The sequence below is a fragment of the Monodelphis domestica genome, chromosome 2, assembly GCF_027887165.1.
Source record: "Monodelphis domestica isolate mMonDom1 chromosome 2, mMonDom1.pri, whole genome shotgun sequence".
In the NCBI taxonomy this organism is placed as follows: domain Eukaryota; kingdom Metazoa; phylum Chordata; class Mammalia; order Didelphimorphia; family Didelphidae; genus Monodelphis; species Monodelphis domestica.
Window position 1 is genome coordinate 399,271,335 of NC_077228.1, and position 144,179 is coordinate 399,415,513.

At 36.1% G+C, this 144,179-nt stretch overlaps 1 protein-coding gene across 6 annotated transcripts; it reads right to left on the bottom strand.

Moving 5' to 3' along the window:
- Window positions 1–716: 716 nt before the first annotated feature.
- Window positions 717–81,850, bottom strand: ECHDC1 (ethylmalonyl-CoA decarboxylase 1). Of its 6 annotated transcripts, none has more exons than XM_056818740.1 (7): window positions 81,752–81,828; window positions 73,787–73,865; window positions 57,247–57,468; window positions 55,187–55,329; window positions 46,856–46,908; window positions 44,997–45,077; window positions 717–1,653 (listed from the first exon to the last, which is right to left on the bottom strand). In XM_056818740.1, exons 3-7 carry the CDS (start codon window positions 57,464–57,466, stop codon window positions 1,245–1,247), a joined length of 906 nt encoding a protein of 301 aa, XP_056674718.1. In that variant the 5' UTR covers window positions 57,467–57,468; window positions 73,787–73,865; window positions 81,752–81,828; the 3' UTR covers window positions 717–1,244. The 6 variants fall into 6 exon arrangements, with proteins under 6 accessions (XP_056674718.1, XP_056674719.1, XP_056674715.1 ...); XM_056818741.1 differs by lacking the exon at window positions 81,752–81,828 and adding an exon at window positions 81,492–81,702; XM_056818737.1 differs by lacking the exon at window positions 81,752–81,828 and adding an exon at window positions 81,351–81,702.
- Window positions 81,851–144,179: the final 62,329 nt, after the last annotated feature.

Below are 144,179 nucleotides of genomic sequence, written 5' to 3' on the forward strand. Positions count from 1 at the left end.
AGTCTTTAATTTCTACTCTTATAAAATCAGACTGGATTAGCTGACCTTCATTCACAGGAACTGCCCAGATAGGACAGGATGGTTTCTGGTTTCTCATGGATTTGGGGAAATCTACCTTGGAGTAGGTAAAAAAGAATAAGAATGGTAATATCACTTAAGTTTCTGACAGGCAGCTATATGTGGAGGTGGAATTAGTCTTAATTGATTTGACTAGAAAATATAACGAGGAACTGGGTGTAAATTGCAGACAAGATAGGTTTACAACTCAATTTAGTGAACTCTAGAAATAAAATGGACTACCAGAGTCCATTCTCCATTTTTGAATGGATGAAAAGTTGTTGGGTATATTGTAGTTAGATACTATTCATTAATGGTTTGGGCTAAGTGATCATGAGTTTCCTTGCAACACAACTTCTGTTAAGATTATTCCTTCATTCTCTACATAAAGTTAAAAATTTTAACCTGAATGTAGTGTGGTATAGTGTTAACAGATATTAATATATCAGCTAGCAAAATTGTGCTATCAATGTGAAACTAGTATTTTATTTTTTAGAAAGATGGAGAGAGATCAATATACTTTAAAAAAAATTATTTTTGGCAAAATCATCAGATTATAGATTTAGAGCTAGAAAGAACCTGACCAGTATAGCCCCAGTTTTTACAGACTGAAACAGACATAAAATAGTTAAGAGAATTACAGTTACACAAGTTACAGGTTGTTTCTAATGTGAGATTTTAATTCTAACTATAAATCCAGTTTTTTATATGCTACACCATGCTGCTGCTTTTTCTGCACAGATTTTTAAAAACCTTTATCAATGCCCCTTGTTTCTTTTTATACCAGTCATTTCCCAATTTTCCCTCTCTCATTTAATTATATCCTTTGTAACAAAAAGCAAAATGTAACAATCTCATTTCCCAGCCTATATAGATATATTATTTGGCACCTATAGGCACCCTGCCTTTCTTCTAAAAAGAAAGAAGTGTGTTACACTGAGGGGGTCTATGACATTGATAGATGTCTTCTGATCTTAGTTATTATTAAATGAAAAAACAATTTGATAAAAAATCAGAGAACAATCTAATTCCTGATTTAAAATATACTTTTAATCATAGATTTAGTGTAATATGTGTATTTTTTGCCCTGTATAGAAAAGTTACTAAAAGGCTTATATATTTAATGATTTTTGACATTTAAACATTTTTCAATGGGAAGAATTTGCAATTATCATGTTCTTTACAAACTACTTGTAAAATTTTTTCCTTTTGGCAATAGCCTCTAAATTAGCAGGTCCACCCCAAAGAGTGCTTAAAACATCTCTTTCAGTCTCTAATGCCTCTTCTAAAGCAAGTTCTTTTCCTGATGAAACCACAGTCTTCAAAGCTCTAATTACTTCTGATGGACCACTGATAAATTGTTGAAGCCATTTTCGGGCCTCTTCTAGAGATTGACCTTCATCAGAAGACTGTAATATCTCATCAGCTATTCCTATTTCTAGGGCTATTGTAGGATCCAGTTTGAGAGCTCCACTTAGCACTTTGAGGGCTTGTCTACTGCCAATGATTTCAGTCAGTCGGGCAGCCCCACCCCAACTTGGTGTTATGCCCATTTCTTTATGGACAAATCTGATCTCACTTGATGGAGTCATGAGCCTACAAAAGGAAGAAAAAAAATGACAAATTAAAATGTGTAACCGAAATGTGTTACCTTAATTAAATGCTACATTTGACTCAAACCAAGGTGTGAAAATCAGATTCTTTTTGCCTTATAAACAAGAAAAGAATCCAAGATTATGAAATTTGTCTCTATTAGATATGGATTCAGCATATATACAGTATTTTATTCTAATAACAGTCCTTTTGAAAATAGTGGCAAATTTTGAAGACCAGCCTAACATTTTTTAAGATAAAACTTTTATGAATACTGTATTTTCATTTAGCTTTAAAAATATAATGGAGAGAAGCAGAATAATAAATGTTTTAGAAGGTGGAAGGAATGCTAAGTATGTGATATATAAGAAGAGAAAAATGGCAGCACTACTAGTCAAGATACAAAAAACTTAAAACCTTACTTCTCATCCATCTCTTCATTCACATTGATAGAATAACATGAATCTAGAAAGGGTAAATCACCTTGTGACAAGGAGCCATTTAAAATTCTCTGATATATGAATTACTGAGGAAGAGGGAAAGAAAGGGCACGACAACAATTGCCTGAAGAAGGTAGCAGAAAGAAAACACTGACTCTGAGCCCATTATGTCCTCTTCCATAAACAATTTTTAAGTATTGCTGACCTATCTTTGTTGGTAACAGCTGATTCCCACCAAGAACCTCAGACCAATCTGAGGAAGACAGAACTAATTTACTCAACCATATGTATTTAATAATGGGGTAAAATATACACTCTATCCCCTTGGGATTCTGTGAATCACTACACTGATCTTTAGTAATTATGAATCTCAAAACTATAGTGTCTTGGTACTTGTTGCAATAAGCAGTGCCATTTGCAAACAGGAACAATTGAGGATTCTCATCATCCTTTAGGAGGTCTGTTTCTAATTTTTATACTGCATACAGCATACCCTCTATTTCAAGGGCTTTATCTCACTTGATTGTACCACATTGTAAAGAAACACCTTGCCAGAGGAAAGCCATTAAAATGAACAATGACATAGTAAAACAATGCAATTTTAAAACCAAGTCAATAGGCATTTATTGTTATATTGCTGTGCTAAGTGTTGTGGATACAAAGAAAGGGAAAAATCTCCCTATTTTCAAGGGCCTTGAAAATCTAATGAAGGAGGCAATATGCAAATAACTGTGCTAACAAACTGCACAGGACAAGTTGGAGGTAATTTGGAGGGAAGTCTTACAGAAGGTAGGGGATTTTAGCTTGGTCCTGAAGCCAGCATAATCAGGATTCTATATTCACTACACCACTCTATATCATGATTAAGAAAGGGTTTTCCATAGAAAGTTGTCTGCAAAGGTCTGACTTCCTTTTTCATTTTCAAAGAAACCTTTGAGACATGCATTGACTAATATAAAAGTTTTTGCCAAAATGGGAAAGGAAGGTACATAGGTCAGTTGCTAGTTGCATATCTTTGGTTGTACATTTTTGGGTAATAAGATAGAATCGCTTTTAAAAAATTCTTTGTTAGTAATTCTCCATTTAAAAATACTTTAAAATTCAATCCTTATATGCCATTGAAACTGTATGAATTGATTTCTTTGATGTATACTTTTGTAAGGTGTGTAGTTTTAATTTTATCATCTTATAATTTTCCATTTACTGAGGTGGCTAAGTTCAAATATGGTGGTTCTGCTGTCAACAATAAGAATATATTACTCAGTGTTGGAAAATATCCTATTTTTTTGGTTGTTATTCTCCTAGTTCAGTAAGTTATTAAACATTTATCAAACATCTAACATATCAAACATATATTAGGCAGCTGGGTTAGGTGCCAGCAATTCAAATGCAGTAAGAGTTCCTGTCATCAGAAAGCTCATATTTTATTGCAGTTGTGGGTGTAGGGTTAGGGGAGGAAGGAGAACAAGATTTTAACGAATAAGTAAGTAAAGTATATATACAAATTAAGTTGCAAGAATTTGGGGAGAAAGATGCCTAAGAAGTAGGGGTATTAAGGAAAAGCCTTTTGTAGGAGGTGGCAGTTGAGTTAAGCCTTAAAGGGAGCAAGGCTTCAAAAAGCAAGGTGATCAGGAAAAGGCTTATAAGCATGAGAGGTGCTTGTGCAAAAGCACAAAGATGAGGAAATAAAGTCTTATTAAGGAAAGAGCAAGGAGGTCAATGTGGCTAAACTGAAGTATGAGGGGGGAAGTAGGGTATAAACATCCTGGAAAGACAGAATGCAGGAGTATTGTGAAGGGCTTTAAATGCTAAACAGAATTTTACATTTTGAGAGCCACTGAAACTACTTGAATGGGGGAGTGAGTGATGATGAAACATCTATTTGGAAGCAAATTTTGGAATCAACTGGGAGAAGGGGGAGAGATTTAAAGTAGGAAGACTAGACCAGTCAGGCAGCCATTGCAGTAGTCCAGGTGAGAAGTGATGAGAGGAGCTAGGGTGATGATAGTATGAGATATGGAGACCAAGCTAGGTAAGAGAGGGAGATGGGGATCCTTAGCTGCTTCTCACCCTTAGAGTTGTAACCTATACCATTCTGGTTAACTGGTAAAGTGAAATGAGAAAACAAAGGATGCTGGCCTTTATGAGATCCCAAAGACCAAACTCACTAAATTGGGAATCACTAAAAAGAGCCAGTAATAACGCTAAACCTAAGGATCTCCTGCTCTAAATACTAAAAATTGTCCACAAATAAATACCTTTAAAATATATTGTAGAAAGATGCAAGGAAATCAAATTGAGAATCTTTTAAGGAAAGTATTACTTTTCTTGAAATCAAATCGAGTTAGTTTTCCTAACTTCTAATAAATTGGTGCTTTAGACCCATCACCATCAAAAACAAACAACCCTTTCTTCCTTAGTTCTCTATTTAATCAAACAAAATCTTCCAAAAGAGAACTTACAATAGCGTATTCAGTTACCCAGAGGAAATAGGAACTTTGTCTTAACAGCTGTGAATGTCCAAAAGGGGGATGTTGATCCACTATTTACAGAGAAAAACCAGCTATTAAAACATGAGCAAAAATTTAATTTTCCCCAAAAAAGTCACCTAAAACTTAATATTTCCAGAATGTCATCATACTTCTTTTTGAAAAATATGAGGGAAGGAAACTTTATGTAAAATCATGAGTTATGTAAACTACATTAATAGTTGGTAAAAATTGATTTAAGCAATAATGGAAATTAGAAAGATCTGAAAAACATCCTTTTTTTTCCCCAGGATTCATAATGATAGCATTTTAGGAGTGAGGGGGGTAGGGAGTTTACTGCTTTCAGTCATTTAAGTAAAAGATTATATAATATGGCATTTTAACAAATGTATATCTAGGCACAATAGTCTTAGACATGATATCAAATATATTAAATCTATCCCTTCCTACAATTGTAGTTTGGTCTGCAACATGACTTTGGACAGATATAACAGTGATAGGTCAATCAATTAAGGAAAAGCTAAATTTGATTATAATTAGTACCTGGTGAAAGTTACACATTTTAGATTGTAGTGCTATAATAAGTCATGACCATATATTTCAAAGCACTCACAGAGAGGTGATATTCATTGTTTTAACTATTTGCTAATGGTTAAAATGAACTTCTTTGCACTCTATAATGATCTGAATATTTTCCATTTTTGCAACTGAACTGAATCTTCAGTACAGAAAGAGATAAAATAACATAAAAGAAAATAAAATTCTTGGCTAGACAACTTGAATAGTTGTCATCTAGAAATACTCGGCTTAAACATGGCATTGGATAATCTTCTATGCCTATGCCACTACATCTGGGTAGGTAGAACCACCAAGAATTGCTGTAATAAAAATCTCACATAATAACATAGGAGCAGGATGGGGAAACCTAAGCATTTATATAGTTGAGATCCTCTGAGGAGAGGGAGGGGAAAATCATAGGGATAGGAGACTTGGAAAAATTGAAGATTGGGGGGAAGGAGAGTTCAATAGCATACTGTATACATAGCCCTCTGTTAGATGCTGGGGGAGATAAAAGCTAAGATGATTAAGTGATTCTTTTTATAGGTTAATTACAGGAGAACATTTCAACCACCTCTGAAGTAGGTAGTTTATTGGTGATTTACTAATTGACAGAAATTTAACTAATGCTATGATGTTTCTACTTTAGGTGTAAAGTTATGTTGTTTTTAGGCTTGAATTAAAGCCACTCAAAATCCAAATGGTGTGAAGTGATGCAACTACATAGGCCTAAGGCTATACAGCCCAGCAAATAGTATTTTTATACAATAACTATGCTACTCCCTGTCAAGATATTTATAAATTTACACAATATATACCTGCTCTTAAAATATATTTCTATTGGTATCTTATATTTTCACACTATCTACATGTACCTCTGTATTCACACCACTCTCCTGGAGAGCTATTTTTTAAATTTTTAACCATCTCACTGTTCCTCAAACTTTAAAATGGGGATAATAGCAACTAGATAATATTTGTAAAGTGCTAAATTAATGCTAGTTATTATTAAAAACATTTAGAAAGAGGAATGAGAAAAAATTCACCAAAATATGTCAAAATAAAATATATGTAGCTTTTACTGGATTCCTAACTTAATTTTAATGACATCTATTTTCAAGGGAATTATACAATGTGAAAATTCTAAAATTCTAAAACTGAAAATTTTAATCTATTAAGATAAAAATATATACATAAGAATAGCCTCTTTGACTAAGATAATCTTCTGCCTTAAACCTTGATAGCTAACCACACAACCACATAATATTAGAAGTAATTCTAGTAGACATTAATTATACCACATTCTATGTTTAAGATAACACTGCTTAGTGCCAGGGATTCAAATAAATACAGAGTCCTGCCCTTAAGGTGTTTCTTAAAGTATGAGGAAACTGAAACCCAGAGAAGTTAAGTAATTTGTCTATGGTCATATAGTCTTGTATCCAAAGTGGTAGGTACAAAATACTTCTTCCAAAGAAGTCTCTTTAAGTCCCATTTTTTCCTTCTACAATAGTAGACACATAATTTCATGCAACAGTGTTTGGTGGTTTAGGTGAGGATTTAGGGAGGTTTGGGGTGGGTGGGGGAAGGGCTGAAGTGGAGAGAGGAAGCAATAAGTGAAAGTTTAATTATATTGATTTAATAAGCATTTCATATTGCATGCTACTGTATATTGGTTTTCTTGATTTCTACCCAGTCTTCTTGAGGTGAAAAGTTATATTTGCCAAATGACATGGGAATAGCTGAATCAGAGATGAAGACAAAGGCAAGACAAAGTATCTGTTGCTTCCCAAATGGGTGTCATCTTTTGGATTTAACGAAGTATCTAATTGCCATGAATATTCCAAATATAAATGGAATGAAGGCCCAGTCTAGCTGTATGTACCATCACCAACATCATTACTGGTTTTCCTAATATAAGGAAAATCTATGAAAGAACCCTATCAGTAGAATCATACCTGACCTCAAAGGTGACCATTAGAGAAACTGGGAATGTTCTACCTGGTAAAGCAAAAATTCAGGGTAGGAATTTTAAGTCTTCAAGTATTTAAAAGGCTGTTACATGGAAGAAGGTTTGAGATTTATTGGCTCTGGAAGGTAAAATAGGAGAAATAGGTGGAAGTTTCATGAAGAATTCAACTAAAGAAAAAGAAAATTTTCCTGGCAATTCGAGCTATTCAGAAGTAGAATGAGCTGTGTTGGAAGGTAGTAAAAAGAACAAGTGTTTAATAAGTACCTACAATGTGCCAAGCACTTAACCAATATCTCATTTGGATGTCCCAACAACAACCTTGTGAAATAGATGCTATTATTCCCACTTTACAACTGAGGAAACTGGGGCAGACAGAAGTTAATCTATTAAATGTCTAAGACTCCCAGCCAAGGGCTCTCATTGCACCATGCAGCTGAATTCTCATTTAGTGAAGGATGTAACAAGAAACTGTTTGATTACTATGCTGTGAAGTAGATTTATGCTTTAGCTGTGGCTTAGACTAAAAGACCACCAAAGTGTAGACTACACTTTCTGCAGAAAAGATTATCAAAGTACCAAAAGGTCTAATGCATCTCCCCCAAATATCTTTTCTATAATTCCCTACTCACAAATACCTTCTAAATAATAATAATAATAGCTTCTAAAACTATTTGGTAAAATAAGCAAAGAAGGAATTCTACTAAATTCTTTTTATGACACAAATATGGTGCTGATACCCAAGCTAGGAAGACAAAAAATAAAGAAAATTATAGACCAATTTCTTGAATAAACATAGATGTAAAAATCTTAAATAAAAATACTAACAAAGTGACTCCAGTAATCTGTCATGAGGATTATTCACCATGACCAGGGATTTAGACCAGGAAAATGCAAAGCTGGTTTAATATTAGGAAAACTATCAGTATAACTGGCCATATCAATAACCAAACTAACAAATCACATGATTATCTCAATAGATGCAGAAAAAGCCTTTGACAAAATATAACACCCATTCCTATTAAAAACACTAGAAAGCATAGGAATAAAAGGGCCTTTCCTTTAATAAGTAGTATTTATGGGGGCAGCTGGGTAGCTCAGTGGATTGAGAGCCAGGCCTAGAGACGGGAGGTCCTAGGTTCAAATGTGACCTTAGACACTTCCTAGCTGTGTGACCCTGGGCAAGTCACTTGACCCCCATTGCCTATCCCTTACCACTGTTCTGCCTTGGAGCCAATACACAGATAGAAGGTGAGGGTTTAAAAAAAAAGTAGTATTTATTTAAAGCTATGGGCAAGTATCATCTGCAATGAGTGTAAATTAGAAGACTTCCCAATAAAATCAGGAGTATTTCATTTCATACTAGAAAGGCTGGCTTTAGCAATTAGAGAAGAAAAAGAAATTGAAGGAATTAAAGTAGGCAATAAGAAAACTAAACTATCACTCTTTGCAGATTGTATGATGGTATACATAGCGAATCCTAGAGAATCAACTAAAAAACTAGTGAAAATAATAACTTTAAGCAAAATTGCAGGATACAAAAAACAAATCCAACAAATCATCTGCATTTCTATATACCAATTAAGTTCAGCAGCAAGAGTTAGAAATAGAAACTATTTAAAATCACTCTAGACAATATAAAATACTTGGGAATGAACACAGTTACAAAACACTTTTCACACAAATTAAGTTAGATCTAAACAATTGAAAAAAACATTAAGTGCTCATGAGTAGGCTGAGGTAATATAATAAAAATGACAATCCTACACAATTTAATTTTTTTGCTTATTCAGTGCCATACCAAACTACTAAACAACTATTTTATAGAACTAGAAAAAATAACAACAAAAGAATGAAAGATCAAGAATATCAAGGGAGCTAATGAAAAAAAAAATGTGAAGGATGGTGGCCTAAGCAGTACCAGGTCTTAAACTCTACTATAAAACAGTAATCATCAAAGCAATCTTGTACTGGCTATGAAATAGAAGGGCTGATCAATAAAATAAAGTAGGGGTAAATGACTTCAGCAATCTAATGTTTGATAAACCCAAAGATCTCAGCTTTTGGGATAAGAATTCATTATTTGACAAAAATTGCTGGGAAAATTGGAAAACAGTATGACAAAAATTAGGTTTATATCAATATTTCACATGCTACACTAAGATAAAGTCAAAATGATGTGTTATTAGAATGTTACCCTAATAAAAACTATGATTTCCAGCACCCCATTTTCTTCCTGTCATTATGTGCTAACATAGACAGGATATAAATTCTGTAGAGTTCTGTTTCTCACTCTTTTCTCTTCCTGTGGTGGCAGCTGTGGACATGGGGTTTTTGAGCAGATAGAAAAACTTAGTCACATGGTTCTATTTTGTTAGATAATAAACTTTATAAAATATAATACTTGAAGTATTAGGCATTTATTTAAATCCTACATTTATGGCAACCACAGAAGTGGGATTTAGAACCCTTAATTCTCTCTAAGTAGATTAGTTTGAAAAGGAACTGTGTATCTCCTGCTGTGGCCTCTCTTCGAGTTTTCCCTGCTGCTGCTGCCTGCCTCCCTTCCTAACTGCCTGGGTGGTCCCAGCCAAGTTACTGCTGCCATCTGTTGCTGCTGATTGCCACATCTTTTAAAATACACAAACTGGCAGTCCTGGGAGCCACACTCCAGAGGCTGGGAAAGTATAAGCCCCTTTTTCCCTTATACTGCCAACACCTGAGTGCTTGCTAGCTGCTTGCCTTAGAAGCCTTGGTGTATTTCTCATAGGCAATAATTAGCCTCCTAAAGGGCTTTTACCTGAGGACATGCTTCTACCCTCTTAATTCCCTGTCCAGGTGGCAGGGGAAGCAAGCAGCTCCCTGGTGTTTTTACTCCTGGTGGAAGGGGAAGGAAGGTTAGACAGGAAGTAGAATTGCAAGCTTGGCCCACTCTATGAAAGAGCAGGACATTACCTATCTCAAATTGCTCCCAGTTTTAGAATGTCTTTTCTTCCTACTGTTCCTGGGTGCACTGGTCCTTGTGATTAGCTTGAATAATCCTGAGATTCAGGAGAAAAATTCATCTCGCTATAGCCCCTTGCCATTCTGGCTGTTTTCTTAGTGAAAATTAATGTATCCTGAGTTGATCCATGTGTTTGTCAACACCCTCTCGGGGGGGACTGTATAATTCTCAAAAAATCCTAGTTATATAAAAGTTTTTTCTTATCTGCGTGTACTTTTAGGATAAGAAACTTACTACCTCCCAGAATCCAGGAAGTGAACTGCTTGGAGAAGGTGCCATGGAGATACCTGCAGAAACCTCACACTCCACCAAAAGATCCAGAATGAACTTTGGGATGTAGTGAAATTGAACTGTGCGGGGTTGAATGGACTTGTTTTGAATGTACACTTTTATGCCAAAGGGGACTGCCCCCTAATTGGCTTTTTTGTCAATGTGCCTAGCAATCACTGTTCTCTTTCCCTTTTGTCCCAAAATTATTGCAATAATATGTTTACATGATCCATTGTGGAGGCTAATCTCCCAAAGGATCCCAGGGGAAATTATGTAATTAGAATCTGTTACCCTAAAAAAACCCTATGATTTCCCAGCACCCCACTCTCTTTCTGATGTTATGTGCTGACGTAGACAGGATATAAATTCTGTGGAGTTCCGTCTCTCGCTCTTTTCCCTTCCTGTGGTGGCAGCTATAGATGTGAGGTTTTTGAGCAGGTAGAAAAACTTAGTCACATAGTTCTATTTTGTTAGATAATAAACTTTATAAAATATAATACTTGAAGTATTGGACATTAATTTAAATTCTACAATGGGTATATGAGTTAAACAAAGAGTTAGATAAGTAAATTAGAGCAATGTAGAATAGTTTACCTGTCAGATCTATGGAGAAGGTAAGAATTAATTGCTAAACAAATGATAAAGAACTTTATAAGATATAAATGAATAATTTTGATTATATTAAACTATAAAGGGTTTATACAAACAAAACCAAAGAAACCAAGATTAAAAGGGAAACAACAAACTGGGAAGAAAATTTATGATGATTTTCTCTGATAACGGTTTCACTTCTTAAATATATAAAGAATTAAGTCAAATTTATAAAAATCCAAGTCATTCCTCAATTGAAAAATGGTCAAAAGATAGGAATAGTCAATTTTCCAGTGAAGAAATCAAAGTTATCAATAATCATATACCAATGTTCTGAATCTCTCTTGATTAAAGAAATGCAACTCTTGGGTACCAACTCAGACCTATCAGAATGTTCAATATGACAGTAAAGGAAAATGATAAATGTTGGAGGGGATGTAGCAAAATTAGGATATTAATGCATTTCTGGTAGAGTTGTGTACTAATTCATTCTGGAGGGCAATCTGGAATTATGCCCAAAAGTCTATAAAAGGATGCATACCCTTTGATCCAGTAATGCCACTACTAGGTCTGTATCCTAAAAAGATTAAAAAAATGGGAAAGGACCTGTTTGTACAAAAATATTTATAGCTGCTCTTTTTGTGGTAGCAAAGAATTAGAAATTAAAGAGATGTCCACGAACTGGGGAATGGCTGAACAAATTATGGTATATAATGGTGCAGAATACTATTGTGCTGTAATGGAATGATGAACAGGATCATTTCAGAAAGAACTTTAAAGACCTTCATAAACTTATGCAGAGTGAAATAAGCAGAACCAGGAAAACATTGGACACAGTAATAGCAATATGGTGGAACAATCAAATATCATAGACTTTGCTACTAATAGCAATACAATGATCCAGGACAATTCTGAGAGATTTATGAAAAAGAATGCTATCTACCTCCAGAAGAAGAATTGTTGAAATAGAAATGCAGAAGAAAACTTACAATTTATCACTTGATTATTTGGGTAATACATTTTGGTGTTTTGGTTTTATAAAATTATTCACTTACATAGCTGCGCTCTTTGTGGTGGCCAAAAATTGGAAAATGAGGGGATGCCCTTCAATTGGAGAATGGCTGAACAAATTGTGGTATATGTTGGTGATGGAATACTATTGTGCTAAAAGGAATAATAAAGTGGAGGAATTCCACGGAGACTGGAACAACCTCCAGGAAGTGATGCAGAGCAAAAGGAGCAGAACTAGGAAAACATTGTACACAGAGACTGATACACTGTGGTACAATCGAAGGTAATGGACTCCTCCACTAGGGACAATGCAATGTCTCTGAACAATCTACAGGGATCTAAAAAACACTATCTACAAGCAGAGGATAAACTGTGGGAGTAAAAACACCGATGAAAAGCAACTGCTTGACTACAGGAGCTGCGAGGAAATGACTGAGGAGAGACTCTAAATGAACACTCTAATGCAAATACCAACAACATGGAAATGGGTTCGAACCAAGAACACATGTGAAACCCAGTGGAATTGTGTGCCAGCTATGGGAGAAGTGGTGGGAGGGGGGTGGGGGGAGGAAAAGATAATGATCATTGTTTCCAATGAATAATGTTTGTAAATAACCAAATAAAGTAATGTTTAAAAAGTAAAAAAAAAAAGATTATTCACTTATAAAACTGAATAATATAGAAATATGTTTTGAGTGATAATACATGTATAATCCAGATAGAATTGCTTGCCAGTTCCAGGAGGGGGGAGGGAAGAAAGGAAGGAGACAATCTATCATAAAACTTTGGGAAACTTATGTGAAAATTTGTTATTAAAATAAAAAATAAAATAAAAAATTTAAAAAGCTTCCATATCTTCCACAAAGTTCTATCTCATTCTTAAAGCAGAGTTATGATTAATTATTAGAGCCATAGTAGGTGAAGTTTTATAAGACATTTTTAGTACTGTTTGGATGGTTGGGATGTTGAAAGTTTGCTTACTTTCCAAGCTTAATTTAATAGTCTGCAACCATGGCATGACCTCACTATTTTACACCAAGTCCTCAAGGTGAGATTTGCCAAATAGCTGGGAAGTAACTGAAGCATAAACAAAGCAGCACCTTCTGCTTCCTGTTTAAATACCCTGAACTCCCAATTCAACCTTCTCAGCCACACAAAGGGATGGTTATAGGGCCTTTGAAATTTCTCTAACCAAATGTTCCTACCCCTCCAACTCTTCCTTATTATCTTGATGCTGTCTGTAGTTAACCAGTTTATATATTCTCCTCTATTCAGAAATTACATCCCTGTCTTTAGCACTGCTCATGCCTGGCTAAATCCTGCCCTAGGCTCTTCCCATCATCTGACTTCTATGTGCTGAATATCATTGTCTAAAAATGTACGTTATCTAATTTTGGTTGGATCCCCAAATGCTGCAGAGAAATCCTTCTATTTTCTTAATTATTACATTCCCCTACTGTGGTTGCTACAAACCTTTTTTCAAGTTTCCCCTCTCCTTTGTGCTCCATTTTTCCTGAGAAAAATGTACACCTTCTATTTACAGAGAAAAGATACTATCCATTGGGCAATTCATCCTCTCTTCACTCTTTATCACAAACTCCAATATTTCTCTTCCTGTTTTGTTTTCTCCTCTTTTCTTCTATACTCTAACAAAAAGGTTATTCATCTTTCCAAAACCAACTCTTCTACTTGTGTCTTTGTGACTTTCTTCTCAAAGAGCTTGCTCCCAGGTTTATTACCTAATTTTCAATCTTTCTACTGGCTTCTTTCTTGCTTATGAATATGTCCATGTGTATTCCATCTTTAAAAAAAAAAAACACTTTACTCTATTGTCCCTTCAAACTACTTATCATCCTGTGACCCTCATCCTTTTTAAAACCAAACTCACAGAAAAAGTAATCTCTTTTCGATACCCCTCACTTCCTTTTTATTCCACAATCAATTTTTCAATTCCATGCAGTCTGGCTTCTGACCTCACCCCACAATTGAAACCAGTACTCAGATTACTATCAATCTCTTAATTGCCAAATCCAACGGCCTTTTCCCATTCATTATTCTCAACCTCTTTATAATGTTTGACACTTTAGATATCCTGTCTTCCAGGATACTTTTCCCTTATTTCCCCCTTTTTTTTCTGATCATTCTTATTCTCCTTTTCTGTATCATCATCCCTGTTCTGCCTCCCTAAACATGTATTTCCCCCAACACACTATCCTGGGCTTTCCCTTTCTCTTTTCCCACATTAAATTCTCTCTCTACAGATGGATCCCAAATCTATATATACCTAGTCCCAATCTTTTTTGAACTCCAGTCTGTCCCCATATCACCAAATGCCTTTTGAAAACCTTCAGCTAGCTGTCCATTAGGCATCTCTAACTCAAAATGTCCAGAACAGGACTTGGTATCTTTCACTCCACCCACCTTTCCTCCAACCATCCCTCTTTCCATAAAAGGAAGTACCTAGTCTCTGTCTGTTACCTTGGGTATGCAAATTCAACATCACCCTTAAATTTTACCTCTTCTTCACCCTCCCATATCCAACCATTTGATTTATCTTGTTAGTTTTCAGTCCCAACATGTTCCTTATCTATTCTATTCTCTATACCTAAATGACCACCATACAAGTTCAGGTCTTCATTACTGCTCATCAGAACTAATGCTATAACCTCTCAATTTGAATCCTGGATTCTAGCTTTTATTATTTCTAAATCTATTCTCTACCCAAGGTTGCCCATGTCATTCCTCTTCTCAAAAAATTCAATGACTCCCTATTCCCTTTAGGATAAAATATAAATTACTTGGTTTGTAATGTAAAGCCTTTCACAATCTGATTATAACCTCATTTCACATTAAATTTTTTATAGACTATTTTCAATCAAATTGGTTTACCAAAAATCCTAGGATAAAATATTTACAGTTGAAGGAGAAGTCGGGCTAACCCCCACATTTTATAGATAGTCCAGCACCCATATTTTCCAGATGATGAAACTAAGGCCCATAAGAGTTACCTTATCCAAGGTCATTTGACCTTGATAGACATTTCCTCTAAAATTTGGCCATTAAATTTTCTATGTTTGTTTAAAATGTAAATGGAACAAATTTAACTAATTTTAAAAATTATTATGGTTAAATGGAATAAACACTATCATCACCATCACCTTCTTCAGGTTGTATGCAAGTAAGAGAGAATGAAGGTGGTAGAATATCTTCTAAATGAAAACTGATCATTTAAGTTAAAGAACCAGATATTTGTAGATTAGCTCTAGCTTAGAAAACTAAATTTGTCCAAAAGTCTTAAATATGTTTCTGAGGTTAGAAAACCATGGTTCTAAAACCTCCTCCTATAAAAGAAGGGCCAGTGCCACACCTGCCTAATTTTAATATTTATTAAAAGTATATTCATTGCCTCTTGAAAAATCTCTGAAATGTCAATTCTTATTTATTAGCAACTCCTAAAATGTTAACTATAATATTACTTCATTTTTGAGTTGCATTTGCTTTTTAGGTTCCACTAAAACTAATTTTTTGAGTCACAAAATTATGTTTTATTCAGCAAAACTAGACAGACTTAGAAGGCTTCATCATGGTCAAAAAAGAGCTAAAGACTCAAAGAAGAGTCATAATTTTATTAAAATTCAGACACATATCAAGACAATAAGCTCTGATTTTTGTTTCCTTTACCTAATTTATTATTTTTATTCCTGAAATTTCTGGCATTTTATTTTGTACCTGAAATTTAAGACAATAAACTTAAAGACTGTATCAAATTTGTTTTACAATGATTTAGAATTTTCTCCAAAGAACAAAATCATGCATAAAAATTCAAGTAACAGAAAGACTGAGAAGGCTGTTTGTCACTTGTTTCCAGGCACTTGTTATGTTACACAGTTGTTGCCACTGCTGTTTTCCAAATGTCTGATTGTGCTATGATTGACAACTACTTTTTTCTGTGTTTGGTCAATTTTGTAGTAGACCAATTGTGAACACTAAATAGTCTAAGTAATTTATAAAGCTCGTGAATGGGATACCAGCCTCAGAAATCAGATTTTAATGAAAGCTTAAAATGTCTACAATAGGTGAGCCTTTGCCTTTTACCAGTAACTTGGTATTTGTAGAAACTGGCTAATATTTGAAAAATGTATCTCATTGAAAGTTTAAAAAATGAAGATACTTATTTCAAAACTACAAACTTATTTCAAAACTACAAACTTAGAATATGCAATTTATAAACTATATTTCTAACACAAAGACTTTGTCATCAATAACATGTTATTTTGAATGTGCTAAAGTAGGTATAATTGAAAAAATGGGAAACAAATTACTGCCAATTAGTCCCAGTTTTCTGTTGCTTGTGATGGACAGGGAGTCTGAGCAGCTAAGGGATGCTAATTTTCTATTTGTATTAATACTTGAGTTTTCAAAAAGTATTTACACCAACTTCTCTTCCTAAAAACTATTTTTTCTCAAGGAATTTAAAACTATGACTCAGCATAACCCAATTTAATAAAGATACTGACGTGCCAGATCTGATCTAGATGAATCTGATAAAGCTATCCAATAGGTTATCATCAACTGGTGTTGATGTGTATCTGGGAAAATATAAATTGTCATAAGTCCCTGTTCTTTTTGGCTTAGAACATTAGTTATATTTCACATAAAATGAATTTATCTCTCAACTCTTTCACTAATGGAACAGGATGGTAGTGAATAGATGAATGTGCCAATCAAGTAAGTGCTTTTCAGCATTAATTCAAGGCTATATTCCAAGGAAGACATGTTCTACTCTAAAAAAGGGGCCAGCACATATGCCTGAAAACAATGCCAAACTGCCTCAGATGAAAACCTTTCTGGTGTTCTTTTGCAGCAGATTATCTCTTTATATAGACAAGTATAGTATATAGATATATACATAAATATATGAATAAGTTAAGGATTTTTGAATGCTTTATTATATATGTAACAGGCACTATGCTAAGCACTGGAAATACAACATAAGTAAGACAACCCCTGCCCTCAAGAAGCTGAAACTCTAATGGGGGAAGACTAAACACATAAAAGGTGCTTAAGGGGTACAAATGTGCCAGCATGGTTTGGAAATGGCCAGAAAGTAATGTGGAGGCCTGATTTCATTAAAGATAAACCTAAAATCTCACCTCTCAGAACCCATGGAATCCAAGGGAGAGTCCAGATCCATGTGACAGAGGAATGCGAAAGATGGCCAGAGTATACAGACAGTATAATTTGGAAATGGCCAGTAAGTTTGTATATATAAAACATACATACAAACATGTATATTTGAGAGCCAGCCTTAGAAATTAATCCAATATATCAGAGTTAGAGGACTAAGTGGAAGTTCAACTCTAATTTATTTATAATATCCACAAAAAATAAAAATAATCGCTGTTGTTGGGGATAAAAGCAGAGGAAATCTTCAGAGAAATCAGTAAGGCCTTATGAATTATTAAATCACCACAAACCTTAATAGGTTTATTCAGTTTAATATCTTTAATGAGAGAAACATTGGTATAGTAGATAGAGGGAAAACCTTGGGGACAAGAAGACCTAAATTCATGCCCTTCCTCTGACATCAACTGGCCATGTTAGCCTGGATAAGGTATTTTGTCACTTTATCACATATAGTCCTCAGGAAACTCTCTGTGAGTATAAATTACAGAACAGTTTCCTTTTGGGGGAGTTCCCTAAACTAGATTTTTTTAAAAATCTATCATCTATCTCACATTTTGGTGTGTATAAATGTCATACTTCACATTAACCATACCTACAACATATACTTGTAAAACACAATTATTCACTCTGGTATAGAACCTAATTGATAAGGTATTTTAAAGAGAAAAAAAATAGAGCAAAATTACTAAGTATTTCAATGGTCATTTTGTTGATTTTTGCACTTATAGTTTGTAGTCTTCTGGATTGTAACTACTATAACATAATCAAAGGCATAACTAATGGAGGGAGATAATCATAAAAATGTACAGCAGTTCGATATAGGTACAATGTCCTCTCCAAACAGGAGTATTTAAAGAACATGCTACTAATGGGGAATCTATTTTTGAATTTTATACAAGACAACATCCATGACAATGGTAAACACATCTCTCTATTTCAAACCTCAATGATATCAATACAAAATTGGGCTTGTACTTTAGGACATTTTTACAAATAATTTGGATGACTCTGTTGAAGACATGCTGCCACACCATAATCATATCAATAGATGGCACAAAACTTGGCAGAAAAAAAGAATATGATAAATGACAAAATCATGTTCCCAGAATACTTTTTAATAGGTTGGAATACTAGGTAAAAATCAAGATGATGAAATTGCATAGGTATTCATTCAATAAACATACATTAAGCAGCAGGTGTTTTAATATTCAATGCACTATTCCAGGAATGGGAAGTAAAAATATAATACCACTGTATACATTTTATAATGTTTTATAATTTTAGAAATCACATACATTGCTTCATAAGACCAAAATCACTTAAAGATATGTAGGGCATAGTATTATCATCTTCATTTACAGAGAAAGAAATTGAAGTCTAACAAGGTTAATGACATTCTAGGATTGAACCTAAGCTAGGTCTTCTAACATCTAATTTAACCAGCTTCCATTTTCTTTTTATACCATGCTATCTTTCAGATTAATATAAAGTACTACAGTTAGGAGGAAAAACAAGAGACCATAGAACTCTGTTGGCAAACCTGAGGCATGTGTGCCAGAGGGGGCTGCTCCTCTCCTCTCCATGTACATCTGAGGACATTTCTTACATGACCCACCCCTCTGCCCAGCAGCCCAATGGGAGTACTTCCTCCCTCCTATCTGGGGTAAGGGGGCAGCTTACATGTTGCATAAGGGTGCAGTTTGGACACTCGGTTTCTAAAAGGTTCATCATCACTGCTATAGAACACCTGTTATAGAACTGAAAATTAAAATTAAAAATTATTTAACTAATATAATTCTAGACTCTGTTAAAAGATACACTCTTTCAGGAAATCTTTGTCATTAAATGTAGTTCTTTCCAATTTCATTAAATTAGTCTTCCTTCTAAGGAGCTCTGCTTTAAGCTACCTGCCTCTTACTTCTTCACTTCAGAGCCTTCCCAGGGAGATCTATGTCTTCCCTGAACACAGGTCACTTGGGTACTTGCCTCAGTACACACTTTAGGTACTTTCCCATTGTTCTAGAAGCCCTACCCTGGGCCAGACCCACCTCAAACTACCAGCTCCTGATTCTTGTCTAGAATTCTGTAAAAATGGAGATTTGAACCCCGGACTTCAATTCTCAGAAGTCCTTGGCCACTTCCCAGAATGCTCACCTGAATTCCCAGCTGGGCAGAGAACAGAAATTGTATTTAAGCTGACTCTCTGCCTACTTCGGATCTCTATTCCTACTTCCGCTTCTTAGCACATGTGGCTCTCTATCTAGCAGGCAAGATGTGAGTGGTTGTGAATGGGCTCTCTGGGCCTAGACATGTGCTCTCTATATTTGTATTTTCTTTATTTCTTAATCTTTAATAAACCTCTAAAAATATAATACTTTTATTACTTGAAACTAAAATTTAATCATAACAATTCCACAGGTCATACTTTCTCCTGCCTTTACTTACTGTGAATTGTCCCTCCTTGTCATTTTCAAAGAACACAAGATCATCACCAGCTACAAGATTGGGCCTACCAGGAAGGGACTAATCACCCTAATTCTCTCAACAGACTTCCCTCCAGCCACCAATCCTCTGCTTCAACTTACTGTGTAATAGCACATATGCCAGAGGCCATCATACCCCAACCGGTTGATAAGGTCACGCTCCAAGGAAGGAAGGTCAGCAAAGTAGACCCCAAAATGAGGTCCCCCTGATGATCCCCCCCATGACTTCTTTCCCCAAATTTTCCCCACTAATTAACTTGTTATGATTATTATTCTCTCCCCAATACAGGAGAAATAATATGAGAGCAAATACTTATAGGATCAATAAAAAAATAATGTACCCTACTTTAAGCCCCCTAGGTTATTACCCCCCAAAAGATTACAATTATAGAATTAAAACCCAAAGATTACTGCCCATGACTCCTCTTTTCTCAAGCACAAGACATGCTCCAAGGCCCTATAATAAACACTGGCCAAAAGCTTGAGTATTATAATGAATCTTTTCCTACAGTTACCACACTCCAATGAATTTGCTGAAACAGAAGCCAAGCAGCATTACTAGGCACTTCAAAGTAACACAAGAAAAACAGAACTTATAAATTGAGGAAAACCCCAAAACTTATCTGCTTTAAGTCCTCACATCTAGATATAAAGATATTTTGTTGTTCATCTCCCAAGCAATTATGACTGATAGTGAAAGCTGACCAAAAGCACAATGATCCTCTCAGCAGGTCAAGGGTACTAACCTACAAATGGCTTTTATGTTGTAGAAATCTAGTAAATGATCACAGAATTCTTTGTTGTGGTAACATCACAAGAGTGTTGTTTAGATGATTTAATAATATCCAATCAAATTGTAGAATGTAGAAGTAGTATGTAGAAGATTGTATTGTAGAAGATTGATTGACTGCATAACAGTCATCATCCATAGCTAGGCTCTACTCTACATCAAGCCCAACATGAAATGAAGTCACTCCAATTAAAAAACAAAAAAAAGGGGAGATGTCAGGAGCCATCAAAGACCATGTTTGACATGATCCACATGGAAACCAAGGACTGCAAAGCAGCCTCCAGGAAGGATGGAAACACCCACTGAAACCCCCCTAAGAGACTTTCATTATTAACATTCCATTATTATAGGAATTGCCATGATTATTATTCTTACATAGCCCCAGGAAAAATAGATGAGAGCAACATGTTTGCAGGGTTAATACAGATGTCCCACTCTGTCCTCCTAGGATATTACCAGGAGAGTCCACTTACAAAATTAAACCTAAGGATTCTTATATACCCACTTAGATAGGACCCCCTTTTCTAGGCATAAAAACTTCTGGCAAATCTGTGCTCTGAGTTCCCTAACCTATATCCGGGTCATGTTGATTCTACCCATTGATCCTTCCCTTACCAACAGTGTTTTGTTGACTATCTCCCTAGGCTTCCTGTCTGTTGTTAGGTTCCATGGAAACATGTATGTTGAGAATAAAACTGTGCCAAGTAGATGTGTGATCATGAGGGTATAAAATAAAGCCAGGCCTCAGCCAAGGCAGAGCAGTTTATCCTGTGAAACCTCTGCTGTGGGTTGAATGTGGAAAACTGTGTCCCATTCATAATTTCGCTGACACCATCCCACCTCCAAGACCCTGTGGGAGGCTGGCCCACCCCACACATACATCCTCCTCCATTCTCCCCAACCTAGTGATTCTGAACCCCTGGATGTCATACACAATCTATCTACCAGTGCGAATTCCCTTACTCTCATTCTCCAAATGTCCCACTCCAAATCTGTGTAACCTTTTCACTATACTCGCTGGAACAACTGCTCCATAATGAACAAACTTGCGTTCATATTAAACCTTTTATTTCCTGTTTATACTGCATCTTTAGCCACCCTTTCTGTACCAGTTGCACTTGTGCTCATAACTCCTAACTACCTCATTGTGGAGAGGGAGTTGGATTACTCCTTACTCCCCATAGATACTTCTAGACTTTCTACTATCAGTCAGTAGCCTTTCCTCCTTTGAGATGCTTTCAATTCAAACTTAACACCCACTCAAGATTCTGGAGGCTGTTATCCAGCAACCCCATCAAGATATTCTCCTTCCTTCTTTAATGAGGTAAGTACCTGGCTTTTAGTATCTCTCCACCCCAACTCCCGCCCTCAGACTAAGGAACCTGAACATATATACCAATGCTCTGTCAATCTAATTTCTCAATTCCTCCAACTACCCAATTCCAATGACCTACACATTCATTCCACCTCAGCTATACAAAGAAATGCTCATACCCTTAAAGCTACCAGCATTCACAAGTGGTCTTCCTCCATGTTCATGAACTCTGAAATTTCTTTATCTGATCTTTTATCATTCTATCTTTTCCTCTGTCTTGCAACCCCTAACTTTGTTCTTTGCCCTTACCATTACTTCCAATTCCTTGCCGCCTCAGTTCTGAGTTTTTTCCTCAGCTTACCCCTGCCCTACCTATACTCTCCTTACTTCCCTATATCAACTCTTTAAGGGTTCAGCTACATACTACTCTATACACTTAAGTCCCTTAACCCCCTGAGAAATAGAGAGAGGAGGAAGAGAGGGAAGGAGATAGGGGGTAGGTGAGAAGGGAATCATAGTGGGGTCAATCTGATGGAAAAGGCAAAAGAGGATGGCATCAAGGGTACAGATTGAGGAGCTGACCTTGATGAGAAGACTACCTCTTCATCAGAGCCAAAAGAAAAGGAGGAAATGATGAGGGGATAAAGTTAAGGAGCTCTGGGATGAGGAAGAGATGTCAGATGAGGAAGAAGGGGGGGGGCAATCAACAGACTTGATTTTTTTAGTATTGTGGAGAAGAGAGAAATTATAAGAAAATGCATGCAAAGGACAGAAGCAGGAGATGGGTCAGCTGTCAATCAAAGTAAAATTCCATTTGGAATGTTACCAGGAAAAGCAGTTTGGAGCCAACAGTGACTGTTTTTCTGGACTTGGGCTGATGGGGGTGACCCTGAAGGAAGAAGTTAGGTTTATCTCTTGGACTTGGGATAATCAAGTTAGAGGTGGCCTGGCTGATTTGAAGGAAGAAGAAGAAGAAGGACAATAGTCCATATATCTCTCTCTGACTTGCTCTGTTTCATGCTAGTGACTGAATTGCCATTTCTCTCAATATCCTCCAACCTAACACTCATTGTAGATAATAGGGCAATCCCACCCCTCTTACCTTATCCTCCATCTTCCCTGTTTTCCCCAATAAACCTTGAGGTAAAGAAGAGAAAAGAGTATTTCCTCTGAAACATCATAACTCACCCTGAGTGACTTAGAAGGAGGCTGAAGAAGAAGGGGGAAGGGGAAACTGAAGGGAAGAAGAAGGGAGAAAGGGAGATTGGAAGCGGGAGAAAGGGAAGTATAAAAGAGAGGAGGGTAGGCAAAGGAAGATAACTACCTGATCCATCAGTTATCAGTATACATGAAATATACTCTCCAATATCATCTATTACAGTATGAGGTGAAGAACTCAGCTGAGAATAAAGCAATAGATTAGTGTTGGAGAATCTGAGAACAGGTTTGGACAGACTGTAGGAAATGGGAAAATTAATTAATAATAAGTGAAAGACTTGCTTTGCTGCAGTAAGAACCCAGTTGAGATCAGGTAACAAGTATGTAGTGGAACAGCACAATTGTGAGCATCCTTCTAATTCTATTCAATAACATTCAAGTAGAAGAGAAGGAGGTGTATGGAAGAAGGCAATCAAAAATTAGAATTTGGCAAGGTGTGAATGAGAGATAGGAAGAAGAAAAGAGGAGATCAAGTTGAAACCCTTTGCTAAGGATTAATTTAAGGAAGGCAAGAAAATGTAGTCAGATGAAGGTCTGGCAAAATAGTGGGGACAGGAGGTAATATGTGGAGAGATTGTATCTACATCATGAAGATGAATGAGTTTCCACTGGTGAATTAACACACTCCTTAGGTAGTTTTTTGACCAGTTAAAATTTTACTTTACTATGCTATCATCTAGCTCAAATCTTCATAAGTGGTCCATAAAAATACTAATATGATTTTTGTCAAATGTTTTCATGAAATTCTTATTTACTATATCTTTAGCATTATCCTGAATTATCACTGTAGTATTCATGACAAGGACATGAGGTTAGTATTTTTCTTACAGAATAAGCTTGTAATAAGTCTTTGCTTTCCTTCCAAATGCTCCCAAACCATCTGTTATTCATGATACTACTTGAAATATTTCTAGAACTCAATATTAAGCTATTCTGGCTCTGACTTTCCAGAATCCATCTCATTTCCCTCCTTGAAATGCCAAACCCTGACCCATAAGGTGCACTTTTCCTCATACTATTTCTAAAATGGTAGCAGATAAAAGTTTCTATTTTCATTCTACTAGCTAATCTTTTAACATCAAAATCAATTGTTATATTCCATTTGTGGGAACTTGGCAAAATTCAACAGGTCTTTTTTACTGAAAGACCCTCATCACCTTTCTGCCTTTATTAATCTTCAGCTTAACTCTTCTACCTTATCATGAATACCCAGAACAGCAACTTTAATTAGGTAACAACATTCATACAATAAAGTTACTAAAAAGGTTTCATATTTAAAGTATGAAGATGATATAAACTTCAAACACAAACAAAATTATATTAAGTACTTTATGTACTGAAACATTTGTCTTGAATTAATTTACCTAAAAATTTAATGGTGGAACTACCATTGTAATTTTGACTATTTTAAAAAGAAATATTGTAAAGCATATCTTAGATTATTAAAGTATATGAAGGGTCATAAAACACTGCTACCCATGTATCAGTCTACATGTTTAAATTCTTTACAAAACTGTTAATGTACCCTCAAAAACTGAGAGTCCATTACAAATTGGTGACTACACTCAAGCATTAGTTTTAGAAATTAACTCATTATTTAAGACTCCATACTACAACCTGACTATAGTAAAGATATGCCCTACAAGTTTAGTACAAAGACTATTTTTATCTGTTCCGTTTTCTATGTTTTCCACACCTCAGTTCAATCCCTCATCAACAGGAAGGTTTGCTAGAAGTGGGTCTCTTATTTAACCTTACATGCTAGTCCAGTTATCTTTGAAAAGGATGATATAGGCAAGTGTGATGACTCCCAGAGAAGTATAATCCCCAACCCTTTTTCAGAGATGGAAAGAAGGGGTCTTTTTTCTTATCTTTTTGGCCAAGGAAAATGGCTTGTCTTGACTATTATGAATTGAGCTTGAAGACACAGTCTTTGCAGATGCACAAGTCTGAGCAGCCTCTTTCTTAGTTGGGCCAAGGAGAAGAGAAGGGGAGGTCCACAGGTAACCAGAAATTAGAAGAGAAACTTGGGGGGTGGAGGAAAAGCAGAAGAACTACCCTGTCATATTTATCCACTCAGGAGCAATGTTTTGAAGCCTCAAGTGGGAGCCAACTAGAACAATTAAAGCTCTGAAAGATGGGCATCAGGGAAGTGTATCCTGGTAAGTAAACATTAATGCACTGAGAATATAAAAACATTATCTTTTGAAGAGTTCAGCTGCTAGAATTTATATAGCACTTTAGGGTTTGCAAAGTGTTTTACATATAGTTTGATCCTCATAATAACCCTGAGAGGTGAATGCTATTATGATACTAATTTTACTGCTGAGAAAGTGTAAAATGGAGATTTGAACCCTAGGCTTCAATCCCCAGGCTTCAATCCCCAGAAGTCCTTGGTATTTCCCAAAATTCCCTATAATCTCACCTGAGTCTCCACCTGGGCGAGATCACAATGAGTATTTAAACTGGCTGTAACACCGACCTCGGCTCTCTTCCATTTTGCAAGGATGTAGTAAATAAGATAAACGCAGGGGTTCTGAATTGGCTAATCAGCCATGGGCACGTGAGTTATTACTTTGTATTTTCTTTATTCCTTGATTTCAAATAATCCTTAATAAGCCTCACAAAATACAATAGTTTTTATTACTAAAGACTAATCTAACTGTTACAAAAGGAGGTATAGAGATTAAGTGATTTGCACAGTCACATACCAGTAAGTGTCTGAGGTAGGATTTGAACTGAGGTTTTCCTGACTCCAAGTCCAGTGCTCTATGCATTGAACTACCTAGCCACATCCAGTTCACTACCCAGTCCGTGCCACACATGGTATTTCTTTCAGTTCTCCCATTTCTTCTATGCAACTCGTACGTTAGGGACCACCTTATCTCAGGCTGGACCTAGGGAAACCTCTGGAAGAGACAGAACCAGATGATATTTGCACAGCAGTTTGGGTAGGCATGTATTAAAATTTCAGCAAGCAGGTGACTGAGATGCTATGGAAAGTAAAAAAACAAACAAACAAACAAACAAAAACTACCATTCATCATGCAGGAAATCCTCTCCATAACACTCACTGCTAGGGAAGAAGCTGAGGGGTTGGCCAGAGAAGGGTATGAGTGGCTCCAGATATGAAGTGCTGAGAAATAGAGAGATTGCTGATGTGTGGCATAGTGAGATGGACAAAGCAGTCTGGTCTTGGTGTGGGGAGAGCAGAATGCTGACAAAGAGCGAGTGGGATGATATAGTGCAAGGCACGGGGCATTACTAGTCATGAAAAGATCCAGTGAGTGCATTTAAGGAGAGGCTGGGAGGGACAGCAGTACTAATGTGAGATGGAGTATGTGCTATGGATCTCCTTTCTGTTTCAACATCTTATCATTAGGGATGGTGCCTAAGATATATTTGTTTCTGTTTTTTGTTTTGTTTTTGCATTAATTGAGATTTATAATTTTGGTTGTTCTCAAAGTATATTCTGGTGCAAAAGCAAGTAATGACAGTTATAAGAGCAGTGTAATAGATAATATTGAGGGGGTATATTTGATGTGTAAGTGATAACTAATGGATCAGGTAGTTATCTTCTTTTGCCTACCCTCCTCCCATTCCTCCCTCTTTTTTAGCCTCCTTCTAAGTCACTCAGGGTGAGCTATGATGTTTCAAATGGCATGGTCTTTATCTTCTTTTATCTCAAGTAAGGGATCTATTTGGGGAAGATAGGAAAGGGCAGAGAATGGAGGTAAGAGGGTTGGAGGTTTCCCTATTATCTACAGTGAGCCCTAGGTTGGAGGATATTGAGAGAAATGGCAATTCAGTCACTACCATGAAACAGAGCAAGTCAGAGAGAGAGATATATGGACTATTGTCCTTCTTCTTCTGCCTTCAAATCAGCCAGGCCACCTCCAACTTGATTATCCCAAATCTCAGAGATAAATCCAGCTTCTTCCTTCAAAGTCACCACCATCAGCCAATAAACCCAGACATCAGTCAGCAGTTGGCTCTTGTCTTCAACTGTTTCCCAGTAACATTCCAAATGGAATCTTCCTTTGATTGGCAGCTGATCAACCTCCAGCCACTGCTTCTTGTCTTGCTGCATGCCTTATAATTTCTCTCTTTTCCACAGCAGTCCAATCTAATATTACTTATATCCAGGGAATTTGCTTCTGATTCCTTTCTATAAACACAGGTGAGGTCTGGTAGAAGAGGACATGCCAGTCATTCTCACAGAGGCAAGCTGTCTGTATAATTTTAGCAGGTGAATGATGCTACCCTGATAATGTAAAAGGGTCATATAAGTATACAGAGATAGTGAATATACTTGGAAGAGAGTTAGGAATTAATCTGTTTTCACAAGTATTGGCCAGACTGGTCACAATGACATCCATCTGGTACTATGTGAAGGGCTATGATAAGTGCCAGCAAACTGCAGCCCCAGGGAAAGCCTCACAACTGATTGTAAATAGGAGTAGATTTAATGACAGATTTACCATCTTCTTTTGGTTATACAGCAAAACTAGTATAACTTTTTATTCAAGGGTATTTTTTAAGACTGGGCTTAATAGGCTACATTATGTTTCACATGACAGAAGAATTAAGACTCATGTTATTGACTACCTGGCCAGATACAACAAAGTTCAGAATAAAAAGTTTCTGTGTATATTAGAGAGGCTGAATGAAACTAAAGTCTTCAAGAGTGAAGCACAATTAAAATAGTGTGTAGAAATGTTTCCACATAGCCTAGTGGTAAAGTATGAAAAGACCTTTAACTTGTAGAGGGGTGTCCCTACACCTCCCAAAGGCACATTCAAACACTGCCATGGCCTAACATTGGAATCTGTTAGAAAATTTGGGAGATACTGGTAAAGTCACACTTACTTGCTGGACTTTTCCATCATACTCTGGTATCTGTAAACTAGAGTCACTTTATGTATCAAATCTTGTGGCAGTCTGGCTGATTCTTCTTTTTTCTCTTCTTTCCATTGTCTAGTCGCCCCTTAAGCTCTGGGGCTTTCTGAGTGTCAACTATAGTCATTTGTTCCTAAAATTCCAGATAGATCCTTTGGAGTTGTTTGGTTTGCTTGTTTTCTTTTCTGGAGGAACAAAAGGCTCCAGATGCATGGCAGCATTTGGATGAGCTTAGAAGCAATCTGTTTCAGCTAGGCTTTAGATTGCTGCATCCAGCTGACCTGTGATTTTTTACCTTCATTTATGGCAAGCTGATATTGTCAAGGTGAGTCAGGGAATGTACCTTGATCTTTGGCAATTCTTCAGTAACTTTTGTTTTTTTTTTCTGTAATTTCTACTCTTTGTCCCAGAAATCAAAAGGCTCATTTCCATGATTCATTTTTGGAATCTGGGGTTTAAAAGGCACACCATAGTGTGGTATGGAGCAAGTTCTGATTTTTGCTGGTTCTTTTTCATTTTCTCCAGTGAATGCTTTGACTTTGTTCTTCAAATCAGGAATTTTTTTAATGGAAGTAAAAAGCTTCTTCTCTAGAATACTTGCAGAATCTTCTAAGATCCTAGTAGGACAAGGTCTAGAATAAAACTCAAAATGATGTGTTTTTAAAAAATTTCAGTTACATGTAAAAACAATTTTTTCAATTATTTTCTCACATTTTAGAAATCAGATTTTTCAAATGAAGGGTGACCATAGATTGGAGAATGGCTCAATAAACTGTGGTATATGTTGGTGATAGAATATTATTGTGCTAAAAGGAATAATGAACTAGAGGAATTCCATGTGAACTGGAAAGACCTCCAGGAATTGTTGCAGAGCGAAAGGAGCAGAACCAGGAGAACATTATACACAGAGACTGATACACTATGGCACAATAGAATGTAATAGACTTTTCTACTGGCAGCAATGCAATAATCCAAGACAATTCTGAGGGACTTATGAGAGAAAGAACTGTGGGAACAGAAACACAGAAGAAAAACATATGATTGACCAATATGGATATGATTAGTGTTTTTATGTTAAAAGATCACTCTATTCCAAATATAAATAACATAGAAATAAGTTTTGAACAATGACACATTTATAATCCGGTAGAATTGCTTGTCAGCTCCACAAGGGGAGAAGAAAGAGGAGAGGATGGGGACCATCAATCATATAACCATGGAAAATATTCTAAAGAAAAAAAAATAAATCAAATTTTTCTCCCTCTCCCTCCAAGGCAGTGAATAGTCTGTAGTTTCTTTAACACATGTTTTCATATTGCTCATGTAGTGACAGAAGATATGTATAACTCATGAAAAAGAAATCTCATGAAGGAAATATAGTGGAAGATGGTATGCTTTGATCTGCACTGACTTCAGCAATTCCTTTTTTGAATGTGGATACATGAGTTCCCAAAGTGATGTTCTGATGACCATTTTACCTCATGCTCCTATATTCTTTTCTTTGGTCTCTAAGTCAGAGCTAATTGCTCAGATAGGTGGATTTACAGGAGAAAGTTTCTTGAACAAGATTGATATACCCTTAAAGATTCTACAATCAAGTTCTGATACTTTGAATTTGTATTGCATTTTCTTGAACTTCTCTGCTTGAAATATAGTTATGCTCTTGCATATTACAGTCTGGAGTATAGTTCGATTTTAAACATAGGTGTCTGTGGGTTTGTTAACATAGGCATCAAAGGTTTGAAGTTTAACAAACTTTTGTAATCCTTCTTGCTCATCAAGTGATATCTATTTAGGATTCATTTATGGAAAGCTTCTATTTGCCATACAAGAAGGATAAAAGTAGTGAAGTAGAAGTGTTTCTTCAAAAGACCTTTACTATCATGGAACAAACTGAAAGGCTTGGCAGTGGTATAACCCATGCCCATGTAGGCTGGAAATGGAAGGTATTTCAAAAGTTTACTTCTTTGTATTTTTCCTGGCTCTTTGGGTGCTGGTTGATCCTAACATCTGTGCAGAAGTGAAATTCACTAACTGTTTTTTTCCCAGAGATTGTCATTGTCTGACTAGAGTAATTTTCTGGGGCTCTTCTCAGTATTTTTAGAACCTTCCCCCTTGCAGATGTTGTAGAAGATTCAACAGATCTGTTTGTGGAATTTTCCAGAGAAGGTTCAATCTTCTGAGTAATTGGAACTTATTGGTCCAAGGCGGAAGAGTGGTAAGGGCTAGGCAATGGGGGTCAAGTGACTTGCCCAGGGTCATACAGATAGGAAGTGTCTGAGGTCAGATTTGAACCCAGGACTTCCCGTCTCTAGGCCTGGTTCTCAATCTACTGGGCTACCCAGCTGCCCCGGCTTTCATTTTCTTAAAGGAAGACATTTCATTATGGCCACTCAGGCAGCATGACTTTCTGCTTTCATTTTGGCCTGCTGTTTATATTGCTGTTCTGATTTCTTTAGAACAGATGGCTTCAGTGTCATCCTTTGAAGACTAGGAGGGGAGAGGGAATCCAGAAAGGGGCATTTTTTTTTTTGGACAGTTTTCTGAGAGCCTGGTGACTCATAAACAGTTGATGGAGTTAGTACCTGATAGATGCTCTCTTTCTTCTGTTTCAACACAAATGTTCCTAACTAATCTCAGAAACAAAAGTTCTTAGGGAATACAAGCCCTTCTCAGGTATCTTCCTATAGGAAGATACCTGGTGCTTCATCATCTTCAGAAGGCTTATTCTCCAAATTAGCCTCATCCCACCAGAAATTCACATACAGATATCTTCATTATTCCAAAAATGTGAAATTGCTGAAGGCAGTTGGGAGCATTGAAGGATAAGAGGCCCTGCTTGGTGATACTGTCACTGCCACTTCTTTACTCAAGAGCAAATCACGCTAACCAGTACAATCACTGGCTATCACCATGTTTATTTTCCCATGGGCTGTGGCTGAAAGTCTAATATAACTGAATCTGAAAGACTGGCATGTGCTTTTTGCCAACAATCATCCTAGAAGAAGCAAGGAGTGTTTGGTATGGGTAAAAATTATTATTCTTCTAGTTTGGCAATGAGGAGGTACATACCAATGAGAATGAATCAGAAGCCGACAGTAAGTGAATAGGGGGCAAAAATCTCCATTCTGTTCAGCCAATGTTAAGATTCAGTTGTAGCCAATATAGTAATTTTTCTTTTATAAATGTACTACCTGACAATGTGTATGAAGTTACCTGTGTCTACTCCAACTATCCAGCCTAAGCCTAAAACTGGACCAGCCTAAAGGTTAAAAATAAACCCTTACAATGAAACACTCAAGAAACAAAGACTATAATTAAAATCCACTTTACTAAATTGCAAATTAAAAATTAATTTAGAAGGATACAAAGTTCAAATGAAATACTACTCAGTTTTCCTTCCAGAATTAGCACAACAGACAATCAATTAGAGCAGGGAGGCAGGAAGAGTACAAGTGAAAATGACACTAAGAGTCCTCAAACTGGGCCTTTTATACTTCAGATAACATGAGATCAAAATGGGCTCCTAGCCCCAGTCCATTAAAAGAGGTGTTACTGTTACCAAATTTCTTAATCCAGTTTGGCATTTTCAGAAATAGTTAAATAAATGGACTTTTACCACAGAAAGTGTTGGAAATGGAAACTAATAAATTCAACTATATCCAGAGAAGATAGATCAGGATATTAAGGGGACTTCAAGCATAGAGTGGTGGAAAAAAGTCTGAGAGTTGGAATTATTAAGACCTGGGTTTGAATCTTAGTTAATCAGTATTAGCTAAATGACTATGAATAAGTTACTTAACTTTTTTGAGCCTGTAACATAATGAAACCTATGGAAGCTCAGGAATTGCTGAAATATGAAATATGTAAAAATCATTTTGCAATGATTTATGTGCTACAAATCTATTTGGGGGGAAGGGAGTACATTTTACATTAAAATCCTTCAGTGGCCTCTAGAATAAAACAGGAATTCAGTTATCCATTATAACATCATATTACCCAGTGAGTTAATCACAACAACACAGAAAAGGTTGACCAAGAAATAAAGAGTTCCTGTGCTGAAATATCATAAATCAGTAGCATCAGGCACAGTAGTTTTTCATGGCAATATCTATACACAACAATATGAAATACTCAAATGATCTTTGTTCCAGGTCACATGAGAATTAGAACCCAAGTTTCTGCTTTGTACATATCGTACATCAAAAATCTTGGTTCAATCAGGTAAACCCAATAACAGAGTGAATGATTCCCATGTTGGAACTAAGAAACCAGGTCTGCCTACCACAAATGTACCAATAGGCACAAAAGACTTAAAGTCTCTTATTAAGGGTTGCTTGAAATTCTATATTAGCAATCAGTATTTTAATTCTGAAATGTATGAAATTTCTAAGGCTTAAAAATTTTATTAAATATTCCACATTTTTCCTTAAACTTGCAAATCTTTCAGAATTCCTTCACCAATGTCAGTAAAAAATATCTTATTCATATCAGGTCATAGGGAGAATATAAAAAGGAGAGATTCTAGACTTTAAACCACTACTAAGATATTAGTATTACCAAATAGCATGACCTATAAGTGGAAGATATATTTATCCCTGAACTATTAAGCAACAACTGAATAATTACTATTAAAGTGTTTTCATCAAAAACACATGAAAAATTCCAATAGATTAGTTGCCAAAGAATATAAGTAGGCAGTTTTCAAAGGAATAAATCCAAGGTATCAATAATCACTAGGAATAAGAAAAATGCAAATCAGAACAACTCTAATGTCCCATGCCACATCCAACCGATTGGCAAACATGGCAAAAAAAGGAAAATGACAATTGTTGCAAACTAAGTTAGTCAATGGAGCTCATACAACAAATGGTACAAATATTCCATAAAATAAATTAATGAATTAATACAAATATTCTATAAAATAACTTAGAAATATACATCCACTAAAGTGAGCAGATTCTCTGGCCCAGTGGTACCACTACTAGATCTAGAAGGGAAAAGATCCACATATTTAATACTTTTAGCACACTCTGTTGTAGCAAAGAACTAGAGACTAAAAAATGTGCCCATCTATACAGGAAATGCTGAACAAATTACCATGTGCAAATGTACTGGCAGCTAGGTAGTATAGAGGAAAGACCCTTAGACCTGGAATCAGAAAGACTTAAAATTCAAAATCTGCCTTTAGGCCCTTACTTAGTTTGTAACTGAGCAAATCACTTAACATCTCACCTCTCTGGTTTCCTCATCTTAAAATAGCTAGAATAAAATAGTAATAGCACTTCTCTCACAGTGTTGTTGTGAGGATCAAATGAATTAACATATGTAAAGTATTGTGTAAACCTTAAAGCAATACCAACTATTATTATTACCATATAATATTATTACACATATGGAAAAATAAGGGAGAATTCAGAGAAACTTGGGAAGAATTTTATAAACTGTCACAAGGTGAAGTAGGACAATTATGTATACAAAGACCACAATATTATAATGGAAATCAACTCTGAAAGACTATTGCATCAATCCAAAGACCAGTCAAGACTTTAAGAAGCTAATAATGAAAACTGCCTCCCGTTTGATGGAAAGGTGATGCACAGAATGAGATGTATGTTTTTATTACAAAACAAATTAATTTTGCTTCACCACTTTTTTTTACAAGTCAATGCTATTATTATTTGTTGTTTTGTTATTATTTGTGAGATGATAATGTGAAGAAAAGAAAAGTGTCAATGACACATTTAAAAAACACATGGAAGAGAATATTACAAAGTTGAAAAGGGGACAAAGACAAAGTAGGGTAATTATGGCATTATCATGTTAAATTTAATAGGAATGGGGATGGGACCTATGATTTTATTGGCATAAAGTACTCACAGGTACCAACTTACTCCAAATCTAAGGTAGGTCAGCCCCTTCTCCATGACTTAGCCTTAAAGAGGTTTCTAGGGCACTAAGATGTTAAGGAATTTGTCTAGGATCAGACAGGCAGTATGGTATCAGAGGCTAAAATTAAATTTAGGTCTTCCTGTTTCTGAGGCAGTTTTTATCCACCATGTCACACTATCACCCTTCTATGTAGTCTAGGGTTTATATATGGAAAGTTTATGTTTGTTAATGATTTTCCAATTCATAATGATTTTTTAAAAGGCATAGAAAGGTTATGGATTCCTTTCCTATTTGAAAAGACAGGAAAGGGTACTAAAGTGGTAAGGGTATTAACTATAGGTACAAACAAATAATACAGACACTATACACAAAAGATAGGCTTTGGAGATACTTCCCATACCTAAAGTATGGGGAAGAGAAGGTATTTAAACTAGATTCATGCTACATTTAATATTGGTATACAACTGTCAAACCTGTGGGGTTTGCCTCAGTGTGTGGGCGAGGAGGCATTACTAGCTAGCTAGATAAGGCTTTGAAATGCTTGCTACATCTCAGTGATGGTAGTATAGGATTCTCCCCCACCCCAATTTTCCTCCAGTTTTGTCTCGGTTGACCCTGGTTGCTGAACCTCTAGAGCAGGGTCCCCAAACTACGGCCTGCAAGCCACATGCAGCCCCCTGAAGCCATTTATCCAGCCCCCATCGCACTTCCAGAAGGGGCACCTCTTTCATTGGTGGTCAATGAGAGGAGCACTGTATGTGGTGGCACTGCAAAGCACAGAGTCGCTCACGTACAGTACTACTTCCGGTGACCTAATCTTTTGTGTGGCACCTAGTTCTGAGAGTAACTGAATGAGAACATGGAGCGGAGCAAAGGATTATGTGACTGCTGCCCAGTATAGTGGTGGTGGTGATGGGACTGTGCAAAGTGTGACAGGCCCATCACAGCCAGCACTGCAGCCTCCACCATCACAGACAGCAGTATACAGATTTGTTCATAGTTTGTTTTTTTAATAATCTGGTCCTCCAACAGTCTGAGGGACAGTGAACTGGCCCCCTGTGTAAAAAGTTTGGGGACCCCTGCTCTAGAGAATGGAGTAAGGAGCTCTTGTGGCACATCAATATTCTACTGAGTATGGGCATGTGGCCCACAGTCAATTACTGTACTGCTCTTGTCAGTATAGAGAATACATGAGATTTATAAACAGTGATGACATGTCCTGCAGATTTGGTCTATTAGGCATCTGATAGTTTGCAACTAAGCTCTTTCCTCCACCCTGGGCAAGACTGCCAAGCAGTGAGTACGTACTTAATGCAATAAGCAGCACTGAATTCCATATACTCACTTCTGATTAAAAGGGAGGACTTAGATCCTTATATAAAGTAAGTGCATCTAAAAAAGGAATTGCTATATTTTTTTTAAAAATGTATAATATACTCTTTTGCAATGGGCATGTGATTTACATTCAGAATAATATATGTATATATCTGTAATGATTTTGTGAATGTTTGAATATGCATAAAGCTAACATACTAAAAACCACTGTTAAAATGAAGGTTTTAGGCTAGAAGATAGGCCTTTGGCTAAAATAATATAACATTTTGAAAATGTATAATACTTTCCTGTCCCCACCCCTTCCCAGATTTTATACTATTTTAATTGCCACTCTAGGAGATAATAGAGCACTTGAAGTTTACAAAGTATCTTCTCATAAGAATTCTGTGCACTAGCTAATGTAAGTATTATTATCCCAATTTTATAGATAAAGAAACTGAAATGCAATGACTTGGCCACAGTTACAATTAAAAATATTGGTGTTGGAAAACTGAAGTACAACAAGGTTACATAATTGGGAAAGGTTCTTGCCTCAATAGTTGAAAGTTCTTTTCTCTTGATCTGAACTACTATTATGTTTACCTCTCTATAATTTTTACAAATTGGTTCTGCTTTCCAAAAATCTTTGGGTCCATAATAGCATTGGTGTAAAGTATGACTTCAGTGTGACTCTAGCACAGAGTCAGAATTTGATGGTTTTCAATGCTAAGGATGAGATTATGAGTAGGTAGAACCAGAAGGGAGAATAACCATTACATAGATGGTACTGTCACCATGGAGACAGTAATTCCTCCTTTTAGGCCCAAATGAATTTTACTGGGTAGTCACTGGTTTGGGGGCTGACTAGAAAATAATATGATCAAAGGCAGTTTGCCATTCATTGAGTTTTCTTAGGCAACATGAGCCTAAATTAAGATTCCTCCAACAGAATAAGTTCTGGACCCTTCCCAGGAATAAGCAGGGACACAGCTGGTATTTGGGACCAATGATATAAGGCCCAGTGGCTGACACTCACCCCCCACCCCCCAACCCCAAGCTAGGATTGGATACTGGCTAATTTCCAAACTAGTTGCTTATGAATTATGTTAGGCAAGGTCATGACTACTTCTAATACTAGCAAAGATTATTTAGGCCTATCTAGGACTGGGTGTACAGTATGTCTTTATTTCCAAACCATGCCCTAAACCAAAAGATAGAACAAGTTATGATAGTCCCAAGATGCCACTAAAACCTCCTGAATCTTTGATCCGCCCATTTAAAAGTCTCAGTTCTGGATGATACTAGCCACAGACACAGAGAAGCTTAAAAAGGTGTGGGGATGGACTGTTCTTGTACAATGGTGTTACCTATCTGGGAAGAAAATTGATGAGGAGTCCCTCAGTTTAAGGCAGTTAGCCCTGTGGGACAGTTGCCAGGCTGAAGTACCAGAAATAGTCACCACTGTGACCTAGGCAGAGCCTTCTAGAGCCCCTGAACTCTAAGAAGCTAAAGAGGCACACAAGCCAGAGTGGGATGACCAGGTGAGACACAAAGCTGTTGGTTCTTCTCTGCCTTTATGGCTGTTTATGGTATCTTGGCAAGAATAGTGGGTTTGAGTAATTGGTTTTGACACTAGCTCTGTGACAGTGAGCAAGTCAAGTAACTTCTCAATCGTCCATATCTGTAAAACTGGGATACAAATACTATCTATCTTATGGGGTTATTTTAAGGGAAATGTTTTTGTAAATTACAAAGTATCATCTATATATGTTAGCTAACACTATCATTCTTCTTCGACATTGTGCCTATGTCTATAAAATTGTGTTTTCTTCTAGGAAACAGGAAACTCATCAATTGCTCAAAGTAATGTGGATAGGCAGTTGAAACAAGATCTTAGTTTCAAGAAACTATTTATTTCCAGAATACCAAGAGTCAACCTGTGGTATAGGAGGAAAAGTACTACAAGCTGCCACTGGAGGGCAATTGATAGAAAGGGACAGGAGCAACACAGGGACTTCAAGGACAAGGATTGACTGTCAAGAAGGTGATACCTGCAAAAGCTCTAAGAAATTCAGGTCAAGACCCGTTTTTCAATAAGAAGGAAACATTTTGAAAGAGAAATTAATGAAGTACAAGATCAGAGACAGAAGTAGACACATAAGATAATTTTAAAATCAAAGGTAGGGGGAATAAGAGCTTGAGTTAGTGTCTATTATCAAGATCCAAATAGTTGGTATACCAGAGTCTAAGCACAGGGGAATAAAAAGCAAAAAGTTATATGGAAAACTGTTGTCAAGGACTAAACTCACTCCACTGGAAGACTATTGGTTATGCAGAGTTGTGATTTAAAAGGTCCTTCATTAGTGCAGCAGCATGGGTTTCAAAGGAATTTAGGCATGTATCTCTTGGATTCCATACAAATGTTACATAGAGGCTCCAAGAAATGGATTTAAACAGCTGTAACTAAGACATTAAGGCATCTGAGTACAGAACATCATACCTAGCATTAAGGCATCTGGTCTTGTGTATGTTCTGGGGAGAATATATTCAGAATCATGTAAAATACAGCATTATCAAATGTCAGTTTCAAAAAATTTTTAGGGACTTCCGGTCAAGATGGCGGCTTAGAGAAAGCTAAAGTTCAGATCTCCGGAAAACCCTTCCCGACCAATCTCAAACTATAAGCTCCTAAGGCACCGAAATTCAAGATGATCAACAGCACAGACCCTGGGAACCCTCTTCCTGGACCTGGACCCGAATCAAAAGGTACGGCCCCCCTCAAAAGCCAGAACCTGAGATCACTCGGACCTCAGGGGTAGGAGCGCAGAGTCCAAGGCTCCGGGAAGCCGCAGCCCCGCCCCGCTCAGAGAGCAGGGTCTTCTGAACAACAACCCTCAGGGCCTTCTATCCGAGTCCCAGTGAAAGTCACTGCCCTCGGAGCTCCTCCGGCAGAGAACAGGGTCGAAACAACAGCAACCCTCAGGGCGGGCAAGACAGCCTCACAGGCTGGATCCTGCTATCCAAGTCTCAGTGAAAGTCCCTGCCCTCGGAGCTCCAGGAAGCCGCAGCCCATCCCCCTGCAGGCCGACGAAACAGCCTCACGGCCAGCTATTCTGAAGGCAACTTCCGGAAAGCAACCGGACCCAGAGAGCCTGGGGAGAGTGTGGCCTCGTGGTCCGACCCTTCCATTCCAGTTCCAGTGAGGCATATTCAGTTTAACCCAGGGAAAGCTCATAGAACCGACAATCTGCCCAGGACTAAAGCCTCTGAACACCAGACAGAGATAAGAAAAGCTAATCCTCCCCATTCAGAGATGGCAAACTCCAAAGAAGCACAGAAGCCCCAAAATACCAAGAAAAATAAGAAGAAAGGGGTGACTTTGGACACATTCTATGGAGCCAAAATACAAAATACAGAGCAGATAGAAGATGATATACAAGAAAATACTCCAAAACCTTCCAAAGGAAATGGAAACTCTCCACAAACCTATGAAGAATTTGAATCAGAAATGACCAAAAAGATGGAAGCCTTCTGGGAGGAAAAGTTGGAAATAATGCAAAAGAAATTCACGCATCTACAAAACCGGTATGATGAAACTGAAAAGGAAAACCAGGCTTTAAAGGCCAGAATCAGGCAGCTGGAAGAAACGATCGTGTAAAAGAGCAAGAATTAATAAAGCAAAGCCAAAATACCAAGAAATTAGAAGAGAACATAAAATATCTCACCGACAAGATGACAGATCTGGAAAATAGAGGGAGAAGAGATAATTTAAGAATAATTGGACTCCCAGAAAAGCCAGAAATAAACACCAAACTGGACATGGTGATACAAGATATAATCAAAGAAAATTGCCCAGAGATTCTAGAACAAGGGGGCAATACAGCCACTGACAGAGCTCACAGAACACCTTCTACACTAAACCCCCAAAAGACAACTCCCAGGAATGTAATTGCCAAATTCCAAAGCTATCAAACAAAAGAAAAAATCCTACAGGAAGCCAGAAAAAGACAATTTAGATATAAAGGAATGCCAATCAGGGTCACACAAGACCTTGCAAGTTCTACTCTGAATGATCATAAGGCATGGAACATGATCTTCAGAAAGGCAAGAGAGCTGGGTCTCCAACCAAGAATCAGCTACCCAGCAAAACTGACTATATACTTCCAAGGGAAAGTATGGGCATTCAACAAAATAGAAGACTTCCAACTTTTTGCAAAGAAAAGACCAAAGCTCTGTGGAAAGTTTGATACCGAAAATCAAAGAGCAAGGAATACCTGAAAAGGTAAATATTAAGGAAAGGGGAAAAATGTTATCTTCTTCTTTTACTCAAACTCTCTTCTATAAGGACTACATTTATATCAATCTATGTATACTAATATGTGGGGAAAATGTAATGTATAAATAGGAGGTAAAGAAAGACCAAATAGAATAATCTTTCTCACACAAAGATTCACATGGGAAGGGGAGGGGAAGAAAACTCCTATAAGAAGGAGAGGAAGAGAGGGGATTTTGTTTTTTTTTTTTAACTTAAACCTCAATCTCAGGGAAATCAACTCTGAGAGGGATCCATTGTGATCCATTGGGATCTTAAATTCTATCTTACCCAACAAGGGTAGGGAGAAGGGAAAACCAAGGGGGGGAGGGGGAGAGGGAGAACAAAAAGAGAGGGAAAGAGAGGGGGGAGGGGGAGGGAACAAAAAGGGAGGGACTAAAAAGGGAAACATCAAGGGAGGGGACAAGGGGGACTGATTCAAAGTAAATCACTGGACTAAAAGGTAGAGCCGAAGAAGAAAAGGTTAGAATTAGGGAAGGCTATCAAAATGCCAGGGAGTCCACAAATGACAATCATAACTTTGAATGTGAATGGGATGAACTCACCCATAAAACGTAGATGAATAGCAGAATGGATTAGAATCCAAAACCCTACCATATATTGTCTTCAAGAAACACACATGAGGCGGGTTGACACCCACAAGGTCAGAATTAAAGGATGGAGTAAGACTTTCTGGGCCTCAACTGATAGAAAGAAGGCAGTAGTGGTAATCATGATATCTGATAAAGCCAATTCAAAAACAGACCTGATCAAAAGGGATAGGGAAGGTATATAATTACAAAATATAATTTTTGTTAAAAGGGACTCTAGACAATGAGGAAATATCATTAATCAACATGTATGCACCAAATAATATAGCACCCAAATTTCTAATGGAGAAACTAGGAGAATTGAAGGAAGAAATAGACAATAAAACCATACTAGTGGGAGACTTAAACCAACCATTATCAAATTTAGATAAATCAAATCAAAAAATAAATAAGAAAGAGATAAAAGAAGTGAATGAAATCTTAGAAAAATTAGAATTAATAGACATATGGAGAAAAATAAATAGGGATAAAAAGGAATACACCTTCTTCTCAGCACCACATGGCACATTCACAAAAATTGACCATACATTAGGTCACAGAAACATAGCACACAAATGCAGAAAAGCAGAAATAATGAATGCAGCCTTCTCAGATCACAAGGCAATAAAAATAATGATTAGTAATGGTACATGGAAAACCAAATCTAAAACCAATTGGAAATTAAACAATATGATACTCCAAAACCGTTTAGTTAAAGAAGAAATCATAGAAACAATTAATAATTTCATCAAGGAAAATGACAATGGCGAAACATCCTTTCAAACCTTTTGGGATGCAGCCAAAGCAGTAATCAGAGGTAAATTCATATCCCTGAATGCTTATATTAACAAACAAGGGAGAGCAGAGATCAATCAATTGGAAATGCAAATGAAAAAACTCGAAAGTGATCAAATTAAAACCCCCCAGCAGAAAACCAAACTAGAAATCCTAAAAATTAAGGGAGAAATTAATAAAATCAAAAGTGATAGAACTATTGATTTAATAAATAAGACAAGAAGCTGGTACTTTGAAAAAACAAACAAAATAGACAAAGTACTGGTCAATCTAATTAAAAAAAGGAAGGAAGAAAAGCAAATTCACAGCATTAAAGATGAAAAGGGGGACAGCACCTCCGATGAAGATGAAATTAAGGCAATCATTAGAAATTACTTTGCCCAATTATATGGCAATAAATACACCAATTTAGGAGAAATGGATGAATATATACAAAAATACAAACTGCCTAGACTAACAGAAGAGGAAATAGAATTCTTAAATAATCCCATATCAGAAATTGAAATCCAACAAGCCATCAAAGAACTTCCTAAGAAAAAATCCCCAGGGCCTGATGGATTCACCTGTGAATTCTATCAAACATTCAGAGAACAGTTAATCCCAATACTATACAAACTATTTGACATAATAAGCAAAGAGGGAGTTCTACCAAACTCCTTTTACGACACAAACATGGTACTGATTCCAAAACCAGGCAGGTCAAAAACAGAGAAAGAAAACTATAGGCCAATCTCCCTAATGAATATAGATGCAAAAATCTTAAATAGGATACTAGCAAAAAGACTCCAGCAAGTGATCAGAAGGATCATTCACCATGATCAAGTAGGATTCATACCAGGGATGCAGGGCTGGTTCAACATTAGGAAAACCATCCACATAATTGACCACATCAACAAGCAAACTAGCAAGAACCACATGATTATCTCAATAGATGCAGAAAAAGCCTTTGATAAAATACAACACCCATTCCTATTGAAAACACTAGAAAGCATAGGAATAGAAGGGTCATTCCTAAAAATAATAAACAGTATATATCTAAAACCATCAGCTAATAGCATCTGCAATGGGGATAAACTAAATCCATTCCCATTAAGATCAGGAGTGAAACAAGGATGCCCATTATCACCTCTATTATTTGACATTGTATTAGAAACACTAGCAGTAGCAATTAGAGAAGATAAAGGAATTGAAGGCATCAAAATAGGCAAGGAGGAGACCAAGTTATCACTCTTTGCGGATGACATGATGGTCTACTTAAAGAATCCTAGAGATTCAACCAAAAAGCTAATTGAAATAATCAACAACTTTAGCAAAGTTGCAGGATACAAAATAAACCCACATAAATCATCAGCTTTTCTATATATCTCCAACACAGCTCAGCAGCAAGAACTAGAAAGAGAAATCCCATTCAAAATCACCTTAGACAAAATAAAATACCTAGGAATCTACCTCCCAAGACAAACACAGGAACTATATGAACACAACTACAAAACACTCGCCACCCAACTAAAACTAGACTTGAGCAAATGGAAAAACATTAACTGCTCACGGATAGGACGAGCCAATATAATAAAAATGACCATCCTACCCAAACTTATTTATCTATTTAGTGCCATACCCATTGAACTACCAAAATACTTCTTCACTGATTTAGAAAAAACCATAACAAAGTTCATTTGGAAGAACAAAAGATCAAGGATATCCAGGGAAATAATGAAAAAAAAACACATATGATGGGGGCCTTGCAGTCCCTGACCTAAAACTATATTACAAAGCAGCAGTCATCAAAACAATTTGGTACTGGCTAAGAAACAGAAAGGAAGATCAGTGGAATAGACTGGGGGAAAGCAACCTCAGCAAGACAGTATACGATAAACCCAAAGATCCCAGCTTTTGGGACAAAAATCCACTATTCGATAAAAACTGTTGGGAAAATTGGAAGACAGTGTGGGAGAGACTAGGAATAGATCAACACCTCACACCCTACACCAAGATAAATTCAAAATGGGTGAGTGACTTAAACATAAAGAAGGAAACCATAAGTAAATTGGGTAAACCCAGAATAGTATACATGTCAGACCTTTGGGAGGGGAAAGGCTTTAAAACCAAGCAAGATATAGAAAGAATCACAAAATGTAAAATAAATAATTTTGACTACATCAAACTAAAAAGCTTTTGTACAAACAAAACCAATGTAACTAAAATCAGAAGGGAAACAACAAATTGGGAAAAAATCTTCATAGAAACCTCTGACAAAGGTTTAATTACTCATATTTATAATGAGCTAAATCAATTGTACAAAAAATCAAGCCATTCTCCAATTGAAAAATGGGCAAGGGAAATGGATAGGCAGTTCTCAGATAAAGAAATCAAAACTATTAACAAGCACATGAAGAAGTGTTCTAAATCTCTTATAATCAGAGAGATGCAAATAAAAACAACTCTGAGGTATCACCTCACACCTAGCAGATTGGCTAACATAACAGCAAAGGAAAGTAATGAATGCTGGAGGGGATGTGGCAAAGTGGGGACATTAATTCATTACTGGTGGAGTTGTGAACTGATCCAACCATTCTGGAGGGCAATTTGGAACTATGCCCAAAGGGCGACAAAAGAATATCTACCCTTTGACCCAGCCATAGCACTGCTGGGTCTGTACCCCAAAGAGATAATGGACAAAAAGACTTGTACAAAAATATTCATAGCTGCGCTCTTTGTGGTGGCCCAAAACTGGAAAACGAGGGGATGCCCATCAATTGGGGAATGGCTGAGCAAATTGTGGTATATGTTGGTGATGGAATACTATTGTGCTAAAAGGAATAATAAAGTGGAGGAGTTCCATGGAAACTGGAACAACCTCCAGGAAGTGATGCAGAGCGAGAGGAGCAGAACCAGGAGAACATTGTACACAGAGACTAATACACTGTGGTATAATCGAACGTAATGGACTTCTCCATAAATGGTGGTGTAATGTCCCTGAACAATTTGCAGGGATCCAGGAGGAAAAAAACACTATTCATAAGCAAAGGATAAACTATGGGAGTGGAAACACCGAGGAAAAGCAACTGCCTGAATACAGCGGTTGAGGGGACATGACAGAGGAGAGACTCTAAATGAACACTCTAATGCAAATACTATCAACAAAGCAATGGGTTCAAATCAAGAAAACATCTAATGCCCAGTGGACTTACGCGTCGGCTATGGGGGGTGGGGGGGAGGAAAAGAAAATGATCTATGTCTTTAACGAATAATGCTTGGAAATGATCAAATAAAATATATTTTAAAAAATTTTTTAAACATGAAATAAAACTTTGTAATTTAATGTCTCTTAAATATAATACCACATGTCTTAAAAACAATTTTATTGATATCTTTTTATATTCCATCCCTTATCATAAAGAATAAAAAAAATGGAAAAGAGAAAAAAGTTCTGCAAAACTAACAGATACATCTGTGAAGTCTGATGATAAATAATGACACCAGAGATGGCAAGTAGTTACTACTGAACCAGATTGAAATGTAATTGTGAAATATTTAATGGCACATATAAAAATGCAATAACATACAGATAATGTTAATATGTGGCTTTCTAAATCATTATGTGGCCTATGGGGACATCGGAGTACAGTTTAGTGGCCTTGTTTTCATTTGAGTTTGATACCACTGTTCAATATCTATAGTCTCCCCTCTCTGAAAAGGGTACATTCTTACCCAACTTCTCTGTTCTCCAAAAAAGATCCTTAAAGTTCTTTACCATGAGTAACCAACAGCACTGCAAAAATCTAGGAATCACAGAACATGTCACTCTTGCTAGTGAGAAGGCTGTTTCTGCCCATTTTAATCTTATTTTACTTTTTCTTAAGTAACTGGTGTATATCTTATTTGTGAAATATACTAACCTGGAGTTGAATTTTCACATCTTTATTTGTCACCCTTTCCCAAGGGCTACTTGAATTTTTGCCAAGATGGATATGAATTTACTCAAATAATAATTTTCCAAAGGCATTTAAATAATAAAAATAACTAATTAAAGAATAAGATTAATAAAATACATAAATATATTCTTCAAATGATTTCTGACAAAATAAAATTGTTTAATGATACATAACTCTGCTTACATAACAAAGTAACATAACATAATATAACATAAAAGACACTGCCAGTCATCTCAAATAATGCGTGTATATCTGTGTAAGAAATAACACAATTTTTATGGTACCTGAAATCACATGCTGTGGTAAATTCTGCTCCTCCACCCATTGCTCTTCCTTGAACCAAAGCAACACTTATTAAAGGCAGCCTACATATTAAAGAAAAACAACAGAGTATTATTAAGTGTTTTATACTTCTAAATATCAATTTGCAAGTCCTACATCAATCTATGAAAAGATTCAGTGGATGAGCTAAATTATTACAATGTGTTATAATCAGAAACGAGCTCCAAAAAAGCCAATGAAACCTTGGGCTTTCATTCTGAATGGCAGCAGCATGGAAAGGGGGGGGGGGGGGGAATGGAAGAAAATACAACTTTTAATTCATACTAAAATTACTATAATCACTGTCCCTAAATGCCTCTGTGATTGAGCATATGGATCAACTTTCAAGCTTACTTCCAAAGACATTTAAGTTCTGAAATAGCAAACTGGAAGAAGGCACACAAGGAACTGTGAAAGAAAAATTCATTGTATAAATAGACAATAATTCTTTTACAAAATGTTCATCTTTTATCAAGTACCACTGCCGTACACTAATCATTCAACTCAAAACTGAAGTGAATAGAACTTTCTATACATGGGATTTAAAATCTGCCTCAAATGTCCAAGGCACTAGCTGTGAACAAAAATTAGGACTTAGTTTTCAGCTGTCCCTGAGACTTCAGTCACCCAGGAAAAAAATTCCATATGGCTATGAAGGAGTCCCATTATTCCTGTCCACATTCTATAATATTAAAGAGAGCCCCCCCTCCCAATCAATCAGTATTCAAGAACCTGAATAGGACTGTGTAAGTGTGAGCTCCATATCTGTTTTGTTATGAAAGCCCTTATCAAATATGTTACTGCTACTCATGACAGTAGCTCATGGGCTAATAAGTGACAGCTATGGTCCTGAAGTAAAACAAGGCATTTAATTATCTACCAAAAAAAGTATAAGTTGTTTAAAATATAATAGAAAAATATTTTGAAAATAGTTTATCATATATAATATTCAAAACCTGTCAAAATTTATAGAAAAATCCTCCAAATAATGGACTAGTAGGGGAAAGGGTTAAGAGAAAATGGTTCTCAACTGCAAAGAAAAAAAATAACAAAAAGAAGTCTTTTACATATTTTTCTCAGGAAATGTCCAAAAGTGGGAGCTGGAGGTGACAGCCCTGAGGAAAAAGCAAAATATTAAAATAAGACTATTCTATATAGAGATTTAGGTACCAAAGCTACCAAGCGTATATCTAGCAAATTAGATAGGTTTGATAAATACAGATAATGAGCATGATGAATTTCCATAATCTTGTTTCATCACACTCAGGAGAAAGAAAAGACTAATCACCTCAGGCAGAGTTTGTACCTCAAAATGTATAGTGCCAGGCTACTTGCCTCTTCACTGATGCAAGTCCTACCCAGGGCTGTGCTCAATCATGTGTTTTCTCTTTGCAAAGCATTCTTCACACTACCATATCTCTCCTTCTTCCTCATAGCCATTCACTTATACAACTAAAGATCCAGTTCTGGAATGGCCTTATGGCATCTCCTGTATAAATATTTCCTTATCTTTACTTAGCTTAATCCCCCTAGTATCTTTACTCTTTAAAGTGTTTGAGGTTCAAAGTAAATATGCCTTATACAACATTCTTCAAATCTTAGCAAAGTCCCAGCACACAACTGGTGCTCAAACATTTGCTGACTATTTGCTTGCACATTACCCATATCAATGACAGTCAAGTCCACCAAAGGAGTAGAGTTCATTGCTAGCATTATTATTTTCAATGACGAATTTATTTTTAATCTTAAGGCTAGCAGAGGAGTTTCAGAGAGTTATTTCTAGTAGCCTGGGGCAAACTCAGAACAAAAGAAAAGATATTACCTCATAAATCTTGTTAAGGTGTTTTGCATAAACATGCACAATTCCACTCCATCCTACAAATGAAAAAAAAAATAGAGATCATATACAACTGTTGTGATTACAGTACAGAGGAAAAATTGCTTTTCTGAATTTAATAATGACCAAGTTGCAGAGCTTAAAAGTGAACCTGCCTTTCCTCCATTTTGCAAACTTTGTGAAGTTCACATAAGAAATTGCATTCCCCAAATAATTGCTTTGATATTTTCTGAAGCAGAATTTCAACTGGAAACTAAAAATCAATATATATATATGTATATATATATATATTATATATATATAAAACTTTGATTTACATATATAATATGTAGGTAAGGATGGTAGAAGCCAGGAAAATATTAGTGTTGATAGTTAAGCACTTTAATAATAAAATCAATTATTCTGATTTATATAAAAAAAAGCTTTTTCTTAATCATCCAATCAACAATCTTTCCTCAAGTATTTATTATATACAAAAAACTGTAAAAAGAAGTAGAGATACAAAGACAAAAGCAAAACATTCCCTGACCTAAGGACTTTAGATTTTAAGAGGGGAGACAACAAAGGAAAGAAAAAGCCTATCAAGTGCCAAACACCATGCCAAGCATATTATTAACATCTCATTTAATCTTCACAACAAGCCTGGGAGGCAAATGCTATTATTCTCCCTATTTTATAGTTGAGAAGCCTAAGGTGGACAAAGCTTATGTGACTTGTCCTGGATCACACAGCTAGTGTCTGAAGCTGGATTTGAACTCAGAACCTCCTGACCCTAGGCCCAGAGCTCTACCCATTCTTCTACCTAACTTCAAAGACAAATATAGGTCTATACAAATGAATACCAGGTAACCTTGAAGGGAAAGTCACTTGTAGCTGGCAGTAACAGAAAAACCCTCATGTATTTGGTGAAACTGAGTTGAGTAATGAAGGAAACAGGAGATTTGAAAAGACAAAAGTGGGGAAGGAGTGCATTCAGATCTTGAGCGCCAACCCAAGCAAATACATGGAGATGGGACATCACAGTTGTGTGTGAGGAACAACAAAAGTTCAGCATTGCTGCATTGTAGTGTGTGTAGATGTTGAAATGAATAATTAATTTTAAAATCCAAAAGAGAAGACAATCATTACTGTATGGTTATGGAAATATATTAGTTCTTCTATAATGGGAGATGTAACCTCTTGAAATCCTATCTGCATTGGGTATGGCATTTAAGACATACAAGGATTAAACTTGTGATTTAACTATGGCAAAATTATATAATAATTTTACAAATGTCTTATGAGAAAGTCATAAAGGTAATGGGATTGACTTGAAATTAATCTTAGGGGGTTCAATTCCTCCCTTTCTCAAATTAGGATTTAATAAAAACAGGCTATTCAAATGTATGATATGGGGGTGGACATCCATAAAGTCATTCAATGTTAGTTATTGTTAGTTCAACATTGAGTACTTCTTGTTTTGATGAGAATGCTTCTCAGATAATGAAAACTATTAGAATAATGGCTGTTAATGAAATAAATGAGCCAATTGATGATAGAACATTTCATATAGTATAAGCATCTAAGTGATCTGAGTATCACCATGGTATACCAGATAATCCTAAAAAATGTTAAGGAAAAAAGGTTAAATTTACTCCAACAAATATAATGAAGAAATGGATTTTTGTTCATAAATCATTAAGTATATATCCTGTAAATAATGGGAATCAGTGGACAAAACTACCTATGATAGAAAATACAGATCCTATTGATAAAACATAATGAATAAAATAAAATAAAATCCCTTTATTTGTCTGATCAGTAATAATTATAGCAATACTTTTATTATTATCACTCCCAGTTTTAGCTGCAGGAATTACTATACTTTTAACAGACCAAAATTTAAACATTACCTTCTTTGATCCTGCTGGTGGAAGTGATCTTATTCTATATCAACACTTATTCTGATTTTTCAGCCACCCAGAAGTCTACATTTTAATCTTACTTAGATTTGAAGTTATTTCACAACTTTCTTAAACATACTTTTTTAAAACTTCTGAAATAGAAAAAACTGAGGCAAACAGGGTTTAGTGACTTGCCCAGGGTCACCCAGCTACTAAGTGTCTGAGGCCATATTTGAAATAAGGAAGATGAGTCTTCCTGACTCCAGGCCTGGGGCTCTGTCCACTGTGCTGCCTATCTGCTCTGGTGTTAGAGGTAATTAGAATCTAATGGAGTATATGATTAGGGAAGGGTGAGCTGGTCAGGCCTGTGCTTTAGGAAAAGCATTCTAGATCTAAACTCTATCCTACACCGCCTATGACCTATCAGGTATTTATTTGATGACAAAATAATTTCTTGGATTTTTTTTTTACTTCCTTGCTAAAATGGTGTTATGGTTTATATTAGCAAAACTTTTATGAGAAATGGCAAAAATAATATTTGGTGTTTTCCATTTCCCATTTTTTAACATTCAGAGTTCAATTAAATAAGTCAGGCTGAGAATATTAAATTGTACAGTGTCATCTTTATGCTTTCTTCTAATTTGCTGTCATTTTTGACAATTGCTTTAACTAATTTCTGATCTGCCTGCCTAAAAGCAACTAATTCTGATATAACTTATACATCTATGAATAATTATTTCCTATATGTTGATTATATTATATTTCAATTCTTGTGACTGGAGGAAGGAAGTACTGCAATAGCTAATATACCTTTTGACTCTTTTCTTAAAGAAAGTTAAAAAAAAAAAGCTTTCCTGAACTTTTATGAAGCTTCTAAGTTCTCAAAAAATGTTATATATCTTTGATTTATTAGACTTGAATCAAATTTCCAAATATAGTTGATTCAGCTCTAAGTTACAGAAAACTCTACAAAAATGTATGTCCCCACTCCCCATATCTCCAAACTGTTTAATCAATTCATCTAAAAACTATGTATTTTGATGGCTGTGATATCACTTGTCTCAAAACAATATTTATTTATAGTTATGTATAAAATCAAAACAGCACAATCCATATTTTCTCTAGTTCTTTCCTGACCTATCTCTGTACCCTGTCATAAACCTTTTCAAGATTATTCCTGGAATTACAGCAAATATTTTGTCTTCTATTCAACCAAGGATTATCTGCCTTCTGTAACACCATCAGATGTCATACTACTTTTTGAACATATATTTTGAACATATAAGTAAATTTCTATATATATGTATATACATATGTGTGTATATATGTGTATATGTGTATATGTGTGTATATGTATATATGTGTATATGTGTGTGTATATATAATATATATATATATACCGCTCACTCTTCAAATAAATGGCATTAGAACCAACCATTCTTTCTTACATTTAAATAATCTGGGGAGGAGAAGCCTTTGTAAAATAAAATAAAGGAAATTGTAAGCCTAATAAAAGTTATATTTTATGCTATGATAATTAAGAGACTCAATGATCTCTCTACTAAAAACTTAAAAAAGAAACATAGTCAACAACATAATCATAATAAAAATATTTAATAAGTATAAATCATTTTATCAGAACTTACTTGAGTTTTAATCCATTCTGTCTAAACTATTATATATTTCAACTATCTATCTCATCATCTTAAGGGCAGAGAATTTAACACAATTTCACCAAATAAGCAGATAATTCAGTGATGCATTTGTGACTAAAAGAACAGAGTGTTTACTACAGAAAGAAAAGCTTCTTTTACAGAGAGACTATTTATATGGTCATGTTAACAGTTTCAGAGTTCTCAGTTGGAGTAGAACAGCCTCATTCAGATCTTACAGCTGCATCTTGTAAACATTTCTAAGTCTTAAGAGTCAGGAAGCTATTTTAAATAAGTTAAGTATTCTATACATTTATACTCATTACTATGGCACAATTATACTAGGAAAATAAACTAAACATTAATACTTTCACACGTTCTGTTTTGTATGATTTCTGATATACTTGAAATGCTTCTCTAATTCATTCTCTAAAGAATCTATCTTCTTTCCTCCTCAAGACCCTCACATCTCTACCCATCCAATCCCACCTTTCAAACTGAGAGACCCTGCCTCTTATTTTACTGATAAAACAGTAACTCCCTCTTTTTCCATTCTCTTCACTGCAAAACCCAATGACATCATTGTCCTTCATTCTTTCCTATTTTTCCCTGACTCTGGGAAAAAGGTAGTCCTTTCCCCTTGCAAAGACCAACCCTTTTACATACGTACTAGATATCATTCCATCATTCCAACCAATAGATTGTATCTTCAATCATCTTCATCCCCCTCAAATTTTCAACCACCCCTCATCTAGTTCCTTACCTGCTGCTTTCAAATATGAACAAGTTTCCTCGATCCTTAAAAACCATCTTCATTATATATTACCATCCTCTCAATCTATCAAGATATGTGATAATATAAATGTATACAAATCTATACATAACGTATCTACATTTTTATTTTCTCAACCAAATTCCTCAAAAAGAAAAAAAAAACCTCACTGATACCCCTACTTCCTTCATTCCACCTATTGTAATTTGCTTTCTAATTTCATCACTCAACTGAAATAGTTTTTTCCCAAAAAAATTACTGATCACCCCCTAATTATTAAATCTGTTGGTCTTTTCTCAGTTTTGATTCTACCTACTATTTTGATACTATTGACCACATTTTCCTGAATACTTTCTTCTCTGGTTTGAGACATCAATCTTCCTTTGTTCTTCTACTGTCAAAACCATTTTTTTCCCCTGTCTCCACTGGTAACTTATCATCCACCATCATGCTCCTAATTGTGGGTGTACCCTAAGGTTCTGTTATCTCCTTTCCTCCTTCTATAATCTTTTTGTTCGTTACCTCATCAATTCCTGTCAGTTTACCTTTCTATCCTGTAAACCTTAAAATTTCACAGACTTATGAATGTTAAAAATTTTACTCCACATTGAGGAATCCTCCAATTCCCTACTTGAAATAATTCCCTACCAGATAGTGAGAACTCTACTTGAATGTGAAAACTCCTTGCTATGGGAGTATCACTACTCCACCCCTACTTAACACTGCTTTAGGGGAGAAAACTCCTTGCTAAACAATGAAAGTACTTGAAAACCATACTTATAAAGGAAAAGAGTTCTTTGAGCCATGCCTGTTTTTGGAATTGATACAATGGGATGCTAAGTGCCTATAAAGGTGGGGCAACTTGTAAACTACTTAGACCTAAAAGGTGAAAACTTACTCAGAGGTTTTCTCTTAATGAAATTAGTCAACACAGCAGCATTTTTTTTCTGACTTACTAAAGAGATTAATCTACTCAGCTGTGAATTCAAAATGGGCTGTCTTTTGGAAAACATCTACAGTGATTGGTAGATGGAAGAACTTAGGGGAGGTGACATAGGAGATTTTGCCCTTAAAAATAAGAGCTCAGAGAAGAGCTAGAGTTCATTCTGAAACATTCAGATTGAGGAGGAATCATTCTGAAACATTCAGATTGAGGAAGGACTGATTCTGAAACATTCAGATGGAGGAGGGAGCTGGTGAAAGCAGCTGAGATGATGCTGGCCTGGTGTCACTAGAATCCTTGCTTAGGCAGACCTTGTGGTGACTGACTGACTGATCTCTCTCTCTTAAGACTCAGGTCTAGGCCATGTTGGCTTAAGGCCCTTCATATTTATTTCCTTTTTCTCTCTTTCTCTCTTTTCTCTAATTCCTCATTGTATTATTAATTAAAATCTCTATAAAACCCAGTTGACTTGGATATTTGAATAATTGGGAATATTTCCCTGGCGACCACCTTATATTTGATTTAAAAACCAAGACACTGTAGTGAAACATATTTTCTGCAATCAAATTTACTCACCCTCTCTTATATCTATCACAATTTATATCTCCCACCATTTTAACTCACTACAGTTTATGGGCTTCACTATTTTAAATCTCACAATCCCCAACTGCTTAACACATATTGGAAAGACCCTCACTCCCTATGACCTCTCCTGCTGAATGGCTGGCTCCTCCCAGAAGCTCAATTTAAGGAGATCAAAGTCAGGCATTCAGGCATTCCTTTTACAGATTACAACCATTTTTTTCTTGATTTAGTAATATATAGGATTTAGCTTCTTATGCTTGAATACAGCATATATCCATGTCAGTTTGTAGCTCAGGTTATTTTAAAATTTCAGTGACAAATGTCTTCAGTTTTTATGCTTATAGAAATATCACCTCCCTGATTTTCTTAATGTTCAGAATCTTTGTGTAGTTTCATCTGCTATCTTTAATATATTAATATGGCATTCTTAAAACTTTTCTTTTGTAGGGAAAAGGACCCATATGTACAAAAATATTTATAGCAGCATTTTTTGTGGTAGCAGAGAATTGGAAATTGAGGCCATATCCATCAATTGGGGAATGGCTAAACAAATTGTGGTACATGATTGTGATAACTTGTAATGGAATAATATAGTACTATAAGAAATGATAAAGGGGGCAGCCAGGTAGCTCAGTGGAATGAGATGGAAGTTCTAGGTTCAAAGTTGGCCTCAAATACTTTCTAGCTATGTGACCCTGAGCATGTCACTTAACCTCCACTCATATTCCTCAGAACCAATACACAGTATTGATTCTAAGTGGAAGGTAAGGGTTTAAAAAAAAATGATGGTAAGGATAATTCAGAAGAGCCTGGAAAGCCCAATATGAATTTGTGGTAAGTTAATATTAATTTGTACCCTTTTGAGACCCACCCCCTAAAGAATGCCTTTTGATTTTAAAATTAAAATTTTAAATGTAAAAATTTTGATTTCAGAGCTGGAGTTCAAGCTTCCTCTCTTTTCTGAAGATATAGTGGATCCTCCCTTTTTTTTTGTCTACATATAAAACTGGCAATGTAGACTCTTTCTCCTTATTTATCTATAAGCAAGAATTCTCTTGGGTGGTGAAGTAATCAATCAACTAGACAGATGCTATGATGGGAAGCTGGGGCCATTTGTCTTGGTCACTTCCTGGTAGGAAGTCTCTTGAGTTCATTTCCTGTGTGGCTGTTGTCCAATGAAAAAACCTCTTAAGAAGTGCTGGGGAGGGACATCATGAGGTACGTATATTAGCTTTCAGAACAGAAAGTAGTTTTTGCTTCCTTTTTTCTCCTCAAGTCTCTCAGGTAGGCCCTGCCTACTCCAACTGTGTAGGGAGTTCATTGGCTAGTTTAGAAATTTTGAGTGGTCTTTTAATAAAATAATATTACATAACTAAAAATGTATTTTTTTGGCTGGAGGCTGCAGTCTCCAGAGAATTTCATTCATCACAAACTAAAGCAAGTGAAGTGAGTGGAACCAGGAGAACACAATAATAGCAATATCATATGATAAACAATTGTGAACAATTTAGCTATTCTTAGCAATACAGTGGACTCATTATAAAAAATGCCATCTGCCTCCAGAGAAATAACCAATGGAGTCTGAATACAGACTGAAACATACTATTTCACTTTATTTTTTTCTGTTTGAGTTCTTGTCCACAAAATGACTGCTATGAACAAATGATTTATATTATTATATATGTAAAATCAATATCAGATTGTTTGCTGTCTTATAGAGAGGGGAAGACAAGAATTTGGCTCAAAAATTTTTTAATGGTTAAAAATTATTTTTCTATGTGATTTAGTAAGATTCTCCTGGGATAACTATGGAAAAAATCTCTTATCAGGATTTATTGATGTTCTACTTCCTAAATAGTTTATACTTTTTGCTGCCTTTTTAAGTCTAGCTATATTCTTTTTTTAGTACTTCCCACTATTTATACTAGATTCTAATTAAATTTAAAAAAATGAAACAAACACTCTGGTTCAAAAAGTTTCTGAAAGAAAATATAAACAAAAATAAACCTAGGAACCTAATGATCATGGATTTAAATGTTGTTTTTCTGACATAAACAAGAGCGGGCTAAAGCCAATTAATTTTATATTACTGAATCTAAAACTTTTGATGTTCTCTCTAAAAAGCTGTTTTCTTCTTCTACATTAGTCTCCCTGTCATCCAAGGTAAGAATACAGATTTCTGGAAGGAGATCTATTAAAAAATGCCTTCATAATGCTAGTTCTCTCTTTTATAAAAGAAAATTTAAACCAACAGTGAGGGCTCTACTGGTTTTGGCATCTGGGGATCTGGGTTTGAATTTTACTTCTATCACTTGCTACTTTGTGACTTTGGACAAGTCATTTAACTCTCTCTACAAGTCAATTTCCTCATCTATAAAATGAGTAGATTTCACCAGATTATCCATTTCAGTTCCAAATCAATCATCTTATATTTCAATAGATAAATCAAGACCTAAATATGTAATTTACATGATTACTGACCTGTGAGGTTCCCAGAGCTTTCACAGCATTCAAGTCAGATCCTGAGCAGAAAGTGTTTTTTGCCCCACAGACAATCAGGCCTTTCCCTTCTTTCCAGTTTTCAAGTTCAATCACCCTTTCTAGAAGCTGTAGCATCATAACTCCTGTTATTAAGAGAGGGGAAAAACTAGGAAAATAAAAATAAAAACTTACAAGGTTAGGGAGAATATTCTAGGTCTCTACTGTCTATGTACAATAGAATGGCACTGGATTGTAGGGAGATACAAAAGCTTTAATGGGATTTACATAACATATGAAATAGTTACAAAACAATGCTATGATTAAGTGTTAACGTGAGTGTTAACACAATGTTCATTCAGAAAAGGGAGAGATTATGTTTGTGGGAATGATTAAAAAAAGAAACTAGGGTAAAGATAAGATTTTGTGAGACCAAAACCTTTTCCTTGGTCTCTAAAAGAATGTAAAGAAATTGCAGGAAGATAAAAAAAATAAATTAAAACTGTAGTTTCCACCAAGATCTTTGAAAGTTTATCTTTTGGATATGCTTATGCTAACCGTCATTGTTAACTTTCCATGTTCAGTGTTCTTAATGTGATAAATTCTCATTTTTCCTTTACCCAGGAAACCACCTTGGAAGCCAATAAAGGATTATAACAAAGTGATAAATTAAAACAGTAATGTAGAATAATAGGTGCCAAAATTACTTAATTCATTAAACTATAAAACTCTTCTATTGTAATGTAAGTCACCCCTGAAGGTCAGGATATATGCTAATTACTTTCTCTAATATTTTCCAAAACACCACCTGTAAATGCCCCACTAATGATGCAGATTTTCTCTGCCTGATTAGTCTACTTCAGAAATTGAAATTTTTAAAGTTTTCTTTTTGTTAACTATGATTTTATCTTGTAGTTGCAAGTCAGTGAGAACAGATATTCACTGAACTTTCATAAGGATGAATAATCATGTACTTGGTGTTTAGCATGATATAATAGAGTACTGGACATGGAGTCCAGAGAGGACTTGAATTTAAATGCCTTCTCAGACTTTACTAGATTCATGACCAATTCAATTAACCTCTTAACCTTAGTTTCTTTCCCCATCTGTAGAGAAGTTGGATTAAATAGTCTTTCACTATCTTCTATTCTTTACAAAGGATGAAGGAATTTAAAAAATTAAAGGGAGGAATAAGAGATGAATAGCCCAAGTGCTACACTGGAATTGTCAATACCTTCATGTTCTTAGACAATTCACTCTTTGGGCCTCATCTACAAAATGAGAGGATTAAAATACATGGACTCTAAAGTCCCTTCCCCATCAAAATCTAAGATCCTATAAAAAAAAAAAAAACATTGTCTCTTTTGTCAAAGGTTCCTATATTCTAATAGTTGAAATGAAATAAATATTTGATCAAGATAAATATTTTGTGATTAAATCAACCAATAAATTCAATGAAGCAGGAAAGCATATGAATCTGAACATAAGGTAATATTAAATCACCTCTTCTTACCTTTGAAAAGTATAATGAGGCTTCTCTACTATAGATTCACTTTTTGAATTATGTTTTTCTTAGTCTAGTCATATGACTTTTCATTCCCTGAACCATTTTAAAGTGTGCAAAGTCACTTCTGAAATGTACTAAGTGCTAGAAAGAAGCCAATATAAGCCTTTTTAAAATCACCAAAGAAAAAAACACAAAGTATATAATCATTTGTATGTCACTGATCTATGAACATAATATATTTATCAGAATAGAAGCAAGAGAAGTTCAAAGAACAAGGTGGAATTTTGCATCATTCAATCAAATGACATGCTTTTATAAGATTATAAAACAGGAAATGTAGAGTTTAAAAAAGGGATATTTGGGGCCATTTAGTCTAACTCTCACTTTACATATAAGGAAGCTGAGGCCCAGAAAGGATTTGCTTAAAGTCACACAGGTGGTAACAGAGAAAGCACTAGAGCATTGGTCCATTGACTAAAAACTAGTGCTCTTTCTACTTTAATGTGATGTCTCAAATTCTATTTACCTTCAACTAGGAGAAGGAAATCATTAGTACCTGAGAATGCATTCCTTTTATCTGGGTTGTTAAGAGTGAGAATGCCAATGCCACAGTCTTCCTTCTGAAGATCAATTGATCCACCAGCAAACTGCTGAAGTTTCTTCTTGACATTTTCCTCATGGAAACCATGAGAACTATTGTACAATGGAAAGCCAATTTGGTGTAGTAGTTTTGTCTTTAGAGAAAGAGATGAAGTCTTCAAAAGAGAAGCAGCCATTTCTAAGGGGACAAAAAAAAATTAACATGATTCAAAACCCGAATATGCTATTGCCCTTTATTTGAATGTTAAATATCACAATGACCTGGTGATGAGATATTGCTTTTTGGGAGGAACATATCCCCATATCTACACATACTCTTCTTGGTAACAGCAATAGCTCCTTTAACTTTCAAAGAAAGAATTTCTTTTTCTCTTCTCTGTCCTATACCCACTATCTGATAACTCAAAACATGCATAATCATCTATTTGCCTATAGAAAGGTATATAGTACTTTAATTGCAGGGTAGTCACTAGAATATAAAAAGCATGACAAAGGAAAGGAGTATCTTAGTGTCTTATTCATCATCATATTTTATTCCTAGGATCAGAGGACTTCTTCCCTATTGTATCAGAAATCCCCTTCAATTGGGACACAAACTTCTGGCCTGATACAGTGTTCTTTCCAATCCAACAAGGTGTTGGTTTGTTTGGTATCTGGAAAAAAGGTAGTCCAAAATTAATATGACTATACTCTGATGAAAACAAATCGTGATCTATCCTCCAACATTGAATTAAGCACTTTATTATTTTTATTATTTATTTAGTATTATTATTAAAATTTTCTAAAACCTTTACCTTCCATCTTAGAATCAATACTATGTACTGGTTCCAAGGAAGAAAAGTAGTAAGGGCTGTGCAATGGTGTTTAAGTGACTCACCCAGGGTTACGTAGCTAAGAAGTGTCTGAGGCCAGTTTTGAACCTAGGACCTCCTTTCTTCAGGCCTGGCTTTCAATCCACTGAGCCACCCAGCTGCCCCCAAACTGAGCACTTTAAATGAGCCTTTAGATTTGTGATCCTCTATTCTTCCCTACAGGCACTCTAAAACAAGGGTTTTTACCCCCTTTTTATGTTGTGGAGCTCTTTGGCAGTTTGGTGAAAACCAGAAGTCCCCTTCTCAAAATGATGTTTTTAAAGACATAAAATAAAATTTATAGGGTTATAAAGAAAAATAATTTTTTCAGTGTCAAATTTAGGAACCTCCTAAAACTTATCAATAGATCCTTTGTGGGTCTGTAGAACCTCTATTCTAGAATATTCTGCTGCAGGTATTTCTGCTATGGTTAATAACGGAGTTGATCCTGGGCAGAGATTTTGATCAGTGGGTTCTGTGCTGATAAGACTAATTTTGGTGAGAAGACCCAACTGGCTTTTAGAGATGATATCTTTCTCCTGTGACTCAATCAAAGGAGTATTAATAGGGATCTAGTATATATGCAGAGTACCCAGAATAACATCTCTCCATATAGAAGTTAAGGAGTCACTTCTCAGAATCATGTCATGTCAAAGAAATGCTTTAGAATCTTGAAAACGTATAGATATAACTCATTTTGTTCAGCTAACTACATTGTGAAGTGGAGGTTCTTTGTGTACAGAAGTATTTAAAAATGCACCAGTCATTCCCTATTTTACTTCATTTATTCTTGGGGGACTTTGGTGACTCTTTTATTCAAAACCTCTGGTAAAAAATGTAAAGGGCTGTCTTTCCCCCTTTTCCTTTCTAAGAGAATTAATTCTATATCATTTTTCATTGATTACAGTTGATTTTAACCTGTAACTGTCTAAGAGTTATGTTTCTTTGTCTGAAATTAGTGCAGAAATTCAGCTGGTAAATGAGTTAAGTTTAGAAATCCAGTGCTCTTACTGATCACTGTTTTAGTCTAGCCTCAAGGAATTCTGTTATCCTTGGAGGATGCAGGTGCATACCAGGGAGTATGTCTAGTAGTTTTATACCACCAACCTATTCTTCAAGAATGTTTGGTTTACTATCCAAAGAAATCTGGACCACTATCTTTTAACCTTTTAGGTGGACTCAAATAATGAACTTTTCTTAGTCACAGGAAGGAAGCAGAGGGGTTGTTACTGGCCTCTCATTTCCAACTTCCAACCAATCATATTGTTCTCCATGACTCACCTATGTAACCAGTGATTGCTGTTCATAATCCCATAATACCATCCATCTTGTTCTGTGTTTTGTTCTAACCTTAAAAAATGAGGTAATTCCTCATTTTGGGGCTTAACACTGGGCAGAACCATTGGTCAGTTCTTATTGGCAGGTTAGCACCTTGTTAATAAAATGTTATCTTATTTAGAAAGAATGTGGCCTCACTCTTCCTTCTTTGAGTTTTACTTACAACAGTTTTGGTGGCAATGGTAGGACCAGGGGAGTAACTGGTTCCTCTTAACTCCTCTGCAGACTCCCACTCTCTTCTTTTTTAGCACTCCCTGGTAAGATTCTTTTCATGTGGAAGGGGGAATTTCTCCTGGAAGGCTGTAGGCAGATATCTGACATTCCCTTTCACCTCAAATTCCATAATTTTGCCAATATTAAGATAGGCACCCTTTGTTGGAAAAAAAAGTTGTTGTGTTTCATCTATGTTTGTTTGGAGTGTTATTTGTGTTCAGTGTGATAATTTGGGAATGATTTTCTATGTCTTTCTTTTGTGTTTATGTTGAATTATTTGTATTATCTTATATATATATATATATGTATATATATATTTTAATATATCTTATTTGCATTAATATTTGCAACAGTGATTTTGAAAAAATTGGCAAAATTTGAAATCTGGGTATATTTCCCAGAATGTCCTCTGTGGAAAATTCATCTCTAAAAGAAGATCTCTCCAAAAAGGATTAATCTACAATCTTCTGTAAGGAATTTTATATATGAGCCTTCAAGGAAGGAAGACTTCCAAAAATTGTAGATAGTAGGAGGGTTAACCCAGTTGATGTTCTTTGAGCTTGAAAGGCAGAGGATGTCTTGATCTACTATAGATGCTTTGAAGTGCTTTGAAGCTGTGGGATTTTTTTGCTTAGGGGATTGAGGAGCCTAAGAAAATATCACTACCTGGTACAAGGGCCTAGGGAAATATACAGAGATATAGATCAAATTGATTTCTTTATTTTTCTCCCTCTGGTATAATCAGCCTGGGGAGTATGAGTTAGCATAATCTCTGGAAACATCTTGAGATCAAATTGGGAACAGTTCCCCTCCTTCCCACCCTGCCCAATTCATTTCCCATACTGCTCCAACCTCTCATCTTTCTGGCACTATGGGACAACAACCCCTCCCCCTCAGCTTGCCCAACCCTTCCCTTTCTCATACCTACCCCATTGAGAATGGAGCAAGAAGTCTAGAAACAGAAACACAAGAAATTTCAGATAGAAGTTTATTCCCTTTAAGGGAAATTCCAACTTTCAATGAAAATGGGAACTTGGTATCTATAAGGCAACATAGACCTTTTGGTCCTGAGTAGTTAAATAAATTCAAGGAAGACCTTCCCTCATTTGAGGAAGAGCCAATGTTAATTATAAAAAGATTGGAGAACTTATTCAAAACTTTTGACCCCACTTGGATAGATGTTGAAAATTTATTAGAAAAATTTCTGACAAACAGAGAGAAAAATAGTCATCTCTTTGGCTAATCAGAAATGAGGTAAGGGAGCAAATTATTGGCCAACTGAAAATCCACATTGGAACCCCAATGTTGAACCAGATTTTACAAAATTAAACCAGGCCAGAGAAGCATTCTTGACAGCCATGAGAGCTTGCTCCAATAGACCAGACTCATGGTCTAAATTCAAAAGCACCAGAAATAGATGAGACTCCATCTCAGTTTATGGACAGACTTACTGATGTGGGGAACATATATATGGACTTTGATCTATCCAAAGAAAGAGACATTAGACAAATACATAGACAATTTGTTAAGAATTATTGTTCAGTGGTAAAAGAATACTTTAAAATTAGCTGTCCAAACTAGGACTCTATGGAACTCGAAGAATTGAGGAGAGTAGCAGTCTACATTTATAAAGGCCATACAAAAAGACATGAGGAAAACAGTAAATCAATGGAAGACACAGAAAAAAATTGAAACATTAAAAAGAAAACTGAAAAATCAGGGAGAGACTATAACCCCTTTACAGGAATCCACAGATAAATCAATAACATGCCTTTATTGTGGAAAAGGAGTCCATGTAATGATTATCTGTAAAAACTGGCTACAGAGAAAAAAATAACAACTTTAGAAATAATAACTATAGAAATGACTATGATAATGATCATAGAAACCACAACTTTAGAGTTGATAGAAATAATTATAATGATTATAGGAATCAAAATTTTAGAAATCAAAATTATAGAAATAGAAATTGGGAAAATGACAATGCTCAAACTGAGACAAGAGAACATACACAACAAAATACCAAACAATATATAAAAAATGGAGCTCGTCCTAAAAATACTCACTGTACTACTGCCCCTCTACATGGGGCAGAAGGTGGTGCCTCTTAGACTCTATTGTTTTTGTTCATATTAATTAATCCTTTTCAGTTTTGTCTCCCCCCTCCAAATAGTAGCAAAGAAGAAATGAATTTTTTAATACAGTACCTCTGTGACTGATTATACCCTCTGTTGATAATGAATAATTGACTATATTGATAGTATTTAACTATTGATTATGATAAGACTTCCCTATTGATGGATCTATACCATTTTATTGCACTTTATTTGTGCCATACAGTATTTTATTCCTTTTCTTTCTCTCATTTTTGAATTGAAGCACATGTAATTGTATTGAAAATATTTTCTTTTAACTATTTTTGATTTTTGCAATAAGCTAAGATATCCATTTGCTTAGCATAAAAATGCATACCCAAAAGCTTTAGACTATGGAAACCTGTCATTTATTGATAACTATTATAGGACTATGATTAATGATTGTGTATAATTCTAGAAAATGGGATAAAAAAGGAGAACATATTTTATCTCCAAAGTGCCACAGAAGCACAGATTTAACCTGAAAAGTGCCAAAAGAGCACACAGGTCAAAATGAAACCAATCCATGTGGGATTGATGAACTTCTACACCAATATGAAAGGACTTGAACCTAGTGTGAGACTTGGGGTTGCAGAGCTTGACATATGTTAAGAAGCGGGACTCGTTGAACCACATTCCTTGTAAAATACTTTCTATGAAAGTATCTAACAATTGGCTATTCTGGCTACCCTATCCCTGAGAAAATGATGAAATATCAGACCAAGAAATGACACTTTTCTTTTTACACAAAAATCTAGTTTGTTTTTTCTCTCTTAAGATATGGCAACTTCCTGTAGTACTGACTTATAATGGATAAATACAACATTACTGTAATTTTTTCCCCTACAGACTTGTTGGATAAAAATTTAATTCAATTAGACCCTAATAACAAAGGCCTGTTATGAATTGAATTTATTCTTTTTTAATTCAGAAATTTTATATACATAATGTTTGACATTTTGATTTTAACTTTTTATTTCTCTCAAAAGTTTAATTTTTTCCTTAATTTTTTTCTTTTCTTTTTTTTTATAATTTGATTAACACACCCACAATGCAACCATTTTGAGTTAATCGGGTGTTGATAAACACTCTCTTCAGGGGAGACTGTATTGTATTTTTATTTAAAAATCCGATATTTAAAATTTTGTTTGAGAAAGAATTTCAGGAAAAGAAGTTTGCTAACTCCTTGGACCCAGAGAATGAACTCTTCGAAGGAAAATGTTTGCAGAAATCTACACTGCATCAAGAAGATCCAAAATGAACTTTTGGTTGCAATGGATTGAACAAAAGGGGACTGAACATTTATTGTAAATGTACACTTTTATGACAAAGGGGACTGCCCCCTAATTTTGGCTTTTTGTCAATGCGCCGAGCAAAGCATTGGTTTTGCTTTTTCTCTTTTCTATTTATCTCTAACTATTGTAATTTCCTCTTAAAGGGTGAAATATTGTATACATATGTAGTTAGAAGTGCTTTAGGACTACAAGATGATTATGTTAAATGATCAATGGAGAGACTAGTCTCTCAATGATCATCAGTGGGGATTGTGAAGATTGGATTAGCTATCTCCTGATTATAACAATGAAGATACTTAGCTCTTTCTTTATTGTGAAGATAAAATTGTAATTTCCTAATTGTGATAATGAAGGTATTTAGCTCTTCCTTTATAGTAAAGCTAGAATTGTAAGCTACAATCTATTTTTAGATTTTAACTACAAAAAAGGTATTAAGTAACTACAAAAGGTGAATTAATCACAAAATGTTAAGTAACTACAAAAGGTGAACTTAACAAAAGAGGTGTTAAGTAACCCAAAAAGATATAATCTAACAAGAGAAGATGAAAACTAAAGAGAGAGCAATCCTGGAGAAAATCTAACCAAAGAAGGTGAGAACTAAAGAATGGACAATCCTGGAAAAAATCGTCTGCTGTGATTGGTAAATGTGAAAATTTAGGGGAGGTGACACACACACAAAAAAAAGATCTTTAAAAAGAGGACCAAAAGGCAGAATGAGGATTTTATTCAGGCACTGACTTGGAGGAGTGACTGGAAGGCAGACCCCTTGAGGAGCAACCAGAATACAGACATTCAGACTTCTTTTCGACTGTCACCATTGGTGAGTGAAAAGCTGACTTAGTGACCCCACCTTTCTGGAGGTGGGAAGCCTCCAGGAAAGGCCTATTGTCTTGAGACTCTCTTCCCCTGGCTGGTGCTTGGAAATTCTAATTGATATCAGAAGTCAGAGTTCTCTCTCTCTCTTTCCTTAATATCTTCCTTCTATTGTAAATATTGTAAATAAACTACCATAAATTCCATTTACTTTAATAATTCATTTTGGGATTTAGAAATTAAATTCCTGGTTACCATCTAATAAATATATTTCAGAGTTCAACCACAATTAAATTTAACAGAATTAAGAGAAAAAAGTCATTTTATTGATTAAAAATAAGCTAATTTGGAAATGGTATCATTTCAAGATAAAAAAATGGGGGGAGCTTACATTTTAAAGAGATCTGGTACTTAAAAACCACCTGTTAACTCTTTTCTGGCTCCTCCAAAAGAGAAAACTTTATATAAATCAGGGGACAACCAAAAAGTAAATGAATTTTATTCTAACATCTAATTAGATATTTAGGAGTTTTAGAAATTAAAGTTAAGTACAAAAAGAAGTTTTCAAGTTGGTGGGTGTTTTGGATTTGGAAATTTTACTATAAATTATATATTAAATTCCCCAATTTGGGTATGGATATTAATTGGGGTAGATTTTAGACTTCAGACAAGAGGAAAATGAGACCCCAACCCATTTTTGAAAAGGATTATATATTTTAATTTTTAAGTATTTTCTTGTTTCCTTCCTACAAGAGAAGATTATTTAGGGAAGTAACTTGAATGAACATGAAATTTATTTGGATAATATGCTTTGTGTTACAGTGATCCCTCACCTATTGTGGGAGTTACATTCCAGAGACCCCTATGATAGGTGAAAATCTGCAAAGTAGTTGCATTATGTTTATTTTATTATTTATATATACAGTTGTCCCTCACTATATAGTGGTTCACTTATATCATGGGGTTTTTTTTTATCTAATTTTGTATTGTGCAGTTTTCGTTATTTCTCAGGATTTTGCAGATGAATACCATAATGTACATAATGGAAATGCAATTTGCCAATGTGAGATTGTACATGGCTGATGGAATGAAAGGCAACCAACCACAGTACTATCTTCTGTACCCTGAGTGCTGAGTGGCTCAGTGACTATAGCATCAGTCTGTTTGCTCTCCCACTACTTTGTGGATTTTCACCTATTGCAGGGGTCTCTGGAACATAACTCCCATGAGGGATTGCTGTGTTTTTTATAAACCCTCCCCATCTCCTATAAACCTTTCCCACACTCTTAAAAACACTTCATATGCTCTTAAACACTTTCTATACTCTTAAACCTAAATAATTTTAACAATATATAAAATTCTATATGGGTACTCACCAGTGTAGTACTATTACCAGTACAGTATTCATCCGTAAAATCTCACAATATAGCAAAAACTCCGCAATAGAGAATCAGATATATATTTTTAAAACCCACAATACAGTGAAGCCACAATAAGTAAATTGTGATATAGAGAGGGATGACTGTATTTCTATGAAAAAGATCATCCTCTTGAACTTTCCCAGAAATTGACATATACCCATAGCAGTTTTCAAATGTTCCCTGTGAATAGCTTGTGGTATTTTCCTTAAATGGTGGATTACTGACTTAATAAGCAATCAGATAATCACCTGAAATCAGTTTTAGAATAGTATCAGATAACAGTCCAAGGAAATTTCAACTCAAATAACAACTTTCACTAATCACTCTCAGGACTTGACACAATCATAACTCATATATTGTTGCAATAAATTATTAAGCAACAAAAAATGCCAGGAGACACAGACACACAAGGACACACACACACACACACACACACACACACACACACACATGCACCCACGCACGCACGCATGCATGCACACAAATTGCCTCCCTGCTCAAGGACAACACTGACATGGCCAAGGTAGGATCTCCTTGATTTGTTTTCCCCATTGTAACTTCATTTTTTAGAAGGAATGTCTCCCAATTGGTAAATCCTGAGCCTGACTATGATACCCTATAAACAAGGTAAATTTTTGCTGAAATCAAATAGAACTAAGGATGCTCTATTCTATTATACTTATGTTGGGTCATTCTGTGCCCCTAGGCATAGACCTGGAGGACCAGTATTGATATTATAATCATGTCGCTTCTTGCTTTCATGGCAAATCTCTCTGATCATTGCAAGTTGAGCTGTGATTTTAAAAATATATAATGAAACTTGTTGCAATACTTCAGTACCTCTATTACTGTTTTTGATCTGAAATTAGAGTCATTTTCATATCCTAAACAACTAAGTAGATGAGTATTTGGGCTTCTCATCTGCTTGTTATGAATTCATGTATAATACAAAGTTCTTGAAACATCTCAAAAATATAGGAATAATTTGTCAATGATGCAGAGATTTATTAGACAAAGATAAATGTATTAATTAGTAAGGTTAAAATCAGAGATATCCTTTGTTTTATTTTAAGGTTTTGTAAGATTTTAATATGAACACCTAAGAATCTACAAAGGAAAGGAAACCAGAGAAGCAAATCTTCTGAAGAGGAGTCCCCTTCAGAGCTACCCTAAGAATGAGACTTAGTTCAGAATATCCAAGAGAAGATACTTTTAGATCAGACAGCTACATAACACATGTGAGATTCAAGATGAAATTAAATGACAATGATACTGAAACACTAAGATATAAGGAGATTTGATGTTGATTACTATTGATTGGCTTTTGTTATAGCATATCTATGCTTGCAGAGTTTTCTTAGTTACTCAGACATGTAAATCTCCCCTCTAAATTTAGTTCAAAGTCTTAGATATTCTTACTATGGCTTATGCTATGTTTAATATATCTCGTCCTTATATCATTGTCATTATTCTTTCATTGACTGGTCAGGAAAATTGTACACAACTATCTCCCTTGGGTGAGTCCTGGTATAATCCCTCGTTTTGGTTCACTTTGCTGCAGAGAAACTACTTGTTATCTACTATTGGTAAATATACCTTTGCTGCACTTTTCCTTTTAAATTTTGGATTAGTTGCTGTGTTAGAGACTACTTAAAGCATACTGAAAAAACTTTTGACTACATGCAGTTGATTATTGTCAAAATTTTTATAGAATTTGCTTATAAATAAGTGATCTACAAGAGTCATCTCATTAAGGAGGAAATGAAAGGTTTAAATGTATGTTATTTTTTATTGATAGTATTCAGTTAATTGATTTAACCTTTAACTGCCTGAAGTCAATCCTGTTTATTTGTCTATGAACTTAGTATAGAAATTCAGCTGGTCTATAATGAGTTAAGTTTAGAAATCTAGTGTTTTTATAACTATTATTCTAGCCTCAAGGAATTCTGTTATCCTTGGGGGATGCAGGTGCATACTAGGGAGTGTGGTCTAGTAGTTTTATACAACCAATTTATCCTTCAAGAATGTTTGGTTTGCTATCCAAAGAAATCTGGACCACTATCTTTTAACCTTACAGGTGGACTCAAACAGTGAACTTTCTTTAGTCACAAGAAGGAAGCAGAGGAGCTGTTGCTGGCCCCTTCCAACCAACCATATTGCTGAACATGCCTCAGCTATAATAACCAATTAATGTTGTCCTTAACCCCACGATGCAATCTATTCTTCTCTGTTCTTTGTTCTAGTCTTATAGAAACAAATCAAGTCTATCTTGGGGTCTTTCCCTTAAAACTGAGGCAGTCATTAACTAATTCTTACTGACAGGTTAGCATCCTGTTAATAAAATGTTATCTTGCTCAGAGAAGTGTCACAGTATAAAACTGTTGAATTTTACTTGTGATGTAATCCAGTGAAATCATCCATAACTCACTCAATTTCAAAAGGTCAGAAGATACCTTAATATTCCATTATTCCAGGATTTAAGGGCTTAGTTTTAGAGCCAATGTAACATTGGTGCCTCAAGTAGTAAAGAGGAGTCCAGAAACAAACTTTGAGGCTTTGGTCTAGCAGTAGCTGAGTAAAGGTCTCATATGACAGGTCCCAGAATCATGCCACATTTGGATATGAATTTGATGTGACCAATGCTATGTAGGATTGAGTTAAGAAGTGCTGTGAGGGAGAGTATGTCCCTACATTAAGTATTTAAAAGGAACTGTATCCTAGACAATGTTCCCTTAACAATGGGGAAAAGAAAGCTAGGTGGACACAGTTAAAGCAAGTAAAATGCGAAATGTATCCTATTTAACTATTCGGGTATGACAGGATCCTGAGGGACCATAGCTACCTGGTTCTGAGAACCAGAGCATACATACATAGCATATGAGCAAATAAATGTTCTGACTTTCCTTATATTACATTGTTTTATATTTCCTTATAACTCATTATCTTTCTCCCTGATTTTCCCTATCCCACAACTTCCCTATTACTATATAGGGCAATAGCATTCCCCGGTCCTTTAGGTTCAAAACCTGTGAATCATCCTTGACTCCCTCTTACCCTCATATCCAATCTGTCACCAAGACCTGTCCATTTCTCTTTTGCAACCTCTCTCAGACATACCTCCATCTCTCTCCTTATATTATCCCTACCCTGTTATTGGACCTTGTCATCTCATGTTGTGGCACTTGGCAGTTCCCTGCTCTAACTGCAAGTCTTTACAAACTGCCTCTTTTCCTGTTTATTCTATTGTTGTATAAATAAATTAATGTCATTAGTGTTGCCATTATTAATGACAATTTGTAGGAAAGGGCAGTCAGAGAAAAGCAGGAGTCATATGTGGGGAAGGTAAAGTGAGAGGAACTAAATGAGTTCTCCCCTGGGAATTCACAAACCTTTCATATAGCCTATATCATTTAACCAACTTGAAGCTTACTTATAGATCAGAGTCTAAGCAGGGATATTAATATCATAAAGTGAATAAAAGCTCTTATATATAGTGAAGACAAGTGCCCCTTGCATTCCAGCCAGCTCAGGCCAAGAGAAAGAAGAACACCATCCTGTCTTTGTACACCAGATGGCTCCCTTTAAAAAATCCTTTAATAGTATATTCATTGTTCCTTTTAGACATACTTCTCTCTCCCCACTAGCAATTTAGTAGTCTATGAGGATTTGGGGGGTAGGAGATTCTCTATAGACCCACCTCACTTATTCTCTCTCCACTAATACCAATTGAATAATGGAATAATTATTCAATAAAAACTTATGGGAAAATCAAATAGCTGTATGGCTAAAAAAATTGGTTTGAATCAATACATCAAAGAATGTACCAAAACAAATCTAACTAGACCAGTAATTTAAATATTTTTGTTAATCACTAGAAATCATTTTTAAAAGCTTGAAGAAGAAAAATAGTCTCAGATACAAGAAAGGGCATTTTTCATTAAACAAATATGACACCTCTGACTGAACTATAGCCATTGCCTCTTACCTTTTGTGTTTCAAGAAATGACTTCTCATATTACTATTGTTTTAGGAACTACTATAAATTCCAATATGACTTTTAACATTCTATCTGAAAGGAATTTGAGTTCCTTTATATGTGCCTTCACTAAAAATCTATGGGTTCATAGCAATTTTTACTATTTATTTTGCCACTATTACTACAACCACACAACCTTGAATGAGACTTCTTCAACTATCCTCGATCTTGATTGGGTATTACTAACTGTAGAACAATTTTATGCTTGTGCAGGAGTTGCCTTTTCATTGTATGGGAAATACTAGAGGAGACAAGACACCATCAACATATGCTGTGTCAAGCTATTCTGGAGAATAGCTTGGATACCATCTTGGAGATACATGTTGTCCCTCCTGGAATTTTTTTTCTTTATTTAAAAACACTATTCAGATTTGCTTCGAGATCACCTTATTTGTAAAGGACAAAATACATGTTACTTGACCACTGAAAACATAAGAAAACGTACTGCCTGAAGATTTAAGAAGAGTGTTCAAATAGTTATAAGGAAAAGAGTACCAATTCATACCTCATCTCCTGAGGCTACTAGATTTTTACAAGAATTCCTTAAGGCCTTTTATTATACTTAATCATGTCTAATGTGTGAAAATATTGTCTTTGTTGGCTACAATTCTCTGACTTTGTGACCCCATTTGTGACTCTGAGTTAACTGAAGAGGATCCTCCAATAAGTCAGTTTAATTTCTTTTGTTCTCCACTCTGCTTCAATAAGAATAGTTTTTCCTGTGTATAGTCATCATGTGATTGCAATCAATTCCCTATAAGTTATACTCATTCTTCCAGTCTTAGATGAATAATTGTATAGATGTATCTCAGTAGGGGAATGCTCCCTCTGGATTGTGTGTTGAGCCTTGGAGGAATGCCATGTAAGGAAACTACTGTAAACATCCTCCATCACCCATATGTTATCATGATCCTCAGGAAAATGTGAGCTTTTTTCTTTGAAGCAGAGGAAAGACTGAAGAGGATGAATCCCTTGACCCCTTTAAATAAGACCCCAGATGACAGAATTAATCAGTATTTAGCCAAAGGAAATGATTAATCTGAGTTAATGATTGATTAGTAATTAATAGGATTATAGTAAATATATTTAAGGTTATTAAGCAAAGAGAAGGTATTATTAAGCTAAATTAACATAATGCATTTAGCTATTTTTCTCTTCATGCTGCAACTTTCTAAGCCAGCATTTTTGCATTATGGTATGACTTGGAAGGCCTGAGCCTTCCAGAGTAGAAGCCCTCTGAACAGAAGGCTTGACCATATATGACACACAGAGATATCTGGGTTCGAAAAACACCTAGACTAGCAAGTTATCTTGACATAATTGTTGAGAGATACCAGTTTTGGGGAGAGATTATGGTACATAAGAAAGAGGAACTCTCATGTAATTGTCTTTAGGTGTGAGGAAGCCTAATGACCCCGCTTTGCTGAGAGACACTGGTCTCTCTCAAAAAAAAAAACAAACATGTGAGTGGCTTAGAGTTGGCCTCTTTGTTTTCTTTAAAACTGGCTGAAAAATATTCATTATACTTTATACCCTGACTTCAAGATCAAGGTGTTTTTCTTGTATAGAGGTCATGCTTATTTATAACATTATTGTTGTTTATTTCTCCTCTTCCATATTATCCTTTACTTTGGTATATTTATATTCTCAATCTGCTGTTTTCTCTTTTGCTTCTTTGGAGAGAGATACCCCCAAGAACTCAAGATTTTATAAACTGATACTTCTGCTATGTAGACTTTAAATTCTACGAATTGTTCTCACCTAAATTTTTCTCTCAAGGTCCAGACGTAAATCATTAAGGAATATTCTGCTGTAATTCACATTTACCAGATGATGGTTCAATTTCCTTTACATTGTAATATTTTAAAACATTTGCTATCTTTTAGATGTCTTGGTATCATCTTCCCTTCTGATTTTAGTTTCTTTCCTGTTCATTTATTTTCTTGCATTCAAGTTTTGAAGTTTTATTCTTCCTTTCATTGTTGGATGTTAAATCTATTCTGCTTGTATTCCCCTCTCAATCACTTTCTGGCTCTTAAGCTACTGATGGTCATTTTGCCTTCTTGCACACTGAGGAATTCACTTTTCACTAATCTCAATCTCTGCCCAAATTAATTCCTGAGAGGACAGAAATAGCCCCAGCTAGATGCTTTTCTTTGGCTTTCATGCAGCACCTGATGTTCCAAGTCCCTCCAAACTTTAACTCTATGGTTGGGCTGAGGCAATGTTGACCTCTTCTTTTGTAGGCTTGAGGGAGGACAGAATGGGTGTCCTGGGCAGTTTCTGACACTTCAAGAATCTCTGACCTAAGGATCACCCCAGGTAAATAATGGTTCTACCTTATTATAACTCCAACTCCACTAGATGTGAATAGACAACTATAACCATGCATGTAACAGAATGCTGGGGAAAGGTCAGAAGCAGCAAGTACTAACACAGAATGCAGCAGCAGGGAAATTTCCAAGTGACTCCCAGAATACAAGCTGATGAATCTATGTGAACCTTGTGGGAACCTAGAAGCTCATGGGGGAAAAGTGCTAAATGAGCTATAGGGAATAGTTTTCTCCAGTATTAATTCATAAGGCTCTCTCAGTTTATTGGGCTTCTTACTTTCTTGACCTAAAGAGACAGCTATAATTGCTCTACCTCTGATGCATAATTCCTCTTTTGTAGGTTTTTCAAGTTGGTGAGAACTGGAGAAAAAGCGGTACTTCATTTTGTTGGTAACATCTACCAGTGACATCTTACTTCTTAATAAACTGCATGATCTTTCCTCAGTGATGAGAATATCCCTTGACTTTTCTGCAGTATTCAGAACTTTGACCAAAATTTTCCCCACTCCTGGATTTCCTCACTCCAAATCCATTTCTTTCCAAGATAGCACACAACACCAATTAAATCATGGATACTTCAAATATTTTTAAGTAGTTATAAATAAGAGCCAGACCTATTTCTGTGGAAAATGTCATGTTGTTAAGCCTCTCTCATTCATCTCAGTTTCCTCTAATTTCCTAATTTGAGCTTCCCAAATATTTCAACTAGATACTCATCAAGCTTAGTAAATAACTCAAATACTTCACTAGTTCTCAAATGACAGTATAAAGCTTCTAGTGGCCTCATTTTCCTGACTTACAGTAGGTCTTGCCAAAGTCAATGACACTCTTAAAAATTTTTGTTAAGCTTTTACCCAACTAGATGAAAGCACAAGGAAAGACAGTGAAAAAAAGTGGCATTCTGGGGGAAAAGTCATGTTCCTGAATATGGATATTTACTGCCACAGTTCTTGATTATTTCTTCTCAAGACAAAACTATTAAAAGAATCAACATTTGATAATTGAGAAATTTTGTTCAACCCCTTTTTTGCAGAACTGTGAATCTAGGGGCTGTGTTCATATTATCTTCCAAGAGAAGGATCCTTCAATTAGAGACTGTTAAGTCTCTAATCATTGCCAACAATGATTAAGGGAGACACCCCACAGTGACTATCAAAGGATAACCTATTACTTTTTCCTTTATAAAGATGGACAATGGAAGTATCCTTGATCTCCTGGAGGATAACTTCCTCTTGCCATATAACAGTCAGCTTTTGTATGAGCAATAGACCCCCCAATACACCAAGCAATGTTGTCTTTGTTTTTTTCCCCTCACTGTGTTCCTTTTAAGATAATCCCTCTTCTCAGGTTAGATGTGATTACAAAAACAATGTAATTACTATGCTACTTGCTGTTGGTATCAATAATAATAGCCAACATTTATATATTATTTTTATATTACAAGGAACTTTACTTATTTATATTATTTTTTACAACTCAGTATGGCAGATAGTACAAATATTATTATTCTCTTATAAAAGACAAAGTGGAGACTTAGGCAAGTTAAGTCTTAATTGGCCTCACACTACCCAAATAATGGTGCAGTTGGGACTCAAATAAAATCTTCTGACCTCAAGTTCAGTGCTCTTTCCACTATCACCACCATATTTAAACATTTACTAAACAATAAACATTTTCATTGCTAAATATAAAAACTCTGAACTATATATCTGCCTTTATATTTTATCTCTGGCCTAGGATTAGGACTAGACAATCTATTGACTAATTGATATTTTATACCTCATTTATACTTGTATCTTTCCCTAACTAATTTTTCTCTCCCCATTTTCCACCACACCCCCCAACACACACATCCCATCTGTAGGAATGAAGTTGAACTTAATTATTCTCTAACACACAAAACACCAAATTCTTCAATAGCCACCTACTTTATATTCCTCCTCTGAGGCAGTGAGGTGCCTCAATGAATAGAGCATTAAGGAGTCAGAAAGATCTGAATTTATATCCAATCTCAGATACTCACTAGCTAAACCCTGGGCAAATCACTTAATCTCAGTTTACCTTAAACAACTGAAGTAGGAAATGGCAACCATCCACTCTAGTATCTTTGCCAAGAAAACTTCATAGTATTATGCATCATCTAAAGTAAAAAAAGCAGGAATAACAATCATGATACCAGGCAAAACCAAAGTGGAAATTGATCTGATTAAAAGAGAAAAGGAAAGAAATTACATTTTATTAAAAGGTACTATAAACAATGAAGTAATATAATTACTAAACATTTATGCACCAAATGGTATGGCATCTATATTTCTACAGTAGAGATTAAAGGATCTAAAGGAGGGAATAGATAGTAAGACCATACTAGCGGGGGATCTCAACCTTCCCCTTTCAGAATTAGATAAATCAAACCAAAAAATAAATAAGAAAGAAAGTGAATGAAATGTTAGAAAAATTAGAGTTAATAGATATCTGGAGAAAACTGAACAGGGATAAAAAGGAATATACTTTCTTTTCAGCAGTCCATGGTACATATACAAAGATCAAATATGTACTAGGGTGTAGAAATATTGCAAACAAATGCAGAAATAATAAATGCAAATTTTTCAGATCATAATGCAATAAAAATTATAATTAACAAGGGACCGTGAAAAGGCAAATTTAAAATTAAGTGGAAACTAAATAATCTAATTCTTCAAAACTGGTCGGTCAAAACAGAAATCATAGAAACAATTACGGAATTCACTAAAAAGAATGACAATGAGGATACGACATATGAAAATCTATGATATAGCCAAAGCAGTACTCAGCCGAAAATTTATATCCCTGAGTGCATATATCAACAGAAAAGGAGAGGGAGATCAAAAAAACGGACTTGCAATTTAAAAAATTAGAAAAAGAACAAATTTAAAAATCCCCAGATAAAAACTAAATTAGAAATCCTAAAAATTAAAGGAGAAATTAATAAAATTGAAAGTGAAAGAACTATTGAACTAATAAATATGACTAGGAGCTGATGCTTTGAAAAAAAACAAATAAAATAAAGTACTGGTTAATCTAATAGAAAAAGAAAGAAGAGAATCAAATTAATAGTATCACAGATGAAAAGGATAATCTCACCTCTAATGAAGAGGAAATTAAGATAATTATTAAGATCTATTTTTGCCCAATTATATGGTAATAAATATGACAATCTAGGTAAAATGGGTGAATATTTACAAAAATATAAATTGCCTAGATTAAGAAAAGAGGAAATAGAATACTTAAATAATCCCATCTCAGAAAAAGAATTAGAACAAGCCATCAAGATATTTCCTAAGAAAAAATCCCCAGGACCAGATAGATCCACAAGTCAATTCTATCAAACATTTAAAGAACAACTAATACAAAATTAAACAAAGAAGGAATCTTACCAAATTCTTTTCATGACACAAATATGGTACTGATTCCAAAGCCAGGCAGACCAGAAACAGAAAACTGAAGACCAATCTCCTTAATGAACATAGATGCAAAAATCTTAAATATTAGTGAAAAGACTACAGTAAGCTATCACAAGGATCATCCGCTATGACCAAGTGGGATTTCTACCAGGAATGCAAGGATGGTTTAATATTAGGAAAACCATCCACATAATTGACCATATCAATAATCAAATCAACAAAGATCACATGATTATCTCAACAGATGTAGAAAAAGCCTTTGACAAAATACAAGACCCATTCCTATTGAAAACACTAGAAAGTATAGGAATAGAAGAATCATTCCTCAAAAGAATAAACAGCATATATTTAAAAACATCAACAAGTATCATCTGCAATGGGGACAAGTTAGAAACACTCCCAATAAGATCAGGAGTGAAGCAAGGATGCCCATTATCACCTCTATTATTTAATATGGTACTAGAAACCATAGCAGTAGCAATTAGAGAAGAAAAAGAAGTTGAAGGGATTAAAATAGGCAGCTGGGAAACTAAACTATCACTCTTTGCAGATGATATGATGGCATACTTAAAGAATCCTAGAAAATCAACTAAAAGACTAGTGGAAATATTTAACAACTTTAGCAAAGTGGCAGGATACAAGATAAACCCACATAAATCACTGGCATTTCTATATATTTCTAACAAAATTCAGCAGCAGGAGTTAGAAACTCCATTTAAAATCACTCTAGATAACACAAAATATTTAGGAATTTAACTACCAAGACAAACATAAGAATTACATGAACACAACTACAAAGTACCTTTTACACAATTAAAACTAGATCTAAATAAATGGAAAAAATTAATTGCTCATGGGTAGGATAAGCTAATATAATAAAAATGCCAATCTTACCCAAATTAATTTACTCATTCAGTGCCATACCTATCAAACTACCAAAAAACATTTTATAGGATTAGAAAAAATTATAACAAAGTTCATCTGGAAAAACAAAAGATCAAGAATATCAAGGGAAATCATGAAAAAAATGTGAAGGATGGGGGCCTAGCAGTGCCAGAACTTAAACTGTACTATAAAGCATTGCTCATCAAAACAACATGGTACTGGCTAACAGGCAAAAGGGTGGATCAATGGAATAGACTAGAGGTAAATGACCTCAGCAAGCTAGTATTCAATAAACTCAAAGATCCCAACTTTTAGGACAAGAACTCACTATTTGACAAAAACTGCTGGGAAAATTGGAAAACGGTATGGGAAAAATCAGGTCTAGATCAACATCTCACACCCTATACCAAGATAAAGTCAAAATGGATAAATGACTTAAATATAGGGAATTAAATCATAAATAAATTAGGTGAACATAGAATAGTATACCTGTCAGATATGTGGGAAAGGAAGGAATTTAAGACCAAGCAAAAAATTGAGAACATACAAAGTGTAAAATGAACGATTTTGATTACATCAAATTAAAATGGCTTTGTACAAACAAAGACATTGTAACCAAAATAAGAAGGAAAGCAAAAAACTGGGGAAAAGTCTTTATAACAAAACTCTCTGACAAATATCTCATTTCCCAAATATATAAGGAACTAAGTCAAATTTACAAAAAATCAAGCCATTCCCCAATCGACAAATGGTCAAGGAATATGAACAGGCAGTTCTCAGGTGAAGAAATCAAAACTATCAGTAATCACATGAAAAAGTGTTCTAAATTTCTCCTGTAAGAGAAATGCAAATCCGAGGTACTACCTTACACCTAACAGATTGACCAATATGGAAGCAAAGGAAAGTGATAAATGTTGGAGGGGTTGTAGAAAAATTGGGACACTAATACGCTGTTGGTGAAGTTGTGAATTAATTCAGCCATTCTGGAGGGCAATTTGGAATTATGTCCAAATGACACTGCCTGCCCTTTGATCCAGCCATACTACTTCTGGGTTTGTACCCCAAAGAGATAATAATGAAAAAGATTTATACAAAATATTTATAGTTGTGCTCTTTTTGGTGGCAAGAAATTGGAAAATGAGGGTGGGTCCATCAACTGGGGAATGGCTGAACAAATTGTGGTATCTGATGGTGATGGAATATTATTGTGCTGAAAGGAATAATGAACTGGAGAAATTCCATGTGAACAGAAAGGCCTCCAGGAATTGATGCAGAGGGAAAGGAACAGAAACAGGAGAAGAATGTACACAGAGACAGATATACTATGGCACAATTGGATGTAACAGATGTTTTCTATTGTAGCAATGCAATGATCCAGGACAACAACAGAGGAACTTATGAGAAAATGCTATCCGCATCCAGAGAAAGAACTGTGGGAATAGAAATGCAGAAGAAAAACATATGATCGATCACATGGTTGGATGGGGATATGATTGGGATTTTGGAGTTAAAAGATCACTTTATTGCAAATGTGAATAACATGTAAATAGGTTTTTGAAGAATGACACATGTATAACCCAGTGGAACTGTTTGTCAGCTCCAGGAAGGAGGAAGGAAGAGGGGGTGTGGAAAATTATGAATCATATAACCATGGAAAAATATTATAAATAAATTATTTTTTAAATTGTAACATATTTTTAAAAAAAGAAAGAAAATAAAAACACCAGGGGTAGTACCAGCATGCTAAGGAAACAAAACTTTTTCTGCTTGGCCCCTTGAAGAAATAACTAAAAGCAAAAGAATTTATATCACAATATTTTTCAGCTGGATTTAATATTTCTGATAATTAGATTACAGTATCATAGAAAATCATAGTTCAACTCCCTCTTTTAATAATGAAGAAATGGAGGCTAACAGGTTGTCAGAGATGGTATGCAAACTCAAGTCTTCTAAATTCCAAAACCACTAGATCATGCTGCCTCTCTCTTTCTCTTTCTCTTTCTCTTTCTCTCTCTCTCTCTCTCTCCATATATATAAAGGCAAAGTGGAATAGTGGAGTAGTATAGTATATATGTATGTGGTTGCCAAGCTGCATTTAGAGTCTGGTGGAAGACCCCACTCTAGAAGAGGTAGCTAGGAGGAATGGGCAGAAAAACATTAGAGCACATTAAATTTTAGTGGGATATAAAGAAAAAGCTTCCTCACAATTAGATTAAAGGATTCCTAAACTTAAGAGCTAGAGATCCTAGTAAATATCTGATCCAACACGTTTACTATATGAAGAAACTAAAGCTGAGGACAGTTCCAGTAACTTGATACAATGTTTATACAGCTACTGTCAGAATGATTTGATCCTAGGTCTTCCTGATTCCACATTAAACAACCTCAATTAGTCCTTCACTGTTGCTAAGAAATCCTTCTACACCTGCCTTAACACTCACTATCCTTATCCTGCTCTCTATAGCTGCTCTTCCAAATCTTTTCGTCCTTCTTCAAATCTCCCATGGCTCCTTCTTCCCAACTATTGGCAAGACCTTCTCAACTTGTCTTCACATTTTACAGAAAAAAAGTAAAACCTCATTGCAAGTGCTCTTTCTCATCATATGCTACTCATATAGCTTCCGTTACTATCTCTATTTCTTCAAATGCTTCACACAAGGAAGTGGCCCTACTCCTTACCAAGACTTACTCCTTTACCTGATCAAGAGATCTCACTCCATACTATCTCTTTAAATATACTTCCTCCTCTATCATCCTCACTCTATGACTCATTCTCAATCTCTCCCTCTCTACTCTTTCCCTACTGCTTACAAACATACCCATGAGTCCCCTATCCTCAAAAAAAAACACCCTTATTTGATTCTGCAGTACTGTGCTATGACTCTTCTGTCCTTTAGGCTAAACCTCTTGGAAAGGCCTTCTGTAAATAGCACTTTTACTTTCTCTCCTTTCATTCTCTTCTGCCCTTATGCATTTCAAATAAGGGGTTTTGGGAGTAACAAAAAGATTTGGAAGAGCTGCAATAGAGAGCAGGATAAGGATAGTGAGTGTTAAGGCAGATGTAGAAGGATTTCTTAGCAGCAGTGAGGGACTAATTGCAGTTATTATGCCCATTTTACAAATGAGGAAACAAGGGCAAACGGAAGTTAACTGATTTGCCCAGTCACACAACTCTTAAGTGTCTGAGGCTAGTTTTGGATTCAAGTCTTCTGACTCCTGGCTCCACTATGTGTGTATGTCTATGTCTGATAGGAAAGTCTCATTGCAAGTGCTCTGTCTCATCTCATATTACTCATATAGCTTCTGTTACTACATACATATATATAGGTATATATGCACATATTCACACATACAATTTGTTATATAATTATAGTACATATATAATTAAACTTTTGTGTATATATGAGATGACATACCTACAATTCAGAAAAATCATTGGCAGCTGTATGGAGTATGTATTGGAGTGGGAAAAAATTTGAGGTAGGCAGACCCATTATTAGCAGGGTATATTACAAAATAATTCAAGCATGAAGAGAAGGGCTTGTACTTGAGTGGTGCATACTTCCAACCTCATCATTCTACAAAAACTATTCCCTCCAAAATTGGGAATGATCTCTTAACTGCCAAATGCAATGGTCTCCTCTCAATTCTCATTCTTTTCAGCCTCTCTGGAGCCTTTTGATCACCCTCTCCAATGTTCTCTTCTTTCTAGTTTTTTGGAACACCACTGTCAACTGGAATTAAAGACAACTACTAAAATAGGAATAAAAAGGGTCATTAGTTGAAGAAATATTGCAATCTGGGGTCACCACACTTGCCCTAGGGATAGAGGGGCATCCAGGAGGGGCACAGAGAAGCAGGGTTAAGTAATCACAATGAAGGCACAGCATGAAGAAACTGTTACATAGGTTGTTTCACATAACTATCAAAATTCCACAGAAGTTGGAGAGGAGCCCTCAGAGGATTCTTGGCTCTGATAAAGGATAAATCAAGTCAGAGTCAGTAGCTACATGTACCACCACTCTCTCCTGATACTCCTTTGACCTATATGACCACTCTTTCTGTTTCTCTTGCTGAATATCCAATCCAGGCAACCCTTTCTAATCATAAGTATCTCCCAGAGATCTATACAGGACCTTCTTCTCTTCTCCCTCTATATTACTTCATTTTATCAGATCCCATAGATTTAATTATCTTCTCTAGGCTGTTGATTCTCAACATCTACCCATTCTGCCTTAACTTAACCTCGAATCTCATATTTCCAACTACCTTTCAGATGCTTAAACTGGATGTCCAGTAGACTCTTAAACTCAACATGTCCAAAATTGAACTCATTTTTTAACTCCAAACCCCTCCTCCTAATCTCCCTATCACTGTAGAGGACAACACCATCTTTCCAGTTCCCTGAGCTGGCAACATAGGTGTCATTCTTAACTCTTCACTATCTCTCAGCCACTCATTCTATCTGTGACTAAGACCTTTGCAACATCTTTCCAATGCTTCCTTCACTTTTCTGATTCTGCCACCACTCTAGTACAAGCCCTTCTCTTCCTGCTTGAATTATTTTCTAATATACCCTGCTAATGGGTCTGCCTACCTCAAATTTTTTCCTACTCCAATACATATTCCATACAGCTGTCAATGATTTTTCTGAATTGTAGGTCTAACCATGTCATCTCATATATACACAAGTTTTATTATATATGTACTATAATTATATAACAAATTGTATGTATGAATATGTGCATATATACCTATATATATATACATATATATGTATGTAATAACAGAAGCTATATGAGTAACATGAAATGAGAAAGAGCACTTGCAATGAGGCTTTACTTTTTTTCTGTAAAATGTGAAGCCCATCAGAAATAGACATACACACACAGTGGAGCCAGGAGTCAAAAGACTTGAATCCAAAACCAGCCTCAGACACTTAAGAGTTGTGTGACTGGGCAAATCAGTTAACTTCCGTTTGCCCTTGTTTCCTCATTTGTAAAATGGGCATAATAACTGCACCTACATCGTAGGCCTGTTGACAGGAGCACATAAAATAATGATTGTAAAGCGCTTAGCACGATGCCTCCGCACAGTCACTGCAAAATTACACATCAGCTAATGCTCTGGGGAGAAGGAATGCCTGGACAAGAATTCCAGTATGAATCCTTCCTTTTACACTTAAAAGCTAAATGACCCCAGGGAAGATGCTTTATCTCTATCTCAGCCTTAATTTCCTCATCTGAAAAATGAAGGGTTTGAACTAAAAGCCCAGGACCCTGCTTTTCATTCTGGGATACCTAGGGAAGTAGCAGGATTCTCCCCTAGTCGGTGGTCAGGCTGCATGCTCTCCTGTAGCGAAGGTTGTAGTAAAGTGGGTTGCTTTTCACGTGTGGCCGCGCTCCAGCCAGAGAGCACTCTCCACACACGGACGTACTGACCAATGGACACACGAGATCTCTCCGCAGGTATGATCCTTTAGCAACAGCCGCCTCCTGGCAAAGCCACCAGTCACTAGAGCCCAGCGAACAGCAACAATTGTGCCCCGGCAGCAGAAATCTCTTCTTCCGGACTCTCGTTCGTTGGCTCTCCCACCCCGGAAATCCTCGGGAGAAAGCTGTGGAGACCCTCTATACAGCATCCAAAGCCCCACCCCTTTTGGCGAGGACTTCCCCAATCTCGGGAGGCTGTGGGAACTTACCTTTAGGCGTGGACACGCCCTCCAAGCTCCTTTTATCCCGCACCCTTTAAACCAGATTTCTGCAGACTCCAACAGGAAGTCCCGCCTTTCTGGTATAATGAACCAGTGGGGGCGGAGGTGTTCTTGTTCCACATTCCTATCCTAAAACCCGGTTTTGTCCCTTTGTGTTCCTTGTGCCACATTTTCCTCCACCGCAGCCCACCGTCTCGAGAGGCACTGTGATGACCCTCCATTCCATATATCGCTCTTTGGTTTACATACACCAGCTAGTCAGAATGCCCTTGTGGTGTCTGAAATAAAAGGTGTCTGAAACAAAGTCTGCAAACTGCCCTCAAGTGAAAAATGCATACTACAGTCCTCCACTCCGTTTAACACTTTGATGTAAAACGTGATGGTTCACAAAATACCCACGAGCCACCAGAAGTGTCATCCCCCCCTCCAGGCTCTCACTTCCCCCTTCCACCAGTCCTTTAAAACTGGCTTATTTACAAAATAAAGATAAACTTTATACTTCCGGGGAAGAGCATTCACTCTGGAACCAGAATCTTGTGATTTCTTTGGCTCAAGAAGCCCTGATGAGCACTGAAGCGTCAACCGACCTGCTCTGGGACTGACAGCTGGTCTGTGTCAGACCTTGATCTGAGGTCTTCCTTGGCTTCTAGGCCTTTGCTCTATCCACTAAATCATACTTCCCTTACTCCACAACGGTTGCTGCAGACTTTAAAAAAGACTAGACCTGTGATCTTAGTGGTATAGAGAACTCCTACATATGGAAACTCTGGCAATACAGGTTGATACCTCTGAAACTTAAAGTGTTAAAAAGCTACCCATTAAGCGATTTGCACAGTGTCACGGAGCCAGTATGTCCCATAGTTAAGGTTTGAACTTAAAGCCTTTCTGGCTCCTAGTGCTCCCTACTATGATTTGAGTAGAGAGGTTGGCATAGAATAGGTAGATAAATGAATCATCAACATAGAAGTAACAATTAAGTCCGTGGGAAGGATGGGATCACCAAGTTAAGTAATATAGAGGCAGAATGGAGAACCAAAGCCAGAAGCCTGTGGGACACCAACAGTGGGTGTGACATGGATGTTGATCCAACAAAAATAGACTGAGATAGAGTGGTCATATAGATCAAAGGACAAAGTGGAGTCTCACAAACTTTAAGATTGTCAAAGAGGAGAAGGTAATCAGCAGTTTCAAAAGCTGTAGAGAGGTTAAGGAAGATTAATGATTCAGAAAAGGTCATTGGATTTGGCAACTAAAATCATTGATTGTGAAGACTTAGACAAGTTACATCAAATCTTAAGGCTTCTGTGTTTCTTCATCTATGTAAGATTAAAGGTAAACATTTTCTAAAGTCTTTTCCAATTTTAAAATAATGCAATTCTGTCCTAAAAGAATAGGTCAGGATCAAAGATACAAGATAAAAAGATAATCCCTTCTTTTAAACATTCAATTAACACACATTTTAAAAGCTAACAACAACAAAATGAACTAATCCCTGACCTCAAGGACCTTCCCTTCAAAGGACTGTGCAATTTATACAAAGTATGTACAAAGTGAATACAAGGTAACCAGGGTAAGTATGGGAGTAAGGGGAGGTAGCAAATTGAGAGTGAAGAGTGCTAGGGGTGCTGGAGAGTTCAGGAAAGTCTTCATGCAGTTGCTATGTGAGCTAAACTTTAAAGGAAACTAAAAATTCTAAAGAGATGAAGAGGGAATGGTTCAAGGTTTAAAGGACAGGGAACTACTCATTCCCCCTCTTCTCTCCCTTGGCCAAGTTAAATAGCAGCTGTCTCCCCTGAACCCTGCTTTGAGAGGGGAGATCTCTACTGTGGCAGTTAAAAGAGTTGGAGACATAAACTGTAGTGAGTAAAATAGTGGGAGATATAAATTATGCTAGATATAAGAGTGGGTGAGTAAATTGTTACCCCAGAAAATGTTTCACTACAGTGTCTTGTTTTAAATCAAATATAAGGTGGTCACCAGGGAATATATTCCCAGTTATGAATATACCCAAGTCAACTGGGTTTTATAGAGATTTTAATTAATAAATCAATGAGCAATCAAAGAAGGAGAGAGAGAGAAAAAAAGTATAAGTATGAAGGGCCTTAAGCCAACATGGCCTAGACCTGAGTCTTAAGAGAGAGAGAGAATCAGTCAGTTTTTCATCACTCACCACAAGATTTGTCTTAAGCAAGGGTGTCTGGGGAACAGAGTCTCCCCAGACAGAGTTCCAGCCAGAGTCAGCCTCCCAAGGGACTTCTTCTCAAGAGATCTTCAAAGGGCCTCCTCCAAAAGGATCTCTGTTTCAAGATTTACACTACTCTTTCTCTTTACCACCAGACTAATCCTCTATTACAGTAGATATTAGATAAGAAGTTCATATGTGAGGAAAAGGAAGGAAACAAATTTAATTGGACCATAAAGTATGGAAAGGAGAGTAGTGTGCAATAAAGCTAGAAAGATGGGTTGGAACTAAATTGTAAAGGGTTTGAAATTCCAGTTGGATTTGTATTTAATTTAGGAGTAAGAGGGAACCACAGGATGTTTTTTGAGTAGGGGAGTGATACAATCAGAAATGTGATTTAAGAATATTCCTTTGACAATTGAGTAAAAGGATGGATTGGAGAGGAGATTGAAAAACAGAGAGATGAATTAGGAGATTATTGCGATAGTCCAGATGGGAAGTATTCAAGGGACCTAAATCAGGATCATGGGCATGTAAGTAGAGAAGTTAGTATTGTAAATCTTGAAATTTCTCAGACCTATGAATGTTAAAAATTTCCACATTTGAGGAATCCTCCATTGGAACTAATTCCCTACTGGAAACATTCCCCATTTTGATGTGAGAACTCACCAGGATCAAAAATGGGAGGACCTCTACTCCACCCGTACTTAAGACTGCTTTAGGGGAAAAAACTCCTTGCTAAACAATGAAAGTACTTGGACCCATGCTTATGATGAGGCAGGGAGTTCTTTGCGCCATGCCTATTTTTAGAATTGATACAATGGGATGCTAGGTACCTATAAAGGTCGGGGAGGTTTTCTCTTGATGGGATTAGTCGACTCATCTGTGTTTTCTCTGGTTCAGACATACTGAGGAGATTAGTCGACACAGCAGTGTTTTCTCTGGTTCAGATTTACTGAGGGGATTAGTCGACTTAGCTGGAATTCAGATGAGCTGTCTTTTAGAAAACATCTACTGTGATTGGTAGATGGAAGAACTTAGGGGAGGTGACATAGGGAAAAAAAACCCTATATAAGAAAAGAACTCTCTTGAGCAAGGCATCCTTGAATCCTTGGACATAGATCCTTTTGGAGGAGGCCCTTTGAAGATCTCTTGAGAAGAAGTCCCTTGGGAGGCTGACTCTGGCTGGAACTCCGTCTGGGGAGACTCTGTTCCCCAGACATCCTTGCTTAAGACAAATCTTGTGGTGAGTGATAACTGACTGGTTTCTCTCTTAAGGCTTAGGCCTGGGTTGGCCAGGCCTGCCCTGAGCCGACCTATTCTTTTCTCATTAATTCCTTTTCTCTCTCCTCCTTTTCTTTAATTCCTCATTTTATTATTAATTAAATTCTCTATAAAACCCAGTTAACTTGGGCATATTCATAATTTGGGAATATATTCCCTGGCGACCACCTTATATTTGATTTAAAAACCAAGACACCGTAGTGAAACATATTTTCTGCGGTCAAATTTACTCACCCTCTCTTATATCTATCATAATTTATATCTTCCACCATTTTAACTCACTACAGTTTACAACATCAACAATTTTAACTATTATAGTATGAATATGAAAGATATTATAGATGTAGAACTAACAAGATTTAGCAACTGATTGGATGGGGTGGGGGCAGTGATAGAAAGTGAGGAGTTGAGAATTCCAAAGTTTCGAACTTGAGTATTTAGATAGATAGTATTATGCTCAAGAGACATAGGGAAGTTCAGAAAAAGAGTGGATTTGAGGGGGAAAGATAAATGCTTTTTTGTACATGCTGAGTTAGGGATACCTATGTGGAATCCAGTTTAATATATCCAATAGGCAATTAGATGTTTATTCTTTTTTTTTAATATCAGATCTAGGAATGTATTCCGATGGAAGATTTTTATTGCGATCCATGACAAATGGCATAGATTTTGTTCACTTCCATGACAATTAAAAATTCCAAGAGATTGGGTTCTGGTTAAGAAAATAAATTTATTAACCAGGTAGGCAATTACCAATATATTAATTAGTCAGTGATCTCTCTAGCAGATCAAAGACAAAGAAATTTTTATCCTCATGAGTCATTAAATACAATTTTGGGAGTTTATAATTCAGCCTTCCCCTAGACATTCCAAGACATTTCTAATTGGTGAATAGCTAATGAGGGAGTGGTCCAACATTCTTTCAATCCCTTCCTGATTCCTTGATTGATAATGGAAAATCACATGCCTGGCTCTAGGATTCCATTGTCTGGAAGAAGAAATTATGTCCTACCCGGTTAAGAGTAAAGTCTGTTCACTCCAATGAGAGATTAAAGGACTGCTTGCTCTCCTGATGCCTACAGATACACCTGGCCTAAGCTAATCTTTATTTACCAGGCTCACTTTTCAAATACCCTAAAATAGAAGATGCTCTAGGATAGGAGATATAAAAATATTCGTTGAATTTGCTATAAACAAAGGAATGAGGAAAGAAGTTTGAAGGACAGATCTGTGTCTCAGCTTAGAAATAGAAATAATGACATATCAAAATAAATTTTCTCATTTTCATCATCTGCTGCGGGGTGGGCCATCATCCCACAAGGTGTAAGAGTTAAAATTAAATCTCAATAATACTATTATATTTTGAGAGATTTATTAATGATCATTAGAAATCAAGGAATAAAGAAGATACAAAATAAAGACCATGTGCCCATGGCTGGTTAGTCATTTTTTTAGTCAAGATTTGAAATAAGATCTTCCAGATTTCTAGTCCAATACTTTGTAATATATTCTCCTCTAATAGTTTTTTAGTGTAGGAAAGTTGAAATGGTTCTTAAGTTTGGAGGCTGAAGTATATGAGTGGTAAGGTTGAGGTAGTTGTTAATGAAACAGAAATGGAAGGAATTAGAATAGGCAATGAGGAAATAGAGCTATCACTCTTTGCAGATGGTATGCTACTAGAAAATCAACCAAAAATATCATCAAAACAACAACTTTAGCAAAGTTGCAGGATATAAAATAAACCCACAAAAATCACCAGCAATGATTTATACAACCAAGAAAGTATAACAACAAGAGATAGAAGAGAAATTCCGTTCAAACTAATTGTAGAAAATATAAAATACTTGAGAGTCTATCTGCTGTTAAGATAGTTTTTTACTCATTTCTACTTTTTATATTTAAGAGGAAAAGGAATAATAAGTTGTTGTTGTTTTTTCAGTAGGAGACCCCCTGCTGTGCAGGTTAGTAGTTGGTGACCCCCTGCTGTGAAGATTGGCAATTGGTGACCCCCTGCTGTGCAAACTCAGTTGGTGACAGTTAGAAGGGAGTGGCTGAGTATGGTTTTTGTAAGTTACAGACCTCAGAAAGGACTTGGTCTCTGGTTCTCCTGGGGAGAGGGTATGTTGCTAGTACTCTCTCTGATTGGAGACAGAGAAACAGAATAAGGCTTTAATAGCCTTATTGATTATTTATTAACTTGGGTAGACAGGTAGATAGATAGTGGTTATATTATCAGATAAAGAGAATAGAAGAGTAGGTGAAGAGTTTGGCCTAACAGAAGATATTGCCCTCTGAAGCAGGTAGATGCAGGGTTTTTTAGAGAAATTTAGTTAGGATTGGGATCTTGGGTATAGTTATAGTCTATTATAAGATTACTTCTACTTTCCTCTTTCCTATTTCCTATCCATATTTCCTAGTAATAAACTAAGTTTTTTGAGTTTAATAAACTACACATGGGCTTTTGATCAAACTCCTGCTCCCCCTCCCCCAATTTAACCCTTCACATCGCCAAAACAAACTCAGGAACTCTATGATCTGAACGTTTCCTATGAATGAAGTCAGATCTAAACAATTAGAAAAACATTAATTGCTCAGAGATAGGCTGAGTCAGTATAATAAAAATGACAATTCTGACTAAATTAATTGGCCTATTCTGAGTCATACTAATCAAACTATCCAAAAATTATATCACAGAGGCTGTTAATGGAATTGAGTTGATGCTACCAGTAGTCGAGGAAGAAGTCATTGGCAGCAGCTTTCAAAGACCACTTAACTTCTCTGAACCTGTCTTCTCATATGTAAAATAGTGACAATAATTTGTTGTTCAGTTATTTCAAACTCTTCTTTTTCTTTTTTTAACCAGTTTATTTTTATTTGAAAATTTTTATTTAATTGATTTAGAATATTTTTCCATAGTTACATAAATCATGTTCTTTCCCTCATCTCCTCCTAACCCCCCCCCTCCCCCAAGCAAGGAGCTGACAATTCCTCAAGTCTATTTTTCTTTCAGTGCTCCAGACCCCTGAGCAAGTGCCTGGGATTCACACACACAAACACACACACACACACACACACACTCAGTTATATATTTCTTTTAGTGTTCATCTTCAGTGGTCGTGTTTGGGGGCTCTGGTTTGAGGAAGTGGACTGCAAATACCTCAATCATGAGATCTCACAGCTGAAAGTCTGTCTCTGTCTCTGTCTGTCTCTTTCTCTCTGCCCCATGTATCTTCCCACTCTTTTTTCTCGATCTCTCTTCCTCCCCTTCTACTTTCTTCTCCCTTCCTCTCTTTTCCCTTCTCTATTTCCAAAGATCCTCAAAACTTGAATAGGGGACAATTGCCATTCCTCAATCACCTATTAATCTTCTTATCTTGCTAAGAAGGAAAGAATAAACCTCCCAAGAACTTTATCTATTTGCATAACCTTGCAAGACTCCAGTCAAAGCCCTGCCCTAAAGCTGTTACATTTATCCTCATTAAAAAAAAAAATCATAGATGCCTAGAGGAGGAAAGTAGAAATAGTGATGTGGTGGAAAGGGCGTTGCAGAAAAACTAATTAATCATTTCCTCCCCCTCAACCATTTGTTTCAATATAACTTGATGCAACTCACATATCCTTTCTGGGCATTCATTGCTTCATCTGTCAAATGGGGATAATAATATTTTCTATGCTTAAATGTAAAGATTAGATTAGATAATTTCTTTTCCAGTTAAAAGTAAAAAAAATTGTGATTCATTAAAATTATTCCAATTTAGGGTACTTTAAGTTTAATCTATTCTTCTTTACTTCTTAAACCATCCTAAACCCTAAAGTAAATTTCATTTGCTGAACTCAGCATGTCAATCAACAAGCATTTGTTAAGTATTGAGTATGTGCTTAAGTACTGAGGATACAAAGAAAAGCCCTCAAGGTGATCATTTTCCAATGGGGGCCACAAAATGCAAACAACTGAGTTTATACAAAATATTCACATTGTAAATAGGAAATAATGTCAGACATGGAGCTACAAACTGGTTAGGGGTGGGAGAGAAAGAATTGGCAAAGGTCTCTTTTGCAAAGGTGTGATCAGTACTAAATCCTGAAGAAAGCTAAATAATTCAGAAATTTGAGGTGAGGTGGGAGAGGATTCCAGAAATGGGAGAAAGCTAATGAAAAGGCATAAAGTAAGGATATGTTAGGAATGTTATGTATGAGAACAGCAAGATGATCATTGTCAATAGATTGTAGGTTGCAGGGTCTCACTGGCCACAGAGGTGTTTTTTAAATATGGAAATTAATAGGCATAATGTAAAGTCTTAAAGTCTCCACATTCATTTATCTTTTTAGACATGCTTTATCTTCCACTTGTCTAAGTGCTAAATTAATTGGACCTCATCCTTTGGAATATCTGAAAAACTGCTGAAAAACAACATCTTTTCACATTAAAAAAAGGTTGTTTTTAAAGCAGATGGCAATATTGGGTTATAGTGCAATTCCTCTTGATTTAAAAAAATTAAGTTATATTTTTTCAAATAACAAAAATCTATTTCCTCTCCCCTTCATCTCCCTTCCATTGAAAAATAAAAATAAAAGTAAAAACAATACCCTTGTAATAAATATGCATACTTAAGCAAAAGAAATTCCCATACTAGCTATAGACCCACAATGTATCTCCATCTACATCCTGAATTCATCACTTCTCTTGTCAAGAGGGGGTAGAATGTTTCCTCAAGGGTCATCTGGAGTTGTGGTTGGTCATTGTGTTGATAAGAATTTTTTTTTTTAAACCCCTACCTTCCGTCTTTGAGTCAATACTGTGTATTGGCTCCAAGGCAGAAGAGTGGTAAGGGCTAGGCAATGGGGGTCAAGTGACTTGCCCAGGGTCACACAGCTAGGAAGTGGCTGAGGTCAGATTTGAACCTAGGACCTCCCGTCTCTAGGACTGGCTCTTAATCCACTGAGCTACCCAGCTGCCCCCGATCAGAATTTTTAAATCTTTCATAGTTGTTTATCTTGAAATTCTTTTTTGTTATAGTACAAATAACTTTCTGGTTCTGCTTACTTGACATATAGATCTATATCTTCTGAGATCTCTTTTCATTTCTTGTTTAGTAAGAGAAATTCTATGTAATTTGAACTTAAAAAATATATTTTTTTGCAAAATATTAGATTTTTGTTATTTGCAAAATCTACTTTAAAAAACTCTAAAATTTAATGACTCTTCTTAGAAGGGTTGAATTTGGAGTTCTCCAAAGGCATTCAGGTATTCTGAACTTTGACTCTGTCTTCCAATTCTAACACCTTTGGAAAGGTTTCTTGTAGTTTCCTTTGTGATTTTCAGGTACAATTTATTCACATAATTTCCAGGAAACTAATAATTTTTAGTTGTTTTGAGGGAGGCCAAAATGACCAGCCTTGAAAATACAGGAAGGCCTTAACAAGCTGGCTAGCCTTGGAAGTTAGTCAGAACCATAAATATGCCAAACCCCAGCTGCAGTGGGTACCAGATAAAGGCCAAGGAGACCCCAATAACATAAAATTGTCGAAGTTCCAAGGATGGTATGTAGCAGATAAGGGGCTGGAAGGGGGGCCATACATGCTGAAAAGTATTTAAAGCCCAGCCTCTCAGAAGCAACTTGGAAATCTGATGGCAGAGGTTCTCACTGGTGTATACCAGTTCCATAATAAATGGCCTTTTTCCTTGCCTGATTGCATTGTCCATGGTCTTCCTTGGTGGTGGGTGAAATCCTGGACCATAAGTTTCTGATAGTTCTATTTTCTAGTTATATTTCATTTGTTTTTCTCTCAAAATTTTACCCAGTTCTATTCTTTGTAAAGAGTGGTAATTGCATCATAGATTTAGAAGTAGAAGCTACTTCATAGGTTATCTTGTCCAACTCCCTCTTTTACAAAAGATACTAAAACCCAGAGAGGTTAAGCAACTTGATCAAAATCTAATGAAGTTGAACAAAATGAAGGAATGTTGGTGTCAGGTTATCAAATGAGTTTAACAATTTATGGTGAAATCATTGAGGAGAATTTGGACAAGAAAAGAGAAAAATTGATATAGATATTGAAGACTAGAAGGAAAGTGGTGCCTATACATGATGGGAACAAAAAGATATTGAAAGAGGGTAACATAATAAATATTTTTCTAAGACATATGGATCATGTTGAAATGTAAAAAGTTAGATTTTATATCTAAAACATAAAAATTTAGTTTTTATACCACCACTATTTTTAATATGCAATATTTAAATCTTTATGATTATTAATTTCATTCTCTTAATATGCTCCAAGAATGTTCTAAAGTGTTTTGTTTTTCTATTTTTTGGAGACTATGTTTTGAACAAGATGAAATAAGACAAATGTTCCATACCATTCTAACAAGTTCTTGTTTAATATTGCTAGATAGGCACTTTTGTGACAAGGAAATCACTTTAAAAGACTGATATATATTAATTTAAGGTCGCCAAGGAATTCAGCTAAGTAATTCCTAAATGAAAACTCAAGTCAGCCGTCAATCTTATATGGAGTTTAATTACAAACAGGAGGAAGAAAGGAATTAGACATAGAGAGAGAGAAAAAGGGAGAGAAGGGAATAGGGCTTAAATACCCCTTCTGTTTAGGCTGGGCCAAAAGGCCCAAGCCCTTAGATAGCTGGGGCAAAGAAAAGAGATCAGTCCCTATTACTCACGTGACCAAAATGGAGAAACAGTCTCAGAGGCCCCCACCTTCAGCTTCCTTCAGAGCAAGCTTCTCAGAGCACACACCAACCATACCGACCAACTTCTCAACCACCACCTCAAGACTTCCGACCCCCCTATCCTTAAGGAAAACCATCCAAGTTCCCTCCCCTCAGTCCTCACATCTACCAATCACCTGTCCCTCAATTTCCCTGTGCCAATGGAGGCTCTAGCTTAACCCAGGACTGCCCAGAGGTCTCTGGCTTTGCACATGTCTGTTGAAGGTCATATTTTCAAATAATTAAATCTTTGATCCTTTGCTACAGCCCTTTCTAAATCCTGTTAACCTGAGTAGGGTAGAGATTGAAATAATTAAATTTTGATCTAGGCTGCAGCCCTTACTCAATCCTGTTAGGACTGAATAGGGTGGAGATTTATTCCAAGTATCTTCATTGTATCAATTCTAAAATCAATCATGACTCAAAGAAATTCCTGTTCTATGCTTAAGCATAGGTCAAAGTCCTTTCCATTGTTCAGCAAAAGGTTTCTGTCCTAAAGTAATCTTAAGAAGGTAGGAGAAGGAACCTCCCATGCCAATGGGGTTCACATTCCAATAGTCAAGACCCACTATCAATAGGAAATTTTTCAAGTATGAAATTTCCCAATGGTGAAATTTCCAACATTTATAAGTCTAAGAAATTTTGAGGTTTACACTTTGGAAAATTCAAACTGATTTCTCTTACTTCCAAAGCATGCATTCTGTCCTTATAAAGCATTTTTCTGGATATGTATTTTTTTAATTTTTAGAAACAGTTAATTCAATTCAGATTGACTGTATTTTTTTTTTTTAGAGAGGTACATCTGAAGGCTATCTTCTCCCTAAATTCACTTGGTTTTAAATTATTTTTAGTATCCAGTTATTGAAGTAGAACTCAGATAAAGCAAACTATTAAAAAAGTTTAGATAATATTAAATAAGAGGCAATGTTGCATAGTAGATGGAGATCTGTCCTTGAATGCAGGTAGACCCGAGTTCAATTAGAGCCTCTAACATACTGACTGGGCAAATCACTTAAGTTCTTAATGCTCCAGATAACTCTCTAAAACTATAATCTCCAGAGAAGTTACTGGTCTACATTGATAGTATCTTCAATCAGTTATTACCTTTACCAAAGAAATCATAGATCCAGTCCTTATCCTTATCTCTAACAGTAAATAAATTAATATTATTAGAGTCTTATGATCAAGAATTTCGAACTTGGAGATCATCTAATCAAGGAGTCAATGAATTTGTTTTTATAAACGTGTTGATAACTGTATTTCAATATAATTGGTTTCCTTTGTATTCTTACGCATCTTATTTCATGCATTTAAACACCTGAAATGAGGTTCAGAGGCTTTTCCAGAAGGTTTGAAATAAAAAAGTAAACTGAGGAGAAACCATTTCTAATTGAAACAGAGAGGTAAATTTAGGGGAACTGTTTCTTTTACAATGACTGCTGTTCTCTGGCTGGCTGTGATTAGAGAGAACTGCTACAGGAAGCTGAGGCTGCTTATTTGTAATGGAGGTAGAAATGAGAAATGCTGAGGGATGCTGACACACAGGGATACTGGTACACAGGGGACTACTCTGGGGACTGAGTGCTCTGGGGTTCTGCCTATTGATCCCTACTGATGGCTGATGGATCAATTTATTTCCTAACCTCCTTCCTCCCTCACCCTCTCCCTTAACCACCCTTTTCTGGAAGCCTTTGGCTTCCTCCATCCCTCTCTCCCCCAGTGGACTATAAAATACTCTCTGTTTCTTTGGGTTTATTGTGATAACAGGATGAAAAACTGAGGTAAGAGGAATGAGGATGTCCCTAACTACAAGGAGAATTTTAGGAGGGTTTGAAGAAGGTCACAAAATGTGACTCTAAAACAATTAGAGGGATGGAGGACTACTGTTTGCTCTCTTTGAGATTTTACTAAGAGTTGGATGAAAGCCAGGCTGAAGAAGAGACTTTTCTTGGTGAAGAAGAAAGAAGATTCAAAGCCCCAAAAGCCAAGCCAAGTTTCTCCTTCTTGTCAACTTCAACTGTCCAAAGCAAGAGAACCCCAAAAACCAAGTCAGCCCCACAAGGGTCTTTCAGCCAGCCTTTCCAACCTCCTGAGAGAGAGTGACTCCAAGTTCCCTCTCCCTGTCAGCTCAAACTGCCAACTCCAGAGAGCATTCCATTTGGAACCCTGGTTCTTGAATCTTGGTTTACAAGTTCTCTCAGTTTCTCTCCATGCCTCTACCACAGGTTTTAGGGGACTATGACATGCAAAAATGTTAAGACTTGATCTAGCCTAACTCTTTCATTTCATAGATGATGAAACTGAGATCCAGGTAGGGGAAGTAACTTGCTTACAGTTACCTAATAATAGTTCTATCATAGGAACTCAGGTTTTTTTTTGCTTTCTCATGAAGGGTTACTTTCTCAATGACATTGTATAATGATTCCCCAGTTTTTAATAAATAAAATGCACATGAAGTTATATTTTCAACATACCAAAATATTGGGGGGACTTCTTTATTTGAGAGGATTCTCAGAAAGGTGTCAGCTTTCATTCTACTAAGCCGCCATCTTGGCTCTGCCCTGAAATTCTTTCTTTTAAGCTAACAATGATCCTATGAAAATCAAAAACAGTTCTCTATCCTTTCTCTCTCTTCCCTCTGTCCTTTGTTAAAGAAGAAACGAGTATATTAGGTCAAATAATAGCAGCAGCTAACCAGTCAGTCAGTACACATTTGTCAGGTGTCTACTATTGCTGAAAAATGTGCTGAGCACTGGAGATACAAAAAAAGTCTCTAAACTTCTCAAAGAGTTTACAGTCTAATGGGAAAGACAAAAAGTACATAAATATGTACAATCTATATACAAGATAAGTAGGGAATAATTAAGGGAGGGAAGGGACTAGAAATAAAAGGGGTGGGAAAAGCTTTCTTGTGGAAGATGGAATTTTGGTTGGGACTTGAAGCCAGTAGGAAAAGATGAGGAGAGAGAATGTTCCAGATATGGGATACAGTCGGAAAGTAATGGCTGGTGGTGAGAGATGGATTGTTTATGGAATAACAAAGAGGCCAGTGTTACTGGATAAAGAATGTGTGATGGAATGTAAGGTATAAAAAGCCTGGAAAGGTAGGATAAGGATAGGTTATTAAGGGCTTTGAACGCCCAGCAGGGTATTTTGTATTGGATGTGGGAGCCACTTAATAGTATATAGTTACTAAGTAAGGTTTTAAGTGGTTGGGGGAATGATACAGAGAAAGAAGCGAGAAGCTTAATCCAAAACTCCTAACTTCTCTTCTCCCTTCTCCTTTGGCCTTCAACTATTCTGATCACTTCCTAACATCTGCCTCTGTCACCATGTATTTGGAGGTTTTGCTACCCTTGTATGATATTTGATCATAATACTACAAGATTTGTCTGCTGATATGGCATTATGGAAGGAATGCTATAGTCCTACAAGAGCTATATTGTATGATATAATGGGATACAATAAGATACATAATGCAATATAAAAGTGAGAGAACACAACCTAATTATCTCACTTGATTTTTCCAGACACCCTGGAAGCTTGGTAGTATAAGAACTCTTTTCCTTGTTTTACAAACGAAGAACTTAAGGTTGCAGAATCACAGAAACTTTGAGTTGAAAGGAATTTCATAGCACCAGCTTATTCAACCCATATCAAGTCCAAAGAGGTGATGGCCACACAGCTAGTAAATATACTTTTAAAACCAAGTCATATGTTTTGGGTTGGATTGGAGTGACTCAAATCAATTTGCAAGTGCATTACTATTTATATTCTGTAGGAAACTGGAGATAATTTATTTTGAAAATTTAGAAGCCACTCAGAATTCATGGAGTTGAAACTTTCAAAACAATTCTTTTTAAAGTTGTTGACAAGTCAGAGGAGGTGGTTAAAAAAATGCTATTTGAGTGTATCCCTTCTGCGTGGTTAACCTTGTCTAACTTTGTTACTTTTACTACAAGACTTGCCCTGGATTATCTTGCTATATCAAATGAATTCTTCTACCTCTAGTCATCTATGGATACAAGGAGGAGTCCTTTGAAGAAGTAATGATTTAGTCCATAGTTGAACATTAGGTGGATTGGGATGAAAACACATATATTTGGAGTAGGATCAAGCAAACCAAATGAAAAAGCAGAAAAAAAGAAACATTTTCCAAAGATTAGGCATTAATTGCTTAATTAGTATAAAAGTTAATGAAATGAAAATATTTTGTCCATAAAAATAAGTGTGTCAAAAATGTACTATATTATCTACCAACTCATGCTGCCTTATTTATCCTTATGAAGGACACCTGAAATCTTGCCCTAGAATGTCAACTCTTTTCTTTCCACTGCACACACACTGAGATACTGCTTCAGAATTTATCACTAATGTTCTTTTTTATTGGAATTGGAGAAATTCTAATCATTAGCTTAATTTCATCTTTCCGTAGCATGTAAAGGTAGGTGGCCAAGAAATAATTTATGACAGCTTCTGAAGGCTTGATAAAACAATTTAAAACTTAGGAATAACAGTCAATACTTATTTCTGAAGGCATTTTTTCAGTGAGTTTTTTCTTGGTTCCAACAGTATATTTTCTTTACCAGTACTTAATGAAATTGATAATGGAAACCTGCTACTTCAGTGCAAGTCTCAGGACTTTCAGAGAGTTTTTGAATAGCAGAGTTTTGCAGATAGTAAGTGGTGCATTCTGGTAAGGAATTCACCAGAAAATTTTATAATTGTATGTGCAGGTGCATCCAATGTGTACAAAAAATGAAAGTTTAAAAAATGTATAATGGGAAAAAAGTTACAGAATATATTACCCCGACCTGTTTTCATAGCAAAACCACAGCCAAGTCTTAGGATCTTTAGATAGTTATCCTGAGTTACCATATGCCCATTTTGGCATGTATAGACCTAGTCAGTAAATACATTTTCATATAATTCCTTTGAGTAAGAGATATGTAGACAGATAAGGAGATGAGTCAATCATATAGAGAGAGCAAAGTAGAATGAAGAGTGAAAATAGTACCAACTAGGAATAAGAGAATCATCCTTAAATCTTAGTTCTAATATCCCCTTTGTGACCTTGGATGAATCAGTGAACCTTTCTAGGCCTCATTTTACTCATTTGTAAAATGAAAGAGTTGGGTTCTATGAATTCTATATACTAGAGTCTGTCCTCTGATTATTTTTAACTTATCATGAGGATAGCTTATTAGTATATAATTGTTCATTTGTTGTCTCCCCAATTACCTCAGGAGCTCCCCACAATCAGGTACTATTTTTTCACCTTTCCTTCTATTTCCAATGTTTACCACTGTGCCTTGCACATTATAGTCACTTAATTAATGCTTATTGATTGACAATTTGACTTCTAAGGCCCCTTGAATTCTTAAGCTACACAAAGTATAGTAGGGATAACAGAGGGACATTCTACATGCTGTATTTGTTCCCACAAAATATCAATAAATTTTAAGGAAGACCTTGCCAGTGTATTTCCAGGATTTCCCGGTGGACATGGGCAAGAATGGTACAGAATAAGAAAAAGTGTGTATATTGTGACTGATACTATTAGAGAGAGTGTCCATATCAACAGTGCAGAGAGATTCAAGAATTTAAATATCCCATAATGAAGTGTCTTCTATCTCCTTTCCCCTTCTTTAATTCCTTCCTATTCTCCCCTGCACATATGAGAAGTTGAGAGGCAGGAATTATCCTTTCCTTTCCCCAGTAATCCACCATAAATAGATTGTTATTGGAATGATAAGGAATAATAACTTACATTTACATAACACTTAAAGGGTTTTTTTTAAGCTCTTTTCCATAAGTCTCAAGAGTTAAGAAACACAAGCATTATTATCCCTATATTGTAGGAAAGTTAAATAATTTGTCCATGGTCACACAGCTAATAAGTAACTGAAGTGGAATTAACTTCAAAGTGTAACCAAAGCACCTACTACTGACATGTCTAAAAACCTAATATTTCTTGATCTCTATGTTTTCCTTTCTTTGCCTTACTGTTTGGCTTTCACTTTTTTCTACTTTTGCATTTCACTCTGTGACTTCATTGCCTCTTCTTTTCTTCCTAACTTTCTTTTTTTCCTCTTTTGTCTGCCTCTTTCCCTCCAGAAGTAGCCTTAATACAAAACTGAAGGACATGTTATTTGTTATCTTGTTCTTAAAGACAATAGCTAGAACATGGTTTTCTTTATCTAAAAACAAATCAAATTGCTTTTTATTTATATATGTCTTATTTGACCTCTCCTTCCGCTTTCTTTTCTCCTTCCATGTTGTCTTCAATAGAAAACAAATTTCCTAGCTCTGACTTAGTGTGTTAACATTGATTCTGTCATGTAATAACTGTAGTGGTTTATCCTTTGTTTTCAAAGTGAAACAATGACATCACAAGGGTGATATCTTGACTTGCAAGCGAATTATACTCAAAGTGAGGCAAAGTTGCACAAAACCATTAGTCTCACTCTCTCTTCTAGAATCATCCAAGTCTGATGGGGCAGCACAAAAGTCAAGATGATTGGTGGTGGCCTGGGGTATATTGGATGAACCTGGCGTCTTTGGTGTCTGACCACATTTCAAGGGTTCCATAGTACTTGTTTCAGCCACCTTCATGGCCAATGGACAAAATTGTTCTCATCCTCCCAAAATGGGAGTCTTCACATGCTTGGAGTAGACATTCAACCTAATTCACCAATGGCTTTGAGGACTATTGGCTACACTCGTATAATAATACCACTTCCCACTATCACTACCAGCAGTAAGAGTTAGCATTTATATAGTACCTTCTACATGCCAGGCACTATGTAAGCAACAATATTTTCTCTTGATCTTCGCAATAATCCCATAAGGTAGAGGCTATTATTGTCTCCATTTTACAGGTGAGAAAAATGGGACAAACAGAGGTTAAGGGACTTGCCTGAGATCACACAGCTAGGAAGGCTCAATGTGAACTAAGGTCATCTTTGTTTCAGACCCAGCACGCTATCCACAACACTACCTCACTGCCATAATAACTGTTACCTGCACTCTCAAAAATGTTGATTCTTGCTCTCTAGACCTTAAATGTTCTGCATGCACCTTTTCATCCTGGGAGTTTTTTGTTCAGTGTCTTTCCCAAATCCTCTGTAAAGAATTTATCCCCTGTTCTAAAGGTATTCATTTGATTGTTTTCTTATTTTGCTACATCTGGACTCTGATTGCATAGCTAGTCTTTTCAGGTCCTATATGTCCTTGGTGATTTTGGTTGCTACATTCAGTGAATAAATGAGTATGGATGATATGTTGTAGTCTTCGGTTGTAAGGGATTTGTAGCAGGAGCAAGCTGAAAGCAGGAGATCCTGCAGGCCAACATTCTGGAGCTCTCTGTTGCTGAGGAACTGATCACAGTTAGTTTCTGGGAACAGTTGGTTGTCTTCTCTGGAGGAGAGAGGAAGACTTGAAGCTGCCAGGACCCTGGACCTTCCTACAATCAAAATCATCTTAAGGGAGTGTAAGAGATAGTGGATAATAATACACTGATGGATAATGTGTGTTAATCCATCACTCCCCTTCTGATCCTGATTCTTGCAAAGCTACTCTTCATACTGGGACTTCTGCTTGACCCAAAGTGTACTCCAGTTGTATGAGATGAACTTTTGACCCTTATTCTTGCTCCTACCAAACCCTCCCCAATATTAATTAGTAATTAAGAAGTTAGTTATAGGTATAAAAGGTTGTTGGGGTTTTAGTCTCTGATTTGGGTGTATAGTTAAATATTCCCTGATCCCCTTTCCCTTCTCCCTTTAGTAAATTAAATCTGTTCTTTTGTTTCTTTAATGTTTACATAAATAGTTTGAACCCATATTTAACCTGCCTATTTAACTTCTCAGACCCATTCACTCAGCATCTTTCTAAAGATGGTTAAGTCAATTGCAATTTTAATATTACTGAGAGTATGGTGTTCTGTGATTTGCAGCCACATAGTATTCTTGAGAGAATATTAGTGTTAAATAAACAGTCTTTTGTAGTAATAAGCTGCTTGAGATTGTCCAACGTGATATACCATTTACCAAATATAATCCAACCCACTCTCCTCCTGTTTCATCCTGGGTCCAGATCATTGTTCATCAGTAGTTCTTGTCTGAGACATGTGTCCTGCTAGATGGATTCCAATGGGATTTTGATCTGACTTAAATCATAACCATAGGTATGCCTTCATAGAGTATGGTTGGACTCATCCATAATCTGTACAACATTCATTCCCCATCTAGTTTCTTCCCCCCCCCCCCCCCCCCAGCATTCAAGACTAGGCTTCTCCTTTGAAAATGTAAATTCAGCAAAATATATGATCCTGAAGAGGCAACTAGGTGACTCAGTGAATAGAGTGCTGGATCTGGAGTCAGGAAGACCTGATTTCAAATCTGGCCTCAGACACTTTTTATTTAGCTATGTGATCCTGAGAAACTACTTTAACTTCTATTTGCCTTAAACCACTGGAGAAGGAGATGGTAAATTACTCCACTGTCTTTATGAAGAAAACTCCATGGATGGTACTAGTGTGCCATGGTTCATAGTATCATGAAAAGTTGGACATACCTGAACAACTGACCAACAATCTAAGTAAAAGATAGAGGTAATTACAAGGCAAAACTCAACCTTTGTGGTAAAGACTTGAAGAGAGAGAGGTTTTTCAGGACAGCCAAGATGTAAGAAACAAGTTGGGGACATGTCTGTCTATCAAGAAGAAGGTTCCAAATGCAATGTTCCCAGGAGTTGGCAGTTGAGCCTGACTGAAGGGGAAGAAGCTGAGAACTGATCCTGGTTAGCTTCTGTCCATGGGTGAAGGACCTTTGTAGGGCTGGCTTGGCTTTGGACTTTCTGATTAAGGGGAAACCTCTGCTCTCTCTCAGAGATTTGATTGACCAAGAGTTGGAGGAAAGCCAAGCTGAAGAAGAGACTTTTCTTGGTGGGTTTGTGAAAAAGAAAGAAGATTTTAAACAGTTGTCCTCCATCCATCTCTCTAACTGTCTCTCTGTCACAGTTTGTGACAAGACTGATTATTTCCATAACCCTCCTATATTTTCCTTGTAGTTTAGGGAAACCCTCATCCCTCTTACCTCAGTTTCCCATCCTGTTATCACAACAAACCCTTTACCTGAGAAAGAAAATTAGAGTATTTTATGGTCCACTCAGGGGGGAGGGAGGAAGCCAAAAGGCTCCCAGAAGTGGGAGGTTAAGGGAGGGAGTGAGGGAGGAAGAGGGAGGAGGAGGTTAGGAAATATATATTGATCCACTAGTCATCAGTAGGGATCAGTAGGCAAATTCCAGAGCATTCCCCTTGTGGCACCATCTAGCAGCATCCTTGTGGCAGTATCTCTCTCTATCTCTGTAGTATCTCTACCTCCATTGTAACTAAGTACCATCAGGTGTGTCCCCATACCAGCAGCAGTTCTCTAGTCATAAGCCAGAGTACATAAATCACTGCAGCAACAAGTAAGTGTCAAACAGATTATCCCTTTCTATTTCACCTTTTGGCAAATTTTTTTTCAGAATGTAGGTGAAGAGTGAAGGAGATAAACAGTTTAGACTTATATAGCATGGTAGAGTATCAAATCTATGCCAGGTTAACTAAGTCTTAAAAATGTGAGCTACCTCAGGGGTTCATGAAATACTAGGGACATGAGGTATGAGATGTAGCTAAGAGGTCTGCTGTGGACAAATGGTATAGATTTGCCATACTGAGATATTCTGAATTTAGATCTTCCAGATCTGTTTATGAATTATGAATTACCTGCAGTCTTCTATGGGATAAGAGGTCACATTTAAATAGATGCATTTTGATGTACCAAATAGAATGCTTATCTGGGATTGACAAACAAGATTTAAACTTATTTTATATTTCTTATGGCTTAAAATTTACTTTGTGACCATGAAGATGAGGTCAGTCTAGTGTACCCTGTATGTATGACCATTCTCATAACAATTTTATAATTAAGAAAGAAGGTATGTACATCAATAGTTCCTGAAATTTTTCTAATTGTCTCTTTTTTTGTAATATTGTAAATGGGAAAATATAGAACAAAGGAATATCAAAGAGAAGGTATAAGCTCTCAATAGGAAAGAGTGAATGAGACCTACTACCACAGAAAGAGCTGGAGTCTGAATGCAGGTTGAAACATATTTTTTTTTCACTTTATTCCCCCCCCCAACTTTTTCTCTAGTGTAAATGATATGTATCTTCTTTCATAACATGCTGAACATGGAAAAATATGTATTGTATGATAACACATGTGTGAAATATTCCCTTTTTGAACAGAGGGGAAGGATGGAAGAGAGGTAGAGAACACAGATTGCAAAATGTCAAAAAACAATTATTAAAACTTTTTTAATGTGTAAAAAAATTTAAATTTTAAAAAGAGAAAGAATTAGAAACTGGATTTAGGAGTAAAAAATGAAGAGAAAATGATAGAATAAGAAAGGTGTGGGGAAAAGCTCTGTGTCCTGATTCTATAAGTTCCCATGTTGAGTACTTACTTCTCTAGTCCCACCCTTTCAGTAATGTGAATAGACTTTTGGACACTGAAGCAATGACTCCAGAAGAAATGCTGGTGGCAATTATCCCAGGCTGTAGAAGTGGATTTCAAGGGCAGAGAAGCTAGCAAAATTGGCTTAGCCCATGCTAAATAGTGACCAAACTTCAAGGACAAGAGAAAGCTGATCCAACTTATTAACAGACCAATGCAACAGATGTCCCTCTTCTACTAGGTTGGGAAGATAGTGTCAAACAGAGAGTGGGTTACTGTTTCCAATAGATACAAGGAAGGAAACAGCCTTTTGGGGAATAGGTTCTAAAACAAACCTGTTTAGTGTAATCGTTGTTGTTTATCTTGCCTCTTATTTCACTCTGTTGATTTTTGGCTTTTCAAATGTCACAAATATCATTTGATCATAGTTATAAGGTGAATCACAGAAAGGAAATGGGACTTGCAGCAGTAATTTGAACAGATGAGTCTGGAGTATGGCTAAAACCAAGGATTGCTTTCAAGAGGCTCATGTTTGGGGATAGCCTAAACTATAATTACAATGTCCATTATCTTTTTTGCTTTCTTGAAATCTTTTCCTAAGCTCAGAGGGCTTAGAAATCAGTCCCTGAGTATCTATAAAATTGATGTTTCCACAATGGATTTCTTCAAGATATATCAGTGTGGTCAAGTCATTCTTATGAAATGGATCTTTATAAGTGTATCAAGTATTTGTTAGTTAACATGGTTTCTGAGCTCTTTCACTTTTATCATCATAGTGAAATTTTGATTTACCTTCCCTAAGAAATAGGAGGAAACCAGAAAAGATGATAGAATCAAAGAAAGCAATTCAATCCAGTTTTCTCACAACTGTCTTGAGCCCTCTTCTCTTCTACCTCTATACTATATTTGGGGATCTCATCAGCTCCCATGGATTTAATTATCATTTCTATGTTGATGATTCTAAAATTTACCTATCCTACCACGATTTCACCTGACCTCCAATCTTGTATTTTGAACTGCCTTTCAGTCCAATAAATGTTTTAAATTCATCAGGTCCAAAACCAAACTCCTTATCTTTTCTCCTAACCCCTGACCTCTTATCTTCCCTATTACGGTAGAGGGCAATACCTCTCAGTCCCTCAGCTCTCAACCTACATATCATACTGGATTCTTCCCCATCTCTAACCCACTCATCTTCATATCCTATCTTTTGCCAAGGCCTTTAGATTTCACCTTTGCAACATTCCTCAAATATACCACCTTCTCTCCTCTGCCACTACTCCAGTGTAGGACCTCATCACTTCCCACCCAGACTATTGTAGTAGCTGCTGATGGGTCTGTCTGCCTTAAGTTTCTCTTTTTTCCAATTCAATATCTATCAAGCCATCAAAGCAATTTTCCTAAAATGCAGGCCCTATCACATTACCTCACTTACTACTCAATAATTCTAATGGTTTCCTCTCAACTCCAGGATCAAATACTAAATCCTAATTTTGGCATTCAACGCAATTCATAAACTAGTCCCCTCCCTACTACATACCTTTTGATTTAGTGACATTAGCCTCTTTGCTATTCCAAGAATAAATCAAGTTCATCTCTTAGCTCCAGGCATTTTTTTTTTACACTTAATCACTTGTGTAAATAAAGGTTAGCCTAGTTGAAATGATTGCGTATAATGTGTTCTAACCTTTATCTTCCCAACTTGATGTTGATTTTGATGTCTATATTAATCAGTAAAAAAGATCTGATTGTACACAGATAGCCATTCTGAAATGGTTCCCATTTCAAAAACAATTGAATTATTCCCTATCTGGTTGGAATTTTTTCCTCCAGTGATGGCTACACCTTGTTCTTCATTGCTTTCTTCTGAAACAAAATATTTATTATGATCAGTTATGAGGTTTTGGAGTTGTCTACAAATCTTTGGCCTCTTTCCTTACTTGATCCTGAACTGTATTTTCAACAACCTTTTTCTATCCTCCCCTATATCTGTCTTCACTTTGAAATAATTGAGTATTGAGTTACATAGGATGTTCTAAAAGTCTTGGTGGAGTTTTAGGCTATTAAAGTTTAAAACTTTTAGGCTATTGAAATTTAAAACTCCACCAAGGATTTTTGGACAACACATATTTTTGCCTTCATCTGGAAGATCTCATCAATGTCTTTTTAGACTTTCTCTGCTTTGTTTTCTGTAATAGTTGTTGACGCATAAACTACAAATATCTTTCTGTTGAACTGCTTATTTATACTTGTAAGCACAAGACAATAAGCCTAGACAATGTTTTTGGGGTCTTTGGCTTATTATCAAACAAATTCTACCAACTCTTTTATTTGACTTTCTGTGGAAATTTTGTGAACCAACCTTCTATTCTGGTGTCATATGGCAAGAATATAAATATGGAGGTGATGCCCTTAGTGAAGTAGTGCTTCTAATCATTGGTCATTGAAAGGCCGCATATATAAAGTGCCAGTCATTGAACTGATATTTGCAGAAATCATATGAAAACTGAATGATTTTAGGTAATTCTCCCTTATTTTCTACCATTCTGCTACATCATGGAAGAAATAGGACTAGACCACATAGAACTAGATGCTTTTTTTCCCTCTGTTTCATGAGCCATCATGAGGATGAAGATGGAAGCAGAGGAAATTGATGAATCATTTATAATCCCTGTTTCTCAGTTTTATTTATTACAATTTTATTTAACTCATGGAGATAAGAAGTGCTCTATGTGAATGGATACAAGATAACAATGACCATAATTTAATGCTCAAATCTTTGTTAGAGTGAATGACTATAAAACAAGATCCTTTCCTGATACTTTTATTGTGTATCGTTTCATATTATAATTTGTTATTTGTGTGTTAATCCTCCATTTGTCTGTAAGCTCCACTAGGACAGGAACTTTTCTTTTCTAAACTTTGCATTCCTACTTTCTCTTCCTTTGTCACCAAATTGGGCATTTAGCACAAAATTTTGCCCACAGTAGGTATAATAATAACTTTGTTCAATTGAAGGGCATACCTTTGATCCAACAATCCAACAAACCTACGTAGGTTTGTACCTCAAAGAGATAAGAAAAAATGTTTGAACAAAAATATTAATATTTGAACTTTTTGTGGTGGCAAAAATTGGAAAATGAGGGGATGTCCCTCAATTGGGGAGTGGCTGAACAAATTATGGTATTTGATGGTGATGGCATACTATTGCGCTATAAGGAATAATGAACTGGAGGATTTCTACATGAACTGGAAGAACCTCCAAGAACTGCTAGAGAGTGAAATAACCAGAACCAAGAGAACATTGTACACAGAAAGTGAAACATTGTGGAAAGATCAAATGTAATGGATTTTACTACTAGTAGCAATGCAATTATCCAAGACAATTCTGAGGGACCTATGAGAAAGAATGCTATCCACATTGAGAGAAAGAACTGTGGGCGTAGAAACACAGAAGAAAAACATATGACTTTTCACTTGTTTATATGGGTATGTGATTTGGGATTTTGGTTTTAAAAGATTGCTCTATTGCAAAAATGAATAGGAAATAGGTATCAAGTGATAATATTTGTACAACCCAGTGGAATTGCTTGTCAGCTCTTGGGGGAGGAGGAAAGGGGTCAGGGAAAGAAAATGAATCATGTAAACATGGAAAACTATTTTAAAGATAAAAAATAAGTTTAAGAGCATATAAACAATTTTATAACACCAGAAGAATAATTTTCATAATTTAGGTTATTAGAAGTATAATTTTTAGACTCTCATTACTATAGGATCGTGGGGAGTAATGAGAGGAGATACACTATATCAACCTGTCATGTAGTTATTAGGACTGTATGAAAAGTCAAGAGATAGAGCCACAAATAGAAATTAGTCCTACGGGCAGCATCTGGGGGAACAAGCTTTATTATTATACCTACTGTGGGCAAAATTTTGTGCTAAATGCTAGCAGTGTTTGTGTGAGGACTCTGTGTTCCCTTCAGCTCAGGGGCACACATACATAGCAACACTACTGTCAACATTGCCTTTGGACATTAAAGAGAGAAATGTGAGGAACAAGTAGATACTTTAAAATATGTTTACAATGCTATCTAAAACACCTGGGTTTTACAAACAAAAAACTTTTACCTACCACTTAGTGTATGCCCACTATAGATTTTTATTTGCACAATATATTACCTTTCTCTAGGATTTTAGGAAAACATACTTGTCTGACTAAAGTTCATTTTGTATACCAATTGCTCCCATAACAAATGTAATTGGTTTCCTTTTCTTGCTCACACAAATGGGAGGGGTAACAACACTGTAAGTGGTGGAAAAGGGAAAAGCTCCTCCCTTAATGGTAATAACATCACCTTCTTTTAGGGGCCCTTCTCTGCTTTTCCCATATTTGGTAAAGTCAAAGAAAAGGAATGAGAAACATTAATAATGATGGCAGGTTTATGTAGCAAAGATTAAAGGTGAAAATAAAGGAGAGAATGCATACACTGTGCATTTTAGTCAGACTAAAAGATACATTTGCATGTATTAATCTGAAATTGCTAGACAGACTCTTTGGAAATCTTTTCCTGATAGTAATAATGGTAGCTCTGTTCTTAAGGCTTTTGACTCAGAGAGTCTCCTGATCTCTCTGCTCTGTTTTTGTAGGAAAGTCTTGTATTTAAGGGCCAAAGGGAGTGACTGTTGGGCTCTGCTTTATTTCAATGGTGCTTAGTTATTTGATTCCACTTATTTAACCATGGCAGCTGTAGCTCTAACATAGTCCAGGTGTAGTTTAAAAGGCAAAGTGAATGAGTCATGAATTTTCATAGCAATTAGTTGTCCTACATTGGCTGCAAGTTCCCTGAGATTCACTGACCCTTAAGAAAAAAAGGCCTTAGATTCTGGAGTTCCAACACAAAAAGTAAATAAAAATTAGTATTCCATTCTTTTTTTCTTAAATAGTGAAAGTTGCCCAGGTACTCTGTTCAATAGTTATTTATGATAATATGTGGTTTCATGGTACCATGAAAATTTACTTTTCCTCTAAGGAAGAGAAGATCTGGGCAATAAGACCAAAGCTTTCTAGAATAGAAAATAAACCTCTTACAAACAGCAATATTCTTTCCTTCATTTATCACATTAATAATAATAATAATAATAGCTCTCATTTTCATGGCACATTAAGGTTAACAAAACATTTTGCATATGTTAACACATTTTATTCACATAATCCAGGGAGATGGCAGCTACCATAATCCCTGCTTTTCATATGAAGAAATTGATCCTGAGGGAGGTAAAAGCTATTTATTCAGTGTCAAAGAGGAAGTAAATATCTGAGGCAGGATTTTAACTTTAGTCCTGTTGAATCCAACCCCAGTTCAATCAAACAATAAGCCTTCCCCAACCCCCATTTATTAAGCTTCTATATGCCAGACTCTGTGCCAGGCAATGAGATAAAAAGACAAATATGGGAATATATCTGCCAAGACAAACTCAGGAATTATATAAACACAACTACAAAACATTTTTCACACAAATAAAACTACATCTAAATAATTGGCAAAACATTAATTGTTCATGGGTAGGATGAGCTAATATAATAAAAACAATAATCCTATCTAAACTAATCCACTTATTCAGTGCTATATCTATCAAACTACCAAAAAACTTTTTTAAAGAATTGGAAAAAATTATGCCAAAAATTCATTGGGAAGAAAAAAAGATCAAGAGTAACAAAAGGAACTAATGAAAAAAAAAATGTGAAGGAGTGGGGCCTAGCAGTACCAGACCTAAAACTGTATTATAAAGTGGTGATCATCAAAACAATATGGTATTGACTAAGAGACAGAAGGGAGGATCAATGGACTGGACTAGGAGTAAATGACCTCAGCAAGATAGTGTTTGATAAACCCAAATATCCCAGCTTTGGGGTCAAGAATACACTATTTGACAAAAACTGCTAGGAAAATTGAAAAACAGCATTGGAGAGATTAGGTTTAGATCAGCATCTCACACCCTATACCAAGATAAATTCAGAATGGGCAAATGACTTAAATATAAAGAGGCAAATTATGAGTGAATTAGGTGAACATAGAATAGTATATCCATCAGATCTATGGGAAAGGAAAGAATTTAAGACCAAGCACGAGATAGAGAACACTACAAAATGTAAAATGAATAATTTTGATTACATTAAATTAAAAAATATTTATACAAACAAAACCAATACAACCAATGTTAGAAGAGAAGCAACAAATTGGGGAAAACATTTATAAGAAAAACCTCTGACAAAGGTCTAATTTCTCTAATTTATAAGGAGCTAAGTCAATTGCACAAAAAAAATCAAGCCATTCCCCAATTGACAGATGGTCAAGGGACATGAATAGGTAGTTTTCAGATAAAGAAATAAAAACTATCAAAAAGCACATGAAAAAGTGTTCTAAATCTCTCATAATTAGAGAAATGCAAATCAAAACAACACTGAAGTATCACATTACACCTAGCAGTTTGGCCAATATGACAGTAAAGGAAAATAATGTAAATATTGGAGGGGTTGTGGCAAAATTGGGACACTAATACATTGCTGATGAAGTTTTGAATTAATCCAACCATTCTGGAAGGTAATTTGGAACTATGACCAAAGGACTTTAAAAGAATACATACTCTTTGATCCAGAAATACCACTACTAGGTTTATACCCTAAAGAGATAATAATGCAAAATATTTGTACAAAAATATTCATAGCCATGCTGTTTGTGTTGGCAAAAACTTGGAAAATGAGAGGGTGTCCCTTGATTGGGGAATGGCTGAACAAATTGTGGTATATGATGGTGATGGAATACTACTGTGCTGTAAGGAATGATGAACTGGAGGATTTCTTTATAAACTGGAAGAACCTCCAGGAACTGATACAGAGTTAAATGAGCAGAATCAAGGGAACATTATACCCAGAAGGTAAAATATTGTGGAACAATCCAATGTAATGGACTTTGCTAACACAAGCCAATCCCAAAGGACTTCTGAGAAAGCATGCTATCCACCTGGAGAGAAAAAACTATGGGAATAGAAGCACAGAAGAAAAACAAATGCCTTATAATTTGTCTATATGGATATATAATTTGGCGTTTTGGTTTTAAAAGATTGCTCTATTGCAAAAATGAATAAATTGGAAATAAGTATAAGTGATAACATTTGTATAACTCAGTGGAAGTATTTATTGGATACTGGAGGGGGAAGGGTGTAGGATTGGAGAGGAGAGAAATGATGTAAGAAGAACAATTATGTGGCTCTTGCAAATATAAAGGCATAGCTACAATATATTCAGGTGAAGCACACTGAGATTTCACGACTTTTGTTTTTGTCTGTGTTTGGCAATAAACCAAATTATTTGTAACATATGGGATGAAAATGGAAGTTTATGGATGATCACATAATTGTGGACAAATTGATAGATTCCTAGAGGCAAAATGAGTCCTATTTTCAGATGTTCTCATATTAATAATCATAACACCAGCACAGATATCCTCCTGCCAGCACTTTATAGTTTTTCCAATGTATCTAACCTGCATACATATCTAAGTTATATTAAAGAGATATGTATGAGTCAGCAAAATCCTTTGGAATTTTTAGAGACTCATCAGGGCCCAGCCAATATACTGATCATTCTCCTACCCACTCTAAAAGAATCTTCTCAAAACATTCTTGGCCTGATCACAGGGGCATTAGGCAAGTGGTAACAGAGAAGATGCGAGAGAGGTCTGGGAAAGAATGAAGTTCAAATTTTCCATCAATCAATACTTAGACAAATATATAGTATGTTAAGACTTAGTGATTTATAGCAAGATCAAACAATCATACTGTCTTCCTTAGTAAGCAATAAGTATCTTCTGAGTGCCTGCTATGTGTTAAACCAGTGTGGATTAAAAATTCATTTTAACTTCAGTAGATCAACATTGTAGTTGAAATTTCAGTGAGTTCATTTTGGTTAAGATCCCTCTTTTTTCAGCACATCAAAAGATCTGCCATTCCATTACAGCAGATGCTTTCACTACCAACACAGATTTTGCCCTATTCCCCTAGTCAATGGTTGTTTGAGTTGCTATAGCTCCAAAGGGGTAAACAAAATAATCACCTGATGATGCCCAACTTTTGATGTTTCAGGTCTCCAAATTTAGACTCATCCTTAGATGACAGTTCATGTTAGGTCCATTTTGTAAGGCTTTCTGGTTTGGTAGAATCTGCTAATTCTTTGGTTCTGCTAGCATGGCCTTTAGAAGCTTTCACTTCATTTCAGAATGAGGCATTAGGGTAGAACCTTGGTGGAAGACAAAGCTTTATGGAAAACCAAAACAATCAACTTTTTGCATTTTCACAACTTCCAAAAATCTCTCTTACTTGATAGATGCTATGGATACTTCCCATCTCTTTTTTGAGAGATTTCTAGATTGATATAATACTGACTAAATCATTCTTAAGGAGAAAAGGTGAAATAATGGGAAATGTCTGATCTGGGCATCAAGAGACTTGCCTTCTGGTTCTGGTTCGGATACTAATCTTTCTAAAATGAGGGAGATGACAATGAATGAATGAAGAAAAATTATATATTAACTACTTACTGTATAAGACACTGTGCTAAGCTCTAGGGGTACAAATATTTTTAAAAGAGTCAGATTATATTCTTAGGGGAAGACAGCACACATAGAGTGTTGACCAAGTAGGTTTGTTTTGTTGTGGGATTGGAAGAGGTGGGATGAGGGCAGTCAATATAATAGCAGGCAGAAAGAGAGATGGACTAGGTAGATAGCTGGATGGAATGTGAAGCCCAAGTATAATCTAATGTTTAGGTAATATAATTTGGCCTTATTTATATACTTATGACAACATGATCTTAGTGTTCTATATAAAATTTCTCTAAAACACAAATGCTTGCTGATTAATTTATTGGGTCACTTCTAAATTATCATATCATCTCCAATAATTACCTAGATTTTTATTTATTCAGTCATAACAAATTGGTTGAAATTGATTGACTTAAACCTAGATGGTGCCCATCTATGATAATCAATGAGAAACAGACTAAAGCAATAATAATAATAATCTAAAGAGCAATTTCATTGTATACATGTAATAAATTAATATATACAACCATTGATATGCAAATATCACAATTTTATGTATATATGTACATAATAAATTTAGGAAATAAAAATAGGGCAACCCCTATCTTACTAACTAAATTTTTATTTTACTTTATTTTTTTTTATCAAAAACACTAAACTTTATTTGAACAGCTATTTTTGTAATTGAAATATCAAGGCATAAAATTAAAACTCTGTTATGAATTTGTTCATAAGTCTTCCTTTTATTTATTTTATTCATACCACTGATTTCAAAGGTATCAGGAGCTCTCTCTCTCAATGCAGGCTGCTACCTTCTTTGTATCCTAAATAACAGTTGCCATTTCTATTGTGCTTACTAAGTGCCAAACACTGTGCTAAGTGCTTTACAATTTTTATCTCATTTGATCACAACAACTCTGGGAAGTGGTGTAAACCTTAAAATTTCTTAGACTTATGAATGTTGGAAATTTCCCCATTGGGAAATTTCATACTTGAAAAAATTTCCTACTGATAGTAAGAACTCTATTGGAATATGAAACTCCTTGGCATGGGAGGATCCTTCTCCTCCCTACTTAAGACTACTTTAGGACAGAAACCTTTTGCTAAACAATGGAAAGGGCTTTGATCTATGCTTAAGCATAGAACAGGAAGTTCTTTGAGTCATGGTTGATTTTAGAGTTGATACAATAGAGATACTTGGAATGACAGAACCAGGTCTTGGAACTTACAATCTCCACCCTACTCAGAGTAACAGGATTTAGGAAGGACTGCAGCAAAGATCAAGATTTAATTATTTGAGAATATGACCTTCAACAGACATGTGCAAAGGGGCAGACCTCTGGGTGGTCCTAGGTTAAGCTAGAGCCACCATTGGCACAGGGGAGAGATCAACAGTGATTGGTAGATGTGAGAACTGAGGGGAGGGAACTTAGATTGTTTGCTTAAAGATAGCGATGTCTGAGGTTTTGAGGAGAGAGGAGAGAAGAAGGGTGGAGGCTCTGAAGGAGGTCGGAGAGGAGAGAGGTCCTGGAGGGAGAGCTGCTGGAGGAGGTTTTGCTCTGAGAGGTGGAGGCTCTGAAGGAATCTGAGAGGAGAGAGGTCCTGGAGGGAGAGCTGCTGGAGAAGGTTTTGCTCTGAGAGGTGGAGGTTCTGAAGGAGTCTGAGAGGAGAGAGGTCCTGGAGGGAGAGCTCCTGGAGAGGTCTTGAAGGAGGCTGTGGAAGGAGAACTCAGGAGGAGTCAGGAGGAGAATTCTCTGAAAACATTTCTTGAAAGGAGGCTCTCTTGAAGGTGGAGCCTGAGGTTGGCATGAGAAGCCTTACCTAGAGAGATCTTGGGTGAGTGATACAACCAACTGACTGATTTATTCATTCTTATTCCTTTCTTACTTTCTCTCTTTTTCTATTGATTAATCAGTGTATTATAAATTAAATTTCTCTATAAAACCCAGTTGGCTTGGGCTTATTCATAAATTGGGAATATATTCCCTGGCGACCATCTTATATTTATATAAAACCAAGACACAGTAGAAAACATATTTCAGTGGTCATAATTGTTATATATTTCCCTTGCTCCCAAACATTTTAATTATCACAGTTTATGGCTCCCACTCTCTTATCTACAACTATTTAACGCTCAAAACTATTTTAAATCTAACAGTGGGTGCTTTTGTTATCCTCATTTTACACCTGATGGTACCTTTGAGGCAAACAAGGTTAAGCAACTTGCCCAGGGTCACACAGCTAGTAAGAGTCTGAGGCTGAATTTGACTCAGGTCTTCCTAACTCCAGGACCAGTGCTCTTCACTGCACCATAGTTTCTAGGGACATTGAGAACCTAAGTGACTTTCCCACGGTCATATACTCTTGGTGTTATGTGTTAAAGTAAAATTTGAATTCAGGTCTTCTTCATTCTAAGACCAACCTTCTATCTAATTAAGCCTCTTTGCCTCTCTAGCCTCTACATAATGCTGTTATTACTTAATATTGACATTATCTGGTATCCCATCCTTACTCCTAATACATATTTTACAGGCATGCAGTTATCTGATCTTTTTTTAAAAGATTTTTAAAAGAACAAAGCATTTAGATATTTTTATTGAAAAGCACTTTTGTATATGAAAAATCCTATGAAATGGGAAATGGCTAAACAAATTTTGGTACATGAATAGTACCATACTGTTCAAAACTATGGTTTGGTGGATACAGAGAAGCAAGAAAAAGACTTAAATGAACTGATGCAAAGTAAGTAGGGTCAAGAAAACAATATGCTTACAAGAATGGAAATGAAAAGAATAACATTCCCACACACACAAAGCAAAAGAGAATGTTGCAAAATTAAAAAGAATGAGCGTGGCCTCAAAGTAAAAAAACATTAAAACACATTCACCTCACTTTTTGCAGAGGTGGAAGATCCAAGGTCCATTGGTGGAAAACATTGCATATGTTTTCATACTTTTTGAATGTTGACTGGTTTGGCTGATTTTGTCCCTTCCCTTTTTTCTTTAAAAATTATATGTTATATGAGATATAACAAAAAGAAGGGGAAGGTGGAGGGATACTGAGAGAAATTCTTAGAATGTTAAAAACAAAAAATATTGATAAAATTTATTTCAGAAAACATAAAAGAGAAAAGCTTTAAAAGCTTATAACTGTACTAAGACTTTTATACTTTGTGATTATCTATTAATAAAGACCTGTTTACCACAAATCATCACCAAGCGCATTATGAGTCTTTTCTTTCTGGTAGTATGATATTAGTACCTGAAAAAATGAACTATTCTAGTCTATATTATTCAAACTAGCTAAAAATTTACTAAATAATCACATTGTCTTCCACTCTGTCCCTCTTTTATAGTATAATTCTTTACCATCTAAAATGGTTTTAGTAATAAAGCACTTACATAGAAGTCCCATCTTTACAAAGCAGAAATATAAAGAAATTAAAGCAGCCAGAAAAGGTTTTCCATTTACAGTCAATGCAAATACTGACATGAATATCAAAAACTAAAGGCTCCAAGACTGGTTTCTAGTTTACTGGGCCAGGTAGTTATATAATATCATCACAATAAAAATAATCCCAAATCTAGCTTTAGCTAGTAAATGGCAAAAGAAGCACTTTTAGGTCCAACATAACAGAGATAAACAGTAAGGCTGCCAAACTGTCTGGTTCTTTGGCTGAGCTCCCATTCCAATTCCATCAGTTCTTTTTAGAGGAGGTCTATTTTTATAGTTTTGTCCATTAGAGCACACAGTTCACTATCATCTTACCACCTCCTCTGTCTGCTCTCTCAAGGTCATTTTGTTTAAGCAATTTTAAGACAGATTTTCTAGACTAAAAAGCACAAAGAAAATAGAAAATTAATAGTCAGGAGAGAGAAAGTAAGAGAGATAGAGAGATTTTTGACTACCTTCCATTATTAGAGAGAGATGTATGTCACAATGTGTAACTCTCCTTGTCTTAATTTATGATGGTGAAGATGATGATGGCGGTTTGTATATGTGATTTTTTTTTTAAAGCATGGGAGAACTTTCAATGTGGACACTGATACAAATTGGCAACTCATTTTTAAGTTAAATTTTTAGACTGCTCAAAGGCCACTGAGAAGTTAAGACTTTCCTAAGCTCCTACAGCTAGTAAGGGCCAAAAACAAGCCTTGAGCTCAGGTTGGCCTGATTCTGTTTTTTTCCCCTAATCTGGCAATATAGCGAAAAGTCCACCTGTAGCTGTTTGCTAGGATATGAATATATTTATATAAAAATCAAGTTGTAATGCATGCACAAAATGCAAAGTAACAATTTACAAACTGATTAATAGCCTTTTAAGAACTAATATACTGAGCTTCCGGTTAAGATGGCGGCTTAGAGAAAGCTGAAGTTCAGATCTCCGGAAAACCCTTCCCGACCGATCTCAAACTAGAAGCTCCTAAGGCGCCGAAATTCAAAACGATCAACAGCACAGACCCTGGGAACCCTCCTCCTGGACCTGGACCCGGTTCAAAAGGTACGGCTCCCCTTAAAAGCCAGAACCCGAGATCCCTCGGACCTCAGGGGTAGGAGCGCAGAGTCCAAGGCTCCCGGAAGCGGCAGCCGCGCCGGGCTCAGAGAGCAGGGTCTGAGGAACAACAACCCTCAGGGTCTTCTACCCAAGTCCCAGTCCGGGTGAAAGTTACTGCCTGGGGCTTCCGCTGCAGAGAGCCAGTGGGTCCGGGTGAAAGTTACTGCCTGGGGCCTCCGCTGCAAAGAGCCGGTCGGTCCGGGTGAAAGTTACTGCCTGGGGCCTCCGCTGCAGAGAGCTGGTCAAAACAACAGCAACCCTCAGGGCGGGCAAGACAGCCTCACGGGCTGGATCCTGCTATCCAAGTCTCAGTGAAAGTCTGTGCTCTCGGAGCTTGGGGAAGCGGCAGCCCATCCCCCCGCAGGCCGACGAAACAGCCTCACGGCCAGGGATTCTGAAGGCAACTTCCGGAAATCGAGCCAGGGGGAGAGTGTGGCCTCGTGGTCCGACCCTTCCATTCCAGTTCCAGTGAGGCATATTCAGTTTAACCCAGGGAACGCTCATAGAACCAACATCTGCCCAGGACTAAAGCCTCGGATCACCAGACAAAGACAAGAAAAGCCAATCCTCCACGTTCAGAGATGACAAACTCCACAGAAGCACAGAAGCCCCAAAATACCAAGAAAAATAAGAAGAAAGGGGCGACTCTGGACACATTCTATGGAGCCAAAATACAAAATACAGAGCAGATAGAAGAAGATATACAAGAAAATTCTCCAAAATCTTCCAAAGGAAATAGAAACTCTCCACAAACCCATGAAGAATTTGAATCAGAAAGGACCAAAAAGATGGAAGCCCTCTGGGAGGAAAAGTGGGAAATGATGCAAAAGAAATTCACGCATCTACAAAACCAGTTTGACCAAACTGTAAAAGAAAACCAGGCTTTAAAGCAAGAACTAATAAAGCAAAGCCAAAACACCAAGAAATTAGAAGAGAACATAAAATATCTCACCGACAAGGTGATAGATCTGGAAAACAGGGGGAGAAGAGAAAATTTAAGAATAATTGGACTCCCAGAAAAGCCAGAAATAAACACCAAACTGGACATGGTGATACAAGATATAATCAAAGAAAATTGCCCAGAGATTCTAGAACAAGGGGGCAATACAGCCACTGACAGAGCTCACAGAACACCTTCTACACTAAACCCCCAAAAGACAACTCCCAGGAATGTAATTGCCAAATTCCAAAGCTATCAAACAAAAGAAAAAATCCTACAGGAAGCCAGAAAAAGACAATTTAGATATAAAGGAATGCCAATCAGGGTCACACAAGACCTTGCAAGTTCTACTCTGAATGATCGTAAGGCATGGAACATGATCTTCAGAAAGGCAAGAGAGCTGGGTCTCCAACCAAGAATCAGCTACCCAGCAAAACTGACTATATACTTCCAAGGGAAAGTATGGGCATTCAACAAAATAGAAGACTTCCAACTTTTTGCAAAGAAAAGACCAGAACTCTGTGGAAAGTTTGATACCGAAAATCAAAGAGCAAGGAATACCTGAAAAGGTAAATATTAAGGAAAGGGGAAAAATGTTATCTTCTTTTACTCAAACTCTCTTCTATAAGGACTACATTTATATCAACCTATGTATACTAATATGTGGGGAAAATGTAATGTATAAATAGGGGGTAAAGAAAGACCAAATAGAATAATGGTTCTCACACAAAGATTCACAGGGGAAGGGGAGGGGAAGAAAACTCCTATAAGAAGGAGAGGAAGGGGGGGGGTTTACTTAAACCTCAATCTCAGGGAAATCAACTCTGAGAGGGAAAAACATCCCAGATCCATTGGGATCTTGAATTCTATCTTACCCAACAAGGGTAAGGAGAAGGGAAAACCAAGGGGGGGAGGGGGAGAGGGAGAACAAAAAGGGAGGGAAAGAGAGGGGGGGAGGGGGAGGGAACAAAAAGGGAGGGACTAAAAAGGGAAACATCAAGGGAGGGGACAAGGGGGACTGATTCAAAGTAAATCACTGGACTAAAAGGTAGAGCCGAAGAAGAAAAGGTTAGAATTAGGGAAGGCAATCAAAATGCCAGGGAGTCCACAAATGACAATCATAACTTTGAACGTGAATGGGATGAACTCACCCATAAAACGTAGACGAATAGCAGAATGGATTAGAATCCAAAACCCTACCATATGTTGTCTTCAAGAAACACACATGAGGCGGGTTGACACCCACAAGGTCAGAATTAAAGGATGGAGTAAGACCTTCTGGGCCTCAACTGATAGAAAGAAGGCAGGAGTGGTAATCATGATATCTGATAAAGCCAATGCAAAAATAGACCTGATCAAAAGGGATAGGGAAGGTAATTATATTTTGTTAAAAGGGACTCTAGACAATGAGGAAATATCATTAATCAACATGTATGCACCAAATAATATAGCACCCAAATTTCTAATGGAGAAACTAGGAGAATTGAAGGAAGAAATAGACAATAAAACCATACTAGTGGGAGACTTAAACCAACCATTATCAAATTTAGATAAATCAAATCAAAAAATAAATAAGAAAGAGGTAAAAGAAGTGAATGAAATCTTAGAAAAATTAGAATTAATAGACATATGGAGAAAAATAAATAGGGATAAAAAGGAATACACCTTCTTCTCAGCACCACATGGCACATTCACAAAAATTGACCATACATTAGGTCACAGAAACATAGCACACAAATGCAAAAAAGCAGAAATAATGAATGCAGCCTTCTCAGATCACAAGGCAATAAAAATAATGATTAGTAATGGTACATGGAAAACCAAATCTAAAACCAATTGGAAATTAAACAATATGATACTCCAAAACCGTTTAGCTAAAGAAGAAATCACAGAAACAATTAATAATTTCATCAAGGAAAATGACAATGGCGAAACATCCTTTCAAACCTTTTGGGATGCAGCCAAAGCGGTAATCAGAGGCAAATTCATATCCCTGAAAGCTCATATTAACAAACAAGGGAGAGCAGAGATCAATCAATTGGAAATGCAATTGAAAAAACTCGAAAGCGATCAAATTAAAAACCCCCAGCAGAAAACCAAATTAGAAATCCTAAAAATTAAGGGAGAAATTAATAAAATCGAAAGTGATAGAACTATTGATTTAATAAATAAGACAAGAAGCTGGTACTTTGAAAAAACAAACAAAATAGACAAAGTACTGGTCAATCTAATTAAAAAAAGGAAGGAAGAAAAGCAAATTCACAGCATTAAAGATGAAAAGGGGGACAGCACCTCCAATGAGGAGGAAATTAAGGCAATCATTAGAAATTACTTTGCCCAATTATATGGCAATAAATACACCAATTTAGGAGAAATGGATGAATATATACAAAAATACAAACTGCCTAGACTAACAGAAGAGGAAATAGAATTCTTAAATAATCCCATATCAGAAATTGAAATCCATCAAGCCATCAAAGAACTTCCTAAGAAAAAATCCCCAGGGCCTGATGGATTCACCTGTGAATTCTATCAAACATTCAGAGAACAGTTAACCCCAATACTATACAAACTATTTGACATAATAAGCAAAGAGGGAGTTCTACCAAACTCCTTTTACGACACAAACATGGTACTGATTCCAAAACCAGGCAGGTCAAAAACAGAGAAAGAAAACTATAGACCAATCTCCCTAATGAATATAGATGCAAAAATTTTAAATAGGATACTAGCAAAAAGACTCCAGCAAGTGATCAGAAGGATCATTCACCATGATCAAGTAGGATTCATACCAGGGATGCAGGGCTGGTTCAACATTAGGAAAACCATCCACATAATTGACCACATCAACAAGCAAACTAGCAAGAACCACATGATTATCTCAATAGATGCAGAAAAAGCCTTTGATAAAATACAACACCCATTCCTATTAAAAACACTAGAAAGCATAGGAATAGAAGGGTCATTCCTAAAAATAATAAACAGTATATATCTAAAACCAACAGCTAATATCATCTGCAATGGGGATAAACTAGATGCATTCCCAATAAGATCAGGAGTGAAACAAGGATGCCCATTATCACCTCTACTATTTGACATTGTACTAGAAACACTAGCAGTAGCAATTAGAGAAGATAAAGAAATTGAAGGCATCAGAATAGGCAAGGAGGAGACCAAGTTATCACTCTTTGCGGATGACATGATGGTCTACTTAAAGAATCCTAGAGATTCAACCAAAAAGCTAATTGAAATAATCAACAACTTTAGCAAAGTTGCAGGATACAAAATAAACCCACATAAATCATCAGCTTTTCTATATATCTCCAACACAGCTCAGCAGCAAGAACTAGAAAGAGAAATCCCATTCAAAATCACCTTAGACAAAATAAAATACCTAGGAATCTATCTCCCAAGACAAACACAGGAACTATATGAACACAACTACAAAACACTCGCCACACAACTAAAACTAGACTTGAACAATTGGAAAAACATTAACTGCTCATGGATAGGACGAGCCAATATAATAAAAATGACCATCCTACCCAAACTTATTTATCTATTTAGTGCCATACCCATTGAACTACCAAAATACTTCTTCACTGATTTAGAAAAAACCATAACAAAGTTCATTTGGAAGAACAAAAGATCAAGGATATCCAGGGAAATAATGAAAAAAAACACATATGATGGGGGCCTTGCAGTCCCAGACCTCAAACTATATTACAAAGCAGCAGTCATCAAAACAATTTGGTACTGGCTAAGAAACAGAAAGGAAGATCAGTGGAATAGACTGGGGGAAAACGACCTCAGCAAGACAGTATACGATAAACCCAAAGATCCCAGCTTTTGGGACAAAAATCCACTATTCGATAAAAACTGCTGGGAAAATTGGAAGACAGTGTGGGAGAGACTAGGAATAGATCAACACCTCACACCCTACACCAAGATAAATTCAAAATGGGTGAGTGACTTAAACATAAAGAAGGAAACCATAAGTAAATTGGGTAAACACAGAATAGTATACATGGCAGACCTTTGGGAGGGGAAAGGCTTTAAAACCAAGCAAGATATAGAAAGAATCACAAAATGTAAAATAAATAATTTTGACTACATCAAACTAAAAAGCTTTTGTACAAACAAAACCAATATAACTAAAATCAGAAGGGAAACAACAAATTGGGAAAAAATCTTCATAGAAACCTCTGACAAAGGTTTAATTACTCATATTTATAATGAGCTAAATCAATTGTACAAAAAATCAAGCCATTCTCCAATTGATAAATGGGCAAGGGAAATGGATAAGCAGTTCTCAGATAAAGAAATCAAAACTATTAACAAGCACATGAAGAAGTGTTCTACATCTCTTATAATCAGAGAGATGCAAATCAAAACAACTCTGAGGTATCACCTCACACCTAGCAGATTGGCTAACATAACAGCAAAGGAAAGTAATGAATGCTGGAGGGGATGTGGCAAAGTAGGGACATTAATTCATTGCTGGTGGAGTTGTGAACTGATCCAACCATTCTGGAGGGCAATTTGGAACTATGCCCAAAGGGCAACAAAAGAATATCTACCCTTTGACCCAGCCATAGCACTGCTGGGTCTGTACCCCAAAGAGATAATGGACACAAAGACTTGTACAAAAATATTCATAGCTGCGCTCTTTGTGGTGGCCCAAAACTGGAAAACGAGGGGATGCCCATCAATTGGGGAATGGCTGAACAAACTGTGGTATATGTTGGTGATGGAATACTATTGTGCTAAAAGGAATAATAAAGTGGAGAAGTTCCATGGAGACTGGAACAACCTCCAGGAAGTGATGCAGAGCGAGAGGAGCAGAACCAGGAGAACATTGTACACAGAGACTAATACACTGTGGTATAATCGAACGTAATGGACTTCTCTGTTAGTGGCGGTGTAATGTCCCTGAACAACTTGCAAGAATCCAGGAGAAAAAAACACCATTCATAAGCAAAGGATAAACTATGGGAGTGGAAACACCGAGAAAAAGCAACTGCCTGAATACAGAGGTTGAGTGGACATGACAGAGGATAGACTTTAAATGAACACTCTAATGCAAATACTATCAACAAAGCAATGGGTTCAAATCAAGAAAACATCTAATGCCCAGTGGACTTACGCGTTGGCTATGGGGGGTGGGGGGGAGGAAAAGAAAATGATCTATGTCTTTAACGAATAATGCTTGGAAATGATCAAATAAAATATATATTTAAAAAAAAAAAAGAACTAATATACTGGAAGAATAAAATGGCTACAAAAGGAAACCAAAGTTACTGACTATAGTGATCCTTTCCATGTACCTCACATTTCATGAGCACTGCTATAGAGACCCCCCCACGGAAGTCCTATATTATTTATCTGTGGGTAATAACCTGAGATGGAGAAGGGAGACTAAGGAAATGGGAGAATAATACAGACTCAAAGACAGCAGGTTCAAACACATGGGGAGTAACGCGAACTCTGAGGAAATATGAGGAATAAGAGAATAGGTGGGGAGCACCAACTCCTTAACATTTCCTATAGTCAAGGGAGACTGAGCATAAATAGGAAGTATGGGGGTGACAGCATGGCAAGGAAAGCAGGAAAAGATAGGACAGAGAACTCTGAGGATCCAGAGAAGTAAAAAGAGAGAGCAGTATTGTGCTTGTTCCCCAGTATTTATTGGAGGTTTTGGGAGGAGATCAATGAATACCATGGCATAGGTTTTAACATTGGTTGAATTGACAATGACAAGATCAAAGAGGTGGAGATTAATCCAACCTACTCTTTGCAAATGAATGTAGTCAGAGTCAGGACTCTGGCTGTCAATGCCCTAATCAACCAAAACTTTGCAAATGGATGTACTCTGAGCTGAGGCAGCATGGCTATCGAGGCCCAGCCCATGAATTTGCCAGTCTGATGCTAGTGCTTTGGACTGTCCCTTTCCATACAATGAACATCAAGAGGTCTGACCATGTGTCTGGTAATACAATATCAATACATCAATCATACTCCCCAGATGCTAACATGCCTGGTATGCTACAACTGCAAAAGACAAAAGATTAGTCATGAAATATACTAAACTACGTAGGCCCATATATTTTTCAGGCTGAGTCTATGGCCGAATAACCTTTGGAAAATTCCTATCACATTTAATAGCTTCACTGCAGTTGACATTGCTCTTTTAATTACCTTAGATTAAGTGCTTACTCTTCACAAAAGGGGAAAACCCCAACAAAGTATTAATGCAAGCTTTAGATGAGAAATTAGTGAAATGACTATTTTTGAAAAATGTAATAGAAAAAGAAACATTTCAGAACCACATAGCTCCTACGTATGTTATATTTAAACAGGATATTCTTCTACCTTATTTACGAAAATATTTACTTTAGCAGTTGGACACCACATTAACAGAACTTGATCTTTAACCATATCCTCAAGACAGTGCAGCTGAAGACAAGTTTAATTATGAAGATTCATGACATGCTGAAAAACTTAATCAAGATTCTAAATCCACTACACAGTCCTGCCTCTCTTTCAGTGGTGATTGATTGGTTATATATTCCTCTGTGTATAGGTGTGTATCCAATTATTTGAAGAATATATTCTTTAAATTTAAGTTTAAAGAACAGGTTTTTTCTATAAGGTCTATTTAATGCCTATAGAACAATTTTGTAAAAGTCTAGAATACAATAATATCATGGATATAGGACTAGAAGAGACATGACAAGCCCTTTAGCCCAATATCCTCTTTTTGCAGTTGAGGATACCAAGGCTTAGAGATTTTCCTAGAATCATATGGCTTATCCTTGTGAGAAGTAGAATTTGACTCCAAGTCTCCCTAACTCCAGAAATAACATTCTGTCCATCATTTCATGAAACTTTGCCTTCTTATTTTGTAAAGACTTAATTGAGAATACTATGTACCCCTGTTAACCATCAACAGTTCATAAAAAAATTTCTGTTGAATTACTTAAATGTCCTTATGTCATATATACTTAGTGACTCTTCATTGGATTACTTATATAAAACAGAGTGGTGAGTAAATTTCTACACCAAAATTCCTTTAAATAAAACAAACTGTAATGTGTAATGACACTGGATATCAGTACCACGGGGCATTGGATAAACTCAGCTAAATTTAGTAGAAGGGAAAAAGGCAACTCACCCTCAATTTTATATATATCTGCTGCGGTATGTTCATACCTGGAAAGATGAATTCCTTACAGTTTTTTAAATATTCTTCCTCACTTGTTTTTAGTTGATTTTGAAAATCCATCAAGAAACACAACAAAGGATTGAACATTTGTTAATTCTTGCCCCTCTGTATGAGAGGAAAAATCTCAATCCCCAAAAGAGGGATAATATAGTAGAAAGAGTGCTGTATTTGGAGTCAGAATATCTGGGTTTTGCTCTCTGTGTGACTTTGGGAAAGCAACCTCTATGGATCTTATTTTCTTCATTTCTAAAATAAGAAGGTCAAACTAGACCAGTGTCTCTCAATGTGATCTCCAAGGCCAACTGGGGGTTCCCAAGACTCTTTCAGGGGGTCCATAATTTCAAAACAATTTTCAAAATACTACCAAGACATTTAAATTTCCAATATGGTATCTATCTATCTATCTATCTATCTATCTATCTATCTATCTATCTATCTATCTATCTATCTATCTATCTATCTATCTATCTCTTTATCTACATATCTCTCTATATACCATGACACCCATATCTATATATTAATCTGAATGAACAAACACACACATATCCCAAATAAAAAAAAAAGATTTTGAGGGCTTCTCAATGATTTTTAACAGTGTAAAAGGAGTTTGAGAACCACTAAACTACCTTACAGTTCTGATGAGACTCCTATATAGATGACTACATCATCATTCACATTACAACAGCATTTTAAGGTTTACAAAACACTTTTTTTACAACACTGAGATGAAACATGAAATTATTTTACTATTATCTGTGCTTTGTTTGGAAGAAGACCAGTAATTTCAGACTTGCTTGTAATTTGGTTTTAAATGAGACAATTGCACAAGTCATCAGCCTCACTCTGTCTTCCAGTTATCCAAGTCCAGTGGCAAGACAAAAGTCAGAATGATTGTCAATGGCTTTGGATGCAGTAGATGATTTGCATCTTTAATGTCTGACTAAGCTTTAAGAGATCCACAGCATCTGCTCCCACTGACTTCATGGACATTGGAACAAATTATTCTCATTCACCTGCTCTGAAGGTAAGTCTTCATTCGCTTAGGGTAGCCTCGCTCTAAGACAGGTTTGAAGGCTGTTGGTTACCTTCAACCTAGTTTTAGTCAGTTTTACCAAAGTGTGGCCTCTGGGTGTGCTAAAGTTTCTTGAGGTCACAGGTGAGGGTTGTATGATGGGTGGGCACGAAAGGTGAATGAGCAGCCCTGAAAAGGGCTCAGCAAGCTCTCACACAGAGATGCTAGTCCCCTTTGCACATCCTCTACTATATGTAATATAAGCATATACCTATTTATCTCTATCTCTTTCTGTCTAGATAGCTTCATACTATAGAGGAAGAAATTGAGGCTTAGAATGCTTATATGACTGATCCAGGGTTCCCATACCCAGTCAGAGCCAGAATTTGAATCTAGATTTCTTTTGATTCCAAATCTTTACTCTTTCTATGGTGATATACTGCCTTTTGAGCTCCTAATATCCTGATCAGAGGCATCAAATTCTAAGAAAATGTTATAGTTTCATAATATAGTAAGTATTGTTATGATTTTCACTTCAGAAAATGTGCCCCCAAATGAGGCACTAAAGAAATTCTCATCTTTACTCAAGCAGGCTCTAGATTATTGGTTGTTGCACAAGACTCATGTCAGACTGAGGATTGAAGTAGATAACTCCTAAATCCTCTTCTGACTGAGATTTCATGGTCCTATGTATTTTAGAAAATCTCTAACATAAAATAAGTGGTTTTAGCATTATATGCTTCATTTGCCCCTGAAATTAAAGTTTTTACCTTACTTGAGAATATGTCAATGTTTTGACTTTTCAGAAAACGTTCAAAATCACTTCAAAAACTATTTTCTGAACTTATACTATAGCTGTGACAGGTCCTTTGAAAGAAGTGATAGTCAATTAAAATGTCATCAGAGCTGAGCAGTAAGTATTGTTTTAAACCAACACTGTGAATGTTTTATTACCAGAACCTTAAATCTATGCCTAAACCCAGTTTATCTCTTTTGGAACATATTCACCTCAATGTTTCCTTTATTGTCACATGTAGTATATCAGATAACTTTTTTAACATAATCACACTTTTTGAATAAAGATAACTCTTTTGAACCACCATTCTGTTTCTCCTAAGAGAGAATGTATAATGGTGTTGGTAAAAATATCCATTCTTTGTCCTGCCTTTATTAAAAATTCAGTACAAGAATCAATAAATCTTAGAAGTAAGCTTTCCTTACACTCTCATCTTAGCTAATTCCAGAGTCAGAGCTTAAAATAATACCACAGACTCTTGGCAAGCTGTCTGCTTTTTTTTTTTTTAACAGGGATGCAAACCTCTTAAACCCTCCTTTTAGGCAGGATATTACATCAGTCTTTTAATGAGCTCATAACTAATTGGAAAATGTTTTTTCTGGATCCAGACAATATCTCTAAATAGTGCATTCTCTTCAGTATCTCCTGCTTGACTGCTCATCTAATGATCCTCTTACAGTTCTACTCCAGCATTCCCTTAAAAGAAGAAACTCATCACATTCTCATTTCTATCTGTTTTTTAATTTTTGTTTTACTATACCTTTGTATTTTAGAGATAATGCAGGGGCCAGAAAAACAACCTGTGGGGGAGAGCTTTAGAGTTCTAATAAACTAAACTATAGGAGGAGGATTTGAGGGGAAGAGTTGGACATAATTAATTTTACACCTCTAATTGCACTTATTACAATATGGTATGCATACCAATTTATAATTGCCTGCTAAATTTATTAAGGCTTTTAAAAATTGAATCTGCCTCTATCTCAACATATATATATATCCATTCTACCAAAGCCAAACCAAAGGGCCCAAAGGGATGCTTCTGATCAACATGTGGTGTAAGTCAGCTGACTGAACCATCTGTTGACTTCACTCATTCTTGGCGCTGTGAGTGGCTTATAGTCAAAGGTTATAAAATATGACTAGTAATGCGAGCATTATGCTAGCAGTATATCCATTTGAAGCCATATGAGAAAATACACAATTGTTAATGGCTCCCAACCAAGATGCAATACTTACATGTGAAATGCTAAAGAGATAGGGCATTACATTGTGTTCAGATATTTTAGATCTTAACTTGTTTTTCTTTATTAAATAGGCTTTCTAAAAAGCAGACAATGTGGAATGGAGTGGTTACAGTTCATAATCCATTTCCATGAGACTGAGCCAATTTATCCTTCAGAAGCTATGCAATGGAAACCCAGGAGGCAGTGCCATTAGAATGTCCTTTGCAGTAGTATGAGGCAAACATGTGTGATCTTTCTTTTTTCATTCATTGAAGACTAAAGCTTAAGTCTTGGTGAGAGCATCATTTCAGACTAGCTAGTAGAATAGGGTTAAGGAATTGTGCATTACTATGCATAACAGTAGCAGTCTTCTGAGGGATAATAAGTCAGTCTTATTATTTTATGAATTATATATAGGTTATATATAATTTCATTAGATTTTTCTTCCTATATGGAAAAATTAAATATATTTATTATATACATAGCCCACAATATAAAGTCACTCTGTAACTACAAGATGCGATGTAGCATATTCTAAACCATAATATTTTATATAGACACCAGCTCTCAATATCCTTATTATTATTATTTTGTAGTTGTTATTAGTTGTCCCATTAAATTGTGCTGGTTATGTCCCAAGAAAAAGCAATGGGAAAAGTCTCAGTATTAAAAACAATAGTTAGATTATGTTCTTTCCATGAGGGAGACAGGAAGAAAACATTTTGTGCTCTGAAGTATGTGGCTGACTTTGCCAGGAGAACCAGGACAAAATGAGCCAGTAGCATTTGGTGACAGTGTTTTCTACCGGGCTACACTACAAATTACTTTGTGTTAGTTAGTTTTATCATCTTTTAGCTTATTGGAGTAAATGTACACCTCAAGGATACAGGCTGTGTTTCAGATAGCATACATTTGATATTTGTGAAAAGGAGGCTGAATAAACACAAAGGACACCAAGTGAAAACATCTTGGCTCAATTCTTCTGCCAAGGCTTCACAAAATTCTTGCCCTAGAGTTCCCAAGGAGACAGCAGTTACTGGAATACAATAGAGTCCACATACAGATCAGACCATTAGAAATGATGCTCAAATGTTTAATTAAGTCTGTTTCTCTTGTAATATAATAGCTGAAAGACTATACTCCTGAGATTATCATATTGTGGGTAAAAGCTATCTTAATAGAAGATCTCTGATGTCCCCTCCCTTTCCATAATAAAGAGGAGACAAATTGGTGAATGTCCAAAAAAGCTCATTCTAAGTCTAGCTTCTTAGAGGAGACAATTTTTTTAATAAGTCCCCCTAATTCCCACCATTATTTTACTTCCCTTTCTACCCACTACCTTCTTATTCCCTTCTTATTTTCTTTACAGTCTTTTTAAACTACCCCCCCACCCTCTTCCTCCCTTGTACTGCTTCCCTCCCCACCAGTCCTTTTGTTACCCTTCTACTTCCCTATAGGGTGCAAATCAATTCTCTGCCCCAATGTATTTGATTGTTCTTCCCTCTTTGAGTCAATTTCAATGCACTTAACAAGTGAGTATTTCCTATCTCCAACCTCTTTACCCTTCCAGTGTTTTGATGTTCTCCCCCATTTTGTTTCTTTTCCTATTTCTTTTAGTATTAACCTCTTTCTTAGCTCTAGTTGTATATATATATATATATATATATATATATATATGTATGTATTTATGCATACATATATCTATATACATATTTATGTCTTGGCATTTCATCCTATATAGTTTGTCACTGTTCCCTCTAGGTGTAATTCTTCTAGCTGCCCAGGTGATAACAATTTTAATAGTTACCAATGACCTCTTTTCTTATAGGGATACATATCATTTAACTTATTGGGTCTCTTTTAAAAAAAGGTGTTTGTTGTTTTTTTTTTGTTTTTCTTTTTCCCCTCTTTCTTAATTACCTTTTGATGATTCTCTTGAGTTTTGTGCTTGGGCATCAATTTTTCTGTTAAGGCTTGGTCTTTTCTTTACAAATGCTTGAAATGCTTCTATTTTGTTAAATGACATACTTTTCCCTGTAAGAATATAGTCAGTTTTGTTGGGTAGTTGATTCTTGGTTGCAGACCTAGTTCCCTTGCTTTCTGGAATATCATATTTCATGCCTTTCGGTCCTTCAGTGTAGATGCAGCCAGATCCTGTGTTATCCTAACTGTCATTCCATGGTATCTGAATGACTTCTTCTTAGCAGCTTGTAATATTTTTCCCTTGGTCTGATAGTTCTTGAATTTGGCTATAACATTCCTGGGTGTTTGTCAGTTGGGTATTAAGTACAGGAAGTGATCTGTGGATTCTTTCAATCTCCAATTTTTCCTCTTGTTCTAGAATATTGGGGCAGTTTTTTTGGATAATTTTCTGTAGGATGATGTCCAGACTTTTTCTTTTGTTATGGTCTTCTGGCAGATCAATGATTCTTAAGTTGTCTCTCCTGGAACAATTTTCTGAATCTTCTGTTTTGTGAATGAGGTGCTTCATATTTTCTTCAATTTTTTCATTCTTTTGATTTTGTTTTATAGTGTCCTGCTGCCTTGTGAAGTTGCTTGCTTCTAATTGTTGAATTCTGGTTTTTAAAGAATGTATTTCATGCCTGGCTTTTTGGTCATCCTTCTCCTTCTGGTCTGATCTTTGGAGGTCATCTTTAATCTTCTTTGCCTCATCTTTCATTTTCTTTGTCTCATTTTCAAGCTGATTAATTTTGGCTTTCAAGACACTGTTTTCTGTTTCCAGATGACTTATCTTGCTTTTTAAGTTCTTTTCCCCGTTGTCTTCAGCCTCTCTTAATTGCGTTTTGAATTGTATTTTGAGTTCTTCCAAAGCCTGTATCCAATTTGCTGGGTTTTCTGCTTGTTTTGCTTGGTGTTCCCTCATCCCTCTCTGTTCTGTTTGCTCTTTGTTTAGAAGCTGTCGATTGTAATTTCTTTTTTCTTTTTCTGTTGTTTGCTCATAGTTACCCCTTCTTTACTCCCTGCAGTTTCCTGAGCTCTTGTTCCTCTCATTTTTTTGTTAGAGCTGTGGTTTTGGACTTTTCTGTTAGCTTTCACCCTTGGAGCTTAGTCAGCAAATTTCTCAGTGCAGTCTGTGGGGGAGGGGTGTTAGAGCTTGAGCTTCCCTGTCCTCTGTATGCTTTGATGAGATTAAGTCCAGCTGGGTTGAGCTGGATGTGCCCTGAGGCCAAAACCTTGGGAAGGGGGTGCAATATGGAATGTCTCCACTGCCGCAATCAGGCTGCCTACTCTGTGCTTCCTTTCCAACTGCTTCCATATCACCTGTGCACGATGTTTTGAGCCTGGCATGGCCTTGCCCACAAGGTACTCCCTCCAGGCCAGCACCCTTGTCCGCCCAGAGGTTCCAGCTACCATTGGAGGCTTAGCTCTCTAGGTGGGGGAGGGGTCCTGGGACCTTCCTTTTTCCTTCCCCTTAAACCGGAGTGTTCTTTAATTCTGGTTTTGGGGGGTGTACCTTTTAAGTTGAGCCCAGCAGGAGGGTTCCTTGGCTCTGTCTTGTTGTTAGGTTTGATTTTCAGTCCCATAGGTGTATTTAGTTTGTAATTGGTAAGGAAGGGTTTTCAGAGGTCTGACCTTTCACTGCCTCTAAGCCACCACCTTGACTCTGCCTCCAAGGAGAGAATTTAAAAAAATATATTTTGCATAAGATTTTTTTCTTTTATAAATCTCATCACTTCCTCATAAACTCCTTATTGCTAAGACTCCCCTTGTAACAAAGAAAAATAATCAAACAAAAACAAATAAATTCCTTGATTTACCTGACATTAGTATCCAGTTTTAAAAATCAATATAAAACCTAGGCTGCCTTAAACTATGGTTTCTTTGGCATTTCAGAGCCCAAGGAGATACAATAGAGATGGAAGATCAGGTGCAACAAGAATATCAATTTAAGCTGTATTCACGAGCACCAGATCCAGAGAAAAGATTTAGGGAATGCCAGCAAGACTACTTAAATCTGCTTCCTTGAATATATGTCCCTTCATTCTTCTGATATGTATCTATATTCCTATCTCCTCTGATGTATGGGCACATTCCATGGAAAGCACTGATGAAGTCTCAATGTGATCTCTTGCAAAAGTTTAAAACTCTTTAGACCTGGATTTCTGCATTTGTAAGCTAGATAGCTAGATGGTGCAGTGGATAGAAACCTGGACTTGGAGAGAAAAACCTGAGGAAAACCTGAGTACAAGTCCCACCTCAGACACCTGTGGCACTAGTGAAGTCATTGAACTCCTATTTGCCTCAGTTTCCTCATCTGTAAAATGGGTTTAATAATAATACCTTATTCCCACAGTTGATGTAAGAATCAAATGAGATAGTAATTATAAAATGCTAAGCAAAGTACCTGGCAAGCTCTACATAAAAGATGTTAATGTTGTAATTCAGTTGTTTTCAGTCATGTTTGACTATTCATAATCCTATTTGGGATTTTTCTTGGCAAAGATACTAGAGTGGTTTGCCATTTCTTTCTCCAGCTCAACTTTATATATGAAGAGATTTAGGGAATCAATCCAATTTATATCTCTTTCCTAGAACTTTCAGTTCAAGCTAAATATTTCTAATTAGCCTATTTATATATGTATACATACATGCACACATACACTTGCCATGTGTGTTGATAGAACATACAAATATATGTGTACATGTTATATACATACACATAACATGTGTACACATATTTTGATGTCCTACTAGTACCTCAAACTCAATATCTTTAAAAACTGAGATTATTATTCTTTCAGTCAACTCTGTCTCTTTCCCTAACACCTCTATTTTTCTTTATGGTATTCAGATCATAAAAATCTTTAACTTTGAAGATGATTCTTCTGTGTCCCACACATAACACATTCAATTTGTTGTGAAACTCTGCCTGATGATTCTATCCCAACAATATCTTCTATTTCGGAGGAGTCAAACATGCTGTTAGCAGACTGCATATGGCCCACTATGCTCACCTGTATGGCCAGAACCAGATTAAAATAGAATTGGGAAATACTTAACAAATAAATACAAATACAATAAAACATGATGTTTCATTGATAATGTTAACATATGATTTTCGAAGCCAATACAGGTCCACAATGATCATTAGGTATAGTTTGGTGGTCCTCATTTCTATTTGAAATTAGTATCAATGTTCTACATTAATTCCCCTTTCCATTCCCACTATAAATATTCTTATGCAGGTAATTATCTTTTTTTAACCTACATTATTGTAATGGCTTCTTGACTGTTCTGCTCATATTTATCTTATAATTCACACTTCTCACCACTGTCCAACTAATTTTATTTTCTTTGTAAAATTAAAAAAAATTAATTGTATTTTATTTTCAGTCCTTCATTCTCTGCCTCCTATTTCCTCCATTCAAAGCAAGGGGGGAAAAGATGATTTACAAACATTTATAGTAAAGTAAAATAAATTAATGTTGTCCATGTAAAAAAAAGTTTTATTCTGCACTCAGAGTCTATCACCTCTCTGCACATGTTGTGGGGGGCTTGAGGTGAACCCCCTGGGTTCAGGAAGGGTACCCTTTGCAAGAATACAAGACTCCCAAAACCTAGCTTAGAAATAAAAAGAAATTTATTAATTTAGAACTCATGTTGAATTTGGCTGGGAGGACAGCATAGATGGAAAGCTGCCTCCTAAAGGACATCAAGTCTGGGACCTTTATACTCTTTACAACAGTTGATATGCTGCACTCAGGCACAGTGGGGGAGAGGGGTGGAGGGGTTGGTCACCTGACCAGTGTCTGCCTGAAGACATAGGGGGTGACCCTCATAGGTTAGGGAACAGATAGATATCTTGGATATACCCTGGTCGTATCAAGACATAGCCTGGAGGTATATCTCTGTGTCCATCTCAAATCTAAAGGACAACACAAGGAGAATATTCCTCTCCGGGTTTTATCAGGAGTCACAAGGATGTAGGGGAACAAAGGAATTTTCCTGGTTGCAGTTTGGCCTATAATACTTCTATAATCTGGGGCTACAATGTCTCATGCCACATGGAGGTGGGTATCATTTCTTACAATTTTCCTAATGCATTTTTTCTCATTCTTCTGCTTTAAAAAATCTCCCTTGTTTCCCCATTGATAACAAATAAATGAGAAACATCTAAATTGAAAGTCTTTTGCAATCTGGCTCTAATGTAGTTTTCTGGCCTTTTCTCACACAAGGCCTCTTGACAATCTATGTTGCAGTCAAACTAGATTATTTTCCGTCCCTTATTCTCATCTTGTCCTCTTTTATGTATATATTTTAATCTTATTATTTTTTATTTTTGAATGTTCTTTCTCTCTTCCCCCATATTTATCTGTTAAAATCTTTCCTTTCCTTGAAGTTCCAATTCATGCGCCACATCCTTCATGAAGATTTTTCTGATTGAATGACTCCCCTGAAAGTGATCTTTACTGAAGAACTTTCCCTTGAACCATCAAAGGAATCACTTGACACACCCTCAAATCAATCAGATAATTTTCCATGGTACCTTAGGTACTTGTTTGCAGTTCTTTCCTCCCATTTAGACTGGAAGCTCTATTAATACAAAATCTGTCTCCCTCTATATTTGCTATAAAACTAGAGATTCTAAGACGTGTCTATAAATCTTGTGTGCAGCAATTGCTTACTTAAGTGCTTGTTGAATAAATAAATTAATGAATGGATTTGGAAGAAATAAATCTAGTCTTTTGGGTCTCAGCTTCCCTGCAAATTTCTTGGGGATGTTTGATTGTATAAGTGGAAGAAAAATGTTTATGAGGCAATTTATGATGATTGCTGACTATAATGCAAAGAATTTATTGTCAACTGGGGTTCAAGTTGCCCCTGTACCCCAAGGGAAGTCCTGGACTCACCCATTTAAGACTGAACAACAGACCTTATTTAGGGGGGACTAGTAGATATAATCAAATACAAAGTACCCTTTTTGTCCTAGAAATTTCCCCCATTATATCAGATCCCTTCACAAGAAGACCAACACCTGTGTAGGAACCATCCTTTTAGTATCCATTGTAGTAAACCATTCCTTGATACCCCAGCCTCTGGTACAGCCTCTTTCCCAAGCCTGCTTATCAGGTCAGTGTATGTTTGATGTCCCAAGTTTCCCCAAAGGGTATATAAGATTCCCAAGTTCTATTATTCTTTAGAGAATCATCTCTCCTGGTGGTGATTCTCACAGAGATATTGTCCCCAGAGCCCTAGGGTTCCAACTCTGTGTAGTATTTGGTGCTTGGTTCTGTGTAGCTGCTGATTATTATGGACCTATCTCTTTCCTAATTAAAGATTGGGTTTTGCTGACTACTTTAGTAGTTCTGTGTTTTTCCAGGTTGATATTATGTACTCCCTTCCTATCCTCAATTTTATGAACAGGTAACAAAGGTGATCACCATCTTTAATAGCTATTGGCACCATCATGCAAAATCTGGATAAATTGAATAAAATGATTTAGAGACAGTATTTTAGTGGCATTTGTACATTTTTAAAAAAAACAAGTCTTTAGGGGGCAGCTGAGTAGCTCAATGGATTGAGAGCCAGGCCTAGAGACGGGAGGTCCTTAGGTTCAAATCTGAACTCAGACACTTCCCAGTTGTGTGACCCTGGGCAAGACACTTAACCCCCATTGCTCAGCCCTTACTCTCTTTTGCCTTGTAGCCAATACACAGTATGGACTCCAAGATGGAAGGTAAGAGTTTTAAAACAAACAAACAAACAAACAAAAAACCCCCAAGTCTTTATATGAATAATAGCAGATAGAAACAACTTGCTATAATGCAAAGAATACCAAATTTGGAATGAGATTGGACCTGAATAATAATAATAATAACTAACATTTTATATAGTGCTTACTATTTGCAAGGCACTGTACTAAGCACTTTAAAAATTATCTCATTGGATACTCAAAATAATCCTGGAAAGTAAGTGTTCTTATTATCCCCGTTATAGATGAGGAAACTGAGGGAAACAGTGTTTAAGTGGCTTGCCCAAGGTCACACAGCTAGTGTCTGAGGCTGATTTGAAACTCAAATCTTTCTAACACTTTATCCATTGTGCTCCATGACTTCCCCCTAAATCTTACCTGTCACATCAGCTTTGTAATATTGAGCTTCAATTTTCTAATCAGTAAAATGTGGATTCCAACACTCATGCCAGGTATAACACAGGATCATTTTGAGGATCGAATAAAATAATATTTGTATGCTGTTAGTTGTAAAATGCTACAAAATATGTGATTATTGTTTTTGTTTTTCACACTCATATTTTAGAAGAGAGGGTTTATGCTAAATGACTTGTTATTGAGTTTAGAACAGAGAAAACTATTGAAACATAATTGTCCTGAACAGAAAGCTGGTGTTGAAAACTGACCCATTATACCATCAATTTCTTTTTTCCCTTTTGCTCATTTCTTCATTCTACATTTAAAAGTATAAAAGCAAAGACCCATGTTTGCAACCTCTGAAAGCTAAATAAAACAAAAATCCCAATAATACATATTCAATAGAAGTATCTTTTTTTAAAAAAAGGAATAATTTGTCACTCTATTTGGCACTGGGCAAAGTCAACTGATGGACACAGGTTGTTTCAAGGCTAATTTGGCATTTCCTCTTCCTCCTGCTGCTATAACTTGAATTCTTCTGTAATCCATCTAGCTCCTGAAGACCACCCATATCTTCATATGGGATCCATTTGGCAGCTAGATGGTTTTCAATGCCAACTATAAAAGGAATTCTGAAACCACCTAGACTCTGGAATTCTGTCTTCCTTGGCTACTGCCTTGTATGATCTTTTACAAGCATACATCCTTGACCACTGGAAAAGGACTGTTTAAATGGATGGTTGCTTTCATGTAGCTTTTATCCATTACTTCTTCCTCTCTCTACTATTCATATATAATCAAGGCTAAGTCTTGTTATTTTTAACCTTCATTATATCTCTTAAATATGCCCCTTTCTATCTTCTGACACTGGCATCACTCTGATATAAGTCTTCAAGGCTTTATTCCTGGACAATAGCCTTCTGATTCATCTCCTTGCCTCTATCTTAGGTCTTCTTCCTCTTAACTTTCAAATTGGTCTTCCTAAAGTACAATGTTGACCATATCACCCTTCCTACTGCATTCAACAAACTCCATATTACCCACAGGTTTGACTCTACCCTCCCCTATTTGGCTTTTAAAGATTTTCATACTTGTCCCTTCCTAGCTTTCCCATCTTACACTTTATTCCCTCAGCTGCATATACTCTTTGATCTGGCTGTCCCTCAAGGCTGGAATTCTCTCTCTCTCTCTCTCTCTCTCTCTCTCTCTCTCTCTCTCTCTCTCTCTCTCTCTCTCTTTCTCTCTCTCTCTCTCTCTCTCTCTCTCTCTCTCTCTCTCTCTCTCTCTCTCTCTCTCTCTCTCTCTCTCTCTCTCTCTTTCTCTCTCTCTCTTTCTCTCTCTCTCCCTCTGTCTCTGTCTCCCTCCCTCTGATTCTCTCCCTTCCTCTTTTTCTCTCAGTCTCTGTCTCTGTCTCTCCCTCTCCCTCCCTCTCTGTCTCCCTCTTCTCCCTCTCTCCTTCTCGCTCTGTCTGTCTGTCTGTCTGTCTGTCTCTCTCTTTCTCCAGTTTTCCTGGTTTCCTTAAAAAAATTCCACCTTCTAAAAGAAGCATTTCTCATTCCCCCTTATTGTTACTACCTTCCTCTGTTGATTATCTCTAATACATCCTATATAAATCCTGTTTATACATAATTATTTACATGTTGTCTCTCATATTAAACGGTGAGTCCCTTGAGAGCAGAGATTATTTTTTGCCTTGCTCTGAATTCTTTGCACTTAGCAGAGTGCTTGGCACATAGTAGGCACTTAATAAATGTTTATCAATTTGAACTGTAAAATGTTATTATTGTCAACAAGCCAAGGTGGCACACTTTTCATAATTTCTTTTCTCCTGTACTTTATGTCTATATATGTGCATTTATCCAGAGAAAAGCAGTTTGTGGCTGTTCATATGACAGATGGTGCAGAGAAGTTATGTATTTTTTTTCTCCTTGTTCTTTGCCAACTCTGCAGGACCTTTTTAAAGCTGAAATTTGATAAAAATCTCTAGTCAGTGGGGAAGCATTTCTGAAATCGGGATGACTGTAGCAGAAAAAAAAAAGCACCTTGTGCCTCCTTATGTTCCTTATTTCTCTAACTCTTCAGTCCTAAAGAGAAAATGGATTTCTGTTGATTAATGCCAATGTGTCAAAATGTGCTGCTGTCTTTTGTTCAAAATCCCATGGGGTCAGGCTGACCTTCTGAGTAAACACAAAAGGTAACTGCCTACAAGATATGATTTCAGGGAGTGTTGAGAAACCCACCTGAATCAAAAAGTATTTGCACTGAAAAGTCTGAAAACTTTAACTCACATGCCAAGTTTTAACCTTGATTAATAGGCACCGAGACCTAATCGCAGGCTTGTTCTTTATTTCTTGTGTGACCTTGGACAAGTCACAACCTCTCTGAGACTCAGTTTTTTCTATTGTATAAAATGAAAATGTTATACTACATGATCACCCAGAGTGGTCTAAATTCTTGGACTTAGGATACCTTTGGCTCTGAGATGCTTTACCTTTAGCCTCATTCTAAAGGTTTATATTCCCTGGAAAATATTTTCATTGCTTTACCTTTAGCCTCATTCTAAAGGTTTATATTCCCTGGAAAACATTTTCATTTTTTAAAATGTCAATATCTTTATCTCAGAATATTGAGTATGCCAAGAGCTTGATTAAATCCATTTTAGATTTGCTTTGCAGAAGTAGCAGAGGGCTTTGTGTGTATGTGTGTAGGAGGAGGAGTGGGTGTAGGTATTACACATAGCAGGTGGTGCCTTTGGACTCCTCAGAATGTTTTTAAAATGCATAAAAATTAATAGGATTCTTAAGGAAATCTGTCATATTGAAACACAGTTATTATTGAAATACTAAACAAAACCATAAAACCAACCCCCTCAAAAACTAATAAGTTTATGGGCTCCTGGTTAAGAATCTTTTGGCTGGAGGATGTCTGCAGTCTTTCCCATCTCTAGAACTTCTGACCTTAAGCTCATTGCCTAAAATTCTCAGTCTTTGTTTTTTGCCTAATGTTAGGCTCACTATCTCCTGTTCTCTAACAGAGCCATTCTGCTCTTTTCAGATATTCTGTTCTCATTGAAAACCCTGCTTAGGTTCTCCCTGAAAAGTTCACCTGACTCCAGATCCTCTATTTCCTCAAGAATAATCATTGATCTTCTGTATCCATACTTTTGTCATTATTGTCTCCTATAAGTAAATTGGGGAGGTGGCAAATTGATCCCTAAAGCTGTTCAAGCTTTAAATCTTTGATTCTAAAATTAAGAGAATTCAGAAGACAACCAGGATATCAATAGCCATTGAGTTCATGTCATATGAGAATCAGTTGAAGAAAGCAAGGGATGTCTGTTTAGCCTAGAAAAGAAAAGTTGGAGGGGGATCTTGACATCTGTGTTCAAGTATTTGAAGGGCCATATTGGAAAAGCAGTTGAACTTGCCCTGTTTGGCCCCTAGGAATAAAACTAGCAACAGTGAATGGAAATTGTAAAGAAAATGTAGGCCTGATGTCATTGGTTCTGGAATCAGAGGAATTAAGCTCAAGTCCTACATTTTTGATGTTTCCTATCTATGACATTGAGGAAATTACTTAAGTTTCCTGGACCTTGGTTTCTTCATCTGCGAAATGAAGGGATTGGACTATATGGCTTCTGAGGTTACTTCTAGCTCCAAATATATGATCCTATAAGCAGAAAAAATTTCTCAACAATTAGGGCTGACTAAAAAGAAAATTGGTTGCCCTCGGGAGATTATAGTTTTTCCCATAATGGATTTCTTCAGGCAAAGACTGAATGATCACTTATGTTGGATGTGATTGTGGAGATTCATTTGGGGTATGAGTTAGATTAAATGGATGCTAAATTACCTCCTGGCTGTAAAATCTTCTTTTCTGTAATTCACAAATCATTGTTCAAAGTTCACTATAATGTATTTATATCAGTCAAAAATCTCTTTATTGCCCTCTGGGTTTTTCTTTAGAGATTGTGGTTTTCTATTATTTGTAACTACATAAAATTGGTGGAAGAATGTTAGTTTTAAAATTTTGAAATTTTGTTTCTAGAAGTATAGGATTATTAAAAGCATGGTGCTATTTCTTAACTCTGGCATATCACACATTCTTCTCTATCCCCTTCCTCCCCTGCCTTCATGCTCCCTCCCATGTTGAAATGTAATTAAAAACCAAAACATTAATTCCCCAAAATATGAATAATAGGCATTCTCCATTTTATTATTCACGAATTTGGTTTTTTAATTTTTTTTAAATTTAGAATAGTTTTCCATGGTTACATGATTCATGTTCTTTCCCTTCCCTCCTCCTCCTCATACCGGGGGCTGACAAGCAGTTCCACTGGGTTATACATGTATCATTGTTCAAAACCTATTTCCATGTTATTCATATTTGCAATAGAGTGATCTTTTAATATCAATACCCCAATCATAGCCCCATTGAAGTAAGTGATCAAGCATATGTTTTTCTTCTGCTTTCTGCTCCTACAGTTCTTTCTCTGGATGTGAATAGCATGCATTCTCATAAGTTCCTTGGTGTTGTCCTGGGTCATTACATTGCTGCTAGTAGAGAAGTCCATTACATTCGATTGAACCACAGTGTATCAGTCTCTGTGTACAATGTTCTCCTGGTTCTGTTCTCTCACTCTGCATCAATTCCTGGAGGTTGTTCAAGTTCACATGGAATTCCTCCAGTTCATTATTCCTTTTAGCATAATAGTATTCCATCACCAGCATACATCACAATTTGTTCGGCCATTCTCCAAACAAAGGTCACCCCCTAATTTTCCAGTTTTTGCCACCACAAAGAGTGAGGCTGTGAATATTTTTGTACAAGTCTTTTTCCTCATTATCTCTTTGGGGTACAAACCCAACAGCATTCACTTGTTTGTTTAGTTCTTTATGTTCTCTGGTAAATGGAATTCCTTTAAGAATTTTTTTTCTCATTTAGGAAGTACTACAAAGAAAAAAAAATCCAAGTGAATTTGAATCAGAGTGTATAAAAAGAAATGATATTTAAGAATATGCTTAGTTATACTCTTTGTTTTTATATCACTCTCCTTTCTACATATTCTAACTCCCAACTGTCTTTTATAGTAAAGAATAACAATTAAGCAAAACCCACTGACACAGTGACCTCTTCTGGTAGTAAAGGCAAAATCCCACAACTATAGGCATGCCATTCTCTATGAAAAGGAAAGGGTATTTTCCTATATCTTCTTCAGAGTCAAGATTGATTATAAATTACCCAGAATCCAGTTTCATTTATATTATCTTTTCCATAATGTACGTTCTTCTCTTGATTTTACTTAATTCACCTTTGTCAGTTCATGTAAGTCTTCCCATGTTATTCAGAACCCTTCATATTCATAGTTTCTTATGACATAATAATTCATTACAATTATATAAAACAATACCTTCAGTTACTTCCTAATCAATGGCCACTAACTTTGTTTCTAGGGGTATTTTTGTTCAAAAGTGCCACGATGAATAGTCTGTTCATGTGTACAGATATGTATATGTTCATATATAGGTATATGAAGAGGCCAGGTAATGAAGATGGCTAGCTTTTGAGATACTAAGATTTGGGTTCTCGGATTCAAGGCTTGACTCTGACACATACTGACCATGTGATGCTGGACAAGTCAGCTAAAATTCTCTGTGCTTTAGGCAAGTCTTTAAGGTTTTTAGTTGTAGAGATGGCATATGCATTATTAGAGAAAATTACTCATCAGGAGTTTCTTACACCAGTTAAATCACAGGTCTCTTCAACATATATATTTTTCTTGTCTTTCATCTCTTTTTAGAATTGTAGAGTTTTATTATTATTAATAATAATATCTAATACACAGCACTTTAAGGTTTTCAACATATTTTATGTATATTAATTCATTTGATCTTCACAACAACTCTATAATATAGTTGCTATTATTATCCCCATTTTACAAATGAGGAAACTGAGACAGAGAGTTCAATGCTTGCCCAGGGTCACACAGTTAGTAGGAACTTAAGGCAGGATTCAAAAATAGATCTTCCTGATTCCAAACCCTTTGTTCTATCCACTGCACTGCACATTTGCCTTTTTCAAATTGAATTAATCCTTAATAATATAATTAATCCACGGAGATACTGATTATGATATCACAAGTTGCTTGGTATAGAAGATCAAGTAAAGGAAAATTATAGTAGCACTTGCTTCAGCATGAAGAAAAATTTATTGGCAGACCTGGTATTACTTGAGGACCATGCAGCTACAGTAATATTCTAAGGTGACTACTAAACTGGGATTAGGAATTTTGGTGCAATCTGAATTACTAAAAAGGGGAATTAAACCTTTCACAGTACTAAAGTAAGTCCTAGCAATAAGAGTGTGATGATATTTTGTGGATGTGATATAGTACATGCATTGGCTCAATTTGGTATACCAATTATACTAGATAAGCTAAAGGGATGGCAGATGTCTTTACAAGTCATCTAGATTATAACTAAATAATTTAATTTTAGAAGTGGAAGATAAAAGATATTGGAACAGCAAGAGTGAGCCTTCTATATAGCTTTCTCAGTCATAACCCACCAGGGAGAATCCATTTCTCAGCCAAAGTCCAAGACATGGTTTTTCAGGCATGACTGGGTGGAGTCACTGTACTGCAACAGAGAACGGCTCTCAGGCTTGTATAATTCAATAAGCACTCTCTTCTTAACACGAAGTGCCTTCTTTCTGCCAACTTCTAAAAATTAAATAAATTCCTACTAAGACACAGGGGTGGTCTGTGCCAAGAAGGATTACTTAGAGTGAAGAAAAAAAGAAAACATATTTAAAGCCCCTTAGTCCATCTAAATTCCACGACTGTGATGAAATGAACCCTAAGATGAAAGTGTGAAAAGAATTTAGAATTGCTGGTTCTTGATCTATGCTATATTAACAAAGCTTTCAATTCAGACAAGGCATACTAAATCTTTTTCTGCTTGTTTCATGAATTGATATGAGCAATATTCTAATTATATCTATCACATTGGACGCTTTGGTGACAATGTTGTTCCAAATCAATTACAACTGTTTTGTGCCAAAAGGAATAATGACTACGAATAGTCATTTAATATCACAATTAAAGTGAGAAGGGCAGGGACCACTAACTACTTCTCTGTCAAGAGATGGTAAGTATGTTTTGCTATTGGTCTTCTGGAAACATGACTCTTACATAATGTGAAATTGTTTTTCTTTATAATATTATAGTTGTTAATATAAGTTATTCTCCTGATTCTGTTAGTATCAGTGCATACTAATCTTCCCATGTTTTTCCAACTGTGTCTCTTTCATTATGTCTTATAAGACAATTATATTCCATTACATTCAGTCAGGAAGACTTGAGTTCAAATCTAATCTCAGATACTTTCTGGGCAAATGCCTCAATTTCCTCCTCTGTAATAATAGCATCAGTCTCTCAGAGTTGTTATGAGGGTCAAATGAAATAAAAAAGTACTTAGCACAGTGCTAGATATGTAGTAAGTTTTATGTAAATTGTTAGTTATTATTTATTATTATTACCATTATATACCATAATTTGTTTATCCAGTTCTCAGTTGATGGGCACCACCTTAGTTTTTATTTCTTTACCACAGTCCAGATACTGAAGTTCTCTCTAGAGCCAAACTGCCAAACATTCAAACTCTGATGAATTTGTCACATAATTTGAATGCCAAACCCATACTTACCCCCAAGACTATTTTATGGAAAAGTCACATAAAGTAAGAGTTCATATAGTGGTGAGAAGAAGCAGTATAAAGATACTTTCAAGGCATTTCTTAGAAACTTTAATATTTATATCCAAAGAACTATAAAACTGTACATAGCTTTTGATTCAGCAATACCACTACCAGGTCTGTATCCCATAGAGATTTTTTTAAATGGGGAAAAGACATCTGTACAAAAATATAGTAGCTTTTTTGTGATGGCAAAGAATTGGAAACTGGTGGGATACCTATCAGATGGGGAATAGCTGAACAAGTTGTGGTATATGATTGTAATGGGTTACTATTGTGATATAAGAAATGATGAGTAGGAGGACTTCAGAAAAAAAACTGGAAAGGCTTACATGAACTGACACAGAATGAAATGAACAGAACCAGATCATTATACACAACAAAGAGCAATAATGTATAAAGTATAAAAAAAATAAATGTATAAAAAAATGAAGCTGTTCTCAGCAATACACTGATCCAGGACAACTCCAAAAGGCTTATGATGAAAAATGCTATCTACCTCCAGAGAAAGAAGAGATGGAGCCTAAATGCAAATTGAAATAGACAATTATTCACTTTATTTTCTTCATTTTTAATGTTTCTTCTTCCATGATATGACAAATGTAGAAATACATTTTGTATGACAACACAGGTATAACTAATAACAAATTGCTTACCATCTCAGGGAGGGGTAGAGGATACAGGGAGGGACAGAATGTGGAACTCAAAATGTTAGAATGTATAGATAGCATTCTTAGTGTTATATAAAGTTAAATTGTAATAATGAATATTTTTTCCTTATGCTTGATCTGATAAGAAAGACCTCTAGCTTTTAGATAGAATGCTGACTCTTGGTATTGTAAAGATGAAAATTTAGGGGAGACAAGCAGGTAGAAATTAGTTTCTCTCTGCAAGGAGTATTATAATTTTAGAGGTTTATTAAAGGTTGAGAATTTAAGAATATACAAGTAAGAAAGAACATGTGCCTAGGCCAGAGGCCTAGACAAGACCTCACCTACATTATGGAAAGAGCCTCGTCTGCCCCAAAACGGAAGTCCAAAAAAGCGAGAGTGAGCCTCCTGCGGGGAAGACCCTTTAAATAAAATCTTGTTCTCGTCCCAGGTGAGAATTCAATGAGATTAGAGGGCATTCTGGGAGCTAGCAAGGACTCCTGGGGAATGGAGTCCAGAGTTCAAATCTCAATTTTACAGTATTATATAGACACTATTTGCCATATTAAAGACAGGCCCAATTATTCCTTTTTTAACTTTTAAAAACATAAGTATATATAGTAATTATAAAAATATTTTGGTATTGATAAATGATATTTTTCTTATTTTTAATTAATATTTTCCATTATATGCATAATTTTCCCAATTTTGAAGCAACTCTATTTCTGTTATAAATCTAACTTGGTTATAGTGTATAATCATTCAAATATATTGCTAGAGCTTTTTCTCAGCCAATATTTTATTAAATATTTTTGTGTCAATATTTAATAGGGATATTGGTCAATTTTTTCAT

What these genes read in the sequence shown, in the direction of transcription:
- ECHDC1 (XM_016428886.2), bottom strand. Translation starts at nt 81,396, where the DNA reads ATGCAGCCTGACCACCGACTAGGGGAGAATCCTGCTACTTCCCTAG. An exon ending in AAGCTCTGGGAACCTCACAG is followed by an intron (nt 46,909 to 55,186) that starts GTCAGTAATCAT and finishes TTTCATTTGTAG; the next exon opens with GATGGAGTGGAATTGTGCAT. An exon ending in ACCACAGCATGTGATTTCAG is followed by an intron (nt 1,654 to 44,996) that starts GTACCATAAAAA and finishes TTCCTTTTGTAG; the next exon opens with GCTCATGACTCCATCAAGTG.